The sequence below is a fragment of the Giraffa tippelskirchi genome, chromosome 5 (genome assembly GCF_054371585.1).
Source record: "Giraffa tippelskirchi isolate mGirTip1 chromosome 5, T2T-mGirTip1v1.2.pri, whole genome shotgun sequence".
NCBI lineage: Eukaryota > Metazoa > Chordata > Mammalia > Artiodactyla > Giraffidae > Giraffa > Giraffa tippelskirchi.
The window spans coordinates 166,305,525-166,439,617 of record NC_137279.1 but is presented as its reverse complement, the minus strand read 5'-3'; the positions used below and the strand labels follow the sequence as shown (position 1 = coordinate 166,439,617).

Here is a 134,093-nt window from a genome sequence, read left to right as displayed (position 1 = left end):
GATTTTCTTCACCAAGAGGGAATCTTCTGTTTCCAATTTAGGATTGAGGCTTGGAGTGAGAACATGTGCCCACATTGCAAGTGATAAAGACAAAAGGAAAAAGGAAATTTCGAAGTCTTCTGTCCTGTTGGTATCCGAGACCTTTCACATTCTACACAAGAAGGATCAGTGCGAATGTGGACACTTGCTATGTCATGGAAATGGGGGTGGGGCGTGGGCAAGTGCGTGAAGTAGTGACTGGTGCTGTTGAGTATGTAATGGCTGGGGCACACTCACAGATGCTTCAGGAACTGTCCCTGGGAGCAGCCTTCTGGAGGGCAGGGCGACACACTATTCCTGTTCTTTGACCCAGCAAGTCTGCTTCTGGGGGTAAACTTGAATAGATAGCCAGAGAAGCCCACCTTTCACATACTAGAGTGTTTATCGCAACAAAATGAATAAGAAAGAAACATTAAAACAGTTGTAATAGCCAGAGGTTACGGTGAGATAAAGTAATAATGCTTCAGCCATATCAGAGAATATTTTACAGCCATTAACAATCGTATTTTACATGTACAACCATGGCTGATTCATGTGAATGTATGGCAAAACCACCACAATATTGTAAAGTAATTATCCTCTAATTAAAATAAAAAAATAAAAAAATTATTTAAAAAATCGTGTTTTAAAGAAACAGTCAATACCATAGGGAAAGTTTGATATAATTTTAAGTGAAAAATGTAAGAATATAAACTACTTATAGAGTATGAAACATTTTTTCCCCCAAATCATATGTGTATGAAGTGTGAGTCTGTGTGTTCTGTATCTGCTAGTTAGTACCTTTGAATGTGAGCAAGTCCCTTATCCTCTCTAAGGGTCAGGTTTTTTTTTGTTTTTTGTTTTTTAAAGAATATTCTTTATTTTCTAAAATTGTCACTAAGGATGACAATGCATTTCTTTGCATCGGAAACAGCAGCAATTATTCCACTGGTGGTGGGTGCTCAATCGCTAAGTCATATCTGACTCTTTGAGGCCCCACAGACTGTAGCCCTCCAGGCTCCTCTGTCCATGGGACTCTCTAGGCAAGAATACTGGAGTGGGTTGCCATTTCCTCCTCCACTAAGGGTCAGTTTTATCCTCTGCAAAATGGGACATCGGTGAGTCTTACCTCATGGGGTTGCTGTGAGGATTAAATAAGACTGAATAACAACAAAACATGAAAAGCAATTAAAGACCAAAAAGAAATATCTTAAAATGTCAACCGTGGCATGGTTACAGATGCTTTGAGTCTTCTTTACAATATTTTGGTATTTTCAAATTTTCTAAAATGGCATAATATAACTTGAAAGGAAATGTGTTTAGATAAGTGAGAAAACTGTTCCTGTTGTTCTTTCAACAGCAAGCTCTATGGCTTGAGTGTAAACAATTGAATTTTTTAAACAGAAAATACAGGGGATTCCCTAGTGATCCAGTGGTTAGGATTCTGTGCGTCCACTACCAGGGACCCAGGTTCAACCCCTGGTCAGGGAAATAAGATCCCACATGCAGCAGGGGAAAAATCAATTAAAGGCATAAAACTGGACAGATAGGAAAGCAAATCTTCTTCAGCTGTGTCCCAAAGGCACCAAGGGTCTCTCTGTGGTGACCCCCACTATCACTGGTTTGTTAATTGCTTTTTCCTGTGACTTTTGAGAGACAAAAAGATTCCCACACCTAGTGACTTAATCTAGATCTGACAGCAACCTAACTTGAAGCAGCTTAAGCAAAACAGGGAATTCTTCGCTCATGTAGCTGAAAAGCACAGGGGTGGCTCTGGCAGCAGGTTGGCTGGGTTCAGGCCCTCAAACACCACCATTCACATGTGTTTCTAATTCTCAGCTTTGCTTTCTTTGGTGTCAACTTCATCATTAGACAGGCTCTCCCTAAAAAGCCTCAAAGATGGTCACTGCTGGGTCCGGGCATACGCTCTACCTGCATAGTAAGTCCTGTGAATGAGCAGCATTTCCCTCCTGGTAGCTCTGCCAAGAACCCCAGGTTCTTACTCTTATTGGCCTGACAAGGATCATGTGACCACCTCAAGCCCCATCCCTGTGCTCAAGGCCAAAGAGTGCTCTGACCAGCCAGGCAGCCTGAGGTCAGCCTCACGGAACCGAGTTCCTAAAAGGAAGAGTGGGCTTTGCCACTAAAGAAGGGGAATGAAGGCTGAACAGGCAGAGAAAGCTAGGTGGCCACTGTTCTATCCTAGCACTTCTAGAAGGATAGTCCACTTGCTAAGTGAGTTACCCTCTCCTTTTCAGAGGTCCATGTAAAAAGTGAGGAGTCTGCGTTCCTGCCAATGGCTTCACGTGTGCATGGCCTGACTGTCCCAGGGAGGCCTGGGTGTTACTAACCTTCTGGCCAGCTACTCACACTGACTTCCCTTCACCCTAGGGAGTTAGCTTCTTAAGGTACTTTTTGTATTTCAGTGAATTCAATAAGCATTTTATTTTTTAAATTAAAGTATTTATTTGAATAACAAGCTGTCTGTTAAATTAAAACCTTTCATTTTTATTTTATTTATTTTGGGCAGCAAGTGGGATTAGTTTCTTGACCATGGATTGAAAGCATGACTACTGCATTGAAAGTACAGAGTCTTAACCACTGGACCACCAGAGAAGTCCCTCAGTAACCATTTTAAAAAGCACCAAAAGGGAGTTCCTGGTGATCTAGTGGTTAGGATTCGATGATCTCACTGCCAAGGCTCGGGAGGGGAGCTGAGATCCCTGCAAGCCGCCAAAAGTAAATAAATTAATTTAATTTAATTAAAAAATAAATATAAAGCACCAAAAAGATTTGTGTGACATCAAGGGGAAGGAGGACTGGGCTGGGCAGGGTAGGAGGCTTCGGGGGAGGATTAGAGGGAGGGAAGGAAAGACTGCCTCCTGGCTCAGAGCATTTGCATGCGTGCTAAGTCTCTTTAGTCATGTCTGACTCTTTGCGACCCCATGGACTGCAACTCACCAGGCCTCTCTCTCCATAGGATTCTCCAGGCAAGAATACTGGAGTGGGTTGCCGTGCCCTCCTCCAGGGGATCTTCCTGACCAGGGATCAAACTCACATCTCTTATGCATTGGCAGGCGTGTTCTTTACCACTAGCACCACCTGGGAAGCCCCAGCTCAGAGCAGGAGGACCCATTTTCTGAGTGCCAGCCATGTGCCAGCCACTTCTTCAAACATACTTCACGTACTCCTCACACACCTGGGAGGAGTGAGGCATTCATATCCCCATTTTATAAATGAGGGAACTGAGGCACAGGGAAGATAAAAACACTTGCCAAGGCCTCTCAGGGAACCAGTAACAGAAAAGGGATTCAGAGCCAGATCTCTTGTTCTTCTTTCCCTTCTGCTCCATCTTCCTGGCTTAGGAACTCACAGTTACCCTAGCTGGTTCCATATGGATCCCCAAACTCTATCCCTAGTCCCTGGTGTCTCCCTGAACATTTCTTTTACAACAGATGGAGCCAACAGGAAACCCAACCGTGTAAACAATTTGTTGTAACTAGTCTAATAGATTAGCAGCTTCTTCTCTCCCTTGCTCATTTCTATTTGCACCTACCATCCCCATGCCTGTATCCCTTCTTCTGGGCCTCAGTTTCCCTGGAGAGACTCCTGTTTCTGCCAAAGCCTAGGTAGAAGAGAACTCACTCTCTCCATTCATGTATCTATTTATTTATTCAGAAAAACCCTCACTAAGTTTCCATTGATGTCAGGCCTATGGTAAGAGCTTGATAAGGGAGCCCCTGCCTTTCAGGAAGTTCATAATCTAGTGAGGGCAGGGGAAGCTAATCACAGCACTTGGCCTGTTGTGATCAGTGCTACGAGGTCTATAGGGTACTAGGGTGGCACCTAACTACACCCAGGCAGCGGTGGGATGAAGGTGGGCAGTCAAGGTAAGCTTCCTGAAAGAGGTGACACTTGAGGAAGCCTTAAAAAATGAGATGTTGGGATGTTCCTGGTGGTCCAGTGGTTGAGAATCCGCCTTGAAAGGCAGGGAGCTTAGGTTTGATTCCTGGTCATGGAACTAGACCCTGCATACCACAGAACAACTAAGCCCACAAACCGTAACTATTGAGCCTGTGTGCTATAACTAGAGAGTCTGTATGATGCAACAAAGGTCCCATGTGCTGCAGCTAGGACCTGACACGACACAGTGAAATAAATTTATTTTAAAAATGAGATATAGCTCATCAGGTACAGAAAAGGGCATTCCAGGCTAAAGGACAGTATGTGTGTCTAGGACATTTGTCATGTTCATCATTGTCCATTTTCTTCTGAATAGTCTTTCTGTACTTGTGTGATTCTCCCTAATGGATTCCACCTTCCCAAAATAGAAGATAGAACATCAATTCCCAACTTCCCTTGCAGCTAGGGAACAGTCATGTGACCCTAGCTCTGCTGATCATTCAGGACTTTGCTTCAAGAAAGAGCAGCATGAAGAGAGAGAACCCCAATGAGATGGCACTTTGCTGGTGCAGGTGGGTTTGGAAAGTAGCACAGGTTGCTAGGTTGAGTCCCTGACACAGATGTGGCATTGGTGTTGTGGCAGTAGTAGTAGTTTTCCTCGAAGCTGAGGTCCTAGCACTTGGTATTTGCTAGAGTGATGGCAGAGACAGAAGGTTCTGAGATGGCCAGTTCTGCAGTTAGTTCCTAGAAGTGATTTTATTATTGAGTCTGTTCCTCTCATCCTCCTGCTGATTCTCTGAACTCCTAACACCTGCAACAAACCCAATTTCTGCTTTCACATGCTCAAATGGATTTTGTTAATAGCAACTAACAGCCCTGACTGATACACACAGGGAGGTCAGTTGCTGTGGTGGCTGATGAGGTATACCTGGGCCAGTCCACGGAGGACCAGCACCAGGCTAGAGGTTAGGATGAAGGCAGTAGGGATCTATAGAAGGATCAAAGCAGAGGAGTGGCAATGACTGAGCATCACTTTCTGGAGGCCAAGGGGAACACAGATACAGACTCAAAAATCATGAGGTTGGAGGATCGGATCCTTATTTTCAGATCAACAGAAAGTGTAGTTTTTAAGGTTTGAAAGTGTGAGAAGTGGTTAAGAGAAGTGGTTAAGAACATGGATTTTGTCCATGCTCTGTGCCCTAGTTTCCTTATCTTCAAAATGGGGAATAAGTTTACCTATCTCATATCTTAAGGATTAAATTAGTTAAACTGTAAAATGCTCAGAACAGCGCCTGGCATTTAGTAATTAGTTATTATTGTTGGGAGCAATACTGAAAGTGCTTGGGTCAGGGATTTAGGGTGACAGGTTTCTGGTCCTTGTTTTGCCACAGCTGTGATGTGCCTCCACCTCTGATGTATGAAATGTGAGTACCGGACCTCTGATCCTGCTCCCACATGAGAAGCCAGCTCTTCTCTCTGACCTCTCAGACCTGCCTCTGCCTCAGCCCCCAGAGGCACCTAGAGTTAAGTTCAATCAGGATCCTTTCATCACTTGACTTCCTGTTTGAAACAGCTGATTACTCCTTCCTTGGAACATGGCCTTTCATGGCCCCTTGATATACTGGACTCCTGGATTTCCTTCATTCTTTCTGGCTGCTCTTTTCTCCATCTTCTTCCCAGTTTCTCATCCTCAACCTCTCTCTTAAATATGGGCCTTTCTCAGGATTATGTCCTAGGCCTCTCCTCTCTTCATTCTGTACTTTGTCCCCAGCCCATGTCTTCAGTTCTCAAGACTTCCACCACTTCCTTCAAGTAGAAAACATTCATGTCACATCTTCACCCAGATTCCTTCCCTGAGCTCCAGTGCTGCATGCCACCTGTCTCCTGCACAACTCCACTGGGTATTTGTAATACATCTAAAAGATCTAAAAGAGAACTCATTGTTCTCTGCCAGCCCAGACTTATAGCCACCTTCCTCGAGGATGGCACCACTGTCATCCAACTTATATGCCCAGAGCAGAAGCCCTTGCTCTCAATAGGCCTCAAATCTCATTTGCGACCAAGTCCTGCCCACTCCACCCTTTCAGAGTATCTTCTTCATTCACCACAGTCTATACACTAGTCCAGGCCCTCCGCCTCTCTCACAAGGACTTTTGCGCCACCCTTCTCGATGGTTTTACTACATCCAGCTTTGCTCACCCTGATGATCCATGCTATACGATGGTATGTTATGATCAAGTGGGGCTTATTCCAGAACTGCAAGTTTAGTTCAATGTCCTATATTAGATCAATATAATTTTATCATAGTCAGAGAATGAAAGAGAAACATGATCATTTCAGTAGAGAAATAAATAAATAAATTGATAAAATTTAATATCAGTTCATATTAAAGCTCTCAATAAACTAAGAATAGAAGGGAATTTCTGTAATCTGAGAAAGAATATCCACAAAAATCCTATGTGTGTGTGTGTTCAATCATGTCTGACTCTTTGAGACCCCATGGACTGTAGCTCACCAGGCTCCTCTGTCCGTGGGATTTCCCAGGCAAAAATAATGGAGTGGGTTGCCATTTCCTACTCCAGGGGATATTCCTGACCCAGGGATCTAACCTGCATCTTGTGTGGTTCCTGCATTGTAGGTGGATTCTTTACCTCTGAGCCACCAGGGAAACCATCATATTTAATGTGAAATGTTGAACACTTTGTCCCAAGAACAAGGTGAGAATATACATCACACTGTTTTTGTTAAATCATTACACTAATGGTCTAGCTGGGTCAATAAGGGAAGAAAAAGTAATAAAAAGTATAAAGATTGAAAAAGAAGTAAAACTGCCATTATTTTCTGATGACATCACTGTGAATGTAAGAATTACAAAAAAATCTATAAAGTATTAGAATTAATTTTGCAAAGTTTTGAGATACAGGACAATATACAAAAATAATTATTTTTTCTATGGTAACAACAGACAATTAGAAAATGAAATTTTAAAATAATACTATTTATAATGGCATCACAAACATCAAATACCTAAGAATAAATGCAATAAAATATGTGCAAAACCTTCACTCTGAAACTTTAAATTAGTGCTTCAGAAAGTAAAAGAAGACCTAAATAAATGGAGGGATATACCATGTTAATGGATTGGAAGATTTAGTACTCGTGTGTGTGTGTGTGTGTGTGATGACAGGAGTAAGCAAGGGGACAGTGAATATTTGGTTCCTATTCCTATGAGGCATTCAAATAAGAATAATTCTCATATCTATGATAGCAGCTTTATTGCTAGGAACTGCCATGGAAAGTGCCAGGGGATCACCCCACTTTCATACGAGGTTGTTATATGGAGATACTCTCACTAACTCAATGACAATAGGGTATACAGTTTGAGTTCTATCTTTAGGCGTGGCATTGAATGGTTGAGCTGTCTACCTGTTCTGTCTCCATCTTCATTCCTTACTTTAACAAACTGGTCAGATTGCAGAATTAGGAGTGAAGGCATTGCATTGCCAGATATCAAAGTGAAAACCTCTGAGTACGAAGTGACAACCTCTGAGTACGAAGTGACTTGGGTTTTATTCATTCATTCATCAAACTTATATTAAACACTTACTTACTATATACTATGCATTTTACTAAGTATTAGGATACAAGGATGACTTGGTAGCCCAAGAGATCACCTCTTAAGGAAGATACAGACATCTAATCAGTTTCTATGCAGTCTTCTCAGTCTATACACAATATCAACATACCTAAGTACATAGAAAGTACAATGAAAATTCAGAAGGAGCAGCATCTAAGTTGGTCTGATGGTCAGATGGAGTTTTAAGGAATAGAGAGTTGTTAGGCCAGTATTTGTTAAGGTGCTAATTCTTTTAAAATTGACCTCTAGACTCAGTGCAATTCCAATAAAAAATCTAATAGCTTTTTAAAAGTTAACACTCTGATTGTAAAGTTTATATGAAAATGCAGAGAACCTAAAAAGACAATGTGATTTTGGAGAAAGCTTGAGGACTTAGACTATCACATGTGAAAACTCATTATAAAGCTTTAATAATTAACACAATATAGTACTGGCACAGAGTAGTCAAGTAGACAAATTATCAGAACAGAGAACTCAGAAGTAGGCTTATATAATACTTGATTTATGAGAAAAGGGCCACTGTAATTCACCAGAAGAAAAGAAGTATTTTCAAAAAACTGGTGCTAGAAATTTAAGTGGAGCTTGGTTGGAAATGGGTGCTGAATGGACCTTGACTCCTACCTCATACCATACAGAGATGTTGATGCACATGGATCAGCGTCCTTGGGACTTCCCTGGTGGTCCAGTGGTTAAGACTCCATGCTTCCACTGCAGGGAGCATGAGTTCAATCCCTGGTTGGGGAACTAAGATCCCACATGCTGTGCAGTGTAGCCAAAAAAAAAACTCCTAGAAGAAAATATAAAAGAATCTCTTATGACCTTGAAGTAGGCAAGGATTGTTTAAGCATATCACATATATGCTAAAAAAAAAAAATCAACCGTAAAGGAACAGGTTGAAAAGATAAAGGAAATGAACATCATTAAAATTAAGAACTTCTATTCATCAAAAGATATCACTAAGAGAGTGAAAACATAAGCCACAAACTGGGAGGAGATAACTGCAATACGTATGTCAAACAAGGGACTCATACCTAGAAAACTTAAAGAACAATGCATTAAAAGCAAAAAACAGGCAAGAGACTTGAACAGACACTTCGCAAATCAACAAGCATATGAAAAGGTGCTCCACATCATTAGTCATCAGTGAAATGCAAATATGAACCACAATGAGATACTGTTGATGTTATACACCTTCCAGAATGGCTAAAATGAAAAGGACTAACATTTTCAAGTGTTTGCAAAAATGTGGAGTAACTGGAACTCTCATACATTGTTAATAGGAATATATATTGATGCAATACTTTAGAAAACTGGTAGTATTTCCAAAGCTAAAGATATATATATATATATATATTCTGTCTCACGAATTCCACTCCTGGATATATACTCAACAGAAATGAGCACACGTATATCCACCAAAGGAAATACACCAAAATATTCATAGCATTATTTATAATAGCCAAGAATTGGAAATGACCCAAATGTCCATTAACAGTAGAAACTGCCAGGAAATTCCCTGGCAGTCCAGTGGTTAGGACTCCATGTTTCCATTGCAGGAAACAATGCATTCCTTCCCTAGTCAGGGATCTAAGATCCTACAAACCATGGGGCATGGACAAAAAAGTAAAATAAAATGATTAATTAAAAAATCACTAGGCTAGATAAATAAAATATTGTATATATGTGTATATATATATATTTATATATGTATATATATATATTTATACATATATATATATATATATATATATTGTGCTTCCCTGGTGGCTCAGATAGTAAAGAATCTGCCTGCAATGCAAGAGACCTGGATTTGATCCCTGGGTTGAGAAGAACCTCTGGAGAAGGAAACGGCGGTATGCATGCTCAGTCACTTCAGTCGTGTCTGACTCTTTGCAACCTTATGGACTGTAGCCCACCTGGCTCCTCTGTTCATGGGATTCTCCAAACAAGAATAGTGGAGTGGGTTGCCATGCCCTCCTTCAGAGATCCTACTTCAGAGGATCTTCCCAATCTGGGGATCAAACTCACATCTGCCTGTGTCTGCTGCATTACAGGCTGACTCTTTACCCACTGAGCCACCTGGGAAGCCCAGGGAACGTCTACCCACTCCAATATTCTTGCCTGGAGAATTCCATGGACAGAGGAGCCTGGTGGGCTACAGTCCACGGGGTTGCAAAGAGTTGGACATGACTGAGTGACTAACACTTTCACCTTCATGGTGAAATGTTATATAGCCATGAGAAAGAACAGGCAATTGCTACATGTGGCAATACATATGAATCCCTTGAACATAATATTGGGCAAAAGAAACCAGGCACAATCAAGTACATACATACATTTATGTGGAGTTCAAAAACAGACAAAATGAACATATGATGATAGAGATCAAAACAGTGGTTGCTCTGTAGGTGACATGGTTGGGAGAAAGAGCCTTCTGGGCATGGGAAATGTTCTGAATCTTGGTTGAGTGGTGGTTATAATTCATTAAGAGGGGTACTTTAGATTGGACAATCTTCTGTTCATAAGATATACCTCAATTAAAAAAAAAATGGCTCCCCATTGCTTACAGGAGGAAATTCAGATTTTTTTTTTTTTCAGAGCACTGACCTCAGTGGCAATTAGTTCATTGTTTGGCTCCTACTCAATACCCACCAGACTATAATCTCCATGAGGTCAGGACCATGGCTATACCTTTCACTGCTGTAATCCCAACTCCTAGCACAGTCCCTGGCAAAGAGCGAATGCCCAATCAATACATATTTTAAGTAAATTAATGGATGAGTAGTGGCTTTATCTCGTTCCAGCAGTGACACTTCTGAGTTCCACCCCTAGCCAATCCCCCGAGGTTTCTGGAAGTTTCCAAGCACTGTCCAGTACTGGACAGCAGCTTTCTCCTGCCCATCCTAGTTAAACCACCAAGGGCTCTCACCTGGACCCTTCCACAGCTTCCCAAATGCTCTCCCCGAGCACCTCCCTCCCCTCCTCTTCTCCACCCAGAAGCCTGGATAGTGTTAATAGGTAATTATCAGATCACTCTCTTTTTAAAGCCCTCCTGGGATGATCCTTTACACTTAGAAAAAAGCCCTAGGGTTCACAAGGCCCTTCTGAACTGGTTTTTGGCTGCCTCTGACTGCTGTCCTGTGACTCGCTTTTCACCCTGGCACACTCTGACCATGCTGGACTTCCCAGGCTAAGCTCGCTTCTGCCTCAGGGAATTTGCATTGCTGTTCCCTCTGTCTGGAACAGCCTTCCTCCAGATCTTGGCCTGCCTTGTGGATACTGAGGTGTTCCCCCACAGCCCCCTTCTGGACTGAGGTCCTCATTCTCCCAGCTGCTGAGTGTTGCTGGCAGCAGCTAGCAGTTGAGACTCTGTGGGAATGCCTCTAACTGAAGGCAGCTGGTTTGCTCCTTCCTGGGGGCACCTACCCAATGGCTGGTCAGTGTAGGGGTACAAAGGCTGGCCTGGTGCTGGGACAACTCTTTTTTTTAAAAAAGATGTATTTATTTTTGGCAGTGCTGAGTCTTTGTTGCTGTGCGTGGGCTTTCTATAGTTGTGACAAGTGGAGACTACTCTTTGTTGTGAAGCAAGGGCTTCTTATTGCAGTGGCTTCTCTTGTTGAGGAGCATGGGCTGTAGAGCTCAGTAGTTGCAGAGAGTGGGCTCAGTAGTTGTGGCACATGGGCTCAGTCGCTCTGTGGTATGTGGGATAGTCCTGGACCAGGTGTCCCTTGCTTTGCAAGTTGAATTCTTTTCTTTTTTTAAAGTCCATGGGGTCGCTAAGAGTCAGACACGACTGAGCGACTTCACTTTCACTTTTCCCTTTCATGCACTGGAGAAGGAAATGGCAACCCACTCCAGTATTCTTGCCTGGAGAATCCCAGGGACGGCGGAGCCCGGTGGGCTGCCGTCTATGGGGTAGCACAGAGTCGGACACGACTGAAGCGACTTAGCAGCAGCAGCAACCAGTTTATTGCTACCAACCCATCTCCCTCCACCCTCATGCACGCATGTTCAGTCATGTAACCCCATGGACTGCAGCCCACCAGGCTCCCCTGTCCATGGACTTTTCCAGGCAAGAATACTGGAGTGGGTTGCGCAAGTTGAATTCTTAACCAGTGGACCACCAGGGAGGCCCTGGGATAACTCTTAAAGGCTATCTTTGCTGCTTGATCAGTGGGGGTGAGCTGAGGCCTCTGCTGTGACTGTAGGATAAACCCATTTCTCCCTCTACTCTAGGCTGCCTCTCTCCCTGGTCCATAGGTGTCCCATGAGCCCGTGAGCAACCCAACAAACTGCCTGCATACAAATTTCCATCTCAGCGTCTGCTTCCTGATCTGAGCCACCTGGTGGGATCTCGTCTTCATTCCAGTCTCAGATAAACACCCTACCTGGATGTGAGAGGTGGACCTTAATAAAGGCTGAGCACTGAAGAATAGATGCTTTTGAGTTCTGGTGCTGGAGAAAACTCTTGAAGAGTCCCTTGGACTGCAAGCAGATCAAACCAGTCAATCTAAAAGAAATCAACCCTGAATATTCACTGGAAGGACTGATGCTGAAGCTGAAGCTCCAATATTTTGGCCACCTGATGCGAAGAGTCGAAGAGTCGACTCATTAGAAAAGACCCTCTGGAGAAGGAAATGGCAACCCACTCCAGTACTCTTGCCTGGGAAACCTCATGGACGGAGGAGCCTGGTAGGCTGCAGCCATGGGGTCGCGAAGAGTCAGACACGACTGAGCGATTAAAAAAAATAAATAAATTAAAAAAAAAAAGACCCTGATGCTGGGAAAGATTGAAGGCGAAAGAAGAAGGGGGCAGCAGAGGATGAGATGGTTGGATGGCATCATTGACACAATGGACATGAATTTGAGCAAACTTCTGGAGATAGTGAAGGACAGAGCAGCCTGGCCTGCTGCAGTTCATGGGGTTGCAAAGAGTCAGATTCGACTTAGTGACTGAACACACACACTGGCCACCCTGAGGAATGCTGCCCCAATCTCTCTGTCACCCTATCGTATTTTATTTTTATCACATTTTGAAACTTCTTATTTTTGTTCATCCTCTTTCCCATTAGAAAGCTCATTTCCACAAAAGCTGCTGTCTTGTCCTCACATTGTCCCCAGAGCTGATGACAGTGCCTGGTGCATAGTTGATACTCACTAAATATTTGTGGATTGAACATCTGTGGGCAGAGGAGTGAGTGGGTGAAGGAATGAATGACTCTGTGAGTGATGCCTGCCTTTCCTACTCTCCCCTGCCCTGCCCCACCCCCAGAGTCCCTGGGCCAGGCTGCAGCCCCCTCCCCCATGTGACCCCGGGCTGAGCTGGGGCCTCCAGGGAGGATGGAGCCTGCAGCCGCCTTGGCTGCTTGCCCTGTATTGATCAAAGCTGGGAGGCCTGCTGGCTGAGGTCTGTCCCAGCCCATGGGGGTGGGGAATAGGAGGGGGACTCTGGCTGAGATTCGAGCAGGGCTTGCCTGGGGCAAAGGAGTGTTGGCTAAAGACCCATCTGCTGACAGCACCTCTTCCCCACACTTCTCAGGGGAGGCCAGACTAGCCCCAGAAGGATGGCTGTGCAGGAGGGTGGGCGGGCGGACAGAGGCAGGACTGTAGCAGGGCTTAGGCAGTGAAGGCTCCTGGCCTCTTGCAAAGGTGCACATTTGATCTTACATCACTGTTTATGGAGATCCTATACGCGCCCTCTATAAGGACCAAGGAGTGGACATCTATACAGATCTGTCAAGTACCCCTTGAGCAGACAGCACTGTGCAAGACCCAGGAGTGAGGTTCTCAGTGAGCTCACGTTCCAATGGGAGTCATACTTGTAGCAGCTCACTGTGATCCAGGCCACAGGAAGAGAAAAAATGCCGAGTGAAGGGAGGTGCTGGCTTGAGAATGAATAATGGATATACTTCCCATGAGGCCGAAAGGGACCTTTATTCAGAGAGGAGAAGTGACTGGCCCACGGTCACAGGGCTCTTAGTTGTTAAACTGAGGCTGGAGCCCGGTGTCCTACACTGTAGGTGGACTCAAGGAGCAGGATGCTCTGGCATCCAGTCCTCTGCATGTGTGTATTGAGCACCTCCTCTGGGCCAGGCCACGTGATGGATATAGGAGATGGGATGGGGAGGAGCGGGGCCCCCGCCCTGACCTCAGGAGTTCACAGCCCAGGTAAGAGTACACACACATGCATGCACACACACACACAAGTGTAATTCAAACTGGTACCGTGATGAAGGTACACAGAGCTAGGAAACTGGATGACAGGGGAAGAGCTCATTATCTGCATCAGCAATAACCTGAGAAGCCCTCATAGACAAGGTGGTCTTTGAACTGTGTCTTAAAGACGGGTGAGTTTTAAAAAGCAGGAGATATTGGGAAGAGGCAGGGCAGCCCAGGGTTAGGCATGGCGTGAGGAAAGATGTGGAGGCTGCTACCTTCAGCTGCCTCTGCAAAGACAGCAGCCCCTTTCCGGCTCTCCAGTCTCCAGACTCCTCACCCTTCTACCCACAAGCCATACCACTGCCAGAGTGTCCTGAAATGCGATTCTTAGCATATGCCACTTTCCTACTGAAAGCTCATCAGTGGCTCCTCACTGTCCTCTGGATAACATCCTGTCATCATAGAACTTGAATGTGAGAGGTCCCTTCAGGTATCCTGTCTCCACCCACTCCCATTTTACAGAGACATAAACTAAGGCCCAGAGAAGATCACACAGCAAGTCAGGGACCAAGCTGGAACTAAAATAGTGGCCTTCTAAACTCTAGGCAGAAGAGATGCAGGAGACATGGGTTCGATCCATGGGATGGGAAGATCCCCTGGAGGAGGAAATGGCAACCCACTCCAGTATTCTTGCCTGGAGAATCTCATGGACAGAGGAGCCTGGTGAGCTACAGTCCATGGGGTCGCAAAGAGTCAGACACGACTGAGCAAAGCACACCAGCAGCAAACCCTAATCAGGGCTCTTTCCCTGTCACCTCACTTTCTGCCATTCCCCTACCACCCAGGTGATATTTAAGGAACATCTTCATCACTGGCTAAAGTCTTGGAATATTATATCAAAGCTAGAACAGAGCCTAGCTAGCACTTAACTCAGGCCCTCATTTTACAGATGAGCAAGTTGAGACCAGGAAGGCAGGAATTGAATCATTGTGACTTATCAGCTTCGCAGTTCATAAAATACTTGCACAAAGTAGACTAGGTGAAAAAGTTATTGCGCCCATTTAATAGATGAGGAAACTGAGCCCAAAAGAGCCAAGTAGTGCCTCAGGGTCATATGTGGCTTCATCTGTTCATTCTTCATGTATACATTGTGCATTTGCTCTGTGGCAGACCCAGTTCCCCGGGGCCAAGTAAGCACAGGACTGTTGTGCGCTCTGGGTGCTCACCGCCCACTTGATGTTTCCAACAGACTGCAGCTGTGATGCCTTGCAGTGAACACCAGCATAGGAAGTCGGGGAGCTGGGGAGCCCATGGCAAGACTTTGGGGGGAGCAGGTGGGAGGAAGTCTTTCAGGGGAATTCAGGGTGGGAGAAGGGAAAGAGGGAGTTCCAGGCAGGACCCTGGCCAGCCTCATGTTTCCCGCCTGCCAACCCCTTCCTGCTCCTTCCTGGAGGATTTAAGACTGTGTAGAGCAGTTGTTTTAAATTTCCGGGCAGGGGGCTGCAGAGGGGGAGGGGGCTGCAGGCCGTCTGGGGTGCGGGCTGCTATTTACCAGGGCCCTTTGTGGGATGCAGCTCTCCAGGCTGGAGACTCCCACAATTGCTTCCAGCTGGGCTGTCAGCCAGCCCTGAGGAGTTGGGGGAAGGTGAAGGGGAGGGGGTAAGAGAGGAGCACAGAGGCAGGAAGGGTCTCCTCTAGCCCAGGGTCCCCTGGCCTCCCTGGGTGGCTGCTTTTGCAGGCGTATCAGGCCTGGCTGGGCATCCTTGAACATAAATGTATCTATAAACTGGGAATCCATCCAGCCTGGACGGTTCTGAGCTTTATGGCCTTTATGCACTTAATCTTTCATTTCCTCTCCCCTGCTTCATCTCCCCACTCACTTCCCCTCTTTCCCGGGAGGAATTGCTCTGTTGCCCCTCCCCCATGGCTCCATGGGCCCCTTTGTCAGAAGGTACCTATGTGTACAGCTGGCCCTTGGTCTCTGTCTGGGCCCCCGCCATTCATTCCCTTCTGTACAGCAGCAGCGAAGGAATGCTGCCTGGTGTAAAATCTCCCCTTAGCTACTTAGCACCCAGAAGCCAACCTCCTTAGCCAGGCAACCAAGACCCTCTGCCCTCCCCTCTCTGCTCCCCTCAGGCACACCCCAGGCTCCAGCCAAAGGAACCAGAGCACGAGGACGTGTCAGCGCTTTCCCTTGCTTACTGGGTCCCTCGACCAAATGACCCATCGCCCATCTTTCCCCATTTGGCTCAGTGCTTAGGCATCACTTTCCAGACACCAGCTCCCAGGGTGGGTCGGGGCCTGTCCTCAGTGTGCCTGTAGCCTTATTTTCTGTACAAGGAGAACACTATTCAGTTTGTTTGTCTCACAAGCCTATCAGTGGGTGAAGAGGGGGAAGCTCTGGACACTGTATAAGACTGTATCAATTGGAGAGAAGAGAGGCTAGTTCTCCTCCACCACTTAGGGGTCCTACTTTCACAGAAACATATTCCTTTTACCTCAAGAGTCATTTCGTGGCTTTTTCCTCGTGGAATCTTGATGAAAACCTAGGACTAGATTCTGGGGGCAGGACATCTCTGGTATCCCAGCACCTCACCAGGGTTTGGCTCAGAAATCTCTCATATGAGAGATCCTCCTGTTCCTCCTCTTCTTTTATACAAGGGAGACCAAGGCGCAGAGAGGGAAAGGAACTCACCCAAGGTCACACAGCAAATCAAGGAAGGGTTGGGACCCGTTCCTTTAAAAGACACTAAAAAAAAACCTGAAAAGAGCCCTTAGGTGGGAGCCAGGAGAAGAGTAAGTTTTAGCCCCACTTTAACGCCCCTCCAGTCCCAAACAAGTCATATGCCTATAATCTCCGTGGACATCTCTCCTGTCCCCCTGCCCCACCTGGTTTCCTTCCTGCCAGTTTCGATGGTGGGGGTGGGGAATATTTTCTGAGAGTAGACTGCTCCTTTAAGACGCCTCCCTCTCTTCCAGGCTCCTGGGAGAGCTGGGCCAGGATGGGGTGGGGGCGGGGGTGGGGTGGGGTGGGGTGGGGTGGGGTGGAGGTGGGGGACCTGCAGCAGGGGTTAGTGGCAGGTCCTAGCTGCAAGGCCTGCTAGGTCCAACACTCAGAGAATGAGTCTGCTCAGGACAAAGAATGTCAAATGTCCCTTTTGTTCTGGGGCGGGGTGGGGCTAGAGCCTGGCCGGCATGGGGAAAAACAGAGCGGGATGGACCTGTCCAGGTCAGGACTGGGTAGACAGGGGTCTCCTCTCTAGGATCCAAGAGGGTGAAAGATCAGACAAATGAGTCTAGTCTGTCCTCCCAGGTCCAAGAGTGCCTTGGCCTCCTGTTATGGGAAAGCCACTTGCCTGGTCCCACAGCAGGGAGGCAGGAACCTGGTAGGTCAGGGTCCCACGGGTCATGGTCACAAGGCTTTCTCAGTGGGTTCTCCCCTCACCCACCAGCTGCAGAGCCCTCAAAGGTGCTGTGCTCCCAGTCTACCCTAACCCCCCTGCGAGGGCCTCATCACCCCATCTCACAGGGGTGGGAAGTGACCGTCAAGGAGGTCAGTGACTGTCCCGGGTCACTCTAGGGAAGAGCAGCACCAGGATTTGAAATCAAGCCCTGGAACCTGTCCCCTTTCCCTTGAGGGCAAAGGTCACTCCAGGACAGATTTTAACTGGACAAAGGGATCATCTGAAAGGTGAAGTGACTTGCCTCAGGTCACTGCCTGGGACAGGGACTGGCAGCCTCACCCTCCTGCCTGCTCTGGCTGGCTTCAGAGCCTGAAGAACTAAGGCTTGCAATCTCAGAATGTGGGAGCCTCGCTTCCTCAGGGCCAGCTGAAGCCCCCGGAATCTAACTTGGAGCCCTAGGGTGAGAGCTGACTCTGTATCGCCTGTGTGTCTGTCACAGTGATTACACTCTTTACGGCTGAGTTTGCTCCCCTGAAAAATAGATTCTGCCCTGTGGGGTGGCTGGGGCCTAGAGACTGTGGAAGCAATGGTGAGCTGTGCTGACCCAGGGGCTCACTGAAGGCGAACTCCCTCCTTCCCTTCCTTTCTTCCTCTCCCCCTGCCTCCTCTTGCCTCTTTGGTCTTGATCAGATCGGACCTGATTGATGGACCACAGGAAGCTAGTTCAGCAGAGGCTGGGAGAGCCAGGCAGGGGAGCTAGAGGAGGAAGGAGGCAGGAAAGGGGACAGAGAGGAGCAGGGCGAGGAGAAGGAGGTGGCTTGAGAGAGCCTTGTCTTAAGATTCCTTTCCACAGGCAAGAATTCATTTCCTGGGGGCTCATAGCTCTTGAGTTACTCACTGCTGTCTCACCCCCCCCAGGAACCCCAGACTGTCCGTGAAAGGAGTGTCCCTCTCCTTGCCCCACTGTCCTTGGGAAGGCCCTGTCCAAGCACTGGAAGAACGGGTCACAGAGTTGGGTGGCCCCAGGGCCTGCCAGGAATTCCCCACCTTATGGGCCCGCTGCCTCTGGAAAGGGGACTGGAATGCGGGTGGGGGATGAGCTTGTCTTGAAGCCAGTGAGTATTCTGTTCTCACTGAAGCTGCGTATTTATTTGGGGTGGGCTGGGGAATCTGGAGGAGATTATGGGAGCTCTAAGGCTGCACAAGCCCCCCACCTTGTTGTCTCCTTGGACCCAGGTCTCTCGAATGTGTTCCCCTCACATCCACATGTTCCCTGCCCTCCACTCAGGCTTAAAAATTACCCCGCTACAAAGGAATGGGAGATGATTGACTTCAGGTTGTCGCCCTCTGCTAAGGCTGGATTGATTCTTACGTCTCTCAGGGAAGATGCTCAGGCCCTTTAAAAATAAATAAATAAATAAATTGAAGACCAGATTTAAAGTCTTGCCTGAATGCTCCCAGCCCAGCTTCTCCCTCCCTCCTCCCACTGGAGCTCTTGCAGCCCCCACTGCCTGAGTCTCTCCTGGGCATTTAGGTCTTCCAGTTGAATGGGAAGAGCAGGGAGGAATCTAGTGTTCTTTGAGAGCCTCCAAAGTGCCAGCTCGGCTCACTGATGCAGGCCTTACCTCTCTGACTTCAACCTCCCAACAACCTTTTGAGCAAGCCGTGTGATACCTCCCCTCCCCTCCCCTGTACAGAGCCTGGCAGAGGAGAAAAGTCAGGCTGAGAGAGGATGGGGAACTTGCCTGAGGTCACAGACTGGCAGGGCTGGGGCTGGTCTTCAGGTCTTCCAAGCTGAGTTCAGAGTTCTCCCCTACACCACCCCTGCCAGTGATCTCCAGGGTCAAAGTGCAGGATCTGGCTGAAATAGGCTGGCATCAGAGCTGGGAGGAGCCTCACAGGCCATTTTAGATGAACCTGTCTCTTCTGAACGGAGAGAGAAGGCAAGGGGCTTAGCCAGGGTTCCAGAGCAGTCATTCTAGGTACTGTGCATGGTGCAAGGGGCTGGGAACAGAGTGAACATAAGAACAGATGCTGGTTTCATGGACCTTTTACTGATGGGACAGCAGGGCACTTAAAGTTCTGATAAGGGAAGTATGATGGCCTTTAACTGCACAGAGCAGTCCCTAACACAGACTATGGCTCTTTGAAAGGCTTCCTGGAGGAGGTGATTTCAAGGAACAGTGAGGGAAGAGTGCTTCAAACATGAGAGTTTTCTCCATTCTCTGCCCCCGGAATACTACTGAAGAGTTTTAAGTGGTGAACTACACGCGGACTTAGGATTGCCAGGTAAAACACAAGATGCCTGGTAATCTTAAATTTCAGATAAAAAACAAATAATTTGTCTCTAGTATAGGTATGGCCCATGCAATATTTGGGACATACATGAAAAAGATTATACATTGTTTATCTGAAATTCTAATTGAACTGAGTCCTGTATGTTTCATTTATTTATTTTTTTATTGAAGGACAATTACTTTACAGAATTTTGCTGTTTTCTGTCAAATCTCAACATGAATCAGCCATAGGTATACATATATCCCCTCCCTTTTGAACATTCCTCCCGTCTCCCACCCCATCTCACCCCTCTAGGTTGATACAGAGCCCCTGTTTGAGTTTCCTGGGCCATACAGCTAATTCCCCTTGGCTATTTATTTTACATGTGGTAAGGTAAGTTTCCATGTTACTCTTTCCATACATCTCACCCTCTCCTCCCCTCTCCCTATGTCCATAAGTCTAGTCTCTGTCTGTTTCTCCATTGTTACCCTGTAAATAAATTCTTCAGTACTATTTTTCTAGATTCTGTATATATGTGTTAGAATATGGTATTTATCTTTCTCTTTCTGACTCACTTCACTCTGTATAATAGGTTCTAAGTTCATCCACCTCATTAGAACTGATTCAAATACGTTCCTTTTTATGACTGAGTAATATTCCATTGTGTATATATACCTGAGTCCTGTATTTTTATTTGCTATATCTGGCAGCTCTGCCCTGGCAACTATGTTGGGGCATGAAGCTGGCATTCCCAAGGAGGATGGTAGGACGCAGTCAGGGAGCATGGTGAGTTTAGTTATGGACAGCTATGGCTGAGATTCTCCAGGGCCCTCCAAGGAGAAGTGCTCAAGTGACAGCTGGGGACAGGGTTAGAGGCATAGCGTAGCAGCATAGCAGCTGAGGTGTCATTTGCAAAGTGGGGGAAAGGAGATTCCAACTGAGGAAACAACAGGGGTAGGGTGGGGTAGGGTACTGTCCCCATCACACGACCTAGTTGTAAGGACTGGCTATGGGAGCCGGTGCCTGGCTGCAGCTGGCCCCAGTCCCTGGCAGTACCACCCCAGCTCTGCCCCTGCTAGTCTCCTTCTGAGTATTGGAATTCGCCTTTATCTCCCCAAAGGTCACCTTGCCCAGGGCCTGGCCCTGGGGGTGGACATTCCTCACATTCCATGGTCCTCACAGGAGACTGCAGGCCCAGGTTTCAACCTTAGCTCCTTTTGGCAAGATTTACTGAAGGCCTACTATGCATCACAGGCTTCCCTGGTGGCTCAGTCTGTAAAGAACTGGCCTGCAATACAGGAGACCCAGGTTTGATCCCTGGGTCGGGAAGATCACCTAAAGAAGGAAATGGCAACCCACTCCAGTATTCTTGCCTGGGAAATCCCACGGACAAAGGAGCCTGGCCGGCTACAGTCCACAGGGTCACAAGAGTCAGACACGACTTAGTGACTAAACCACCACCATCTATTATGCATCAAGGAGGTCTGGGCTTGGGGGTCTGATCAGCTGAGTCTAAATTCTGACTCTGCCTCCTACCAAATGGATGACCCAGGGGCCGGTTACCTCTCTTTCCCTGAGTCACAGTGTCCTCACCTCATGTCTTTAAAACCTCATGCTTGGCATTCAGTAGATGCTCTGTAATATCAGTTCCTCCTTTGTCTTCTCTGAGCCTCTGTTTCTTCATTTTTAAAGAACAATAATCAGTTCAGTTCAGTCGCTCAGTTGTGTGTGACTCTTTGCGACCCCATGAATTGCAGCACGCCAGGCCTCTCTGTCCATCACCAACTCCCGGAGTCTACCCAAACACATGACCATCGAGTCGGTTATGCCATCCAACCATCTCATCCTCTGTCGTCCCCTTCTCCTCCCGCCCCCAATCCTACCCAGCATTAGGGTCTTTTCCAATGAGTCAACCCTTCGCATGAGGTGGCCAAAGTATTGGAGTTTCAGCTTCAACATCAGACCTTCCAATGAACACCCAGGATTGATCTCTTTTAGGATGGATTGATTGGATCTCCCTGCAGTCCAAGGGACTCTCAAGAGTCTTCTCCAACACCACACTTCAAAAGCATCAATTCTTCGGCACTCAGCTTTCTTCACCGTCCAACTTTCACATCCATACATGACCACTGGAAAAACCATAGTCTTGACTAGACGGACTTTTGTTGGCAAAGTAATGTCTCTGCTTTTAAATATGCTATCTAGGTTGGCCATAACCTTCCTTCCAAGGAGTAAGCGTCTTTTAATTTCATGGCTGCAATCACCATCAGCAGTGATTTTGGAGCCCCAAAAAATAAAGTCTGACACTGTTTCCACTGTTTCCCCATCTATTTCCCATGAAGTGATGGGACCAGATGCCATGATCTTAGTTTTCTGAACGTTGAGCTTTAAGCCAACTTTTTCACTCTCCTGTTTCACTTTCATCAAGAGGCTCTTTAGTTCTTCACTTTCTGCCATAAGGGTGGTGTCATCCGCATATCTGAGGTTATTGATATTTCTCCCGGCAATCTTGATTCCAGCTTGTGTTTCTTCCAGCCCAGGATTTCTCATGATGTACTCTGCATATAAGTTAAATAAGCAGGGTGACAATATACAGCCTTGACGGACTCCTTTTCCTATTTGGAACCAGTCTGTTGTTCCATGTCCCGTTCTAACTGTTGCTTCCTGACCTGCATACAGGTTTCTCAAGAGACAGGTCAGATGGTCTGGTATTCCCATCTCTTTCAGAATTTTCCACAGTTTATTGTGATCCACACAGTCAAAGGCTTTGGCATAGTCAATAAAGCAGAAATAGATGTTTTTCTGGAACTCTCTTGCTTTTTCGATGATCCAGCGGATATTGGCAATTTGATCTCTGGTTCCTCTGCCTTTTCTAAAACCAGCTTGAACATCTTGAAGTTCACGGTTCATGTATTGCTGAAGCCTGGCTTGGAGAATTTTGAGCATTACTTTACTAGCATGTGAGATGAGTGCAACTGAGCGGTAGTTTGAGCATTCTTTGGCATTGCCTTTCTTTGGGATTGGAACGAAGACTGACCTCTTCCAGTCCTGTGGCCACTGCTGAGTTTTCCAAATTTGCTGGCATAGAACCTCCCAAGACAAGCCCAGGACTGGTCATGCATGAGCTGTGATGACCCACGGGGTAGTTTTGTGGGAGGTTTCAGAACCCCATACTTCTCAGGGCCAGCAGAAGCTGGAGGTAAAGTCTGAGATGGCCTTAGCTGGGCAGGGAAAAGGCAGATGGACAAATGACTGTAGCCTCCATGATGTGGCTATTAGGATCCACTGGGATGGCCAGAGGGCCTTGGTGGGAAAGGCTGGTAGAAATTGAGGCAGGGGAACCACAGACCTGGGCAGCTGGGTCTCTGCTCTGAATTCTGTTATGTATGGGTCCCCTCTGCCCGCCTCCAGCCCCACTCCCCCCTACAAGGTAAGGTGTACATGAGGCCAAGGGGACATGCCCACCTGGAGCCCAAGCTTATTCTAGATCATACTTCAGGCAATGGAATCTGGAATTCCCTGCCCAAAGGGTCCTAAGCCCCCTCCCAGGACCCAGGTCTGTCCTCCCAGTGGACTGTGCTATAGGTGTGTGCAACTCTAGACCTGATGGGTGGACAAGGGGACTGTTTGGTGGGGGGTGGAGGGGAGGTGCACCTGGGAATTTGGGACATAGGGCTGAGTCCCCACGTCTGCAAACAGGGACTCTTGCTGTAGGGAGGAAGCAGGTGGGGAGAGGAGGAACCTGGCAGGTGGCCTGCCATTTGAGCTCTTGCCCCAGGCCACAAATGTTAGGGGTGGACTGTTCTATGGAGCAACCATTGCCAAGGAAGTCCCTGGTGGTAGTAACTTTGATTCAATGATGGGTCAGTTTCGCCTGCAGATTCCCAGACCACCCCCAGACACCCCACTATGAACATTCATATTCCTGGGTCTTGGTGAAGATCCTAGAGTTTGCATATTTAACAAAGATGGCCAGAGGCCGTGCTGGAAGCTTTGTGTCCAAAAACCTATTTAATTCTCACAGTCACCCTTCAAGGGAGATGGCGAGGAGGAAACCAAAGCTGGCAAGGAGGCTTGCTATAACCTCACAGCTGCTATATGACAGAGCTGGGACTATCTCCTTGGACTCTCCAATCCCTCCCAAACCCCACAACCTCAGAAAGAGATAATGGCACTCATAGCATTTGGGTCAAAATTCCTGAATTTCTTTTGGACAGATTCTGCTTGGTCCTGGGAAACGAAGCTTAGAATTCAATCATGGAACAAAAGTCCTCTTCTCTGTGAGAGGATGTAGCCTGGGTTCCTAACCCAGAAGATTCTGGGGCTTCTTTCAGGCCCCGGTAGGATTAGTTACCATCCAGGCACCAATGTCTCCCATGCTAGTCTCTGTAGCCCAGTCTCTAGGCTCCAAAGTCAAGTGTTTCCAACCTGGGCAGCACCTCCCTCATCCTTGCTCCATACTCACAGCCCATCCTCTCCACGCCCCCACCCCCCCGCCTCAACCCTACACCTATCCCTCTTCTGGCCCTGCTGCCCTCCCAGTACCCAAAGCAACCACCTGAGTGTCCATGGCCATCCTTAACTCTGCCTTCTCTAGCCACTTCTGATGCACAGGTCACCATCCTGTCACATCTACTTCCTAATAGCCATGAATTGGTCCCCACCTTCCATTGACCTTACATCTCTTGTTCAGACCTCACCATCTCTCAAAAAGACCACTAACCCCTCCAAGCCATTGGATGTATGGCAGCCAAAATGATGTCTAGGAAAACAAGGGACATGTCCTGCCTCTGTTCAGACTCTTCAGTGGTTCCTGTCTCAGTGCCCTTAGACTAAAAGCCAAGTTCTTTTTTAACAATTTTACTTTTATGTTTTAAAATTTATGTATTTATTTTTGGCTGTGCTGGGTCTTTGTTTCTGTGCTCAGACTTTCTCTGGTTGCCCGGAGTTGGGGCTACTCATTGCGGTGGCTTCTCTTGCTGCAGAGTATAGGCTCTAGGGCAGTTGGGCTCACTAGTTTCACTCACGGGCTTAGTTGCCCTGAGGCATGTTGGATCTTCCCAGACCAAGGGTTAAACCCATGTCCCCTGCATTGGCCAGTGGATTCTTTACCACTGGACCACCAGGGAAGCCTGCCAAGCTCTTCTATACTCTCCAGCAACACTGAGGGACTTCATAATGTTCCCCTCCCCCAAACTCTTTGCTATTTTTTTCACCTCTCCATCTTAGATGCTGCTCTTCCCTCTTCCCTTTGGCTTCCTGGCTAGCTGCTACTTCCTAAGATTTCAACCAGCATGGCCTCCTCTGGGAAGCTGCCCCTGCTGCCCTCCAGGCTGGGTTAGGCCCTTTACTCTGGGCTCGGGTTCTCTCTTGCTGTGCTTGCTACCTGCGGTAATAATAACTGCTTATCGTTATTGAGTGCTGACTCCATGTATTTTTCTTTATTGACCCATTTAACCCTCAACACTACCCTATGAGGCAGGTTCTATGATCATTTCCATTTTTCAGATGGGGAAAAGGCTAAGTAAACTGACTAGGGTCACACTACTTGGGGATTTGAGCCCAGGGTGGCTGGCTGCAGAAAGCTGTCCTCCTAATCCTATGGCTGTCTCCTGCGCCCTGGGTGCACATTTGGGGGCGGGTTCTCTCTAGAATGTGAGATCCCGGAGGGCAGGGTGGCTTCTGACCCAGGAAGATGAACCCAGCAGCCAACCCATGTGCTGGGACGGGTAGGTGCCAGAAGCCTGGTGCTCCAACCCTGGTCTCCCGCCCCTGGGGAACTGTGAGGGGCCCCTGGCGGCCCGGACCTCGGGCGGCACAGCTGGGGAGGGCTTGGGGCCAGATGGGCTGCGCCGAGGCGAGGAGGCCAGGGCGGATGGCCGGGGCGTGCGTTGCCATGGCGACGGGGGGCAGCGGCCCCGCCCCAGCGGGCGGGGGAGCAGGTGGCGGGACGGTGCGCGGGCTGGGGGAGGGGCCGGAAGGGGCCCGCGGGAGCCGGGGCTGCTGGGCGCGCCCCCAGCATCTCCTCCTCCTCCCGGCTTCCCAGCTCCTGCTGCTCCTTTGGCGACTCGGGCTCTACGAATGGCTAGAACAGCCCCGTTTGACTAGAGGACAAGGCTCCCGTTCTGGCTTCGGCTCTCAGTCCCTCTGTATCTCGCTCGAGCAAATCATTACGTTCATCCTCCATCTCCCAGCCTCAGTTTCCTCGCCTGTGACACGGCAGAGGTGGACCAGCAAGACTTTCCTGGAGATGTCAGCGCACACTACATTTTTGTGGCTCTGGGGATAGGGCCAGGAGGATTCAGGGCTGGGTAATTTCTCATCCTCTTCCACTGGAGGCATGTTCTCATCTCATGACGCCCATCATGTGGGAATGTCAGAGCTAGAAGAGCTGGTTGTCTCTGAACCCAGTGTCTGCATTATACAGAACAAGCAGCAGCTGCCCAGAGAGGGTAGGCGACCTGTCCAGGGTCACACAGCAAGTTGAAGGGCAGGGCAGAACGAGAAACCTAGTCTTAGCCTCTTGGTGCTCCACCCATCACCTCCTGCCTGGGAGCCCAAATCGGGTGTATGAGTGGGGGGAGGGGCAGGTTACTGTGGGAAGAAAACGAACATCCCTGCTCTCCCTTCTGCAGGTTCCAGCTGCTAAGATGGGAATACAGCCTGACCAGATAGCTAGCCTTCTTATCTGCAGCAGAGACCTCACGGTGTCCTGCCTCGACCCATACCCCCATGGCCTCCATCCGGGACTGCTGCACAGCTCTGTTCTGAGTCCCCACCCTGCTAAGGAGGTGTGGAGGTTGTGGCCTCCTTCCACCCACCCCGCCCTAAGTAAGGGCAGAGCTGGGACCCTGGACCAGGCAGTCTTCGCCCAGAGCTGGGCTTCCTGCCCACACCACCCCCCAGTCCTCTGAGGGGCCCTACTTTCCTTAGGGATAAAGCCCCTCTCTCCTTCATCGCACCCCTTTCTGAGGTCTCAAAGCCTCGGCCTGGAGTGGGGCTGTTTAGAGGGCTGGCTTGCTTCTCTTCCCTCAGGCAGGAGTCACTGGGGACTGACTGGCTCTGGTTCTCAGCTGATGGTGGAGGGGGGTGGTTCTGGCTAGGGGTGGAGGTGGAGCGGAGCTGGGCAGAGGCAGGGTCTGTGCCTTTAAGGTACAGCTTGCTGCTGGAGTCACACACACACACACACACACACACACACACCAGTCTTTTGCACACAGTCACGCAGTCACACAGCCGTGCACACACACTCCCAGGATATGTTCTCTCTCCCCCTCTCTGTCATTCTCTCTCTGCACACACATAACACACATACACTCCCAGGCTCTGTTCTCTTTCCCTCTCTCTCCCTCTCTCCACACAGACATACACACTCAGTCACACACACAAAAGCATCCACACTCTCCAGTCCCTCTCTCTCCCCAAGGTCTAGTTTTGAAAAACATGGGCTAGGGGAGGAAGGGCAAGGGCAAGGAGTTCTGACCTAGAAAATGGGCCCTGCCTCCATTTGTCCCTCCCCAGCCAAGGGGAGGGGGCTGATGTTCCAATTTGGTATCACTGCCCTGGGTCAAGGCTGCAGGGAGAAATGAAGGAGCCAGGTGGGGTGGGGATCAGGCTCTGGGAGAGGGAGGGGAGGGGGCTGCTTGGCCCTGGGCCCAGCCTTTTGGCTACAGACCCAGTAATCAGAGGGGAGCCTCCTGCTCCTTCCCCTCCTCACTCAAGGAGGGACTGCCTTCTAGCACAGAGGAAGTAGGTTTAGTGACAAAGTTATTAGGTGGCTTTGCCACAGACCGATGGACAAGTTGGCCTTTGACTTATGATAAAGGGGCTCTTGACCCTTCTTGGGCCGTGTTACACCTTTAGTCAAATCTAGACTAGAATTGTGCCCAAGCTCTGGGAGGAGAAGTCCTTCCTTCTTAACTAAAATTCTTCTTGCTGTAGTTCCATGTAGAGGCTGGGAGTTCTCTCCCTATATGAATTTCCACCTTTTCATCTCAATTTCCTCTGAGTGTTTATGGGTAACTCGTGTTCATGCTTCAAAGCCCGACTCAAAAGGACCCTCAAGTAGAGAACTTTCCCTGCTTCAGTCCCTTGGGTAGTATGAGTTCCTCTTTCCTCTAGGCATCTGGGCTTTCTGTACTTTCTACAGTTCTGACACTTCCATGTTTTAATAAGCAAGTGTGTCCCTGACCCTAACAAGTGTGGATGTAGCTCTTCTCACATTGTCGCCTTTATTCATCACTCCCTGTCTTCCTCTGTGGTGGGGATAGGATCCCCTTTAACAGTACTCTGGTTCAGCTCAATCAGTTGAACAGCAAAGCAGAATTTGAACCCACATCTATCTGATGTTACATCTTGGCCTTTCTCCTGTTTCTCACTACTCTTCACAGGCAACTTTCCCTTCAGGAGACTCAACAGAGGAAAAGGAATCTCATAAAAAGTCCCAGAGAGATTGGGACTAATGTCAGCATCATGCACACTGAAAAGTACCCTCTTCAATTTAACAAAGTTTTATTGAGCATCTATCTGTACAGACCTTGTGCTGGGTGCTAAGCTGCTGTTGTTGTTCAGTTGCTAAGTCTTGTCCAACTCTTTGTTACCCCGTGGACTGCAGCACACCAGGCTTCCTTGTTCTTCACTATCTCCCAGAGTTTGCTCAAATTCATGTCCATTGAGTCGGTGATGCCATCCAACCATCTTATCCTCTGTCGTCCCCTTCTCCTCCTGCCCTCAGTCTTGCCCAGCATCAGGGTCTTTTCCAATGAGTTAGCTCTTTGCATCAGGTGGCCAAAGTATTGGAGTTTCAGCTTCAGCATCAGTCCTTCCAATGAACACCCAGAACTGATCTCCCTTAGGATGGACTGGTTTGATCTCCTTGCAGTCGAGTCTTCTCCAGCACCACAGTTTGAAAGCATCAATTTTTCTGCGCTCAGCCTTCATGGTCCAACTCTCACATCCACATGTGACTACTGGAAAAACCATAGCTTTGACTAGATGGAGATAACATAGGCACTGCCTCCCCATCTATGGGGACAGTAGGCACACATACAGGCAGTGATGCCTTAAGGTGCCTGAGATGCTAAGGAAACTGGAATTCCACAAGAGGCCCTGATTCAGATTGGGGGATACTACAGGAACTGAGAAAGGGCTCCCCAGCAGGTGGATGGTGCACATAGAACGACAGTTTCCTCCTTAGAGCATCCCCAGAATCAGGAGAAGGAAACTGACGACGACTCAGGGTTGGCTACCCCAGCCTGGGTTCCTTCCTCATCCCCACCTTCATGGAGGGCATGGCCAGAGTGTTGCAGCTGGCACTGAAGTGTGCTGAGGGAAATTCCTTGGTAAATAGAGTTAATCCCATTGTGAAATGCCCAGGGAAATTTCTACCGTTTCCCTCTTATTTTTCTATTTTCTATTTTTTTTTGGCTGCACATGTGACATGTGGAATCTTAGTTCCCAGACCAGGGAGCAAACCAGTGGCCCCTGCATTGAGAACTCTGAGTCTTGACCATTGGACTACCAGGGAAGTTTCATTTTCCCTGATTTTAAAAAACAGGGGCCTTCCCTGGTGGTCCAGTGGTTAAGATTCCGTGTTTCCACTGAGGGTGATTCCTGGTTGGGGATCCCACATGCTGCAGCACCTAAATTCCTAGAAAAATGGCTGATGTTAGAAGTGAAGTAAGAGGTCTCCAGCCCAGAAGTCCTTAAAGCCTGGTCATCTGTACCTCCTCCATGATTTTTGCTCTATCCTTATCTGTTTAGTGTTTTTCTTTAAGTTAACTCACTTTTAAAAAACTTTAACAAAAGAAACTGTATTTGTACTCTGTTTTGGCTTTCCAAAAACAAGAGGTAAATACAAGAGTTAATTCAGTGAAAACAAAGCAATTCTGCTTAGATAATTTTTGCTTGCTAAGTGGCCTTTCTCTTTGCTATGAAGGGAGATTAGCAAGCATCAGAAAGGCCTTAAAGACATTCCAACCTCAAAATGGGACGTTGTCCTTCTCCTTGACTTAGCCAGGAGCAAGAATCAAAAAGGAGTCAATTTCCCAAGATGAGCTGAGGTTCCATGGTCTGTGGCTGTGTCTGTGCCCTCTCTGGACTCATTCCCCCATTCCATGGGGTGGACTTGACCCACACCTTGGAAGATTCTGCCTTAATCCACGCTCTTTGGTCCAGAGAGAGGAGGGGTATCCAAGCTCATTCAGAAAGCGAGGTAGCCGACTGGAGCCCAGGACCCAGGATTTTGACCCAGGGTGGGGCTGGAGTGGGGGAGAGCTGAGAGACCGGGTACAGGAGCTGAGCCCTAGGCTGTGGGAGCTGAGAGGCCCAGCTCTGCTGCTGTGTACCTGGCTGTGCCTGAGCAAGTGCCAACATCACTTGGAGCCTCAAGCTCCTCATTTTCATGGTAGGACCCCTCCCTTCCCACAGTCTAGTCCTATATTACCATGATTTCTTCCAGACAACTCCTTCAGTCCCCCCTACCCATACCTGACAATGCAGAGTCCTGACTCCCTTGCAAAACGCACAAGCCCACCCTTCCTCCCACCCAGAAGCCTGGCCCTTGCCTCCTCCTCCCACTCACCCCCTTCCAGTCCAGCCACAGCCATCTGTGGAGCACTGTGCCCGGACTGTCACAGACACGCCATCAATATTTGTTGAATGAGTGAATCAACGAACACTTGGCCACGCGCTCCATGCTGCCTCATCTCTGCATCAGCTGTTTCCTCTCCTTGGGATGCCCTTTTTTTCCTTGTTTGGTCTCCAAGCTTTGATTCATTTTCTAAAAACCCTGCTTAGACGCTCCTCTTTTAAGACCCTTTCCCTGACATTTCCTAGAAGAGTTCATCACCCATGAATTCAGAGCTAGTCTGTGGCAGGCATGAAGCTCAGGGCTGGGCACACCAGCACCAACAAGACACATGAAGCTCCTTCCCTCTTGGATCTTTCCTTTTCCTCTGAGACTCCAGAGCCTGGCTCTTGGTCCTGTTCTGACATTGGCCACATGGCATAGCAGTTATTTGTACCTGTCGCTCCTGGACTATGCACGAGCTCTCAGGTTCAGTCATTTTGGGGCCCCAGGGCCCAGCCCTCGGCTTGCCACACACAGATTGTGTCCTCAACCACTGGGCACCCTTCCACACCCCCAGAGCTGGGATTTGTAGAGCAGTTTAAGCATGAATAGAAGCACTGTTGTTCCCACTTCCTGGGCCCATGAGAGCCTACTGGGTGCCAGACCCATGTTCTCCGTCCCCCTGGCAGCACACTGTAGTAAGTTGGTAAACGTGAATTGGGACCCAAACCGGGCCCTGGGGGCCAGGCTTCTTCCCCAGCGGGCCCCTCACCCTACTGGGGAGCCTCTTCCCAAGGCCAGATTCCAGAAGCCTCCTCATTCTGAGCCCTGCTCTGTGCACCCTCCACCCCCCTAGCACTGGCCTGGCTTCCTGGAATTTGTCCTCCTAATTGAAACCAAACACCGGGGCTCCTCAGGGCTGTGCCCCAGAGGCCCCGGTGGGTTTCTCTTTCCCTCCCTCCTCCCTTCCTCAGCTGGGGGCGGGGTGTTCAGCCCTGGGCAGCCTTTGCGGGGAGGCACTTCCCCTGCACAGGGTATGCGGTAGGGGCCCTCCCCACTGCTAGCGTCTGAATTAAACTCAACTCTCTCACAGCTGGAGGTACAGAGGGAGAAGAAGGAGGAAGCAAGAGAAGGGAGAACGCAAACAGCAATCAATGGGGATGGTCCCTGGGAAAACCCTGCAGGAGCCCTGTCTTAGGCCAAAGGCCTGGCAACTAGAGGACGGATTTGTGAAAGTCAGCTCCATCCATCCAGACCTACCTTGTGACCTTGACCTTGGACAAGTCACTTCATCTCTCCTATTCAAGTTCCTCGCCTGTACACAAATGGGTATCTGTGGAACCCATCTCACAGGATTATGGAGAAAATGAAATGGGATAACCTACATAAGTACTGTAACCGGTACTCTGTAAGCCGGTGCTCAGTAAAACCCAGCACCATAGCTGTTCTGGGCAGCAATATGGGTTCCTACAGTTGGTTGGCTGGTGAAAGGCACATCTAAGGATGTGTGGGGTTGTCAAAGGATGTAGTTGGAAAGGTCGCTCAGGGTCAATGAATGTTTGTTGAACGAAGGAATTCATTCAACTTTCAACAAACATTCCCTGAGGTCCCCCCTGCACCAAGCCCCAGGAACCCACTGTGAGGAAGTGAGGGACCGCCCCCAGCCTTCAGGCCCAGAGGAGGGTTGGGGTGGGGTGGGGTGGGGTGGGCTGGGGTGGGGTGGGCTGGTGTTCACAACCTTCAAAGGTGATGACAGCGCCAACTGCTCTGTACTGTGACTGGGAAGACCAGGGGCTCTAGGAGCCCCCAGGAGGACTCGCCCCGGCTGGGACCCAGGAATGGGTGGTCAGGGATGGCTTCCAGAGAAAAGCGTCTGGGGGGAGCTGAGAGCGCTCTGAATGCATGCCTTACCTCCGTTTGCCCTTACTTCCGCCAGCACTTGCCCTTGTGTGCCAGCTGGCCCAGGTGCTGTCCGAGGACATGGCCACGCTGGCGAGCCTAAACTCACCACCTTCAGATGGGGGTGAGGAGGCACTGCCTTCACCTTGGCCTCTAGCACTCGGTGTTTCCCCCCATCGTCTGTTCCCCACCTCATTGTTCTAACCACTGGTTTCCGCATCTGTGCTCCTGGCTGCATCGTCTCACAGACGTACCCAGTGAGTCACGGATGAGAGCACACCTGTACTTTTACATCCTTTAGTAGCCAGGTTGTAAGAAGTAAAAAGAAAGAGATGGAATTACTTTTACTAATATATTTTATTAAGCCCAAGATAGCAAAATTATGATCAAATGGAATCAACAGAAACAAATTATTAACAAGCTAATTTACATTATTATTTTTGTACTAAGTTTTTGAAATCTGGTGTGTATTTTGCACTTACTGCACACTTCAGTCTGAATTAGCTACATTTCATGGGCTCAATCGGCCTGCGTGATGAATGGTTCCCATAGGGGATAGTACAGCTCTAGAATGTGGGTTCCTCTAGGGCAGAGACCCTGTACTTTTCACCTCTTTCTTCAGTGCTGAGAGGGGTGTCCTAGGTGGAAGGACTGCACGGACAAAGATACAAGCATGAAAGAACAAAGTATGTTCAGGGACCAGCACGCCATTCTGTGCGGCTGCAAGGTGAAGTAAATCAACCAGGAAAGTGGGCGATGGGATTGCTTTGTGTCTGTACCAGGTTGAGAAAAGCCTTGAATACTGTGGCAAGGAATTTTGGAGTGCGGTCCTGTGGGCCACTCGCATCATCATTTATTTATAAGCAGAGGAGTTTCGTATTCAGGTTAAGGGTTTAGAAAGAGCCCTCTGGTAGGCAGCATAGAGGGTCATTTGGATGGGACTAATCAGGAGACAGGGAGACCAGCTAGAAATAGATGCTACTGCACAGGCGAGGGATGAGGCAGGGGGGATGAGGAGGTGGGGCCAACTGGAGGGGCAGTAAGAAGATGGAATGTCAGGACTTGGGGACTAACTGGAGAGGGAGTGAGAAAGCAGGAAGAAGTCCTAAGTTTTTTGCTTGTGGTGCCAGTTGTCTGAGCCAGGATGCGTGGGAGGAAGTGGAGGAGGACCAGGTTTGTCGAGGACATTAAGAATTCCATCCTGGTACATGCTGGCTTTGAAATATTAGCAGGACACCTTGGTGGACAGGAGCAGTTAAGTGGTGAGGGTACCCTGTGCCAGGGGTATATAAGTGATAGTGAGTTCCTGGTCACGTGAGGCATTCAAGCAGGGGCTGGACAGACACTAGCCTGGGATGTTGTAGAGGACTTGTGTGCATCCCAGGTGAGCTGGGCCTGGTGGCCTGTCAGCCTAGATGGTGTCTGAGCCTAGGGTTTTGCTGCATTTGTGTGTAGGAGGCACTGTCGGAGCTTGGGCATATCTACAACTGGGGACCTTTGTGGTCTAAAGGTGGTTTGTGTTTTGGGTCCTTGGCCCCACAACTGGAACTGGGGGGGCAGGTAACAGGCATGTTGGCTGCTGGAGGGGGGAGAGAGGTTCCATCCCAACAGACCACATGGGAAGATAGCCCGAGGTCCAGTTGGACCCATTTCTTAGAACCAGAGAGGGAGAAGGATGCTTGATCTTCAACCATCCTCCTCTCCCCTCCTCATTTGGATTTTCGGGAAAACTGAGGCCTTTGCCCAAGGTCACAGAGCAGGTCATGACACATCAGGTTTGGGTGGGGGTGAGGGTGGCAGGGATGGTTCATGTTGGATCCTGGTACCCTCTCCCTGCATCCCAAGTACCCATAGCATCTTCATTTCCTTGCCTTTCCTTGGCACAAGAGATGTCCTTTAACACATGTGGTAAGGGATCCTGGTCCCTTTTAATTAGAAGGATACAAAGAGAGAAGTCAGACAGCCGCCCCCACCCACGGTTGGGAGAGTAAGTGCTCCCCAAATTACACAGCAGATGCCAGGACTCCGGCAACAAGACCCAGCTTGATAGCTTTGTGGTAACCTCAGCCAGCACAATTTTATTTTTATGTTTTAACTCCTTGGTGATATATAGACCTCTCACAGGCAGAAGAAATGGCATCCAGAATTTCTCCCTTGAAAAAAAAAAATTTTTCAACTTGCGCAACACATACCCAGTTTAATTAACCCTTTTGTCCGAAGGCTTGGTCTGCTTTGGGCTGGGTGAGAAAATTGTTTCTCTCCTTCGAGGCGGGTGTTGTGCAAATAACTTGAGAAGGAGGCAAAAGATGTGGGGTGGTGTGCTAGCAACGGGTCCTGCTGTGGGAACTGCACCCCACACACACCCGTGATTAGCCCCTGATCCTCTTGGGATCTCTGGGTCCCAGATGATAATTCCCTGGACAATCTGATGGACAATTAATGATATGTGCCTCTTCTGGGATCTCTTTTTTTGTCTGCTTTTAAAATTTCTGTCTAAGGTGCCTGTTCTGGTGGTGGTGGTTTAAGATGCTAAGTTGTGTCCAACTCTTGTGACCCCACGGACTATAGCCCTCCAGGCTTCTCTGTCCATGGGATTCTCTAGGCAAGAATACTGGAGTGGGTTGCCATTTCCTTCTCCAGGGACTCTTCCCAACCCAGGAATTGAACCCCGGTGTTCTGCACCGCCGGCAGATTCTTTACCAACTGAGCTACAGGGGAAGCCTGTTCTATAGGAGTCCTTACATTTCAAGTCTGCACCCTTTAAGTCTCTATTTCCATAGACTTGCTATTCAGATCAGGAACCAGAACATTTTGAATCAAAGCTTACCTCTGACCCCTCCCACTCCCTCATTTCCGCATGCTAAAGGTAGGAGGCTACCTCTGCATCCTTTTCTCTCTGGCCATACGTACTCTGTCTGATGGTTCCTGTAGCTGCACCTCTCTCTGGTCTCCCTCACTCAGATTAGTTTTTCAATGCTCCGCTCTGGTTTGTCACTTCCTGGACTACAAAATTGGAGGGGCGAGTGCCTCCCCCATTGTCTGAGAACTGAAGCCCCAACTGTTATGCCTTCAAGGCACAGTGCCCCAAGACCTAGCCCCTGGCCACTGTGCAACCACTCCCCAACCCTGGATATGTTCTCCATGCTCCATTTGTTCAATGTGCAAATGTTGTTTGAACCCTTACTATGTGCCAGGAGTTGTGTTGGACACCCAGAAATTAACCGATGCACAAGTCCCAGAAACCGTGTGTTTCCAGAGCTCAAGGGTTTGGGGGCTCTGAGAAGGGGCGCGGAATTGAGAGAGGGACTGGGCTGCGGCCAGCTCTCTTCTTGCTGGTTTCCTGTTTACTATTAACAGCTGCCCATCTCGCCTAACACACAAACGCCCAAGTGAACCTTGGTATGTTTTCAGACCAGCAGCTCAATCACAAACATGAAGCAGGCTACTCGAAATTTGCCTTCAGCTGCCTTGAAAATCTGCAGAGAGACCCCCTTTAATCCCTCCCTTTCTTGCACTCCCCAACTTTCTGCCTTCCTTGCCTCTCCTTGGAGGACATATGGCCCCTTGAAGTTTTTGTTTGTGCTGGAAGGGAGGGAAGAAAACCCCAAATAACCCAGCTTCAGTGTGGAAGTTTTTTCCTTTTTTAAAAAAAAATATTATTAAGCATCAAGAGACAGAGCAATCTGCTTGCAGATACTATACCTGCATAATTAATAAAATCTCATTATTTATTTATAGAGACACACGAGGAACTGGAGAATTAGGGAGAATTAGGGCTATCCCCATTATATATGAAGAGAGGGAGAGAAAGAGTGGGAGAGAGAGGCTAATACTTCTTGAATGTTAGAGCCTTCCAGAGACGTGAATCTCTCAGTAGGCAATGAATAAGAGAAGGTATCTATTCTTCCTCCGAGTGGTGCTCCAAGCTCAGGAGACACCAGAGAGCAGAAACCTGGTTCCGCTTAAAAAAGGAACGGGACCAGCTCGGTGCTGGGAGTGCCCAGGATGCCGGCTTTGGGTAGTTGGCAGGAGAGCAGGAGGCACCGTGGAGGGCCTGGAGACAGGGAAAGAGCCAGTTCGGGGATTCTGAAGGAGGGGGGCTTGGGCACAGAATCCCTGGCAGGTGGGGGTAGCAGTGGGCACGGTAACCCCATGGGCACCACGTAAATTGCCCAGACATCGGCTGAGGTGAGCCCCTGGTTCCGCTGGTCCTTTATAAAGCAGGTAACGGTCACTGAAAGGGTGGGGGGGGGGGCTTTTCTAAATGCCAGCTCTGCCCTTGGATCTCTGCATGCCAGATGCCCGGCCAGGGCCGCCAATATCAATAACCCAACTTATTATGTAACAGCCCCTGCGGCCAGGCAGGCAGGGGTCAGAGCCTCCCAGGCTTCTTGAGTTGGGGTGGATCTTCGCTCTCCCCGTCCTCTCTCTCCCTTCCCTCTCTCCCTCTCTCATTTTTTCTTGAGACATGCTTTAAAATAGAAAACAGGCTTGTGCAGTAACCAACCCCACAGAAAGGGGTAGTTTGAAGGGATTTTTTCCCCCACCCCGTCCCTCAAGTGCAAGCAACTCAGGCAGCAGAACACTCAGCCTTCCCGAGGCGGTGGGCTTCGGCTGGGGGCGGGGAGAAGGGCTAGGGAGGGGGTCGGCTTGAGCAGCAGCCCCCGCAGGGTTACCCGGGCGCGTGCAGGGAAACGTCTCAGCAATTCCAGCGCCCAAGCGGAGCGCGCGGGGGGGCGGGGGCGCGCGGCGCGGGGCACCTTGAAACCGCCGGCGGCCGCGCGCTGATTGGCCGAGCCGCCGCCTCGGCGTTCCAGCCAGGCGCCCCTCCCCCCGCGCCGTCCACCCCGGAAGGAATTTCCTCCTCTGGCGGCCGCTATTGTTGTCCGCCTTCGCTGTTTGGGTCGGATCGCGTAACCATAGTATCCAAACTGTGTCCGCGCGGGGCCCCAGCCTGGGACCCCTGTGCCCCCAGCCCCTCCAAGCCACCCCTCCCACTTTTTTTTTTTTTTGCAGCCTACTTATCATGACTTCATCGGACTCCGAGGAGCAGGAGAGGGGGATGGGGCGGGGGGAGCTGGCCCGCTCCTGGCGGCCCTTACTCCGAGATGTTTTCAATTATAATTTTTTTTAAAAAAAGTCTGCTTTGTGGGTTCGGGGCTTTTAAATTCTTCCTACTCCCCCCACTTGCATTAAACCGTTGGACCAAACTTGAATGGGATTTTCCCTCCGTTTCCCCTTTACCGTCTTCATCCTGACTTTGCTGCTCACATCTGAGGGTGGGGAGACATCAGCAGAAGTCACCCCCCAAGCCTCTCAAACTCGGGCTGTGTCCCGGTCCCTGGGCCTGGGTTTGAGCTGGAGAAGGCGAGGTCGGACCCTGCAGCCCACACCCTCTACCCCGGGGCTCTTTCTGGAGGGGTTGGGGGACCCGTGGAGGAGGAGGTGCGGGGGTGCATGCCCGCCAACCCCTTATCAAAGGGATGCGGGAGTGACGGGGGAAGCAGCTGACAGGTTCTTGGGAAAACAAGCCTCTCCCCTCAGATTTCGCCTGCGGATCTCTGAACACAGAGACGTTCTAGTCCGCGCGAGCAGCCTGAGACCAATACCTGTTCCTTACTCTTGCGAAAAAACAAATAAAAGCCTTGTCCTTGCGAAATGTATTTTGCTGGGAGAGGTGTGTGTGGGGGAACGCTAGCAGTAAGTCCGCACCCGGGCTGTGAGCAGCGCGGGAGCCCCCGGGACTGGGGCTGGCCGCGGGGGGCGGTGTGTGTGCCGGGGGTGTCAAACATTCCCAGAACTCAAGTATTCTCCCGGCGCCCGTTGGGGCGGGGGCAGCAGCTGCGGCGGCCCAAGTTCGGGGCAACACTGCCCCCTAGGGGCCACCGCAGTAAGTTTGCAGCCGGGGCGGCGAGGGGCCTTAAGGACGGAGCCAGTGGTACCTGGGCAGGGGTGGCAGTAACGCCCCCGGTGGCTGGTGACAGGCCTGAAGAGGGCTTCCAAGCGTCCGTTCTGGGGGCGGGGAGGATGCGATGGTGAGGTTTTGTGTTTGCTGTAGAATCTAAAACTTTGGCAGACTGGGTGCATCCTACCGGCTTCCAGTGGTGGAATGGGCCTTTTAAGATCAATGAATCTAGTACCCTTTTTGTGCAGTTGAGGAAACTGAGTCCCAGAGAGGGGAGCGATTTGCACAGGGACATGGCTTGGCACCCAATCCTTCTGGGGTCCTGTGGCGTTTTTGAATTCACAAGGTCTTCTTCATCCCTTAGTGGCTCTTGTAAACCTTGTAGAGAGGTTTATCAGAGGCAGTATAGGACATTTTACAGATGAAAAATCAGTCTTCCAGCAGGGTGAGAACTCAAGTCCCCTGTCTTTCAGTCCAGCCCTCTGTATCATGGGGACTTGGAGGGACTTGAACCATAGACTCAGCTAGCTGGCCAGCCCTTCATTTGGGGGGATGGCTGTGATGCTCAACACCCATTCCGTGTTGACGTGGACGTGGCTGCTCCAGGCCGAGGGGCTCCAACAGAAGAGTGTGGGTCTGCTGAAACCTGAATTGTAGGCTCTTAAACTGTTGCTATCTCTGGGCCTCAGTTTCCCCATCTCTAAAATGGGGAGTGGGCAAGCAAGAGGAACAGGAAGGCATCTTGTATTCCAGTGTTCAGTGCTGCTGTACTGCTTCTCCTTGTCTTTTGTCTGTCTCACCCTCTCTCCCTGGCTCTCTCTTGCTCCTCAGTTGGGGGTCGGCGGGGCTGGCTTCTTGAGCCCGCCCTTCCTCCCTTCCGGCAGGGCTGCTGCGGCCGCCCCTCCCCTTCCCTCCCCTCCTGGCTGGCGCAGAGCAGACTGCGGGAGGGAGCAGTGGGCAAGGAGCCAGCAGAGCGTCCAGTCAACCCCTTGGGAAAACAGCATGTGTGTGTGTGCGTGTGTGTGTGTCAACCCCTTGGGAAAACAGGGTGTGTGTGTGTGTGTGTGTGTGTGTGTGTGAACCCCTTGGGAAAACAGGGTGTGTGTGTGTGTGTGTGTGTGTGTGTGTGTGTTGGGGAGGCACTGTCAGAGGTAGCAGCTCGGCTCAGCAGGGGCAGAGTCCCTGGAGGTTATTTGTGTCCAAGGTGACTGGTGTCCGAGCTGGCTGCTGGCCTCCTTCCTCTCTCCCTACAGATTCGAGGAGCTGCACAGGGAGTCGTTTCCACTCCTCCCTCTCCCTTGCCACCCACGAACAATCAGGCACCACGTCTGGTCCTTTCTCCCCTTAAACATCTCTCCAGTTGTTCCCTTCACATCTCTTAGCCACCATCTTAATCTACCAGCCTGCTGGTATCCAGGGGGCTCGAATCTGGCCCCTCTGAGTCTTCCTCCACACTGTCCCCTCCACCAAGCCTTCTGAACCACAAAGCACATACTCTCCCACTTCTTCTGTCCACGCCCTGCCTTTCCCTGCCCTGTGGATCAACTGCAGGCTGGTGAGTCCCTCCATGATCTAGGCCTTCCCACCTTGACAGACTCATTTTATTCCTCTTGGATGCATCTTTTGTGGGCTTCCCTGGTGGCTCAAATGGTAAAGAATCCACCTGCAATGCGGGAGACCTGGGTTCGATCCCAGGGTTGGGAAGATCCCTTGGAGAAGGGCATGGCAACCTACTCCAGTATTCTTGCCTGGAGAATACCCATGGACAAAGGAGTCCTTGGGGCCACAAAGAGTTGGACGATACTACATGTGACCTCTGGAGCCTGCTCTGCTCCTTAGACTTGCACAGGCTGTCACTGTCAGGTCCTGCCAGGGCTTGGAGATACTGAGGTGAACAAGACCAGCCTTCCCTGCAGAAAGCATAGTGGTATAATGATGGTTGGCAGAATGGTGTCTTAAGAGAACTGTCACCCAGCCTGGGGAAAAATCAGGGAGGGCTCCCTGAAGGAGGTGATGCTTGTGCTGAGTCCCAAGGGAGAAGTAGGAATTAGCCAGATAAACAGAGGTAAAGGGGAGACAGTTCATTCAGGGAGAGGGAATGACAGGAATAAGCAACAGCACGGGCCAGCACAAGCCATGAGAGAGCATGACCTTTAATGAAACCGAAGATGGTGTAGCTAAAATGTAAGGGGAGAGGACAGTGAGAAGAGATGTGGTTGGAGAGTGAGTCAGATCCAGGTGGTGCTGGCCTAAGGAGCTGTGATTGTCACATACAGTCCCTAGGGAGCCCGGAGAGGTTTCTGAGCCCTGGGCTGGACTGCAAGGAGCTTGCAGACTAAGGTAGAATAAACCGGGTCAAAGCAGAATGAAGAAGTCCCAGTGAGGACGTTCTAAAATACACACCTGTTAATTCCTGCTCTCAACATCTTCCTTGGCTCCTTGCTGTCCTGAGGGGCAAACCCTCTCCTTTGCATGGCATTCAAGGCCCTTGCTGGCCTCTCCAACTCACCTCAGCAGAACCCTCATACTCCCATTACTCCAGCCAACTGAGTTATCTGCAGTTCCCCCGATACACTGTGTTCCCACCAACCGTCAGAGCAATACCCATACCATTTGCTCTGCCTGGAATTCTATTGGCATTCACCTGTTAATTTTTCTTTTTTTGTTTTGACTGTGCAGCATTTGGGATTCTAGTTCCCTGATCAGGTATCGAACTTGTGTCCCGTGCAGTGGAAATGTGGAGTCTTAATCACTACCACCAGGGAAGTCCAACTGTTAAATTTTTCAAGATGCCTCTCAGGCATTACTCCCTCTGGGAAGCCCTCTTTTATCCCCAAAGCTGACCTGGGTTTCTCCTTTCAAATTCCATTGTTCCTTGTGCTTTCTTTTGTCACAGCACCTGTCTCAGTATAGTTTAATAAATAATTCTTAGGAGAGGGACTTCTGCGGTGGTCCAGTGGTTAAGACTCCACACTTCCAATGCAGGTTCGATCTCTGGTTGAGGAACTAAGATCCTATATGCTGTGCAGCCGGAAAAAAAAAAAAAAATCCACAGCAGGCTGTGTGTGTGTGTCCTCAGTCATGTCCAACTCTTTGCAACCCCTGGACTGTAGCACGCCAGGCTCCTCTGTTCATGGGGATTCTCCAGGCAAGAATATTGGAGTGCGTTGCCATTTCCTCCTCCAGGGGATCTTCCCAACCCAGGGATGGAACCCACATCTCCTGCATTGGCAGGTGGATTTTTTACCACTGAGCTGCCTGGAAAGCCCCAGCAGGAAGCTAGCAGCCTCCGTTTTTGGTTTCCCCTGAGTCTCCAGGCCATACATACACAGGGCACAGAGTAGATGCTCATTTAAGTTTTTGTGATTGCAAACGGGATACAGGCTACTTGTGAAGAATAGTTAACTGCTTGCCTGCTGTGTGCCAGGCAGTGTGCTGGCCACTTGTCATATTACTTTTACCTCCTAAAACAGCCCTATAAGGTTGACATTACCTCATTTTGTAGATGGGAAACTGTGACTCAGGGAGGGGAAATGACTATCAAACTGATGAAGGCATTTGTCAAAACTCAATGAATTTTTTGAAGTTAAGATCTGTACATGTAAGTTATACATCAATTTTTAAAAATAAAAAAGACTGGAAAGCTACTAGAGCATATACTTTTTAAGTCTGAATAGACTGAAAAGAGCTGAGGGAAGGTACTCAAGGTGGGCGTGGAAGGCCACGGTACGTCCAAGGCTAGAAGCTTGGTCTGATGTGGAGCCAGCATCAGAAGCAAATAGGGAAATAATGGTGGATGAGACTCCTAGGTGAGCAGAGTCCAATTGTGGAGAGCTTCAAACACCTGGATAGAGCTAGACTCAGTGTATGGGCATTGGGAGCCATTGGCTTCTAGAGAATGCTAAATGAGCTTCTCTTGGAGGAATGAATCCACTCTTGGGGGAAGAGGGTGAGTGGTGTTTGTTGCTGGTTCATGTGAGGCTGGATTTGGAGGGGCCAGAGTGGGGGACTAAGAGATAGGGGTTCAATTCCTGGATCAGGAAGATCCCCTGGAGGAGGGCATGGCAACCCACTCCAGTATTCTTGCCTGGAGAATCCCATGGACAGAGTGATCTCTCTAAGCCTTGGTCTTTTCATCTGAAAAAAATGGTGCTATTAATAGTACCTACCTCATAGAATATTCCAAAGATGAAATGAGATGATACATACACAGCTGTGAATACCAGGCCTGGCTCACATGTGTCGGGTTTTTCGCTTCTTATCACCCACCTATTTTTAGTCCCCTCTCCCAGGCTCTTCTTTCCATGAGGACCCACTCCAGTGAATTTCATATATGACCCTAAATATGCATGTATCTTTATAAACTTTGTAGAGGTGTCTTGGGTGCTAGAGATCTCATTCTTTATCTTTCATTTCTGCCTGCTCCCGCACCACCACACAAACTCAGAACTACATGTTTGAAGGCCTCTTTGTTTCCTCTTCTTACGCTATAGATTTATGAGTGCAAGCCACCCCATTTTGCTCATTTGTTCCCCCAGTGGTGGACACCCACACTACCTTGAATTTCTTTTTTGTAGTAAGTTGTTAGTTAAAAAATTTTTTTTTATTATTATTATTTTTTGGCTGTGCTGGGTCTTCACTGGGCTTCCCAGATGTTGATAGAGGTAAAGAGCCCACCTGCTAATGCAGGAGATGTAAGAGACGCCAGTTCAATCCCTGGGTCAGGAAGATCCCTTGGAGGGGGGCACGGCAACCCACTCCAGTGTTCTTGCCTGAAGAGTCCCCATGGACAGAGGAGCCTGGCAGGCTACAGCTCACAGAGTTGCACAGAGTTGGACACGATTGAAGTTATGCAGTGCACATGCGCAGGCCTTCACTGTGAAGCGCAGATTTAGTTGTCTCACAGCATGTGAGGTCTTAGTTCCCCGACCAGGGATCAAGCCTGTGTCCCCTGACTTGAAAGGGAGGTTCTTAACCAATGGACCACCAGGGAATTTTCCTGCCTTGAATTTCTTCCTCTTACAAATAATTTCTTGACATGCACGTCCTTGTACACATCATGGACATGTCCCCTTGCGGGCTTGTGTGAGAATTTCCCTGTCATATCCAGGGGTGCACCAGGATACTCCTGCTACCTTATGGGACACACACCTACTTAATTTTACTAACTCTCGTGAGCCTGCTTTCCAGGATGACTGAACCACTTTGCACCCACCAGCAGCATGTGAGAGCATTTTCCTCCCGCGTGCCTGCCAGCTCCCACTTGGTATTACCCATTGTTCTAATTTTTGCCACTATGATGAACGTAAGGTGCCAACTCTTTAATTTGTGTTTCTTATATTGTTAGTGAATATTAGCAGCTCTTCACGCACTTGCGCTTGTTGGCCATCTGGGGCTTCTCCTTCTGGGAATTGCTTGTGTCCTTCGCACATTTTTCTGCTGGGTTTCCTCGTCTGCCTTCCAGTCGAGTGCTCCACAACCAGCACTGAGGACCACCTACAGCACCTGCCTCTGAGCAGGTCTGACCTCTGGGGACGGGGAAGGCAGGTTGGCTTCAAGGCTCTGAGCTCTGGCACACCATTGCCCTCGGTCCCTGATGGTATCGCCTTCGAACTGCTGTCATTTCATAAGTCTTTCCTGAGGGCTTATCCTGTGTGGGCTCCGAGGACTCAGATGACTCGTGCTGCTCTTATTTCTAAGGGCTCATGGTGCAGTGAGGGAGACAGACTGGGCAGAAGAGAGTTATTCCAAAGATTACATGTGATGGTCCATACAAAGTCCCTCCCCACTAGAGACCCTGTCCCACTTGATGGTCCTGGCTTGGGTAATGGAGGAAAAATTCATCATTGCATCATGGAATCTACACCTACCTTCTAGGGAAGATGTCTCTGAAATTGGAAAGCCCTTTGAGCCTCCAAAAGGATGCCGGGGGCCAAGTTTAGGGCAAGGAGTCTTGGAAAACTGCTTGGCTTACCTGGGGAAAATTTGGGAAGGGGGTAGAGTTGTGAGAAAGGGCTGGGAAAGAGAGAGAAAAGTGAAAGAGGGGAGAGGAGATGGGAGTTCCCTGGTGGCCTAGTTAGGGTTCAGGGGTTTCACTGCTGTGACCTGGGTTCAATCCCTGGTCGGGGAACTAAGATCCCAGAAGCAGCTCAGTGCAGTGGCTGGTGGTGGTGGTGGTGGGGGCAGTGGAGAGGGGAGAGGAGATAGGAGATAGAGTGAGGTCTGTAGAGTGAAGAGGCCCAAGCATAAATCTCAGTTATGAGCAGGGATATCTAATGTTCAATTTCAAGTCACTGGAGCTGCTCCTCCGTCTCCTTAAATCCTTCGCAGAGCCCACCACATTCTCATTTGCCATTAGGTGAGTGTTTTGTGGAAATGGAGGCAGGGGATTGAGTTTCTGTCCAAATCTCATGCTTATGACAAAAGTCTGCACCCACAGACCAGTGAGATAGTCTGAAAATTGAGCAAATACAGTGGAAGCAGGAGTTTGGAGTCAGAGGTGATCATGGAAACGTAAGTCAGCCTCTAGGGAACATGCAAAAATGTGAGATGTGGAGGGGTTAACTTCCCAGGGGGGATGGAGGGTGTCACCTCAGCTCAGTCGTGTCTGACTCTTTGTGACCTCATGGACCATAGCCTGCCAGGCTCCCTTGTTCATGGAATTCTCCAGGCAAGAATACAGGAGTGGGTTGCCATTTCCTACTCCAGGGGATCTTCCCAACCCAGGGATTGAACCCATGTCTTCTGCATTGGCAGGCAGATTTTTTACCACTGCACCACCTGGGAAGCCCAATGGAGGGTGTGAGGTGATCTTATTTAAATCAAATTGGGTTTTGTAGCAGATTGTGTTTTCCAAAGGTGGTCCCACTAATATAACCCCTTCCCATATGCTCCTCTTTTAATATGACTTTGACCCTCTTTGTACCAAATCAAGAGAAAGGGTCTGTGTGTCCTTTCTTTGAAACTTGGTAGACCTTGATGACTGCCTTGACCAAGAGTGTGGCAGAAGTGACACTATTTTTATGACTGAGGCTAGGTTAAAAAAATGTGAAACATCTCTGCATGATTCTCTTGGAGAATTCACTGTGGTGCAAGCCAGCTGCCATGACTGCCCTAAAACTGCCATGCTGTGAGGAAGCCCAAACTCTTTACATGGAGAGATCACGTGAAGTCCTGAGACTAAATGAGAGGTTGCTTGGCCACCCCCCAGCTGTTCAGCCCTCTGCTGTTCCATCTCCAGCTGCTGTTTAACTATAGCACACAGGCGACCCTGAGCCAGAACGGCCCAGCTGTACCCTTTCCAAATTCCTTGTCCACAGAAATTAGGAGAGGGAAGATAATGATTGCTGTTATTTTAAGCCAGGAAGGTTTGATATGATTTGTTACACAGCAGTAGATAATCCAAATGGGTTTATACTTCTTATCAGTCTTTCCTGGTAGACTACAGTTTTTGTTTTAAGCTTTATTCCCAGCAGTTAGCATGGAACAGACTATGCTCCAGAGATATTCATTGTATAAATGAATGAAAGTTAACACACCATATCGGCATGGTGTTATGGGGGAACCAAAGAGGTTGTGGGAACCCAGAGAAAGCTCCTAACCCATGCTGGGGGATCTGGGAAGGTTTCCTGGAGGAAGTGATGCTGCTCCGAGTCCCTGGGCAGGGCTAGGCACAGAGGAATATCTATTCCTCATTTTTGGTGTTTGTTTGTTCTTGGCCCAGATGAGGCTTCCTGGCTTGATGTGCATCCAACAGGTCTATCCCTGTGTCCATTTGGGGCTTCTTCTTCCCACTCCCTGTTGCAGTTCCCCTTTCTCCCTCTCTGGTTGGGTTGCAGACTCACTCCTGCCTCCTCTGACTCTACGTCTGGCTGGAGAAAATTTAGTCAATGGGGAGGGAGGAGTTGACAAATAGATGGTCTAGTAATTGAATTTTTTTTTTTTTTCCTCTAGCCCTCTCTCCACCCCCTAGAGAGCAGGAGGGATTAGCTCTCTAGACAGTGGTTTTCTCTGCTAAGGAGCTCTGGTGTTGCAGCCCCTTTCCTGCCTAGACCAGCAGGGAGGAGAGGTGGGGTGGCAAGCAGGAGCCTTCTTAGGATCCTCTAGGCTAAGTCTCACACAGAGAGGGAAACTGAGGCCCAGGGAGGGGAGGGATTCTCTGCAGCCCTAAGTGGGTTAACATCTGAGCTAGGACTGGGAGGGAAGTTAGCTGGAGCCGGCCACTATGGTGGGGGTCAGCAGAGAAGGCTTTGGTGTGTATCAGGGACACAGGGGCGGCAGGCTGCAGGAAAAAACCTGGGGCTCCCAGTCCGTGGTGGTCTCTAAACCACTGGTTGGAGTTTCCTTGTCTGGGATTGGGAGGAGCTGGGAGGTGGCTGGCCTGCTGGGCAACCAGGAGGTGAAGCTTGCTGCTCTGCAGTCCAGCTACCCTGCAGGACCTGGTTACCTTTCAGGTCTCCTCACTGCAGAGTACCCGCTCTGGGCAGAGGTGGGCGGCAGGGGGTTGGGAGGGACCTTGGGCAGAGGGTTGGCAGGACTGGACATAAACCAGCCACAGGCTCTGAATCTCACCATTCTGAAAAATGAAATGGCCTCTTGGATCTTATGCAGCTGCAGTGAGTTGTGGAGGGCACTGCTCTGAGAGGCCCTCCATCGATAGGGCTCGTCACTGCCTCATTGTTTAGTTGAAGACAGAGGCTCCAGGAGGCCTTCCCTGGTTCTGGGTTGCCGGTTAGCAAGTGGCAGCCCCGGGATTCAAACCTCGGGCGGCCTGGGCTCCCAAGCCCGCTGCACACGCCGACTTCTCGGCTCCGCAGGGGAAGCAGCAGCCGGGTGACGGCCGCACGATGGCCCCGCCCCCTACCCCCAGGCGCAGCTCCGGGGTGGGCGCCGTGGCCCCGCCTTGCAGAGCCTCCGCGGCTGCAGGGCTCCGGGAGCGCTTGATTTATTAAGCTAATGTTCTAGCACATTTCCCCCATCTCGTAATGAGCTGTTTCCACCAGGGGGTGTAGGCAGAACGACTGCGGGCTTCCTGCCGCTCCAGGAGGGAGGCAGGGCTGGCTGGCGGTGGGCTGTGGGGGGCCGGGTGTCTGGCCGCCCAGGGAAGGGTGATGTTGGAAAGTCTGGTTTGAAAAATCACTCCCTGGTGGGAGACGTGCTGAGGGGTGGCGGGAGGCCGGTGCAGCCTGGGAGCAATCCCACACTTCTCCCTGGACCACCCTGGCCCAGCCTCTCTGCAACCCCAGGGGTCTTGGGGGGGAACCCGGGCTCCAGCATTCTGGCCTGGTTCCTCCGGCCTGCCCCTCTTCCTTCAAATTCTGAGGATTCTGAGCTTAGTCTGACTACAGTCTGCTTGTTGTGGCCCAGCTGGCATTTCCGTGGTTTGATGTGACAGTTACATCCTTTGCAACCAGACAGATCTAGGTTCCAGTCTCAGCTGGGCTTGAGTGACCTTGGCAGGGAAATCCGTAACCTCTCTGGGCCTCAGTTTCCCATTTTAAAGTGGGGATAAGGAGCTGTATTTTGTGGGGTTACTTGGAGCAGTGGTAAGAGGAGCTGGGTACCAGGTGGTACACCCTGCCTTGACCACCTGGTGTGCTGAAGCTGGGGCAGACCTGTTAGGCCAGGTAACCCAGACCCGGCATGCATAGCAGACGCCAGGCTCCTGGGATGGGCCCTCACAGGCAGCAAATGCCTGCTGACAAGCCTGGTGCCCCTGGCAGCTCAGAGGCTTTGCTTTCCTCACTCGGGGCAGGCAGTGCTTAGGGTGGGTGTGTGTTAGTCGCTCAGTCATGTCTGACTCTTTGCGACCCCATGGATTGTAGCCCGCCAGGCTCCTCTGTCCATGGAATTCTCCAGGCAAGAATACTGGAGTGGGTAGCCATTCCCTTCTCCAGGGGATCTTCTCGAGCCAGGGATCAAACCTGTGTCTCCAGCAACTCCTGCATTGGCAGGTGGGTTTTTTACCACTAGCGCCACTTGGGAAGCCTACAGTGCTTGGTATTTGGCTTTAAAAAGTCAAATTCCTTTCTGTCTCATCAAACTTGCAGTCCCTTAGAGCCTGTGCCAGATTTGTGACCTGCTCAGTGATGAAACTGTTCCACTAGGTGTTCATTTTTTTATTTTAAAGTCTTTATTGCTGTTTTCTTCTTTCACATGTGTCTGGCCCCCAGAAGGCACTCATCAATCAAGGCATAGCTATCATTGGTCTTCACATTGGAGAAGGTGCTGTCCCACTGACCCTGTCCCCTTGGACGGAAAATGGGACGACTAGCATGGGTCTCTTGAGATTGATACTTTCTGGCAACATGTGGAAGGCCTGCTCATCTTCCCCAGGAGCTGTCTCCCCGATTTTATGGAGCAGGGCGGTTGAGACTTGCCCAGGCTTCTAGTGCAGAAATGACAGAGCAAAGAGTGACACCCCGTCTGCTGGACTCCCAAACCAGTGCTCCTGCCTCTGCTCACTAGAGGTCACAGAGGGAGCAGACCTGCTGAAGACAGGACAAAGGTGAGTTCTCTCGGCTTCCTCCCTGTGGCAGGTTAACCAGATTTGGGCTCTGGGTAAATATGGGGTTTTGTGGACTCCTTTTAGGAAGGGTTAAGTTTTGAGGAAGAGTCTTGGAGGGGCCTCCCCCACGGAGTACCTACCTCTGTTGTCTCAGTATTTGTTCCTCGTTGAATTCAGAACCTCCCCTATTCCCTGAAAGAGAACTGAACCACCCAAAGGTGTTCATGAGCACGTGGGATGGACTGAAGAGTAAGGCAGACATGGACGAGGCTGTTTCTATTCATGCTTTATAGCAGAGGGCCTGACAGAATCCGTGCTCAAACCTGCCTGCTCAGGGATTTGCTCTTCCTGCCCTCTCATGGACAGCTTGCTTACCTTCGCCAGCCTAGGTACTGCTTTTCCCTCCCTGCTGGCTTCCCTCCGCGGGGCTGGTGCCTGGAGCAGTTGGTCCTTTCTCAGTCCCCGCCTGGTCCAGAGAAGCCCTCTAGTCACCCCCCTCCTCTCACCGTATTTCTCTTATCTTTGTAGCTGTCATCTGTAGGGACCTTGTTGATTGCCTGTCTCTTTCTAGAATGGAAGCTCTGTGAGAGCAGGGACTTGGGCTGCTTTGTGTCCAGGACTCTCCTGGGAACGTAGTGGTGAATAATCTACTTTAAGCGCTTTTTTTTCTTAAATTCACCTGTGCCCCAGATCCTGGCTTAAATTTGCACACCAGAGTTTATCTCACAACTTCCACCCTTTCCAGCCTTAACTTTTCCCACTTTTGCTAACACTTGGTGTTTGCCCTTAACAGATACTACCGTGTGCTTTCTGCGTGTTAATTTGTTTAATCTTAAAAAAAAAAAAAAAAAAAAACCACTCATCCACACACACAAAAAACCCCTTGAGGTAGGCACTGTTTTGAGCAGGGCTGTTTAACAGATGAGGAAACTGAAGCCAGAGAGAACTGGTCCAGTCTTACACCATGAGTGGGTGGCAGGGCTGGGGTTAAATGGAGATGATTGGTTCTCTGGAAGCCCTACTGCTTCTAGAAGCAGCATGACACTCTCACCTGCCATTCAGGGGGCAGCCTCCCCACCACCTTGTGAAATGTGGACAAGTCCTTGGAACTTGCACCCCCACATCCCTACTGCTCCCCAGACAGCTCTTCAGAGTATTTCATTCAAACATATATGATATTTGTTCCAAACTGTACATGTCTGGATGAGCAAACTTTCCTCCACCTTTTACACATTTGACAGAAACCACTGTGAAAAAAAAGGACAATGTTTATAAAGAAATGGGAGCCTCTCCTGGAACCCAATAGAACTGTGTCTCAGGGAGGGACAGGTGTGATCCCAAAGTCTCCTGGTATTTTTTTGTCTCTTTGAGCCCCTCTTCTTCCCCTTCCTCATACTCTTCCTCTTCATTCATCCTCTCTGGGCTCCAAGTGGACAGTAACCTCCTCATGGCTCTGAAGCACTTATATACCTTTCAGTTCCCAGGGAAGAGAGAAAACCTAGTTGACTGAGCTTAGACCAGGTAGGTCCAGTGAGGCCCTGTCACCTGTGACTGGGGGAGCGGGCATGAGGTACAGACATGGCGGTCATGGCCCTGGCCTGTGTGTGGAGGTGTAGTCTTCTGAGGAGGGGGTGGCAGTGAACTGTGCAGACAGCACTAAAAGTACCTGTTTTGGCCATGGTGATCCTTGAAGGCTAAACTAACGGACTTACCTCCGGGGGAATTTAAGGGTTTTAAGCCAAGGAGTAGCGGAATCTGATTCACAACTGAAGGCTTGCTTTGGCTGTTGGAGGTGGAGGTGGGTTGCAGGGAGACCAGTGAGGAGTCCATTACTCCTGCATAGCTGGTGAGGGCCTGGATATGGACACAGTCCCTTAAGAAGGAAGCAATGGCACATGCTGTCTCCTTCTCAGGGCCACTTTTACTTCCTCCCTTCTGGGCCAGCTCAAGACTTGTCACTGATTCTGACCCCTTACTCCACTCCAGGCCCTGTGCTGGGTGCTGAGGCCCTACCCTTAGGAGTTCACTGGTGTGGGAGGGAGAGGACATGGACATAAACCTAGTTAAACTGGGGAGTTGATGTGTGAGAAAGGAGGGTCAGGTGAAGGGCTTCTGAAGATCCTGGGAGGCCAAAATTACTTGGGATTGGAGCCTGGGGTGGGAGGGAGGCTCTAGGCCATGTCCTACAGAGTTAGCATGAGGCAGGCATGAAGAATAGGTAGAAGTTGAATGCTTGGAGCTATGGGTGAAGGGCTTTCCGGGTGGGAGGGACGGTGTGGGCAAAGGCCTGGGGTTGGGAAAATAGGAGGCTTGGCTGGCAGTCCTGTTATTATCAGCGAGGTGTGTGGAGCTGAGCAGTGGGAGGTGCAACTAGAGAAAGGCAGGGACTGTCCTTCGTAGAACATTTTAAGTGCCAAGCTAAGGGATTTAGATTTTATGCTGTGGCAGGAGGATCCACTTGTGGAAGTCCAGTCCAAATATGGATTGAGAAAGAATTTCCAGATACAGAGCATTGCATAAAGGGAGAGTTTATTAAGAACAGAGAGTAGAGATAATTTGAGTGCTGCGAGCACAGCGGGCTGACCTCCTGACAGGCCAGGGAAAGCCGACTGAAGGGAAATAGGAAGTGAGGGACACTGCAAATACAGCGGGCTGACTTCCTGACAGACCAGGGAGAGTCTTTTTGTGAGTTAGAAGCCAATTTTAACTGAGGATTCCTGCTGGAAGGGTGGCATTAGGTGATTGGTTAGGGCACTATAGAGTGAGTACCAGGGGTCATTTTTACCTGATATGGGGTCAGGGAGCTGGCCTGTAAGGATCAGAGGGGCTTTTGGCAATGGTTACAATGAGGCTTAGTCAGTTCCAGAGGTGATCTTGGTCCTGGGCTCCGCATCTATGGCCTTGGTTCAAGGCCTTGCACCTGTGACCTTGGTATGGGACTCCACACCACTGACCGTGAACAAATAGTGATGTGGTCGATGTTTTCCTTCAGGACCCTGATAGCGTGGGTTCTATAAATTAAACCAGGGAGAAAGGCATTCAGACCTTCAGAGTACCAGGATCTGGGAGACATACTGGTGCCTAGAAATCCTCCTTTGAAATGCCCACCCCTATATCCCAGGGCCTTTGGGAATACAGCAGGGTGGTCGATGAGGCCAGGAGAGGTTTGTACAAGCGCAGGGTGGCCGTGGCAGCTGCCACATGGCTGAAGACCTGCAGAAGCTGCTGATGGCTGGAAGGTAATTAACAATTGTAATCACTCCTGTCATGACATCATTAAACTCCGATTGCACTGGCTGGGCAGCTGATGGATGGGCCCAGGAGTCACAGCTCGTGGGGAAGGCAGGATCATTTGTCAGCAGGCAGAAGATCAGCAGTGGGGGCCCAGATCTCTACACACGAGGTGCTGCTGGGCTCCCGAGGTGCTGGCTGCCATCCCGGGCCGGATCAGGGCAGGTGAGGCTGGGCCCAGACCCTGAACTTGTTCGGACTCTAGTGTTTGACAATAGGTCTGAGCTGGGGGATCTTGAGCAGTCAACCAGTGGAGGTGCCCAAGGCCCTGTGGTGGGGGCTGAGCGGGGGCAGAAGTTGTGGGGCTCTGAGCATCCCCCACCTTGCTTCAGACCTTTACTCTCTCCAAAAGGAAATTTTTTTGTTGTTGTTGATTATACATGATTATTGAGAAAGAAATTCTAACTGTGTGGAGGAAGCATGTTCTCCATGATCCCGTTCCCTACACATCGTGTGTGCATGGGTGCTAAATTGCTTCAGTTGTGTCTGACTCTTTGCGACTCTATGGACTGTACCCCACCAGGCTTCTCTGTCCATGGGATTCTCCAGGCAAGAATACTGGAGTGGGTTGCCATGCCCTCCTTCAGGGGATCTTCTCGAACCAGGGATCAGAACCTGCTTACATCTTACATCTCCTGCAATGGCAGGCAGGTTCTTTACCACTAGTGCTACCTGGGAAGCCCTCCCTAGACACCATCATTGTTAGAAGTTTGGTTTCTCTTCTGGTTCTCAAGGTCTCTGTCAAGATTCCACCTGCTCCGTGGGCTACCCCAGTGACCTCCCAAGAAATCATCCTTTTGACTTAAAAGTAGTCTGATGCTATTCCTTCCAGTGTGGTCAAACTCAAGGAACAGAAAATTCCCACTCCCTCCCTGCCAACTTGCCCCCCTCCCCCCGCCCCCGCCAACCTATCCCCCTCACTCTCCCACGGCCAAGCTGGTTCCTAGGGTAGCTGGTCACTTTCATTCAGTAAACTCAGGAACAAGCTGTAATGTCCCAGCTTCTGCTGGTTCCTTTTGTTGCCAAGGAAAGAAGCTGCCTAGAAGGCTCCTGTTTAGCCAGGCCCTGCATCTGTACAGAAGCTGGCTTGAGGCCTCAGTGAGGAGAGGAGAGGATGAAGGGCTAAGTTGTTAGAAAAAGCAACAGGAATTGGGGTTGTGCACGGGCATCTGGACACAAGGGTGGAGAAAAACAAGGCCCAGGTGTGTGGATGTGAGCTGCAGGAGGGTCTCCTCCTGTCTGCAGTGTGTTGGAATGAACACTCTTGGCCTCCAGGGCTGTGGGAGTGACCCATCTGACTGATGGGGCCACATGGAGCCTGACATCCCTGGACCAGGTTGGCCTGGGGCAGAACCTCTATGTCTTTGGAGACAGAGGGTGTTGGGTTGTTTAATGCTCTATATCAAATTGTCCCATAACTAAGTGGCATAAAGCAACCCTGTATTCCACTCAGAGATTCTGTGGATCACATTCTGGGCACTTCTTGTTCGGGGTCTCCTCAGTGGAGTGCAGGGTGACAATCTGGGGCAGATTCTCTCTCTCTCTCTGTTTTTTTTTGCAGGAATGGGGAGTATCATCTTGCCAACAAGTAGAGGTAAGTAGAAGACACCCCCCTCAACCCCATTCCCCAGTCCCACCTCACCAGCAATAAACTGAATCTTCCCTCAGGCTCTCCTGGAGCTCCTGGTCCCCCAGGGCGGCAGGTGGTGAGGGCTCCCCTCCGTGCCCCCAGGAGCCTGGTGGGCTTGTAAGAGGAGCTTGGCCCGAGAGGGACACCGAGGGCAGCGCCTGATGAACTTCAAGACAGCGATGGCTGATGAGGGCTTTGAGACATTTCTTGCTCTGGCCCCTGTGCCTCTGCTGCCTGATTCTTGTATGCCCTGCTAGACACCACGATCTCATGGTGTGGGGGCTCAGGGTGGGGTGTGTTGAGGGCAGACAGGAACTCAGGGAGCAGGCAGCACAGACTGCCTGGGGGTGGCCAAGGCTCCAGTTAAACTTCCCATGGTAGGCAGCTTCCAAGATGGTCTGCTGACCCACACCTCCCGTGTGGTTTCTCTCTGTGCCAGATCAAGGCTGGCCGTACGTGACCAACAGAATAAGATGAAAGTGATGATGTGGCTCCAGGGACTGGTTCACAACAGGCACTGCAGCGTCTGCCTTGGGTTCTTGGTTCTCCGGCTCCAGGGAAGCCAGCTGCCAGGCTGTGAGAATACTCAGCAGCCTGGAGAAGCCCATACGGGGCGGAGCTGAGGGCCTGGGCCAACAGCCAGCACTGTTGCAAGCCAAGGGAGTGGGTCACCTCTGAGGTGGGTTGTTGGGCCCTGTCAAGCCTTCACGTGTCTGCAGCTGCGTGGGAGACCCAAGTGAGAATGGCCTAGCTTCCTGAAATCTTAACCCAGAGAATTTGGGAGCATAATAGGTTATTGTGTAGGGTCACTAAGTTTGGTGTGATTTGCTACACAGCATCTGATAACGGTTACCTTCTACCTCATACGTTCCAGAGGAGGATAGGACGACGGTCCTTGAGAGAGAGAGTGGGAGGCAGATAAAAGCAGACAGAAAGATGGACACAGCTCTCCCATCCCCTCAGCAAGCTGGCGGAGAGACCAATCTGGACCCTGCGACCTGGCACTCTCCGATATCAGATTAATGTAAGAGGGTTTTGTACAGTTTTCCACAGTGAGTGGGGCTAGAGTTCTTGTAGTATACTTAGGCCAGAGTTACGTTATCAGAATAGTAATATACAGACAGTAAGGGTTTTCTACAGGAAGCTAGTTTTTGAGGTGTGCAATCTGTGTGATTTTTTTTAGCTGTTTGGGGAGGGAGTTGTAACCATTTCTATGACCTCCCTCCTGCCCTTCCTCACCAAGGGATCCAAAGTTCCTGCCTTCCCTCAGCACAGGACCTGGCAGGGAAGAAAATGCCCTTGACTGAGAAGATGCCAGGGGCTGAGGAACGCACAAGACTCGAGAGGGGTTCTGGGAGGGGCTTTTCTGGTGGTCCAGTGGTTAGGACTCTGCCCTTCCACTGCAGGGGGCTGAGGCGTGGGGCTTGGGGGAGTGGGGATGGGGTGGGGCAGAGTTGATCCCTGGTCTGGGAACTAAGATCCCACGTGAAAAGAAAGGGTTGTGGGACACCTGAGACTCAGTGGGGCAAGGGGCAGGGCAGGGAGGGGAGAGGCCTGGATTTTAGGAAGGAGAGGGGGTGAAAACCAGACAGAAAAGAAAAGCATTTGTAAAAGCATTCTACGAAAAACATATTTGACTATCATTGATTTAGCTGAACCCCCCTCAGGCCTCCCATACCCTAATTTTATAGGAGAATGGGAGGTACCTTAAGTTGTGTTTTCCCATAAGCAGATCCTGAGAGAATAGTTGGAAGGCAAGCCTATTTGAGAGCTGATTGTGGGAATCAGGGAGGGGAGTGGGGAGTGAGACAGGGCAGGGAAGGCAGCTGGGAAAGGGTGTGTTATCAGGCCAGTCACCACTGTGGGCACCTGGGTGGAACAGGCCCCACCTTGTCATGCCACCATGGGGCCAGGGAGCTGGCATTTATCCTCCAGCTCCCATTGGTCCTTGTCTGGGGCTGCTCCCAGGCCCTCCTGGACTGTCCTTCACCACACCTGGCCAGGGAGAAGTCTGGGAGACTGGCGTGGCAGCCACTCTACCTGCCCTGGAGTGAGCTCAGAGGGGTAGGAGTGGATGGAGCAGGCTGGCCCTCACAGAGTTCCCAGCCTGGGAGGCCTTTCCCAGGCAATCAGGAGGCCCTGCTGGCCCAGACTTCTGATCTTCAGTGGACAGCAGAACTGAGGAAAGTGATTCGTTCGTTGTAGCTTGATTGCCTGGAGAGTGCTCCTGGGAGCCTGTTTGTGGAGGAAGGGCTCAAGGAGGAAGTGAGAGGAAACTAGTTCAAATCTTGACTCAGTCCCTTACTCACTGGATGATTTTTATTAGGCTTATCTCCTTTCTCAGCCTTGGTTTCCTTAGATCCAAGACGGGGCTGATACTCCCTACCCTTCTGATCTAGAATGCTTTGAACACTGTAGGACTTTCCTGGTGGTTCAGTGGTTAAGGATCCACGTGCCAATGCAGGGGACATGGATTCGATCCTTGGTCCAGGAAGATTCTACATGCCACAGGGCAGCTAACTCCCCCATGTACCACAATTACTGAGCACATGCCCTAGAACCCATGTTTCACAGCAAGAGAAGATCATGCACCACAACTTGGGAGTAGCCCCCACTTGCCGCAAATAGAGAAAAGCCCACATGCAGTGACGAAGACCCAGCATGGCCAAAAATAAATAAAATAAATGAAATTAAAAAAAAGAAGAACATTGTAGTGGGTATCGGTACCTTGCCTCCTAGTCCTTTATCAATTCCCCCTTCTTCTGACAACATTTGGGGCTCCAACTGTCCCCACTCTGTTCAGGAGGTTTGGCTGGAAGTCCACCCTTGGATCCAATCAATCTGAGCATGGCATCCCACTGGCTGTGGAGACTGGCTCAGAGGTGGGCATGTGCTGGAGCCCATCCTACCACAGTGAATCCCAGGGCTTGTAAAGCTCCTGTCTCTGGTGGGCTAGAGTCTGAGAGCAAGAGAAGCTTATCACCAGGTGGAGCTTTAGAATGAAGCCAATGCATGGGAGAGAGTGAGAATAAGAGACAGACAGAGGCAAGTCCTAATGACTTTGCTTGAACCCCCGAATCAAGCTGTTCCTGAAGCTGTCACACCCCTTGTCGTCTCTGTATCTGAGCCAGTATGCTCCCTCTTTTGAAACTTAATTTGTGTTGGATTTTCTGTCACTTGCAACAGAAATATTTTTAACTGATAGAAGCTGCAGAGCTGCTACTTTTTGCTGCAGAGCTGGCCTGAAAGAATGTTTGAGACCATCCATTCTTAGACCAGAGGAATTCTCTGGAGTATTTTATTAAACAGATATCTTTCGCTTAGGCCCGTGGCACCGGCAGGATGGGCAAGTGTCGGGGTCTTCGTACTGCCAGAAAGCTGAGTAGCCACTGACGAGACCAGAAGTGGCATGATAAGCAGTACAAGAAAGCCCATCTGGGCACAGCCCTGAAGGCCAACGCCAAGGGAATTGTGCTAGAAAAAGTAGGAGTTGAAGCCAAACAGCCAAATTCTGCTATCAGGAAGTGTGTCAGGGTTCAGCTAATCAAGAATGGCAAAAAAATCACTGCTTTTGTACCCAGTGATGGTTGCTTGAATTTTATTGAGGAAAATGATGAAGTTCTGGTTGCTGGATTTGGTCGCAAAGGTCATGCTGTTGGTGACATTCCTGGAGTCTGCTTTAAGGTTGTCAAAGTAGTCAATGTCTCTCTTTTGGCTTTATACAAAGGCAAGAAGGAAAGACAAAGATCATAAATTTTGATGATGAAAGCATGATAGTAATAAATTTTCATATATCCCCCCGCACCGCCCCCCCAAAAAAAACAGATGGATAAATGAATCACCTAACTGTGGCTTCCTATTTACTTTGGTGAATGGACATGAGGACTGGTAAATGGAGAGGCTGAAAGAGGGGTGTTGGAGAGTTTTCTTGTTTTTCCCTAAAACTGGAGAAACTTTCATTCTTGTTTGATGGGGTAGACCAACGCTGCTGTCCTTATGAAGATGAGGAAGGGTGTGAAGGGCCAGGGCAGGACCCCAGGCAGAAGCTCTCAGAGAGGAGGTAACAGTCATTTGCAGGGAGCTCAAGGGGTTCATCTTAGGCTTTTGGACCCAGCCCCTCCAGGGTAGGAAGAAAGAGGAAGCACGGAACGTGGGAAAAACTTGGGCTCTCAACCCAGACAGCCAGATCAAATGCTTGCTTTTCTGATGACAGCCTATGTTCTCCATCTGCCTTACCAGGCCGTGAGTTCAGATCTTTACCCTGTGTCCTGAGTGCCAGGCCTGGCGCAGAGGTGGCCTCAGAGCAGACTCATAGGATGCGGCCAAAGCTGACAGGAGATCCCTTTTCCAGGGAGAATGACATTTGTGGTAGAGTCTCCCCTAGAAGAGGTTGTTGTCTCAATATCCCACCAGTTGCAAGCAGATGAAAATGCCCTTTCCCTTCCCCTGCCCCTTGCTGCTTGTGGTTATGGAGGTGTAGGTATTAGCCCCACCTCTGCCACTTACCAACTTTGTGGCCTTGGACAAGTGTCTTGGCTTCTCTGAGCCTCAGTTTCCTAATCAGTGAAGTGGAGATAACTCATTCTTCGTGGGGTTATGTGAAGATTAAATGAAATAACTTATGTGAAAGGGCTGAGCATAGTGCTTGGGATAAAGTTGGGTGCAAAAAGAGAGAATTCCCACCCTTCAGCTTCCACCGAAGGTAGGACTTGAAGAAAATGTCTGTGCATTGATGCCACATGACCTCACGTGTTCATGTGTGTGTGTGTCCACGTGTGTGCACATGTACCGTGCTTATGGGTATGTGCATGCTGTGTCTGTAAGCACATAAGTGTGTGTATAAACAGAGATGTGCATATACATATGTGTGGTTATCTGCACGCATGAGTGCCTGTGTGTTTTCCCAGCACTATTAGTGGAAAGCCATAATTATGCTTTATGGCAACAGCAGCAGCAGCAGCTCTGTCCCCCCAGCCATTAAGCTGCCTCCCTCCACTCATCTGCTGATGGGGAGTTGCTGCAGCCATGGCGCCCTCCCTCCCCAACCCCTGCATGCTCCTTGAGCACCCGGATACCCCCCTCTCTGACCATATGTCTGTCTTTTACAGTTCTTTGGTGCGTGATGCTCATCGAGTGGGTAATTAGCTAAATGAATTAATTGACATCCATACGTGTAATTAGCAAATGGTTATAAGCAGCTATTCTCCTTGGGATGTCTAAAATTTCTAGGGGTCAGACACTGGGGGGGGAGAGTTTGTGATGTTCTAAGGAGTAAATAAAAGTGGCCAGTGTGAGTGTCGAGGACGAGGATGGGCCTGGGTGCCTCACCAGCCTTGGTGGCCTGGCTGTGGGTGGGGAGAGGGGCCAGGAAGGAGGGAAGAAGTATCCACGAACCTGGCTGGGGGAAACTGACTCCTAAGGCACTGGGAGTCAGGAGGCCTGGGTTCCTGCCCCATTCATGTAACTTTCTTTGTGATCTTGGGTAAGTGTCTTCTCTGGGCCACGTTCTCCACTTCCAAGAGAAATGGATAGAACCAGCTGTCTCTTAGGAGTCTCCCTGTTCTGACATTCTTCCTGACCTTAAGCCAAACTTTCTAATGCAAACAGAGCCGTGCAAAGGTAGAGCGATGTGTCCCCTTCCTTATTCCAGAGCATAGCATCACCATGCTGCTCTTTCACACCTGCAGCTTTGGGTACATGCTGGACCCTCTGCTCCAAATGCCCTTGTCTGCCTTCTCGGCCTTTAAGGTCATCCAGAGCACCACATCCAATAGAACTTTCTGAAATGATGGAAATGTCCCATGCAGTAGCCACTGGCCGCATACAGATTGAAATGTGACTACTGTAATTGAGGAATTGGATTTTAAATTTATTTACTTTTAATTTCTTTACATTTAAATAGCCACCTGTGGTTTGTGGCTATTGGACAGCATAGCTCTAGATTCTTTAAGATCCAGTTCATTCATTTATTTGTTTGCTAATTCATTCATTCATCAAACAAATATTTATTGAGTGCCCTCTGTGGCTAAGAGATCACCAAGAATAGGCAGGTGTGACCCCTGCCCTCATGAAGCATTTGTAATGGGAGAGGATAAGAGGGAGAGAAGAGAGAGAAATGAATGCACAAATCATTGGAAGAAATAAGAGCTATGAAAGAAACCAACAAGGGGTTGAGACAGAGAATAAAAAGCCCAGGGAAGACTTTCTTAAGATGAGTGTTAGTCGCTCAGTCGTGTCTGACTCTTTGAGACCCCATGGACCCCATGGACCCCATGGACTGTGAACTGCTGGGATCCTCTGTCCATGGGATTTTCCAGGCAAGAATACTGGTGTGGGTAGCCATTTCTTCCTTCAGAAGATCTTCCTGACCCAAGGATCAAACTTGGGTCTCCCACATTTCAGGCAGATTCTTTACCATCTGAGCCACCAGAAAAGGTGTTTCTGAGGAGATGTCATTCAAGCTGAGACCCAAGGGAGAATGAGCCCTTCAGGAAGAGAGTGGGGGAGGGGTGTTCTAGGCACCGAGGTCAGGAGGCCAGCAAGAGCTGGTGAGTCTTCCGTGTTGGGTGTGATAAGTGTTAGGGCGAGGCCAGGAAGTGAGGGGCAGGGGCCTGATGGAGAGGCCAAGGGGAGGACTATGGATTTGTGGTAAGAGTGGTGGAGGTGACTGAGGGGGCCTCAGCGGAGGTGTGGTACCGTGAATGAGCATCTTCAAAACTGCAGGGCTGCTCTGAAGGGCCAGTGGAGGGGATCCTAAGGGAAGCTGGAAGCTGGTCACCTAGAGGAGGGGACCTGGCTAGCGTGGTGCAAGGAGAGCTCATGGCTCCCTAGGCTAGACCAGGAACCTCTCCATGATTATGCCACCCCCCAGCCCCAACTGCCACCACACTATCACCCCTTGTCACCACCTATTATGGTCAGACCTCATCATCATGGAATCATGCCTGATTCTGCGTCCCCACCTCACACAGGGCCTGCTGCAGAGTGGGTGCTCGGGCAGGACAGCTCCTCCCCATCTCAGCCGGCGTGTCCTCCATCTCCTAGGAAGAGGCTGCTTGGGAAGCTGACAGCGGTGGTGGGAGAGATGCCCAAACCTCTGTTTCCTCTGCCATCCCTGCCTCATGTGCTGCACTTGGCAGTTTGCAGAGTCTCTTTCCCATCCATGGCCTCAGTTGTCTCTCCAAACAGCCCTGAGAGGGAGGTGGAGCAGTAACCTTCATCCACCCATTTTACAGATGAGTAAACGGAGGATGAGATGGTTGGATGGCATCACTGACTCGATGGACATAGGTTTGGGTAAACTCCGAGAGTTGGTGATGGACAGAGAGGCCTGGTGTGCTGCAATTCATGGGGTCGCAAAGAGTTGGAAACGACTGAGCGACTGAACTGAACTGAAAACAGTAGTAGTACAGGGGGGCCAAATGCCAACCTGTTCCGTAACACCAACAGGTTACGGAAGTTCAGTGTATAGCTTTGGGGTCAGACAGGCTGGGTTTGAATGCTGGCTGTTAGTTTCTTAGCTCTGTGACTTCAGGCAAAGCACTTACCTCTCTGAGAAGCAGTGTCCTTATCCATAAAATGGGGGAATAACTGCATCTATTTCCCAAGGTGGTTGTGGGACTTATAAAGTGCTCAGGGGGAGTGCCTGGCACACAAGAAATATTCAGTACTCTTGGCAATAGTTTGGGAATCTAATGGAAGTTATGCGCAGATTCCACAAAATGCATATATAGTTTCAGAAGGTTTGCAGAACTCCTGGAGCTCAGTCAGGGGTGCCTTAGTGACCATGGACCCCAAGTTAAGAAAATGTAATAAGAAAGACCCCAGCAGCAAAAGAAATATCTAAGGAATAAAGTGTCTAAAGAACAAAAGATGTATAAGACTAGCATGGAAAAAATGTTAACACTTAATCAAGGGATATTAAAGAAAACTTAAATGCAAGGACTTAACATTGATTAGGTATAAATTGTCCCTGAATAATATATTAATACATAAATATATTTAATGTAACTCCAATCTAATATTCTAACAAGGATTTCTATGAAATTTGATGTATTGATCCTGATATATATATATATATAGAAGAAAGATCAAAGAAATAGCCAAACCCTTTCTGAAGAAAAGGGTAGATTTGCCTTACCAGATATCAGTATTTATTATAAAACCCCAATAGTTAAAACAGTGTGGTTTGGCTCAGGAATGGACAAATTGACCAGTGAAATAGAATTGAGAGCCTGACACAGAACTCTGCATTTAATTTGCGTGACAGAAGCAAAAGGCGGGTACCAGGTGGTTCAAGCTATGGCAGATTCCGGAGCTGGACTGCCTGGCTTTGAATCCAGGCTTTGACACTTATTAACTGTGTGATTGGAAAAGACTGATACTGGGAAATATTGAAGGCAAAAGGAGAAGGGGGCAGCAAAGGATGAGATGGTTAGATAGCATCACTGACTCAATGGACAGGGATCTGAGCAAATTCCAGGAAATAGTGAAAGACAGGGAAGACTGGCATGCTGCAGTTCATGGGGTCACAAAAAGTCAGACACAACTTAGCAACTGAACAACAACAAAACTGTGTGATCTTGGGCAAGTTGCTGAATCTCTCTGGTCTCAGTTTCCCCAGGGGGAAAGAAGGGCTATTCAATAAATAGAAGTGGACAACTTAGTTGTAGATATGGAAAAAAGTTGAATTCACACCCAACTTCTTACCAAAAAGCAATTTCAAATGGGTTAAGTACTTAAATGTCCAAGGCAACACTCTGAAATTTCGAGAATAAAATGTAAGTGAAAATCGTTCTGATTTGGGGGTAGTTCTTTAAAAAGCCCTCAAAGTACTAACCATAAAACTTTGACTATATTAAAACCCAGAACTCCTTTTCCTCAAAAGAAATCTTAAAGAAAGTAAAGTACTACAAATACAAGAACATATTCTCAATGGATATAGTAGCTAAAAGATAAATATCAAGAACATGCAAAACTGGTTAGTAAGGAAAATAATCCCAAACTAAAAATAGGAAAGAAATATATGCCAGGCATTTCTTAAGAGAGGGCTTCCCTGGGATTTAGTGGTAAAGAATCTGCCTGCCAAGCAGGAGATAAGGGTTAGATCGCTGGGTTGGGAAGATCCCCTGGAGAAGGACATGGCAACCTACTCCAGTATTCTTGCCTGGAGAATTCCATGGACAGAGGACCTTGGAGGGTTACAGTCCATGGGGTCATAAAGAGTTGGACACGACTTTGCAACTAAACAGCAGCAGCATTTCTTAGAAAAGGAAACATATGTGGTCAATAAAGATCTGAAGAGATGCTCAACTTATTAGTAATCATGGAAACAAAAGTCAAGACAACAATCAAATGTCATTTTACAACATTTGAGTGTCCAAAATCAGAAGCTTGACAACTAGAGTGAGTGTGAATCAAAGGACTGCTTACATGTAGTTTGTGCGTGTGCAAACTGATACGACCACTTTGAAAAACAAGTTATTATTTAGTAATGTTGGACATTTTCATACACCATACCCCTGCAATTTTACTAGATATATACCCACTCCTAGGTACATTTGCATGTGTGTGCTAAGTCGCTCAGTTATGTCCAACTCTTTTTCTACTCTAGGGAATCTTCCCGCAGGGATCGAACCCTTATCTCCTGCATTGACCAGCAGATCCTTTGCTGCTAAGCCATCAGGGAAGCCCCCACTCCTAGACATATACTCCTTGTACCGCAACAGGAGTCAGATAGGAGAATGTTCATAATAGCAATTTGTATTAGAAAAACAATGACAAACCTCCTCCTCCACGCAAGGGAATGGTAAATACAAAGTTCAGGATGATGATTCCCTGAGTTGGGGAGGGACACAGGATGGTGAGGTCGATATAGCTAGATGAAAGTTACCACAAATACTCTAAACTTCAGGTAGTTCACAGGTCTTCATTATATTATCAAAAATAAACTGATGAGGGAGTTGTCTAGTGGTTCAGTGGTTGAGAATCCGCCTGCCAATGCAGGGGACATAGGTTCAATCTCTGGTTTGAGAAGACCCCACATGTCACCAGTCAACTAAGCCCGTGCACCACAACTACTGAGCCTGTGCTCTAGAGCCCGAGAGTTGCAACAAGAAAAGCCACCTCAATGAGAAGTCCCACACACCTACAAAGTAGCGCCTGCTCGCTGCAACTAGAAAAAGCCAGTGTGCAGCAATGAAGACCCAGCACAGCCATAAATAAATACATTTTTAAAAAGTAAGAAAAAAATAGGTTGATGAGAATTAGAAGACAAGCCACAGACTGGGAGAAAACAGAGACCTCACCAAAGAAGATAGACAGATGGCAAATAAGCACATGAAAAGAACCTCCACATCATATGTCATCAAGGAAACGCAAATTAAAACAGCAAGATACTACTGCATGCTCATTAGAAGGGAAAATCCAAAAACTTTCTTGGATTTGGCAAAATCCAAAACACTGACAACACCAAATATCGGGGTGGATGAGGAGCAACAGAGGCTCTCATCCATTGCTTGTTGGAATGTAAAATGGTACAGCCACTGTGCAGGACAGTTTGGTTTCTAACCTTACTAAACATACCCCTACTGTATGATGCAGCAATCATGCTTCTTGGTATTTACTCAAAGGAGTGGAAAACTTATCTTCACACACAAACCTGCACATTGATGTTTATAGCAGCTTTATTCATAATTGCCAAAACTTGGAAGAAACCAAGATGCCCTTCAGTAGGCAGAGATAAATAAACTGTGGTACATCCAGACAATGGAATATTATTTAGCGCTAAAAAGAAATGAGCTATGAAGACTTCCCTGGTAATCCAGCAGTTAAGACTCCCCGCTCCCAATGCAGTGTGCCTAGGTTTGATCCTTGGTTAGGGAACTAGATCCTGCATACCACAATGAAAACTGGGCACAGCAAAAGAACGAAATGAGCTATCAAGTCATGAGAGACATGGAGGAAACTTAAATGCATATTACTAAGTGAAAAAAGCCAATCTGCAAAGGCTGAGTTCTAACTACAGGGCGTCCTAGAGAAGGTACAACAGTGTAAGGCCATTTTTTTTTCAGACAACAAAAAACATTATCTTAGGATGTTTTATTAATTATTACTAACTCAGGGTTTGAGATGGTAGGCTGACCATTTATTTATTTTTTTAAAAAAGTCTGCTCATTAACAAGAATCCATTAAAATGACGATAAAGGAAATAAAAAGGTACAAACTCCCAATAATGAAGAAACTGGAAAGGAGGGGCATCAGCACTTGTGAACTTTTAGCAATAGACCAGTATAACAGACAACTGACGATAGAGTCTTTCTCAGTATCCTCCAAAGATTGGCTCCAGGACTCCCGAGGATACCAAGACCTGTGGATCCTGAAGTCCCTTATATATATAAAATGGTGTAATATTTGTATATAGCCTTGGCACATCCCCTTGTATACTTTAAATCATCTCTAGATTACTTATAAAGCCTAATACGATATAAATGCTATGTAAACAGTTGCCAGCAGGCAGCAAATTCAAGCTTTGCTTTTTGGAACTTTGTGGAATTTTTTCTTTTGGGGGGAATATTTTTGATCTGGAGTTAGTTGAGTCTTCAGGTCCAAAATTTGCAGATATGGAGCAGCTGACTGTATTTAGATATGTCAAGAACTCTTTTATTTAATTTTTTTAAAACTTGTGGTAAAGTATACATAATAAAATTTACCAAACTCAGGATTTTTTTTTTTTTTAGCTGCACCATGCTGTTTGTGGAATCTTAATTCCCAGACCAGGGATTGAACCCACACCCTCAGCAGTGAAAAGTGCAGAGCCCTAAACACTGGAATGCCAGGGAATTCCTCAACTTCCCGATTTTTAACTGTTCAGTTTGGTAGTGTTAAGTATATTCACATTATTTGCAACCAATCTCCAGAACTTTTCCTCTTGCAAAACTGAAACAGTACATTCATTAGAAGAACTCATTTCTCTCTCCCCCAGCCCTTGGCAATTACCATTCTACTTTGTTCCTAAGGATTTGACTACTCTAGATACCTTATACAGTGGAATCATACAATATTTGTCTGTCTGACATTTTACTTATCATAATGTCTTCAAGATTCATCCATGTTGTAGCATGTGTCAGAATTTCTTTCATTTTTAAGGCCAATTAATATTTCATTGTATGTATATACCACTTCTTGTTTATCCATTCATCAGTTGATGGATGTTTGGGTTGCTTCCCCATTTTGCTCATTGTGAATAATGCTGCTGTGAACACAGGTGTACAAATATCTTTTGGCGAGTTATAAGAGTTGTTTATAACAACTCTTATAACTCAATAAGACAATCCAATTTTTTTTTAAAAGTCTTTATTGAAGTAATTACAATATTGCTTCTACTTTCTGTTTTTGGCTGTAAGGCATGTGGGATCTTAGTACCCTGACTGGGGATTGAACCCGCACCCCCTGCATTGGAAGGCGAAGTCTTAACCACTGGACCATCAGGGAAGTCCCAACAATCCAATTTTTTAAAACCAAAGAAGATACACAGATTGTGGCAAATATGGATACAAAAAGATGCTTAACAACATCAATGAACAGGAGAATAGAACTCAAACCCACAGGGGTATACCACTATGAATTCACTGAAATGACTAAGATTAAACTGATTGACCAAATAATTGCTGGTGAAGGTACGAAGGAACTAGAATTCTCATACACTCCTGGTGGGAATGTGAAATGATACCAGCTTTTTGGAAAATTTTTAATACTGTGAAAAATGTTAAGGGACTTCCCTGGTAGTCCGGTGGCTAAGACTTGGAACTCCCAACGCAGAGGGCCCGGGCTCAATCCTTGGTCAGGGAACTAGATCCCACATGCCTCAACTAAGAGGTCACATGCAACAGCTAAAAATCCTGCATGCTACAACTAAGACCTGGTGCAGCCAAATAAATAAATACTAAAAAAAGTGTTAAACCTACATCTATCATGTGACCCAGCGAATCCATTCCTAGGTATTTACCTAAGAGAAATGAAAGTATATGTGCACACATAGATTTGAGCATGAATGTCCATACCACCTTTATTTGTATAATAGTACCTAGAGACAACTCAAAGTCTATCAATAAGTAAATGAATAACCAAATTGTGATATATCCATAAGATGACATTCTACTCAACAATAAAAAAAAACAAATTACTGATGTGTTCAACAGTGTATATGAACTGCAAAATAATTCTGCCTAGTGAATTAAGCCAGACAAAAAACAATACATAGGGTATGTTTCCATTTATGCAGAATTCTAGAAAATGCAAACTAATCTGGAGTGACAGAGGCAGGTTATGCTGTGCCTGGGAATGTGGGGCAGGGGGCAGTGGAAGGTAGAAGGGAGAGATTATAAAGGGCCATCAGGAAACTTTGGGGGTGAAGAATATGTTCATTACCTTGACTGTAGTCATACGGTCATGAATATATATGTATACATGACAAAACTCACTAAATTGTATACTTTGAATATGTACAGTTTATTGTATGTAATGATATTTCATTAAAGCTTACAAAAGCAAGCAGAAAGAGATTAAATACATTTGAGTAGATCTATATGGAAAGAAATGCTATGTAGCAATAAAAATTGTGGAAAGGTATTTATGATAATTGTTGAAAGGAAAAAAAAGCAGATTACAAAACAGTATATCCAATATGGCCACTTTCCTTTGGATAACCTTATTATCTCTAGGATTCACCATTTGATTGTGAACAATGTCTCATTAAAATTAAGCCACAGTTTATGTCAGCCCAGCGCCACCCCTGTGTGGGAATTCCCTTTCCCTGCAAAGACCACCTGTCCCATATGTTTCTGGGTGTTCCCAAATGTGTCTCAGTGCACTTGGAAAGCAGTGTTGAATGTCGTTCGCTGTTGCAGATGCCTGAGGCCTCTGCTGAGCTGAGGCTCCTGCATTAACGCCACTGTCTGTGCCAGAGGTTGGCCTATGTTATCACCTAGGCTGCTGCCAAAGCCCCACGCATGAGGTGAGGGAAGTCCCCCATCTTGTTACGCAGCCAGGGGTCCCCATAGGAGGGCTGCTTGGGCCCTGAGTGTAGTGCGCTCAGCATGGCAACTCTCTCTTCACTGAGTGGGTCTGGGCAGGTGAGTTCAACCACCAGCCCCTGTGAAGTGTCTAGAATGACTGATCCTTCCCCCTCTCTGGCCCTGGTATAGAATGCACTCCCACTGCCAAGTTCCTCTTCCTGTGATAGTTATCTTTCAGGGACCACCAACATTGTGGTGACCCAAGGATGAAAGAGCAGATAAAACCACAGAGGGTCTTGGAATGCAGGAACGGAAAAACCAGACCCTTATCGTCCTTCCCTCCCCCATGTTGTTAACTATTTCAGGTCCTCTTGAGCAGTATAACCTGTCTCCCCTCTTACCCCAGAGGAAGAAGGTATTTGCCTTACTCTCCCCCCCACCCAGTATATGTGCCTCATCCAATCAGCAAATGACCTGCAAGACTCCTATCCCACTCCTTGTACCCTGGGTGTAAAAGTGAACTAAGGACTCCTGTTCAACGTCGGTTCTCCCTTGACCTGGTCTGCTGTTCTAACAGCGTCTCCCACTCTAAATAAACTTTATTTCCCTCTCATTCTGTCTCATGTCTGGAAATTCTTTTCCAACCTGTGCCCGGACCACGACACCTCTGTCAAGTCTCTTCCAAATTTGCCAGATGAGCCTGTATCCCAAACGTGAACACTGATGGAGATTCTTCTAGGCGGCTCCTTCATGTCTATGATCACATCACACATTTCATATTATGTAACATAACATATGTACTTAAACTTGGTGGAGGGAAGCCTCCACCTCTCCTGGTCAGCAAGTTTACCTCTTTCAGCTCTAGTGTAGCTGGAAGCACATACCAGGAAGAACAGTAAGTGGTTCTCAGTGAAGAGATCCCTGGGTGATATTTATTTTCTTTGTTCTCTTCCGAACTGCCCATTTAAAATTTTTTTTCTATCCATACCCATAAGGGCAAGGCCAGTGTGTCCTGCTCAAAACCGCATCCCAGCACCCAGCGCCCCGTTTAGCACCTGATAGGTGCTCAATAAGGTGTGAATGACTAGCAGGTATTACTTTTCAAGACTGTGAGGAGCTAGTTGAACAATGACGGGGAGGACGTGCTTGCACCCCGCAGGCCGCCTGGCTCCACCTCGATCCCGCCAGGTCCCCAGCGTTTCCGCCTCTGCCTGGCGCCCCAGGATTGACGCCTGGAGGGGCGGAGTGTCTGGCTCCAGTCTGGGTGCCTCGGCCCTTTATGATCCGCAGGCTCGGCAGCCCCGGGGCCACCTCGCCGGCGCTGGCGAGGGGAGGGGAGGGGATCAGACTCCTCCAGGAACCGGTCTGGGCCGCCCCTGCCTGTGTCTCTACTCGCTTCCTGCGCCTCCCTCCAGCCTCCCGCAGCCTCCCTCATCTGCTCTGGGACCTCCCCCACGCCCCCACGTCTCCGACGTCCCCAGGAGACTCCCGGGCTTCCGTCCTGCATGGTGTTGGGTCCCCAGTGTTCCACCACGTGGGTAAGACCCCGGCCGCCCGCAGCCCCTCCCCCACCCCCTCTCTCCGGAAGGGCCGCTTGCCCTGGGATCCTTCTGTTGCTGGCTCCTCCTCGACCCCAGCACCCTCTCCAGGCCTGTCTGCCTCTACCCCACGGGAGCGCTCCAGATAAGGCAGGTGGTGCCTAGTAGCACTCTCTCTTGGGCAGGCTGGGGCACCAGGCATTCTGGGATGTGAGCTGGGATGGGCGGGACTTGAGTTTGGATGGGCGGGGCCTCTCACTAAGAAGAGGTAGCCTGGCCCTCGGAGGTGCCTGAGCGCACAAAACTCAGAGTCCACAGGGTGCAGCTACTGCTGCTCACTGGGGCCCCGGGGTGGGGTGGGGGAGCCAGGCACTGGCAAGGGCTCTATCCTGGAAGTTAGGCTGGGTCCGGACCCCCAGCAGCTGGACCCGGATCCCCAGCAGCTGGGCCAAGGAGGAGGAAGTGATGAGAGAGAGAGAGAGGGAGAGCATGTTTGAGGCGCTGGGCAGGGGAGATTTTAGGGCTGGCTGGGCAGGTCCGGTACTCTGCTCACACTTACTGAATCTGGCCTTCATGAGTTGTAGGCATTCCCTCCCCTCCATCCCCACCATCCTGGATCTTCTCCCCTTTGGACCATTCAGTGGGCTTCTCAATTGCTCGTCTGGCCCAGCTTCTCCACAATGGCCGTGGTTCTAAGGGGGAGCCTGGCCTTGAAGCAACAATGCAGTTACCTCCACTTCCTCTCTTGCTGCTATCACTACCGCCATCCTTTGTTCCCCTCTCTTGCCCTCTCTGCAGTTATCTCACAACTTCCTTTATTTTGCCATGCCAAGCCCAATGGGTCCCCAGAAAGAACTGGGAGTCTTAGCTCTGAGAACAGGATATTCTTTCACTCACTCATTTGATCATTCATTTACACATGCACTTACTTACGTTCCCTCAATCCCTTTTCTTTCCCATTCCATCACTTACTCCCCCATTCTTTAGACACTTACTGAGCATCTACTGTATTCCAGGATTGACTGGTTGGATCTCCTTGCAGTCCTAGGGATTCTCAAGAGTCTCTTCAACATCACAGTTCAAAAGCATCAGTTCTTGGGCGCTCAACTTTCTTTATAGTCCAACTGTCACATCTGTACATGACTACTGGAAAAACTATATCTTGGACTAGACGGACCTTTGTTAGCAAAGTAATGTCTCTGCTTTTTAATATGCTGTCTAGGTCGGTCATAGCTTTTCTTCCAAGGAGCAAGTGTCTTTTAATTTCATGGCTGCAATAACCATCTGCAGTGATTTTGGAGCCCAAGAAAATAAAGTCTGTCACTGTTTCCATTGTTTCCTTATCTGTTTGCCATGAAGTGATAGGACCGGATGCTATGATCTTAGTTTTCTGAAGGTTGAGCTTTAAGCCAACTTTTTCACTCTCCTCTGTCACTTTCATCAAGAGGCTCTTTAGTTCTTCTTCGCTTTCTGCCATAAGGGTGGTGTCATCTGCATATCTGAGGTTATTGGTATTTCTCCTGGCAATCTTGATTCCAGCTGGTGCTTCATCCAGCCCGGCATTTTGCATGATGTACTCTGCATATAAGTTAAATAAGCAGGGTGACAATATACAGCCTTGACGTACTCCTTTCCCGATTCAGAACTAGTCTGTTGTTCCATGTCAGTTCTAACTGTTGCTTCTTGATCTGCATACAGATTTATCAGGAGGCAGGTCAGGTGGTCTGGTATTCCCAAGTCTTTAAGAATTTTCCAAAATTTGTTGTGATCCACACAGTCAAAGGCTTTGGCATAGTCAAAAGCAGAAGTAGATATTTTTCTGGAACTCTTGCTTTTTCGATGATCCAGTGTATGTTGGCAATTTGATCTCTGGTTCCTCTGCCTTTTCTAAATCCAGCTTGAACATCTCCAAGTTCACAGTTCACGTACTGTTGAAACCTGACTTGGAGAATTTTGGGCATTACTTTGCTAATGTGTGAGATGAGTGCAATTGTATGGTAGTTTGAGCATTCTTTGGCATTGCCTTTCTTTGGGATTGGAATGAAACTGACCTTTTCCAGTCCTGTGGCCACTGCTGAGTTTTCCAAATTTGCTGGCATATTGAGTATAGCACTTTCACAGCATCATCTTTTAGGATTTGAAATAGCTCAACTGGAATTCCATCACCTCCACTAGCTTTGTTCATAGTGATGCTTCCTACGGCCCACTTGACTTCACATTCCAGGATGTCTGGCTCTAGGTGAGTGATCACACCATCGTGGTTATCTGGGATCTTGCTAGACTTGCAAATTCTTGGGCTCTGTTGCAGCTCTGCTGAAGGTGGGTCCCAGTGATCTGTATTTCAGTAAGCCCTCTGGGGACTTCCCTGGTGGTCCAGCGGTTAAGACTTTGTGCTTCCACTGCAGTGCATACATGCTCAGTCCTCTGTCATGTAAGTCTTATCCAACTGTTTGTGACCCCATAAACTGTAGCCTGCCAGGCTCCTCTGTCCATGGGATTCCCCAAGCAAGAAAACTGGAGCAGGTTGCCATTTCCTTCTCCAGGGGATATTCCTGAACCTGAGTCTCCTGAATAGCCAGTGAATGCAGGTTCAAACCCTGGTTAGGGAACTAAGATTCCACATGCCTCTCATTGTGGCCAAAAATAAAAAAGTCCTCTGGCTGATTCTGATGCAGGCTGAGGTTGCGGAACCATTGACTAGCTATCACTGAAGATCTCTTCTCAATTCGCCTTTCCAGGACTATGATTCATCAGGTGTGTCTCATGCCTTCCACATTTAGGGCCCTGGTCTGGAGGCTTGTGAGAGAGGCACAAAGATCAGTAAGATGGGATCTCAGCCATCAGGGGGCTCCCAAGTTGGAAAGGGGAGACAGACACCCGTGGAAATATTCGTTGGAGTAATAGACCAAACAGAGCTGCTGAAGAGACACAAGGGTCAGTTCTGTAATAAATAACGAAGGGGAGGGAGACCTTTGTGGGCTGCTGGGGCCTCTGCAGAAAGATCTTGTTCTTGATAGTACGTTGATTCAGCCTTGCTGGAAGTCTTCTCATAAGTCTACCTGAACGAAACCTTTCTTATTTTATGCCTTGTTGTGCTGTTGGTGGCCAGCCAGGACTCTAGGTTTGAGGTCAGGAGTGGTGTGATTCTGGACAGCTTCCTAACTGTATGACTCTGGTTGGCTCCCTTTTCATCCCTGGGTCTCAATATGCTCATCTGTAAGATGAGGGGACTAGACTGAGTCCAGTGAGTCTGAGTCTAGACATCTCTGGAGAGAGGGTAGGGTTGGGGACCAGAGGCTTTCTGGGTTTCCCTCCCCTCATCTGCATAATGAAGACCCTGAAATTGTCCTCGTGCCTGCTTTATCCAGTGAGATTGAGGATCCAGTGAGATGAACTATCCTCTTTCTGAGCCGTTTTTCCTACCTGTCCAGAAAGTTCTACTGACACCTGTCCTCTTCACCTCACATGGCTTTTTATCACATTGAGCACAAACTTCAACTCAGAGGCTCCTTGATGCCTAAACCCTGTTACCTGGCATTCAGGGTCCTCGGTGATAGATTTCCATCTTTTTCCTACAAGATGAGGATTGTTACTGCCTATGACTGCGTCCTGTTCTATTCCCTTTAGGCCTCCCACCTCACCCCTCTTCTCAGCTGATTCAGTCTCCAGTCCCTAGCACTACCTCCTCCACGAAGCCTCCCAGATTACCCCAACCCTCAGTGCCATCCTTGGACCATCTTGCCGTTAAAAAAAAAAATTTTATTTATTTGTTCGGCTACCCCTGATCTTAGTCTCAGTACGTGGGATCTAGTTTCCTGACCAGGGATTGAACCTAGGTTCCCTGCATTAAGCTCAGAGTCTTAGCCACTGGACTACCAGGGAAATCCCCATCTTGCCATTTTTAAGGCTTGACTTTAATTTTTCATTTGTCGACACTGAAGCCTACGGATAGACATAAACTCTTTGAAGGGAAGGCCTGAGCTCATAGTGATGGACGTTAGAGCCCTTGAATCCTAGAACAAGAGGGCCCAGAGAAAGCCGGAAACTTGCCCAGAGTCACACAGCACATTAGTGAAAAAAAGAACAGGCCAGAACCCGGTTGTCTTAGGCCCAGAGGGAGACATTAGGCACGTCGTAAGTGAACTAGAGGCAATGAGGGGCAGAGGCCTCAGAATCAGACTGACCTGTTCCAGTACAGCTCTGTACTCAATAGCCGTGCCACCTGGGACTCCTCACCTATCCTCCCCAAGTGACCGTGCGGGGGGTTGAAATGAGGCCATGGTGAGGCCCAGCACACAGTGGGTGCTAGGTTGCTGCGAGGTGCTCATTGTTGTGCACCACGCACTTGTCCATCCCAGCTCCCCTGCCTGCATTCCGCTCCCCTCCTTCTTTCCTTAAGCACCAAGCACTTGATTCTGTTGGCTTGTCATGAGAAATCCCATGTGTGTGTCAAGTCTGCCTCACCATGTTCTTGCAGAAGTGAAAGGGAGAAGGGAAGATCCTGGTGGTCTTTTAGTCAGTAGTGGTTCCAGAGGGGCTGGGGTGGGTGCCCAGGGGCTGAACTCTGTGGTGCCCGTGGGTGGAATTTGGTAGGTGTCACTTTTAGAAAAGTCACACTGCCTATTTTAAGGAAGCGAGCGGGTGTGCCCTGTCCCCAGCCAGCAGCTGCTTGATGCTGGCAGGCCAGAGCATGAGGCGGCACCCCAAGGGTGAAGAGTCCCAGCAGGTGGATCTGGTATCTCTCTGGGAGGCTGCTGGCAGCTCCCTGGCCTCCTGCCGCCTTCTGGCCTGACCCTTTGTGGACGGATGGAGACCTGGTGCCCGTTCTGTCAGTCTTCCTGGCTGGGACCCGGAGTGATCCCAGAGCCAGAGACCCTGTGGGGAGGACGTCAGGGGCTAGGAGTAGGGTGACCAAGTTTGGCGGTGGCTGGAGGTGTAGTGAGTGCCCGGCTGGGTGCCCAGTGGGCGGGCACAGGGCCCCTGACGTGGCTGTGGCCCAGCTGGCAGCCTCTCTCCTTCCTCTGCGCTGAGCGGGCGGGCACAGGAGCCTCTGTGCGGGGCTCTAGGGGAGGGGGGCAGTCCGAGAAAGGGGCCAGGCTCGATGGCCAGGTGGGAGCGGGGAGGGGGAGGAGGAGTGGGAAGTGAGGCGATCCGCTGCGTTCGGAGTTGGAGCCGGCTGTCAGAGTCTCTCTGACCAGTGACTCTCCGAAGAGGGTGCGACCAGCTGACGGGCCTCAGCAGCAATGATCCAGACTGTCGGAAATCACCTGCGAAGGGTATGGAGGTTGGGCGGGGGAGGGAGGCTTGGAGGCAGAAGGGAAAGGACTGGAGTCTGAGGATCCCAAAAGAGAACTGAAGTTTCCATTTGAAGTCAGAAGTCCTACATCTTCTCTCTCCCTTTCCACAGGCCATTTTCTAGCTCTCTCTGCAAGGAGGAATTTCAGAACTTCTGGGCTGGTTTATTATAAGCAACAATCACCAAACAAGCCCCAGGGGCCGTTAGGCAGACTAGCCGGGTTGAGTAGAAACATCTCCGGCAAGTTCTTTGCATCTGGGATTCTATTCGGGGGGTGTGTATGTCTCCCCATGGAGTTCCATGCTGGTTTCTGCCAGATGACTGAGCTCTGTGGTTCTGTGGTGTTTAACTCTCAGGGTTCAGGGCTCAGAGCTGCTAGAAGTTACAGGCTAGGGATGTGTGTGTGGGTGAGTGAGTATGGCAGACTGAAACCGAAGGGTTCTTGGGGACAATGACCTCTTTGGGAGAGCATGTGCAGGACCAAGTGAGGGCTGTTGGGAAGGTGTTCTGCAGGGTAACCTTGCAGAGAACGTTTCCCTGAAACCTCTTAACGGGGACTTTGGAGCTGAGATTGGATGCTGAGGCACCAGACAGACCCAAGTGCTCAGCGGTCCCTGGTAAATGGAAAAAGGTTCAGAACAGACTGGCAGACGTGCTATGCTGGGCGTAGAGTGAGTGTCCTCTGAAGACATTTTAGGGGAAAGCCTTTAAAAAGGGGTAAATAAAGACATCTCTTCTCCACTCCTTCCTCTATCTGCACAACCACCACTCAGCCCAGACCTCACCATCCTCTACTGGCCCAGCACCTTTCCTTCCCTGCTTCCCTGTCTCAGGTCCACTCCCTCCTACTCACCCTCCACTACAAAGATGCTTCTAAAAGGCAAATGTAATTATTCCTCACCTGTTCAGAAGGCTGCCTTCAGTATCACGCTCACATTCCTTACCTGATACAAAAGGATCTTGGTAATCTGCCTCTGCCCCCCTTTCCCTCCTCATTCCCCCTTCCCCATGCCTCTGCACTTAGTATGGCAGCCATACCAAACAGCTTGCCACTGCCTCAGTGCACCACCCTTGTTCCCTCCTCTGCAAGAATGCTCTCTGCTAAGTGACCCCCCACCCCCCACCGCCAGACTCCCCACCAGCTTCCTGCGATCTTGTCTCCATGATAAGTTTCTTCTGAGCCCTCGGATCTCTGCTCAGATGCTGCCTCCTCTGGAAAGCTTTCCCAGATTTCTCTTGACACGACAAGCCCCTGTGCTAGCTCCTTCCCACCATGGATTGTGTGTTGAATTTGCATGTCCATCTCTCCCACCACCCGAGGCTGCTCTTGGTGTGCCCAGCACTGGGATGGGCGTGGCCAGGCCTGAGGGACTGCTTAATGAACCGGTGGCCACAGGCAGCTTCTCAGTGAGACCAAGGATGGGATCTGAGCATCAGGGCTTCTGGGTCCCATCCCTGAGTGCAGGGCAGAGAGCCTCTTCCAGGTGGGTAGGGCTGTCTGTGTCTTCTCTTGTGCCCTGTTGTCTTTAACCCTTCATGACTCTTTTCCCATTGATTCTCATCCGTAACTGGGGAGAAAGCAGTAGAGGAGCAAAGTGTCTTTATCACAGAGATGACAGTAGTAGGAAATCCTTATACAGCTGACCATGCTAGGCACCATATCAGATGCTTTGTGTTTATAACTCCTCCAGTTCTTTGTGAGATAGGTGCAGTTATCATCTCTACATCCCCCATGAGGAAACTGAGGCTCAGAGAGGTTGAAAACTTGCCCAGTATCACACTGGAAGAAGGTGGCAGAGCGGAGATTTGAACTTGGGCAGTCTGGCTCTAGAGTTTGAGCTCTTAGAGAACTTAAGGCTAGGCCCGATGAAAGCCCAGAATGGGATTCCCACCCACGTGTCCCAACTCGGAGCCCAGCTGGCATTCTGCTTCCCCACATTTGTCCCCGCCGGCACCCTGAGTCTGGGAATAGAAGTGGGGGTGGGAATGGAAGTTGGGCTCACAGGGTGACACGGGTGACCTCATACTGGCTGAGAACACTGTGCCCTTGATCACCACCTTTGGATTGCTGCCTGAATGGCAGATCTCCTTGGACTCCCCTTCTTTCTTCCTGAGTTCTCCAAGTTCTCCCGGAATACAGGAGGAGACCATTTTCTGAGTTTGTTACCAGAGCGGTTTTCAATGAAAAGCAAGCAAACCAAAAAACCCCACCAAACTCTTCCCTGGGGACAAAGAGAACTGGGTTAAATGGAGCCCTCAGATAACCCACAAGCCCTGCTTCACAGGGTTTCAGGGCCCTTGTCAGTATCACATGGCACTGCTAACAGCATTTTGGAGTTGGTTCTGGCTCTCACCTGTTACTGGGTACCCAGTGAGCACTCAGCACGTGTGAGTGAGTGAATGAATGAGGTTGCAAGTCTGCTGCCAGTCTGGGGGGACGAGGCTGGAGGAGCATTGATGTCCATATGGTGGTGCTGAAAGGGTCGCTTGTCCTGTTTCTCTCAGTGGAGACCCTTCTTCCCCATGCGTGCAGTCTGTACTGGGTACTGGGTACCGCCCTCCTGGGCTGGCAGGGACCTGTGGGCACCCTGTGGGAGGCTGTGAACCTCTGTTGAACCTGGATTCTAGCCCTGTCTAGGCAATTCCCCACGGGGCCCAGGACTTCCCTTACCCTGGGAATGACAATGGGGTTGTTTGTCCCAGTTCCCCCGGAGAAGCCCTGCACCTGTGGTGTTGCTGACAGGGTGGTAGAAGACCAGATACAGCTGTGGGCATCTGTGCACGTGTTCACGAGCCCACAGACCTGCCTGGTGCTTCTGACCTCTTGTAGTAACCCCCTGCTTCACCTTGAACCTGAGGACAGCTGTTGGAACCACTCCCCACCCCCACCCCCAGCCTCAACTGGGGTCTAGTTCAAAGTGTGGGGAGGTTTAGGACACAGTATTTGGCCACTCTGGATTAATATCTCATCTTCACTCCATTGTTCACGCTTAACCTTAGGCCAGGTGCTCCCCTTTTCTGGTTGTTCTCTGAGGTCTCCATCAGCCTTGACCTCCTGGGGGTCTGGATGTTTGTGAAGGGTTTGTGCACCACTTTGAGGTTGGTCCTGACAGTGAAAAGCAGGGGCCTGGCTTCCTCAACTACCCCACTGAGTGGTGGAGGAAGAGAAAACCCTAGACATAAAATAATGTGTCTCTCATGTAGCAGGGGACACAAAAACTTGTGAACAAATGGGTGGCCATGACGGCTCAGAGGGGGCTGAAGGGTTCCCAGAAGTCTTCCCAGAGGAGACGAAACTCGGACACTTAGTTAGCTTCAGCCTATTTGGGAGCCACATTTGAACCTCAGTCTCAGCCATGGGTGGATAGCCTTGGTGTTCTTAGTCTGCTTGGAGGACTCATCTTCATCCTTCAAAACTAGCTCAGCCATCATTCCCCTTCAAACCTCCATCCTGCTGCTCCCAGAATTAATGGTGTTTCCTTGGGATGTTGTGTTGGCCTCAGATGGTTCCTCTACAACGATTAGCCTGTGTCAGGGTTGAGTATTCTGTGATGAACCCAGGCTTTTGTGAGCTGATAGCTAATGAGGGAGACAAAGTGAAAAGGTAGTCAAAGAAATATACAATGAAAATCTGTGATAAGAGCTGTGAATAGTAATAATAAATGCCATAAACGCGAGCTAGGTGACAAGCTTGCATTAGCTCGTATATTCCTTATAACAATTCTGTGAAGTAGATAGTGGTGCTGCGCCTATATTAAAGATGAAACTAAGACGGGGAGGTTAAGTAACTTGCCCAAGGTCACACAGCTAGTAAGTGGCACTGCTGAGATTAAACTCAGGTTGTCTGGGAAACAGAGAACTGTTAGAGAATAATAAGAGAGGTCAGAAGAGAGCTTTCTGACCAGGTGACAACTGAGCAGAGACCCAGCGGCTGAAAAGGAGGCAGCCGTGGGAGGAGTTGAGGGGAGAGCATTCCAGGCAGAGGGAATAGCATTCATTTGCAGGCTCCAAGGTCGGGGAAGCTTGGCAAGCTGCTGAAGGGAGGCTGGCATGGCTGGGAGTGGAATGAGTGAGGGCAGAACAGCTGGAAGAGTCTGAGACCAGGCTACGATGAGCTGCAGGCTGGGGGCCTGGGCCCTGTGAGCAGGGTTTGGGGTTTGGAGTGCTGTGAGTCCTGTTGCCCTGCCCGCCAGGCTGTGCACTCCCTGGGGCTCTTGAGACCCCAGGCTTGGTGCCAAGGTGTGTAGTCCCTGCACACTGAGCTCAGCAGCCCAGGGAGACACATCAAAGGAGTTCCTCTCCTCTGAATGGCCAGTGCTGTGAAGGTCCACACTGCTTGCCATCCGTCCCAACCGCTCACAATGGGGAGGTGGACCGTGGGATCAGCACCCTGATGCAGGCAAGGCACAGAGAAGTAAGGGGATGTGTGAGGCTTGTATCACTGGCAAGAGATTCAGAACCCCTACCTGCTAAGTGGGACTCCTTTCCCAGCCCTTGTCTTGGCCATGCAGTAAGTAGCCTCACTCTCACACCCAGACTCACCCATGCCAACCTCCTCTGCCCACCTTCACATACTGACAATGCAGATTCAGGGCTGACCTCCTGCCTCAACCTCATACACACCATGGCCTGGAGAGGCTGCACCTCTGCCCTTCACCTGTGCCTGGTCCAGGAGCCTGGGGCCAAGCTGGACAGTGCTAAGTGCTAACTGCCTTTGAGATGCTCACTCACTTCATCTTTGTAGGCCTTATCCTGTGAAGCAGGTATGTTCCTGCAGATCTTGTTAGATCGTTGGCAAGATTAAAGGCATTGGAGGAGAGTAGAACTTGGCACATAATTGACTACAGTAAATATTGGTTCTTTTCTTTCGGTCTCCTCTGGACTTCAGTTTCCTTAGTGGGTCAATGACAGGGTCAGTGGGTTTGGTGATATGGTTAAACGCTACCTTTTGTTGAACACCTACTGAGTGTCAGGCTTAGTTAAACTCCCCAACAGCTCTGCAAGGCTGCTGGTTTTCATCTAGCTTTATAGCTGAGAAAACCAAAGCTCTGGCACCAAGTCACTTTGAATGAGTTAGAGAATTCGTAGTCTTGTCTGACTCTAAGCTGCAGCTGGGCAGGGGCCCTGGTGTTGTGGCTCTTCTCCTTGTCCCGGGCTGACCTGGCTGAGCCGAGGGACTGACACCTCTGCCTTGTGCCTCGTGTGTCCTGTGGCTCCAGGGACAGATGGTGCTGCTGGCTGGGTCCTCTGCCAGCTCCCTGGCTGCAGGCCTGCATGTTCCTGCTGTTCCCAGAAGCAGCCTCCTTGTGGGTAGGAGGTGGCACCGGGCAGTGATGGAAAGGACCAGAGTCCAGCATTTGGGGGACACAGGGATGAGTCAGATTGGACCTGTCCTCGGGTGCCCCCTAACTGATGGAAAGACTAAGGTTCAAACCTACGATGACAGCACGGTGTGGCTGGGCTGTGACAGAGGGAAGCGCAGAGGTGGCCCCTCACAGCCTATAGGACAGTGCGGTCTCCCTGGAGAGGATGATGGGGTAGCTCAGCTTTGAAAACTTTCCCAGGTTAGAAAGCATGGTCCAGGCGGAGGTTTATAAGATGTGGGAAAAAGTCTTTCCAAAGGAATAGGGAGAGCATTTGGCACTGACCCCTTGAGGAGTGCCTCCCTCCCTGGCCCCCTTGCCTATATAATATGTATCCTGCCTGGGCCTTCTTTGGTAGTAATAATCTGCTCTCAGCAAATCAGACAGTAATTAATAGTAATTAATGTGAGTAGACATTAAGTGTTAAGCCTCTCTTCTGGAGAGGAGCCCTAGTGAATGAGTAGAAAGAGCTCTGTTAGTGAGAAAAGCCAAGTCCTGGCTCCACCACCCAGAGCTGAGTGGCCTCAGGTGGCCTGGCTTCAGTTCCCTCGTCTGTGCAAGAGGGAGTGTTGTCCCTCACAGAGGTCAGTTGTTCAGTCGCTCAGTCTTGTCCAGCTCTTTGCGACCTTGTCCTTCACCATCTCCAGCATTAAATGGCTTGTGGATACAAAGCCATTATATAATGTATATAAATGCCTGGAACATAGGAGGTGCTCAGAAAAGTACAGTAGATGACTTCCTTGGTGGTCCAGTGGTTAAGACTCTGAGCTTCCGCTGCAGGGGCTGTGGGTTTGATCCCTGGTCAGGGAACTAAGATCCTGTATGCTTCACCATGCAGCCAAAAGAAAAAAAAAGTATAGTAGAGTGGTGATGGGGGGAAAAGGGAAAATGTTGGTCAGAGGGTACAGACTTTCAGTTATAAGATGAATAAGTTCTGGAGACCTGAAGTACAGCATGGTGACTGTAGTTAATAATAATAATGTCTTATGTACTGGAAATTTGCGAAGTATGTGGATCATAAATGTCCTCGCTCCTCACCCCAGAAAGGGAAACTGATGTGATGGATGTCTTGATTAGCTTGATTGTGGTGGTCATTCCACAATATATACATATATCCAAACATCGCGTTTTACAACCTGAATGGGTACAACTTGTATTTGTCAACCGTGTCTCAATAGAGTTGGGGGAAAAAAATTATAGGGAGGTCCTGGGACTCTAGAGAGACACGAGACCTGGTTCCTGTCCTCAAGGAGTTTATCTCCTCATATGTACGCCCACTTTACAGTTTAGAAAGTGACCGTATGTGTTTTACCTGGTCTGGTTGTTCAGAAGTGCAGAGAGTCAGCAGACTGGCTGGCAGCACCCCTGAGGTGGCCCCTGGAGGCCCATCCTTCAGGATGTGAACCCTGGCCTTTCCATCTCTAAAACCGGCTCTGATCCACCCTGGGGTGTGGCCCTGCTCCCAGGCCTGGAATCCAGGTCAGAGGTCAGGAAGAGAAGTGGCTTTCAAGTCTTCCTAAAGCAGCCTCAGATTTACAGCATGCTTCAGGGCTGAGACAAACCAGGTGGGTCTCAATTTCCATTTGATCCCTTGGAGGGGCTGTGGAGAGACCCAGCTCCTCTCCTTCTCCGGGGATACGGCCCCTCAGAGCTGTGGGAGGGATGGTGGTCTGGAGTCAGAAGAGGCTCTGGCTGGTTCTAGCGGCTAGTGGCTACCTTTTCCCAGCCTTGGTTTTCTCGTCGGTGACACGTGGACTTGGAGGTAATAATGATCCCTGTCATTTGAGCCTGCTTTGTGTCAAGGAGGGTAGCTCCATGATGCATAGAGACTAGATGGCCTGCCTACAGGCTTTGAGAGTGGTGGGGTATGTGGGACACATGGGCTCGGGGAGAGGAAGGGACCCAAAGACTGAAAAACTTTGGGTCAAGGGAAAGGGCAAGCACAGCATTGCTTCCTCCACCCCCACCCTGAGGCTGAGAGTAACTGGTCCCCACTCACCTGCCGTTGCTTTGGAAGATAAAAGTGGAGCTTCCAGGCTGCCAGCCTAAGAGAAGGTGTGTCTCACTCCTACTCAGACTGATTCTCAGCGAGACACACAGGAGCCTGGGAGGGACATCTGAGCCCGGTAGGCCCTCTGAAGAGGCCATGGTGGGGGGAAATGGTGATTCCCACAGCCCAGGGGGGATGGACTGGCCAGAGACCACTCTCTCTCCAGCTTTCTCCATATCACCTGAAAGGCAGGAGAGCCAGGAGGCAGCCTATGGAGGGTCTCCCAAGTGCCAGGCTCTGTCTGAATCTGAAAAGTCCTTCGGGCTGAGTAATCTGATCCCCCTCCAGGGCTGGCATCCCCTGGGACAGCACCCCTGCCAGGCTCTGGAGTCAGAAGAACCCACACCCAGTCTCTGCTCTGCCTTTTACTGGTCATGTGTCTTTGTGTGGATCTTTCCACGTTCCCTGAGTTTCCTTTTCCTCGATGGTAAAAGGAGGACTCTTGATTCAGGGTGCACTTAAGAATTAAAGGACCCCCAAGGACTAGGCCTGGCACACCGAAGCTGCACAGTAAGTATCAGCCATAGATTCTAAACAGTGATCTTTGAGCTTCTGGGAGAGCAATTTTGGGGCAGCCCCTGGGCCATAGGTGGCTCTCTGGCACATGGAGACCCCTCTCTTACCAGCTTTGTCCTTGTTGTTCAGTCACTCAGTCGTGTCCTCCCCACATCGTCCTGTTCTGTCCCTCTCACACATGGAAGCTATCAGCAAGTCGTGATGATTCCACCTCCCAAATATACCTGGGTCCATCATCTCTCTTTGGACTGCAGTTGCCTACAGAAGAGTCTCCCCTGCTTCTTCTCTCACCCTGCAATCTGCCCCCACACGACAGCACGCGTGGGTGCTCAGCCGTGTCCGACTCTTTGACCCCATGGACTGTAGCCTGCCAAGCTCTTCTGTCCATAGGACTTTTCCAGGCAAGAATACTGGAGTGGGTTGCTGTTTCCTCCTCCAGGGGATTTTCCTGACCCAGGGATCAAACCAATGTCTCCTGTATTGGCAGGTGGGTTTTTTTTGTTACCACTGAGCCACGTGGGAAGCCCCACACAACAGCAAAGTGATATTAAAATGAAAGTCAGATCATCTGTCTCCCCACTCACAGCCTCCAGTTCTTCCCGTCACACTTGGAGTAAAATCCAAATTCCACTGGAACTTTAGGCTTTGGGCAATTTGGGGCTAGTTTGTCCCTTCTCCCTGACACTGCTCTAGCCTCATGCCCACCATACTGCTCCTTTGGCAGCCAAGCTTTCCCTGTTCCTCTTTGGGCTCTTTACACTCTCTGCTCCACTGCCTGGGACCCTGTGCCCCCAGAGCCTTGCCCAATCACTCTTGCTTCTCATTCATTCGGATCTTGGCCATGACCCTCCTTGATTACCCAATCTAAATTAGCCCCTTCCAGTCCACCACCTTGTCTCTCTTTCCCATCCGCTGTTTTTCTTCTTCTTTTTATTTATTAGTAAAATTTTTATTTATTTATTTGGCTGCACTGGGTCCTCCTTGCTTTGTGTGGGCTTTCTCTAGTTGCAGCAAGCAGGGGCTACTCTTCCTTGCGGTGTGTGGACTTCTCACTGTAGTGGCTTCTCTTGTTGCAGAGCATGGGATCTAGGCACATGGGCTCAGTAGTTGTACCTTTCTGGTTCTAGAGCGAGGACTCAGTAGTTGTGGAGCATGGGCTTAGTTGCTCTGCATGCGGTGTGTGGAATCTTCCCGGACTAGGGATCAAACCTGTGTCCCTTGGCAGGTGCACCACCAGGGAAGTCCTCTTCTTCTTTTTAAAAAGTGAAATATTAAAAAGAATTGAAATATAGTTTATATATAATGTTGTTAGTTTCAGGTGTACGGCAAAGTGATTCGGTTATACATATATATTCTTTTTCAGATTCTTTTCTAATTATAAGTTATTACAAGACATAGAGTATAGTTCTCTGTGCTATACAGTAGGACCTTGTTTATCTAGTTCATATATAGTAGTGTGTATTTGTTCACCCCAAACTCCTAGTTTATTCCCACCCCACCCCCATCCCCTTTGGTAACTTTAGGTTTATTTTCTATCTCTGTGAGTCTTATTTGTTTTGTACATAAGTTCCTTTGTATCACTTTTTTAGATTCCACATATAAATGATATGTGATATTTGTCTTTCTCTGCCTGACTTCACTTAGTATAATCTCTAGGTCTGCCCATGTTGCTGAAAATGGCATTATTTCATTCTTTTTTATGACTAATATTCCATGTATATATATTCCACATCTTCTTTATCCATTCCTCTGTTGATGAACGTTTAGTTGCTTCCGTGACTTGGCTATTGTAAATAGTGCTGCTTGCTGTTTTCCTTCTTATATCACTTTTCACTCTAAAATGATCTTGTTCCTTTGTTTATTGTCTGTTTGTAAGTGGAGAGTCTGGGTTGGTGTTCAGTGCTGTACTCCCAGTATCTTCTTGAAGGAAGGAATGGACTTTTAAAAGAGATTGCTATTGATCTGCAGCCAGAATTAGCCTTCTAACCTTGTCCATTCCTGTTTGGTCTGGGTTTTATTCCTTACCAGGACCCTCCTGTCCTGACTTAGCCAGCCCTCGCATTTGTAGCCAGAGGCCTGTCACCCAGGCCATATGTAGCCTGGCCCCCTCACTGTCCCTCCTATTGCCTGACTGTCCACCCTGTGCCACCTGCTGTCCCCTCTTTTCCCCCCTCACTGGGCTGGGCGTCACACTGCCTACTGTACCCCAGCTAGAGGCTGTCTCTTCCCTGCCACCCAGTCACTCCTGTCTTGAACATGTTCCCATCTCTCACTCCAAAGAGGCCTCCAGCAGCCATCGGGCCCCGTTTGGATGGAGCAGGACTTGTCACTGTTGAGCTTGTGGACAGAGGAAACCATGAGGCCATTTTTGCAGAAACAACCATTAAGCTAGTGCCACCCCAGCACACATATATGTGATCTGTGGTCAGTTGTGTCTGACTCTGTGCGACCCGCTATGGACTGTAGCCCCCCAGGCTCCTCTGCTCATGGAATTTTCTAGGCAAAAATAGTGGAGTGGGTTGCCATTTCCTGCTCCAGGGGATCTTCCTGACTCAGGGACCGAATCTGCATCTCTTGTGTCTCCTGCATTGGCGGCGGATTCTTTACCACTGAGCCACCTGGGAAGCCCAAGCACACATGTATCTTAGAGCAAAGTGACAGCAACAGAAAAACTTAACTGCAGGTTGATAGCATGACTCTTATTCATTTTCATCTGTTTGGTTTTCTATCTAAAAGTTACAACCTTTCAGGTGGCCATGTGTGACCAAGTGTGTCTTCATTCAAGTCCTTTAACCAAATGTCGAACAGAGCACACAAATGTGGGAGATGGCTCCCAGGTTCGATTTAACTCATGTCTACTGAACACTCACAATATTCTGGGTCTGTGCGAATGCAAAAATATGTCTATTCCTGTCCTGGTGAACTCTTCCCTTGTGCCTGGAATGTCTTGCTCTAGTGATCACTGCCTTCTATTCCAAGAAACCATTTCCTTAGTGAGGTATCTTCAGGCTTTCAGGGGCCTGGGAGATGAGAATTTGTTGAGTCTGGTTAAACAGTGAGTGGTCATCTGGGGGAGGCCCCCATGGAGTGCCACAGACGCCATCCTGTTCAACATCTTGATCCACGGCTGAAATGAAGCCCTGATGGTAGACAGATGGGGTGTTTATTTGACTGTCCTGGGGTGGGGCTGAAAGGCCCATCTGATCCCCACCATTGCCGGGAGCTTCCTGTAGCTCTCCTCTCCACCTGAAGCCTGGGTCCTTGCCCTGAAGCTTTCTGTGGGCTCTGCCAAGGCTGCCTGGCCAGTTATAGTGGGCATCTCTTACCCCAGGGACCAGTGCAGGCCCTTCGGTTAGGATGATTTCCTGTGTCCTTCGACAATGCCTCTATACTTTTAGATTCTTTTCCATTGTAGGTTAGTACAAGATATTGAATATAGTTCCCTGTGCTATACAGTAAGTCCCTGTTGTTTATCCATTTTTCATATATTAATTGTTGCTGTTCAGTCCCTAACTTGTGTCTGACTCTTTGTAACCCCATGGACTGCAGCACGCCAGGCTTCCCTGTCCTTCACTATCTCCCAGAGTTTGCTCAAACTCATGTCCATTGAATTGGTGATGCCATCCAACTAGCTCATCCTCTGTTATTTCCTTCTCCTTTTGCTTTCAATCTTTCCCAGCCTTAGGGTCTTTTCCAATGAGTCGGCTCTTCACACCAGATGGCCAAAGGACTGGAGCTTCAGCTTCAGCATCAGTCCTTCCAATGAATATTCAGGGTTGATTTCCTTTAGGATTGACTGGTTTGATCTCCTTGCTGTCCAAGGGACTCTATTAATATTAGTGTATATTTGTTCATCCCAAATTTCTAATTTACCCTCCTCCCCAGCCCTTTCCCCTTTGATAACCGTAAGTTTGTTTTCTATGCTGCTAAGTCACTTCAGTCGTGTCTGACTCTGTGCGACCCCATAGACGGCAGCCCACCAGGCTCCGCCGTCCCTGGGTTTCTCCAGGCAATAACACTGGAGTGGGTTGCCATTTCCTTCTCCAGTGCATGAAGGGGAGAAGTGAAAGTGAAGTCACTCAGTCGTATCCGACTCTTAGCGACCCCATGGGCTGTAGCCTACCAGGCTCCTCCGTCCATGGGATTTTCCAAGCAAGAGTATTGTAGTGGGATGCCATTGCCTTCTCCTTGTTTTCTATGACTATGGGTCTATTTCTGTTTTGTATGGAATCTAAAAAAATGATACAAATGCCTTGACTTTTTAACAATATGGAGAGCTGGTACTTTTTAAGCACCTCTTCAGGTCAGACCCTGACCCAAGCATTTTGTGTATAATCTCATTGAATCCTCACTATGATATTATTATTCCCATTTTACAGATGTGCAAAGTAAGGTTTAGAGTGGTTTAATTAATTATCCAGGGAAACAGAGGCTGGCCCAGGATTCCAGCACAGTCTGTTTCCCTCTTGCCAGCCCCCTGTGCCTTTCTGTTTTTCCTTTTTCTCTCTCTGTCCTGATCATCCCTCTTCAACAAGCCTTTCTTGTGAGCTCAGATTCCTCTGAGACAGTTCAGGGCACTTGGGGGTGGGAGTGAGACTAGGCCAAGAATGATAAGGCCATCATATAGCCAAAGAGCTTGAGGCTGAGGAAGGCCCTGGAACATGGTAAGTGCCCAGCAGAGAACCACTGGGGCATCTGCTTCAGCTCAGCAGACCCACCAGGGAGCAGGCCAGGCCCAGTTCTCAGTCCCACCCTTCCACCTCCAGACTTGGGGCCTTAGAAGCAGCCCCTGGAGGGTTGGTGTCCTCTTGGTAGACCTCCTTCTGCGACCCATTCCTCTCACAGAATAAGGAAATGTGTTCTGTGGATGACGTCACACCTATTATCGCCACTCTGCTCTGCTTGGGACTGATTTCTTGGACACTCTGGGGGAAAGAAGTCAGAGTATGAGGGGAGGGGCAGGAGATCTAGTGACCAGAGACCGGCTGGGCCTCAGGGGAACTATGGGGACCCAAGCAGGGGACTGGGCCTGTCAGTGCTGCCTGGGGCTGGGACAGGGGCCCCATCTGCTGGGGCGGCAGACACTGTCCCTCAGCGGAGGGGACTGCAGGAGCCAGAGCAGCAACTGGGGCCTTCAAGGGGCCATGGGGCTCTTAGCTTCCTGGGGCAGGAAGTCCCGGCTGTGGCCAGAATCCCACAGGGCTGAGAGCAGCTCAGGCTTGAGGAATGTGAGCAGTGGGGGAGGTTGGGCGGGGGGCCCCTTTCCTGCCTTCCTCACTTCTCTCTCTGGGGTGTGTGTGTGTGTCTCCTACTTGCCCTGTTCCCTGCCAGCATCCACTCTTTGACCTTATGTTTTTTCTATTTCCTCTCTTTCTTTCCCTTCTTTCCCTCTTTCTCTTTGTAACCCATCTTTCCTCCCCTCCATCCCTCTTCTCCTTCTCTCTCCCTCCCCACTTTGCCCTTCTGGAGAGGACTTGTGGTTCCTGTAACTGGTGTTTCCAGCTCCAAGGTAAACGGGCTTGTTTGCAGGATGGCTGGACCTGGCCCATCGCCTGGCTACCTGTTGCCATGGTGACTTGGAGGTGGTGTCAGGCAGGAGTCTTGGCTGTCTAGCCGGGGGAAAATGAAGGGTTCTGATGAAGGAGAGAGACTGGCCCTGCTCTTCACCAATCCTGAAGGGCCCACCCCACTTCCAGGGGCTCCCATGGAGGGGTATTGCCTGTGAATGTGGGTTCCAAGCTGGGTGCTATTGGAGAGGGTTGCCTGAGAGGCCACAAAGTGGGGACCAGTCACACTTGGGGTCAGACTGCCTGTGTGCAGACCCCTCCTGCCCCTTTCTGGGGTCTGCTGAAGGTAGTGGGTTGAAGGTGGCAGACAGCTCAAGGAAGAAAGCTGAAGGGAGGCAGCTGTCAGTTGGGGAGGGGTACATAGAAGAACTCTGACAGGCAGACCTGCTGTCAGGCAGAAGGGGATGTAGACACAGGGGAAGGGTCTACATCAACAGGGAGTGAGCCTTCTGTCTCAGAGAGCAAGCAAGCTCATGTTGGGCAGTCACTGGGCAGAGTGGTGGTGGTGGTGGTGGTAACTGAGATGTCTGCGTCTGAGAGGGGCATATATAGCCGTCCATGAGGTTTTCTCCTACGCCAAAGAGCTGAGGATTTACAAAGCAGTTTTTGGCTGACAGAGAGCTTGCAGTTTCCACTCTGGAGGTAGCCACCTCTCTCTCTCACAGGCTGCTGACTTTGAGCATCTAGTAGGACAAGTGCCTGCATGCTGGACTATGCTGGGAGGAGGTCATGATACCATCACTGTTTCCTGCAGAGGGTGTGAGGGTCCATGGGGAGGAAGCGTCCCTGAGGATCCCGCCTGGTGGATGTGGGTGAGAAAGGGCCTGAATGCCTGGGACACAGCAGTAAACATTCTGCTGTGTCAGACAAGAGAGAGACTGTTACAGCAAAGCGCCCAGCCAGCCTTATCCCTTGAGTTAAACAGACTTGGGTCCAAGTCCCGACTCTGCGCTTTACTGGCTATAACGATTGTGTGTGTGTGTGCATGACACTTACGCTTTGTGAGCCTCTGTTTTTCCATCTGTAAGATAGGAATAATAACAACATTTAACTATTAGGGCTGTGTGGGGATTGAGAGAGAAGGCACAGAAAATGCCTAGCGCCCCACCTGCACATATCAAGTAATTAAACAAGGGAGCGTGATTGTTGTCAGTCTCCCCTGCATTCCTTTCAATTTTATAAACAAGAAAGTTGGGGCCAGAGAGATTTAAAAACTTGCCCACGTGCCATCCGTTGTTCTGCGAAATGCTGCAGGAGCAGTGCCCAAACAATGTAGAGAAGCACAACTGAGGATGTTGGCTGAGGCTAATTTGAATCCTGGCCCCACACAGCCAGTCCCTGTAGGTTCTGCCTGGTTGCCAGGCCCCTGCTACCCCTCCGTGTAGCAGCATTTCCCAAGTAGCCTCTGTCTTGCTCTGTGTGGGCTGTCCTGTCCCTATGGGCAGGCCCTACTCAGACTCAAGAAGTGCTGAAATGAAAGGAGGGCTGAGCCACCGAGGTTTACAAGGCACTTTCCATACGTTCCCTCCCATCGCCGCTTTTTGTTTCCCAGCAGTGATAACCCTGCTGGAGGAAGGACAAGTCTGGTCCTGCCCAACTGCTCCATCTTCTCCAGCCTCCCTCACACATGCACCACACTTCACAGCTAACTGGGTGCTTTAGTTTCGGGATCCCCTTTATTTGTTTTTAAAAACATTTATTTATTTGGCTCTGTCGGGTCTTAGTTGTGGTGCATAGTAGGCTCAGTATTTATGACATGGGGGTTTCGTTGTCCTGTGGCATTGTGGGATCTTAGTTCCCCAAACTAGGATCGAATTCGTGTCCTCTGCATTGGAAGGTGGATTCTTGACCACTGGACCACCAGGGAAGTCCCTGGCATCTCCTTTAACCCTTACTAGTCTTGGATGAAGATGGGGTGGGGATTGTCCTCTACTTCTCATTAATTTACCTAAAGTCTGCTGGAGTTCAGGCCCTTTTGCCTAAGACATTGGGCAGACAGCCCATGGGCCTCAATTTCCCCATCCATACCAGCAGGCAGTCATTATCTATCTCCAAACCCTTTTCACTCTTGGTGCAGAGGCAAGGGTTGCCCTGTAGATAGAGGCAGGGGGCCTCACTTAATCCCTGCTGTGTTGTTCAGTGCTGGGCGACCTTGGATTTGGGACTTCTCTGGATCGCCTGTGTACCTTGCCAGTGACGACACCTCAAACGTTTCCTGTGAATTGGATGAGATAGGAGTGGCCAAGCATTCAGGAAATGCCCTCCCTGCCCTCTCTGGCCCCTGGCTGACTCCTTAATGGGGCAGGAGGAATTCTCCAGGTGACTCAGGTGTCAGATTTCAGACAAGCTAATTTTACCTTTGGGGGTGGAGGCAGACAGGTGATGTTCCGACTGTTCTAGGATGGGGTGAGAGGTCAGCGCTTCTAGTGGGGAACTTCTCTTGACTTCATGGCCTATATTCTCTCTGCCACATGGGGTGACACTGAGAATTGGAGACCCTCTGAACAAACTCATTCATTTGGTCCACAGTGAGCCAGGCTCTGTGCTGGGCCCCGTGGACACCAGGAATAAAGAGGGCTCCTGCCGATGGATCTTTGTGTCCAGTGTCCACCAAATACTCCAAATACTGTTTAATAACAGTTAAATGAATGTTGTCACAATGGAGAGCATTACAGAGTGGAGGTTCCCGGGGCCAGGAACCTGAGGATAGAGGGAGAGATAATGGAGCTGAGGGACTGGTAGTTATTATGGAGGTGGAGAGGAGAGGATGAGTGCTCCAGACAGGGGTAAGCAGCGGCCCGAGGGGTATGTGGAACTGAGAGACAGTCAGTTGTCTGGGGGTACGTGGTGTGAGCAAGACTGGGGGTGTGGCTGGAGGGCCTTGTGGGTCTTGTCAAGGAAGTCCTTTGTTGTCCAGTCGCTCAGTCATGTCCACCTCTGTGACCCCATGGACTGCAGTACACCGGGCTTCCCTGTCCTTCACCAACTCCCGGAGCTTGCTCAAACTCATGTCCATTGAATTGGTGATGCCATCCAACCATCTTGTCATCTGTGGTCCCCTTCTCCTCTTGCCTTCTATCTTTCCCAGCATCAGGGTCTTTTCCAATGAGTTGGCTGTTTGCATCAGGTGGCCAAAGTATTGAGTCTTGTCAAGGAGGTCCTCCCATAAGAGAAACAATTTCATGGTTTGAAAAGAGTTCTTGGAGACTCTCTAGTTAAATGCTCCATTTGACAGATGAGGAAACTGAGGCACAGAGAGGCAAAATAACCTATCCAAGTTCTCTTGAGGATGATAAGCTGATGGATATAAGTTCCACTTATATTCAGTTTTGTAGGAAGGCACTAAACTGGAAATGCCTCATGAAGCTCTACCTCCAAAAGAGGTGGGCTTAGCTCACAATTTCAATTATACCCGCTACCCCACTTCCTTTCTTGTCAGATTTAGGGTCAGGGGCAGGATGAACAGGTTGAAGGCCCTCCCATCCCCCTCTGTCCTCACTGGGAGAGCACAAAAGCTGACCAGCCTGCCCTAGGCTGTGGCCTCTGGGCAGGGACTCAGGATACTGGCCTCTTTTCTCTCCTTGGTCACTGACTAGCTGTGTGACATGGGTTAGTTTGCCTCCCCTCTCTTGAGTTTCAGATGGAATAATCTCTTCATCTCCAAGGCCTGTGGAGATATAAGTGTGGGCTTTGGCTGGTAGGTGTGGGATTGCCTTTTTATTTTTATTTTTTTGCCACACAACACAGCTTACAGGATCTCAGTTCCCCCCACCAGGGACTGAACCCAAGTAACAGCAGTGAAAGCCTAGAATCCTAACACTAGGCCACCAGGGAACTGCCCTGGAATTGTAAAATAAAATTTTTTATTTTATTTTGCTTTTTTGCTATACAGCATGCAGGATCTTAGTTCCCTCACCAGGGATCAAACCTGCGTCCCCTGCAGTGAAAGCATGGATTCTTAATCACTGGATCCCCAGGGAAGTCCCATCTTCAGGGATTGACTAATTCTGTCTGTCACTTCTCAGGTGCTCAGAAGCAATACACTGGCTCTCACAGCCTTGGTTTGTTCATAGTAAAATGGGTAGAATAACAGTGTGTTGTAGGATATATATGAGAATTACTGAAAGAATACATGTGAAAGCTTCTAGCATACAACTTGGTACATAGTGGATGTTCAATAAGTGCTAACCAAATGAATGGCATCTAGGAGATTCTTAGCAATAAATAATGGTTTAATTCTCTACTTTCCTCACCCCCAAATCTTGAAAAATGTCAATTGCCGATACACCCTGTGCTGCTACTGCTGCTAAGTCGCGCACTCTAGCTAGAAGTAAAATGAGGATGTGTGTATAGGGCACTGGAGACCATTATTTATCTTCTAGAATGAAGGTGTCATCTGATGATGTATGGCCATCAGAAGCCTGTGGAACACTGATGTCCTCCCAGCCCTCATGCTGGCTTCACAGACAAGTGTACCCACTTTTCTCATCTCAAGAGTTTGGTACCCACTACTACCATTTTTACCCTTGTCTACTGGGAATCTCAAGGCCAAATGAAATTCTTTATGGCAGCATCTTCGTGCAACTGGTTTCCTCATGTGGCTTCCCTAGTGGGTCAGAGGGTAAAGAATCAGCCTGCAATGCAGAAGACCCGGGTTCGATCCCTGGGTCAGGGAGATCCCTTGGAGAAGGAAATGGCAACCCACTACAGTATTCTTGCCTGGAGAATCCCATGGACAGAGGAGCCTGGCACTCTGCAGTCCATGGGGTTGCAGAGTCGAACACGACGGAAGTGACTTAGCACAGCACACGCATTCCTAACGTAATCGCTCCTCCCTTATTTGGCTCCTTAGCCCTGTTTACATTTTGGGCCTCTGTACATACTCGTGTATGCGTGTGCAGGCTGCCTCAGAGCCTTTTGGAGGAAGAAGACAGGGAATAGGATTGAAGGGGTGTTTAGGAGGTTGACAGATGCTTCTGTGTTGCTGGTGGGAAAACTGCTGGGAGGCGACTGGTGGCTCTGAGAGCCTGGAGCCACCTTTGTGGGGACAGGGAACCAACTTGGGCAGCTCCCTCACACTCTAGGAGGGCCTGGCTCTCCTGAGGCCTGGCTGGCAGTGGGCCAAGGTGCTTCTCCACCCCCCCCCCGCCCGGGCCCGCTTTCCAGTCCCCACCCCTTGGAGAGAGGCCTGGGAGGGAGAGTGGGAGGAGCAGGGCCATGTGGGGTCTCCTGCCCGGCAGTTGAATCCCTGCTACTCTATCACTGGTTCTTTGAATTCTCACAGAACCTCTCAAACTGGTTACCAGTCTTGCCTCCTCATGGGGTTGCCACGAGGTTCTGGTGAACTCATGCGTGACAAAGTACTATGTAAACAGTCTGATCTGAACTCTGTTTAGGAGTCTCCCAGCTATATTTTGGTAGGAAGCACAAACTCAGCTTTATAATGCTAACCTCAGTGCTCAGTAAATGTTAGCCACGTGGCAGGTGCATACTAGGAGCTGTGAACACTTGATCTTCTTTAATTTCATCCCCATGATGACCCTGGATGTAGGTATTTTGATCCCATTTCTTGCAGTTAAGGAAACTGAGGCCCACAGAGGTAGGCTGAGCAGCCTGCCTGAAGTCACCTGAGTTAGTTGACTTGAGTCCAGGCCAGGCTGATCTCCAGGGGCTGTGCACAGCCCTGTGTCATGGTGAGTGAGCTGAGAGATTACCCAGGCCAGCTCCTCCCCTCCAGGGCTGGTGGGCCTGCCTTCTCTGTTCAGGCCTGCTCTTTGAGGTGGTTCTTTGGTTTATTTACATTTTTGGCTGGGTTGGGTCTTCTTTGTGGCACATGGGCTTTTTCTCTAGTTATGGTGCCTGTGAGCTGCTCTTGTGGAGCATGGGCTCCTAGTTGTGAGATGTGGGGGTTAGTGACATGTGAAACCTTAGTTCCTTGGCCAGGGATTGAACCTCTGCCCCCTGCATTGGGAATGCAGTCTTAACCACTGGATTGGCAGGGAAGTCCCTGAGATGTTCTCCACATTTCCTGCAGATCACTGTCCCAGGGCACACCCTTCTCCAGGGGTCTTCTTTGGTTTCTGGGGACTCTTTGCCCCACCCCCCCACTCCACCTCTGTCTCCACCCACACAGGTACCTAGTACTTTCCCACCTGTTTCCCTTTGCCCCAGCCACTCCTGTCACCAGAGCCCCTGCTGTTCCTGCTTTTGTTTTCTGCTGTTCTCCAGTCCTTCCCGTACCTCAGACTGTCCATGTCCTCAAGTCTCGGCTCCAAGCCTGTCCTTGTCGCCACTCTTTTCCTCTCCTGTAGGCATTAATTTGGCACCTGCTCTGTGCCAGGCCTGCGTCCATCCCTGTCCTGTGGGAATGCCTCTCTGCTGGGGCGGGTGGCTGTGAAAACAGTGACTGCACACCTTGGTCAGTGCTGTGATGGAGACAGTGAGGCTGCGGGGGCTGGGGAGGTCCTAACTCTCCCTGGGGAGGAGCAGGCATGGGGAAGGGATGCTGAAGAGGGAGTAGGAGGAAGGACTCACTTGGCAGGTAGAACAGATAAAGGGGTCCTAGGCAGAGGTAGTGAGAGTGTGCTCCCAAGTGTGGTCTGGAGCTGGGAGAGCAGCTGCGGGGGCAGTGGCAGGAGCTACAGAGTAGGCCCTTGATCCTAAGAGCCATAGGGAGCCATTGAGAAATCTTGAGCAGGAGAGGTGCCTTCTCAGGCTTGCTTTTTAGAAAAGTCTGTATGGCCCTACGGGTCAGAACATGGTCCCAGTTGTGCGGACTGGGTCTAGCTTCCCCGGAAGGCAGGATGCAGTAGGTTGTGGTTGTTAAGTTGGTGGATTTGGGGTTTGGAAAGACCCCTTCAGTGTTGTGTAGAGGCCTGGAAGAGGTGGAGAGACTGGAAGCCTGTAAACTGGCTATGGAGACAACCCAGTGAGTGAGCAGTGCAGGGGCCTGAGCTCATCAGAGTGTGGGGGGCTGAGGCGTGGGGGTGGGGGTAGACCAAGAGTTTAAGGAGGTTGGATCCCTGGAACTTGTGTACTTGGGGGACGGAGGAAGTCCAGGTTAAATCTGTTGTGCGGGCCAGTTGTCCAGTTGCCCAGAAGGAGCCCTGTGGCCTTTACTTTAGCCTTTCCCCCAGTGTCCCCAGCCGTGAAAGGGTTGGACAAGGTGGCCTTTCTTGCTCTGACCCAGCTGGTCTGTCACATGACTCTGGCTGAGAGAAGGGACACAGAGCCCACAGTGTAGCTGGCTGGGGCCTCGTCTGGGATTACTCAATCTGGCCAGGACTGTTGCGGCTGGGCGCCAGTGACTGGCATGGCTGCTGTCTGAGAGCGCACGTCTTTGACCCTTAGGTGCCCTGCCCACCTTCATGCAGGCTCTGTCCTCCCTGTCAGCTGTCCTGGCTCAGCCTGCCTGGCTGCCCCAGGCCCCGATTCTGTCCAGGGCCTCTGCTTTCCCCGTGACCGGCCCTGAGAGGAGTGGCTGGGCTCTGGGGCCTCATTGGCCGAACCCTGCCGGGTCCACACACGCCCCATCCTCCCTGGCTGGCTGCCTGCCCACCAAGGGATCGGGAGGCTGCCTGACCTGGCCTGCCCTGTTGTGGCAGACTGCCTTGGAGCCCCAGGAAGGAGTTGGAGTCTGTGAGGCTGTGCTGCTGGTGCTGCTTTTCCCCTCGGCCCATGCTCCAGGGGCTCAGCACTCCTCTCTTTGAGGGAGGTGGGGCCCCAGCACAGTGGGGCTTGTTCCTCTGCCAGCCCCAAGGTGGGAGCTCTGCCCTTCTCAGAGCACAGTGTTCCTTCCTGACAAGTGACAGAGCTCCTTAGCTTCCTTGTTAGAAAGCTCAGCTGGCCACGCCAGAGCCCTGCAAGATTAGACCCCAGAATCCTGGAACCAGGGCTGAGGTACCTTGGAGACTGGCAGTCTCCCCTGGCCCCTACCTGGCAAGTGACAGGTGAGACTCAGAGGAGAGGGGACTTGCTCAGGATCACATAGCGCTCCGAGGGGCAGGGCTAGGATTTGAACTCAAGTCTGCCTTTAGACATCCCTTTATAAATCTTTGATGCAGTCCTACTGGGTGCCAGGTACTTCTAAGCATGAGAACTAGAGTAGGAGCTTCTCAAAGGACTGGCCCAATTTTTCTTATAAGCTCAGTGTTTGAGAGGGTCCAATACAGAGGGAGGGGCTTCTCTGGTAGTTCAGCTGGTAAAGAATCCGCCTGCAATGCAGGAGACTTTCCGGTTTGATTCCTGGGTCTGGAAGATCCCCTGGAGAAGGGAAAGGCTACCCACTCCAGTATTCTGGTCTGAAGAATTCCATGGACTATGTAGTCCATGGGGTTGCAAAGACTCAGACATGACTGAGCGACTTTCACTTAATACAGAGGAGGTGCTTGGAGAATGAATGAGTGAGCAAATGAATGAATAGAATGACAAGGCAAAGATCCTGCCTCCAGGCATGTAGACGTCAATGGGTGGGACTTCTGTTTCACAGAACAGGAAATAGGAGGCTGGTAGGAGTGGGGATGACAGAGGATGAGATGGTTGGATGGCATCACCAACTCAATAAACATGAGTTTGAGTAAGCTCTGGGAGTTGGTGATGGACAGGGAAGCCTGGTGTGCTGCAGTCCATGGGGTTGCAGAGTTGTACACGACTGAGCGACTGAACTGAACTGAGAAGTGGGGATTGGCTAGGTGGGAAGCAGAGAGGATTAGAACTCAGGTGTCTTGACTGCTGGTCTGCGGCTTTTGTGCCATCCTCACTTTCTCATCTGTAAAATGGGGTAAATGGTCTTCACCCTCTGCCTGCCTCATGACGATTCAGTGAGGCAGTGGGTGAGAGTAGGCTTGAACAGCAGAGACATTGTGTTGGGCTGGGGGGTCTTCCCTGTGTGCACATCTGGAACTGCCCAGAAACTCCACATACTCTGCTTTTTTTCTTCCCCTGTACTCTCTGCATCTTGCTTCCACCTTGCTTTCTCCAGGACTTCTTTCTGGAATGTTTGTCCCAGAACTCCTAGCTGTGGGAGGGGCTTGGGAAGAGTGTGGATAAACACAGTCTGCCTGCCTCCTCCCTCTACCGTCTCCCACACCTAGAAAGTCAGCCACCCACATCCACATCCAGGCAGCCCCCAGCACATAACGGGCTGGAAATGCCTTGACAGTGGTTACCATGGTGATGGCTCCTGCTGCTTTGACCGCAGTGGTCTGGAAGCTGCTTGCAACAGCCTAGCAGCCTAGTGCCCGCAGGTCCCCACCCAGGCTGCAAGCTCCCAGGGCAGCTGCCCTCTTCTCTCTCATTTTGGTCCCCAGCACTGCACTTGGTATCCAGGGGCCCTTGGCAAGGAGCTGCCTCTCCAAGGAACCCACAAGCTTTTCTGGGTCAGACTGGCTTGGTTCAAATCCCAGGGCTACCTCTTAAGGTCAGTGACCTTAAGCAAGTCACCTTGGTGTGTTTTGAATTTATTGAATTAGCTATGGAATCCTTGTGAGGGGAGCTATCCAAAGAGTATAGTCCCCCAGAATGAGACCCATCCTTTCCCTGAGCCATCACTGCCCCCATCCTGTAGCAGTAGCAGAGTCAACATAGGTCATAGCACTTTTTGCTGCTGAATCCACATCCAGGGCCCTGGAGACCCTGCAGGCAGTGTAGTGCGGTGAGTAGGACCTCAGTCTCAGTGGCTAGACTTCTGGGGTCACAGCTGGGCTTGGCACTTACTTGAGCTTCAGTTTCCTAATTTTTAAAATGAATATAATAATGTACCTCTTTCAGAGGTTTGTTGTATGGATAAAATTTGAATTAGGACTTGTAAAGTGCTTAGAAGAGTATCTGATACTTTATAAGCACTTTATAAATGTTAGCAGGGACTTATCACCACAACTGGCAATGGCCATGAAAATTGGAGGGCTTCCCATTTGGCGCTAGTGATAAAGAACCCTCTTGCCAAAGCAGGAGATGTAAGAGTTGCAGGTTTGATTCCTGGGTTGGGAATATCCCCTGGAGGAGGGCATGGCAATCTACTCCAGTATTCTTGCCTGGAGAATCCCATGGACAGAGGAGCCTGGTGGGCTACAGTCCATAGGGTCGCAAGGAGTTGAATACGACTGAAGCAACTTAGCACGCATGCATGCATGAAAATTGGAACCCCTGTACATATCCCTACTTGTCATTTTTCTCACACAGGCAGGTGTCCCCAGCTCTGTTCACAGCATGATGAGGGAAAGCTGGCCAGAGAGACAGGATGGCAGGTCAGCTCCCCATCCTCATCCCACCCCATTCAGGGGACTGCCAGGCATGCCTACCTCTGTTGCCTGGCAAGGGAGACTCCCAAGCTGGACCCTGGGCAGAGACTCCTCCTCTTATTCATGAGTTCTAGGATTTTCTCTGCTGGTTCTCCAGCTGGCAGCTGTGCCAGCCCTGGTCTGGATCAGACAGCTGGTCAGTGACTGCCTGGAGCCCTCCCTGTCAGTAGAGCCAAGTGTTGATGATGGATGAGCACCAGCCGAGGTGCTGCTTCCGATGTCATCTGAAACATGAAGAGCCCGAGGAAAGGGTCCTTATGGGATGAAATAGGAGCAAATCCCTGGGCTTGACTACTGTGGGCTCACTGTGCTGTGCTGTGCTTAGTTGCTCAGTTGTGTCAGACTCTTTGTGACCCCATGGACTGTAGCCCGCCAGGCTCCTCTGTCCTTGGGGATTCTCCAGACAAAAATACTGTTGCCCATGCTCTCCTTCCCGGGGATCTTTCCAACCCAGGGATTGAACCCAGGTCTCCGGTATTGCAGGCGGATTCTTTACCATCTGGGCCACCAGGGAAGCCCAAGAACACTGGAGTGAGTAGCCTATCCCTTCTCCAGGGGATCTTCCCAACCCAAGAATCAAACTGGGGTCTCCTGCATTGCAGGTGGATTTTTTACCAGCTGAGTTACCAGGGAAGCCCATAGGGCTTACTAGGCCTCCCTGAATAGAGACGGGAAATCTTACCAGAACGAAGGTGAATCTGAGGCAAAACTTGAAAAAGCCGGCCTACGGTTGAATTAATACTCTGCTCCATCCCTTTCTCCCCACCCCCTCCCTCAGGTGCGAGGATATGTTAACATGGAATTTGTGGCCAAAAGGAAGCTGGGCATAGTAGGGCATTCAGAGAGCCCTTGGGGTCTGAGACCCTGGGCTGGAGGGTGCTGGCCACTCTTGGAGTTGGGTTCTTTTGGCACGTGGTCTTGGGGATCTCAGGGGCTGGCAGACCCGGAGACTCTGCTGTGAGCTGACTGTCCCACCTGCTCCCCAGGGCCTGGCCTCCGTGTTCTCCAACCGGACATCCCGGAAGTCGGCCTCACGCACTGACAGCGACAACATGGCAGACGGCGAGGGCTACCGGAACCCCACGGAGGTGCAGATGAGCCAGCTGGTGCTGCCCTGCCACACCAACCAGCGTGGCGACCTGAGTGTCGGGCAGCTGCTCAAGTGGATCGACGCCACCGCCTGCCTGTCCGGTGAGGCCGAACCGGCATGGCTGCCCTCCCAGCCCTGGCCACACATGCCAGGGGAGAGGCCGTCCCTGAGCGCCACCCTCTTCTCTCATCCCGGCCTTCACTCAGGCCGGTCCACCTGCCTGTGATGCCCTCTTCAAGTTCCACATGCTCAGCTTGGGGCCACCCTCTTGCCCGCAAACCCCCAGGGCTCTGAGTGCTGGTACTGGACACCAGGGTCCCTGGTCTGATGCAGCGTAGCATTAGACGTGGCTGCTCTGAGTCTGGCGGTCGCAAAACCCGTGGCATTGAGCATAGTTGAGTGGAGCTGGATGGAGCTCATTTTGTTGCCTTCGATGCCACAGTATTCTCCAGCCCACAGGAAGTTCACAGTCTAATGGGGGTGGGGGAGCAGACAGGAGACCTAACTGTCCCCCTGCACTGTCTGATAGGGGTTGGGAAAGGGAGATGGAACTGGGGCTCTAGGAGAACAGACTGGAGACGACCCTGACCCATCCCTGGAAGTAGAGAAGGAATTCTAGAAGGACTCAGGCCTGGGAGCAGAGTCCTCAGGATGAGAGTGACTCAGGCAAGCAGATAAAGATGGGTGAGGTTGCCTGGGTACTGGAGGAGGTCAGGAAGTGGAATAACCATGATGTGATCATTCATTTGATGGCTGCTTATTGAGTACTACGTGCCAGGCACTGCTCCAGGACTGGGCACAGCAGTGAACAAGACGGGTGAAATTCCTTGCCTTCGAGTGACTTGCGGTCTAGCAGAAGGGAGAGGCACTAGACAGACAAAACCCGGATAAGTAAGACAGGGTCAGGGTGTCATAATCACGGTGAGGAAAGTAAAGAAGGGTGGGGGTGCGGGCGAGGAGGCAGGCCTTAGCTAGGAGGGTCTGGTATTTGACCAGAGGCCTGGGCCACGGGGAGGCTGCTAACTGATGGCTTTCTTCTCCTGATGCCAGCGGAGAGGCATGCAGGGTGCCCCTGTGTCACAGCCTCCATGGATGACATCTATTTTGAGCACACCATTAGGTAAGCGGCCTCCTGCCTCTCTTTCTGGTCTCCCCATCACGAGCCCAGAGCACTTCCCCCATCTCCCGCCTTATCAGCCTGTGTGCTGCCTGGCACCTGCCTCAGCTGACTGAGGGCCTTTGCAGATGGACAGGGGGCAGCCTTTCTGGAACCATGACCCATCTGCAAGGTCTCTGGGACAGCAGTGGGCTAGGAGCTGTCCCTGTGGCCAGGTGCCGTGGGGTGGGCTCCCTCAGCCAGCTTTGGAGTTGGATGTTGCTCAAGCTGCAGTATGGGGTGCTGCTGTGTGACTTTGGGGAAGTCAGTCTCTTTCTCTGGTCCTCAATTTTCTTATCTTCAAAATGGAAGTTGTTGTTCAGTCACTAAGTTGTGTCCAACTCTTTGCAACCCCATGGACTGCAGAATACCAGGCTTCTCTGCCCTTCACTATCTCCTGGAGTTTGCTCAAACTCACTTCCATTGAGTTGGTGATGCCATCCAACTATCTCATCCTCTGTCACACACTTCTCCTGCCCTCAATCTTTCCCAGCATCAGGGTCTTTTCAAATGAGTCAGCTCTTCGCGTCAGGTGGCCAAATTATTGGAGTTTCAGCTTCAGCATCAATCTTTCCAATGAATATTCAGGGTTACTGGTTAGACTTAATCAGTGAATGCCTTTTGGGGCTTGGCTCTTCTCTGTGGGTCATTGGTCTTCAGACTGTAGGGAGGTCCCTAGACAAGGTGCCTTGGCAGAGCCTGAGCCAGAAGCTTGGACCATTCAGCCTCTGCTCACATACCTCCAGGAATGGGTAGCTCATTACCTACTAGTTTTGTTTGTTTGATGTCTATACTGGTTAGAAGGGTTTTCATTACACTATACTGAGCTTGGTCTTTGCACAGTTTTGCTAGGACCCAAGGAGCATGCCCTTAACCCAGGGTAGGCTGCAGGGGCTGCATGCAGTGCTATGGCCTCCAGGCCTGCTTCTGAACTATCAGTGCCTGGGACATCAAGTGCCAAGGACTTATCCAGGACTTCCTGGTGCCCCATGAGTCGTGGTTAAGGAAGAAATTTGGCCAGTCCCTGTACTTACTTATTCAGTCATTCATCACTATCTGTGCCTTTTCCGGACCAGGGCCCATGCTGGGTTTGGAGACCACAAAGTCAACTGGAACATAGTCTCTGTGCCCCAGGAGCTCCCAGTCTGCAGGGAGGCAGATATAGAAACATAATTTCAATTCAAAAGGGTAAATTCGAGGCAAATAATGATCTTTGACATATGGGTGCTTTGTAGTACTCATTTTTGAATATCTTATTTTAGAATAGTTTTTGATTTACAAAAACACTGTAGATGGTAGAGTTTCTATAACATCTTACACTCATATGGTACCTTTGTCACAGTTAATGAACCCATGTGCTGTGCTTAGTTGCTCAGTTGTGTTCAACTCTGTGTGACCCCATGGACTACAGTCCACCAGGCTCCTCTGTCCATGGGGATTCTCCAGGCAAGAATACTGGAGTGGGTTGCCATGCCAGCCTCTGGGGGATCTTCCCAACCCAGGGATCGAACCCAGGTCTGCTGCATTGCAGACAGATTCTTTACCAGCTGAACTACCAGGGAAGCCCTAATGAGCCCATACTGATGAGTTATTTGTAAGCCTTTTTAAAAACATGTAAACAATTTTTTACATGGAGTGTGGTTGATTTATAATGTTCTGTTAGTTTCAGGTGTACAGCATTGTAAAGCAATTATACTCCAGTTTAAAAAAAAGGGGGGGGGAAGGCCCTACTGTATACCACAAGGAACTATATTCAATATTTTATAATAACTGTAATGTCTTTTTACTATTGATAATTAATGTATTAAGTCCTCAGAAGAACACTATGAGATCCTGGCTATTAGTATCATCCTTTGACAGGTGAGGAAACTGAGGCACAGAGAAGTAAAGTAACTTGCTTAAGGTCTTACAGCTGGTGGACAACTCAGGATATACTACAAGCAAGGCAGTCTGGCCCCAGAGAGCTTGCTCTTAACCAATAGGCTCTGCGTGCATGCATGAAGAGTCGCTTCAGTTGTGTCCAACTCTTTGTGACCCTAAGGACTGTTGCCCACCTGGCTCCTCTGTCCATGGAATTGCCCAGGCAAGAATACTGGAGTGGGTTGCCATGCGCTTCTCCAGGGATCTTCCCAACTCAGGGATCAAACCTGTGTCTCCTGTGTCTTCTGCATTGCAGATGGATTCTTTTTCCACTGAGGCACCTGGGAAGTCCAACCAGTGGGCTACATTGCCTCTGTTTTTGAGGGTGGGTATAGAGGCACTATGTGGTGTTGAAGAAGACTCTTGAGAGTCCCTTGGATAGCAAGGAGATCCAACCAGTCCATCCTGAAGGAAATCAGTCCTGAATATTCACTGGAAGGACTGATGCTGAAGCTGAAATTCCAATATTTTGGACACCTGATGCGAAGAACTGACTCATTTGAAAAGACCCTGATGCTGGGAAAGATTGAAGGCAGGAGGAGCAGGGAACAATAGAGGATAAGATGGTTGGATGGCATCACCAACTCAATGGACATGAGTTTGAATAAACTCTGGGAGTTGGTGATGGACAAGGAGGCCTGGCGTGCTGTAGTCCATGGGGTTTCGAAGAATTGGACACGACTGAGTGACTGAACTGATAGAGGCACTGGAAAAGGAAGTGACAACCCACTCCAGTATTCTTGCCTGGAGAATTCCATGGATAAGGAGCCTGGTGGGCTACAGTTCATGGGGTCACAAAGAGTTGGACACGACTGAATGACTGAGCACAGCACATAGTGCCACAGAGGGTAGTCATGGGTGGCTTCCTGGAGGAGGTATTGGAGCTGGCTCCAGCACTGTATGTAGTGAGAATTTGTAGGCCAGTGGAGCTGTGTCTGGGTCAACTCTGAGTCTCTGCTGCCAAAACAGGATCTGACACCTGAGGAGCAATGATTGAGAAGGCTGGGGTGGGGCGTGTAGTAATGGATGGGCCTGCCATAAGACCCAGTAGAGTGGAGGTGAGTCTGGGCAGAGGAGGGTGTAGGTGTGAGGGCAAGCTGGAAAGGGCCTGGAGCATGGTTGGTGACCTGGAAAGTCCTGGCCACACCCGAGGAAAGCTGGGAAAGGTTTTTATGTTTGCTTGTTTTTGCTTTACCCATTTAAAAATGCCTCAAAATGCATCTCTAAGGAATAAGACGGAGAAGGCAATGGCACCCCACTCCAGTACTCTTGCCTGGAAAATCCCATGGACAGAGGAGCCTGGTAGGCTGCAGTCTATGGGGTCGCAAAGAGTTGGACACAACTGAGTGACCTCACTTTCACTTTTCACTTTCATGCATTGGAGAAGAATCCCAGGGACGGGGGAGCCTGGTGGGCTGCCGTCTATGGGGTTGCACATAATCGGACACATCTGAAGTGACTTAGCAGCAGCAGCAGCAGAGAGAAAGAGGAGAGGGGAGGAGGAGGAAGGGGAAGGGTCATATTTTAGCACTGCAAAAAATAGATTTTCTTTTTATTGGTGGGTCAGAGAAGTTCTTTTTCTAATATTTTATCATGAAAACTGTCAAAATTATAGAAAAGTTGAATAGTGCTGTGATCATTACTACTGAGAGTCAATAATTAACACTTTGCTAAATTTGCTTTATCTGTGTGTGGATAAATATGGGCATACCTCATTTTATTGCACTTTGCAGATATTGCATTTTTTACAACTTGAAGTTTTATAGCAACCCTGCATTGAGTAAATCTAGCAACCTCATTTTTCCAACAACATTGGCTCCTTTAGTGTCTCTGTGTCACATTTTAGTAATTCTTGCAATATTTTAAACTTTTTCATTATTATTATATTTTTTATGGTGATCTGTATTAGGAGGGTAAAACTTTGGGGGATACAAGAGGGTGGGGGTCGGGGAGCTTTCCTTAGGAGGGACTGTTGAGTTGAGGGCAAAGAGAATCTTGAGTGTTCATTGGACTAGGGGGAGCAGGGGAAAGGGGGAGATGAATGACATCATGCCACTTCTCTTGCCTCACCTTCCCTACCTATAAAATGGGACGCTAACACTGTCTTGCCAACTTGCTTTCATAGCATCACAGATGTGAATATGCTCTGTATGCCATAACGTTCTTTGGCCAGTTCCCCTCGGCAGAGGCCCCACAAGTATCTGAGGCCCCTGTTCTCTCCATCTGTCCCTCTGGATGGCTCATCTCTTGCTTTTCCCTCCTCAGTGTTGGACAAGTGGTGAATATCAAGGCCAAGGTGAACCGAGCCTTCAACTCCAGCATGGAGGTGAGCCAGTGGGTGGGCGGTTTCCACTTTCTCTTCGTTCTTAGCCCCCAGCCTGGGTGCATTTGTGTTCACACTCACCGCGCCCTGGCTGAGGATACAGAGTTCTGAAATAGCTGGCAAGTTTGGTAGGATCCTAGGGATCTAACTGTCCAATGGCTGTAACACAGAGGGGAAACTGAGGCCAGGGAGGGGAAGGGACGTGCCTCAGGTTGCCGAGTGATGTGGATTCCACTGTGGGCCTTGACCTCCAGCTTCCTGGGTCTTCATACCTAGTGTCAGACCCTTTGTTCAGCAGCCAGGTGAATGCAGGGAGGACAGCCACTGTGCTTAGCCCTGACGTCAGTGGGCTGAAGCAGTGAGAGTGCTAGATTTTGGTCCATTAGCTTACCTCCCACAGCCTCTGTCTTCACATCTGTAAAATGGGAACATGATTCCTATGCTGCAGGATTGTGGAAGGTTTCATGAGAGGACTCTTTGGTGATGCACAGGGCTCTGTGAGCTTTGGTGGAGGGCCTCTATTTCCCACTTATGGACGTCAGGCCCAGGCAACTTTACCCCGCTGGGCCAGTGGTTACTGAGGCACCACTGAGGGTTGAATAGCAGAGTCTTGACTGTAGCTCTGGACACCCCATAAGTGCTCAAGGTCCCCCTGTGGGCCCCCAAGCTGTCTGTCCTTCCAATTTAGCCAACACTTAAATTAACTTGCTTCAAGCCCTTTCATAACATAGTCTCATTTTGATCCTCTCAATAATCCTGTGAGGGCAGGTACAATCATTCCCATTTTACAGATGAGGAAACTGAGGCCCAGAGAAAGGAATTGACATGCCCAAGGTTCCCCAGAGAGCCAGGGCCAGAATCAGAACTTATCCCAGGTCTCTAGCCCCCCGGACTTGGTAGGTGATACAGAAATACCAGAGGCCAGGCCTGGTGACGCTTCCCATCTTAAGCTGTAGGATTCTAGTTCCTCCCTCCTCACTTGTCCACTTTGTTCTTCCTTTCCAGGTGGGCATCCAGGTGGCCTCTGAGGACTTGTGCTCTGAGAAGCAGTGGTGTGTGTGCAAGGCCTTAGCCACCTTTGTGGCCCGCAGGGAGCTCTCCAAGGTAGGTGGCTATACCTGACCACTCTATGCTGCCAGGCCACCTGGGTGCCTTTCCAGGGCGGTGATTCTGGGGGGTTGGTGGAGTGGTAGAGATGGGGACGCAGCAGAGAATCCATAGCTTCCAGAAGAAGGCCCGTCTCCCACTGTGGTTGAACCCCAAGTGCCTCCCTGCTCTGCTTTTCCCCTCCGCTTCCTGTACACCTCACTCCAGGATTCTCCAGGTCTTTCCATTGCCTTCCATGTCCTGCCTTGACATTCCTCATCCACAGTTCCTTTGCCCAAGAATGGGGTCGGGGGACACTGGAGGATGAAAGTGATGTATCAGTCAACATGGAGATGGAAGATGGGGACAAAGAGGGGACAAGACTTGTAACCATCCAGGAGCCCCAGGTGTGAGATGATTACTAGGGGGACAGTTGTTATTGTTGTTCCGTCACTAAGTCATGTCCAACTCTTTGTGACCCCATGGACCATAGCATGCCAGGCTCCCCTATCCTTCACTGTCTCCCGGAGTTTGCTCAAATTCATGTCCATTGAATCGATGATGCTATCTAACCATCTCATCCTCTGCTGTCCTCTTCTCCTCCTGCCCTCAATCTTTCCCAGCATCAGGGTCTTTTCCAGTGAGTTGGCTCTTTGCATCAGGCGGCCAAAGTATTGGAGCTTCAGCTTCAGCCTAAGTCCTTCCAATGAATATTCATGGTTGATTTCCTCTAGGATTGACTGGTATGATCTCCTTGCAATCCTAGCGACAGGCCCTCATGCTATTTCACAGAATTTGTCCTGAAACCCCCCACTTCACCCCCGCCACAGGTGAAGCTGAAGCCAACCATGCCTCGGACCGAAGAGGAGAAGACGGAGCACAGCGTGGCGGCTGAGCGCCGGCGCATGCGACTGGTCTACACAGACACCATTAAGGACCTCCTCGCCAACTGCGTCATTCAGGATGGTGCGCATCATGGGTGGGGAGGGCAGCTTGTGTCCTACATGCTCCCCTCTGTCTGGGGCTCCCACTGCGCAGAGAGAGGAAGGAAGTCTCCCTGGGATATCCACCCAATGATAGCCTCACGCCTGGATAACCCTCTTGCCTCAAGGTCCCTTAGGGGAAAAGGGAGCATTTGGACCTCTCACCCAGCCCCCAGGAGCTGTGAAGATGAAGCTGGGACACATGGAAAACACTTTGTCATCCACTAAATGCATTTGGGTCTCTAGGAGTCAAGGTATTTGGGAAGGTAGTATTGAGCTTGGCCTTGAGGACCCTAGGACTTAAAAAAAAAAGCATATATTGGGTTGGCCAAGAAGTTCATTTGGGTTTTTCTGTAAGATGTTCCCTCTTTTGGCCAACTCAGGAGACAGGTAGCAAGATAGGTAGATAGATTGAGATAGCTGTAGGAATAAAGATAGAGATAGAATAAAAAGCAAGACTCACTTCTACCCCAGAACCCAGGCCCCTCCAAAAAGGCAGCTACTGTTACTCATTTGGGGGCATCTTTCCAGAAGTATTCTCTGGCTATTTATGCATAAAAAACAAAGTGAAAGTGTTAGTCACTTAGTTGTGTCCGACTCTTTGCAACCCCATGGACTGTAGCCCACCAGGCTCCTCTGTCCATGAAATTCTTCAGGCAAGAATATTGGAGTGGGTAGCCATTCCCTTCTCCAGGGGATCTTCCTGACCCAGGGATCAAACCTGGGTCTCCTGCATTGCAGGTGGATTCTTTGCTGTCTGAGCCACCAGGGAAGCCATATTAATACATACTACCTGTTATTTTAACCCTCTCTTTTTACCCCATAGGGGAACGGTACCTACTGTCCTATATCTTGCTCCTTTCCCCTTAAAAGCATATCCTGCTGATTGTCCTGTACCAGCACACAAGATCTACTTTGGACTGGGAGGATTTTGACAGGTGGAGAGATGAAGCAAGGTTTTTCTGACAGAGGACACAGGCGGGGGGCAAAGGTCTAGAGGGGTGACCTTGGTTTTGTTCTCTGATCTCCAGAAAATGAGAATGCAAAGTCTTCCTTGAAACCTAAAGGAGGCAATTTTAGGACCCATCAAGGATAGTTCAGCCGCCCAGAGTGGAGAGAGAGCAGGCAGTAGTAGCGAACCCCAGCCAAGGCAGTGAGCTGTGCTCTAGATTCCATGTGCCCTACTTATGCGGGGCCTGGAAGCCATGGCAGGCCCATCTCTTCCTATAGTTGTCAAGGCCCCTGGCACTATCCATTCCACTGTGGATCCCTCCTGTTGTGACAGCCCTTCTACTCAAGAGTCAGTCTAGATGCCTTAACCTGGCGTCTGGGCCCATATCTGAGCCTTATGTTGTGCTGTCCCTTTACTTGTCCTCAGCTCCAGCTAAGCCAGGGTTTTGTTGCTCCCTATGACTGTCCTACCTGTCTGGTTTCCAGACCTTGGCTCAGGGCTTCAACTACTCTCCTCCCTGCCTGTGGCATCTCTGAGGAGCCCGCACACCAAGCGAAAGACCTCCTCTTTCACAGGCCTCGCCCGACGTGCTCTCTCCCCCTGGGAGATGGGAGATACACGGCACCTCCTTGGTGCTGAGTGAATAAGAGAAGCTGTGTGGAGTGGTGGTGGTGGTGGGGGTCCTGGGCTGCCCATGGCGGGGTCTTCCCTCGGGAATCTTCTCACCTCTCTCGCTCTATCCCTCCTTGGTCAGATCTGGAGAGCAGAGACTGTAGCCACATGGTGCCGGCCGAGAAGACCCGAGTGGAGAGTGTGGAGCTGGTCCTGCCCCCCCACGCCAATCACCAGGGCAATACTTTTGGGGGCCAGATCATGGCCTGGATGGAGAACGTGGCCACCATTGCAGCCAGGTGCCTCCTCTTCTTTCTTCCCCTCCTTCCCTTGGCCAGCTCCCTCTGGGGCAGAAACCCTGACTTGGTGCTGGCATCCAAGGCTTCAGAAGCTCAACTGTTTTTATAGGGTAAGCTGGGGCCTTCAGACCCAGGGAACCAGAGAGGAATGATTTTCTGTGAGCTCCCCAGGGGAAATGTCAAGCTCTCAGCTGGCATCAGGGCCTGCCTTTGCCCTGCCCACTCACTTCCTGGATTTTATACTCTTTGCATAGCAAGCCATTTGCCCTTCTCCTTCCCTGCCCCCCATGCTTCCAGCCCTTGTCTCCCCTCCTGGCTGACCTTCCACCTTGTAGCCCCACTATTCTTTGCTAAAATCCTGTCTATCCTCTAAGAAGCCTCTTCAACTGTCCCCTTCTCCCTAAAGGTGGAAAGAATTCCTTCCCTCTTCTATAACCTCTGTACCTGTCTGGGACTTGTTCTGCCCCAAGTATTGGAACATATTTTTATAGTTATGATGACCAACATTCATTAATTGACTGTCATACCTCCACAGCTCTGTACTTGCTGTTCCCTCTGATAGGAGTGCCTTCCCTAACCCTTATCCTCCTCAGCCAGGTGAATTCTTCCACCCTTTGGAGCCCAGCTTCAGTGGCCCTTCCTCTGTGTTTACCCTGTGGACATAGTGCATAAACAGTTCCATTTTGGGCAGCCCAGGCTATGAGTGCAATAATATCTCAGAGGAGGGTCAGAGTGTGGATAGTCAGGGAGGGCTTCCCAGAGGAGGAGTATGTCAGAGGGCCTGGAGTGACAAGTAGCTTTGGGTAAGGGGAGGGCTTCCAGATAGTAGGAACAGCAGGTGCTAGGATATAAACATTGAAAGGAAAAGGTTTATTGCAAGCCCTGCTCTTTGTCATCTCAAATTCAGCTTTTTTCTACCTATACATGTAGACCTCAGTATTCTAAGCTGTGAGATGGGACTTTAGCTCTCTTCCTCTGGGTAGAGCTGTCACTGGGTTGGGTGGGAGTGGGTGGGCCAGAGGGGGGTGCATGTGGCTCTGGAGGGTCTGGGGATGGGGGCAGGGAGAGAAAGCTGGCTTGCCCAAGCCAGTGGCTGAAGCACGGAGGGTGCTTTGTCCTGTCCCCTGACCCCCGGTCTCTGCAGCCGGCTCTGCCGTGCCCACCCTACCCTGAAGGCCATTGAGATGTTCCACTTCCGGGGCCCATCCCAAGTTGGGGACCGTCTGGTGCTCAAGGCCATCGTGAACAATGCCTTCAAGCACAGGTGAGGGGCTGGGATGGATGAGATGGGGTCCCCTGGGACTGAGGGCTCTTCCTGACCTGAGAAGGGAATTACCTCAAAGTGTCAGGAACCGTTTCTCCTGTAGACGAGGTCTGTGGGGTCTGAACTCTGTCTGGCTGCTGGGTCCTTGCACCACCACTAGGATTCACTCTGATGTTCCTCCTCTGGGCTCCCCATCCTGGGTCACACCACGTGCTCTATGTCTTGGTCTCTCTCCCTGGCTCCTGCCTCTGATCCTGCCACACTGTGGATGCTTCGGTCATGGGCACCTCTTGCCAGTGTTCTGTTGTTTATCGAACCCTTCCCCACCCTTTTCCTACAACTGCAAATAGTTCCCAGAACCCTTATCTTTGTAATGGATTCTGATACCCCCACGAAAGCTTACTTAAAGTATGCATCTCTTTTGATGATTTCAAAGATGTGGTGATTTTCAGTAATATATAGTCATTAACAGTGAGGGATCAGGAGCCAGGCTGCCTGGGTTCAAATTTGGCTTACCTCTTAGCATCCGTGTGACTTTGGACAAGTTACTTAACCCTCTGAGCCTCAGTTCTTTCACCTTAGAGAACCAGGGCTCACCACAACTACTTCATAATTGTGAGGATTCAATGAGTTACTGTTTAATAGTAAAATGACAGAGAGAATGTTCACTGAAGGTCAGCCATTGCTGCTGCTATTATTTTTATTATTATTATTATCGTTATCGTTTTACTATTCCGTCTGATAAGCACACATTCTGCTGTTATGCAGAGCAAAAAGTCCTGAACTAGGATCTATGAGGCCTGGTTTCTAGTGCAGATTCTCTTCCTGACTGTTGTGTGACCTTGGGCAAGTTGGTGCCCTGTTCTAGGCATTGATTTCCCCATCTGCATAAAGTCTGCATTCCTAAGTGAGGGGAATTGAGGAGGCTGCTGTTTTATAATTCATCGAGACAGTCGGAGATACAGAGACAGCAGCAACTGAGCTGTCCGGAGCACGGCTGTTAGAGCACTGGTGAAAATGTGTATAATGGGCGTTTTCTCTAATTAGGCCCTGCCTCCCCACCTCCTTTCTTATGTCTTTCCATAACCCTTTATTTTTACATACACATATTTTATACAGACATTTGTTTCCCCATCCCCTAGCTGTTAGTGCATGAGAACCTGGACTGCACAGGTTTATTCATTTCTGTGACCCCCAGAGATGAGCATGGGCCAGGGGTGCAGCAGGTGCTGTGTAAACATTGTTGAAAGGGAACGCTTCTGAGTTTCCCGCCCAGCGGTCTCTGATCCAGGCTGTGGGAGGAACGGCAGGAGTACGTGTGTGTGTGTGTGTGTGTGTGTGTGTTCGCATGTGCACATGTGTGTTGGGGAGGGGTGGCCTCGGGAAGGTCTGTCCAGCTGACAGCATCCCTCCCTCCTCCTCAGCATGGAGGTGGGTGTGTGCGTGGAGGCCTACCGCCAGGAGGCCGAGACCCATCGGCGGCACATCAACAGTGCCTTCATGACCTTCGTGGTTCTGGGTGCAGATGACCAGCCTCAGATACTGCCCTGGATTCGGCCCCAGCCTGGGGTGAGTGCCCCACTACCAGCTTACTTCCCCCTCTGCCCAGGGGTGGCAGGACTGGGGAGCACAGGCCCAGCTCTTTCCTTCTGCTGGACACAGCTTGGCCCTGAGTGCCCTGCTGTGACCCCCGGGGGTGCTCCTTGTGCTTTTTGGAAGAACCTGAACCATGTGTGTGGGCCTCCCTCATTGCTGGTCGTTAACTGGCACTCCTGAGCCTTCACAGCTGTAAAAGCACTGGCTTTGGGGTCAGATATGGGTTGGACCCCGCCTTGGCCACGTTCTAACGGGTGCCCTCTTTGAGCTTCAGTCCCATCTTTAAAGAGGGCATATCTGCAGTTCCTGCCTTATAGGACTGTTGGGGAGACACTGATCCTGTGCCTGACTCAGTGGCAACTGCTCTGACCTTGGTGACAGGGGAGCAAAAAGGGTAGGGATGAGAGTCAGGGACCAGGGTCCAGGCTGGCAGACTCCTGTGGGCCAGGCTCGGGCTTGCTTCCAGGGGCCAGGGAGTGACCTTGGTGAGGTTGCCTCTTCTCTCCCAGAAGGTCCCCTGCCCTTCCCCGCCTCACAAGGCCGAGCATGGACTGTGAAACCTCTGCTCTAGAGCCCGGCGTTGGGGAGTCAAGACGGGTGGTGGGCAAAGAAGTGGGGAGCCTGAAGACAGTGGGACAGGAGACAGTCTGTGATGTCCTTTTAAGTCTGCCAATTAATGTCCACGAGGGAGGAGATGTTAGAGGTACTTGTTTAGAGGTGGGCTTCAGGCTAGGCCATCTGGATTCTGTTCCTGGCCACACTCCTTAGCCCTGTGACCTTGGGTGAGCCACTTAGCCTTTCTGTGCCTCAGTTTCCTCCTCTGTAAAATGGGGATAGTACTGGGAGTTCCCTGATGGCCTCGTGTTTAGAATCCCAGGATTTCATTGCCATGCTGTTGCTGTTGTTCAGTTGCTAAGTCATGTCTGACTCTTTGTGACCCCATGGACTGTAGCACGCCAGGCTTCCCTGTCCTCCACTATCTCCTGGAGTTTGCTCAAGTTCATGTCCATTGAGTTGGAAGTGCCATCTAACCATCTATCCTCTGGCACCTTCTTCTTTTGCCTTCAATCTTTCCCAGCATCAGGGTCTTTTCCAGTGAGTCAACTCTTCACGTCGGTGGCCAAAGTATTGCCATGACCCAGGTTCAATCCCTGGTGGGGAAACTGAGTAGCTGCAAGCTGTGTGGTGCAGCCAAAATAAAATAAAATGGGTGTAGTACTAGTGCCAAACACAGAGGGTTCTCCTAAGACTTAGAACTTTTGTGTGGAAAACACTTTAGAAGCATGCCTGCCCATAGCAATTCCCCTTTCATGGAGGAGGAAACAGGTTTAGTGAGGGCAGGTGGTTTTCCCAAAGTCACTCAGGGGTGTGAGGGGAAGCTGGGGCTGGAACGCAGTGACCGGGCGCTGTGCTGTCCAGGCTGCCCCTGTGAGACCTGAAGCTGCTTTAAGACTGCAGGGAGGGTCTCCTTGGGCCCTTTGGGGAAGGAGAGCAGGCGGTAATGGGGGCTGGGCAAGCTGGTTGTCCTCCCCCCATCACAATCTGTCTGGGCTCCTCTCCCCAGGATGGCGAGCGACGGTACCGAGAGGCCAGTGCCAGGAAGAAGATCCGCCTGGACAGGCAAGTGGAGGCCAGTGGTGGGAGGGAACACGGCTTCAGTTCTGTCTCAACTCCTTGTCTGCTCTCTGCCCCTGGAATCTTCCCTGTCTTTGGTGCTGCCCCTGGGCTGGGCCTTTACATCCAGGCAGTCTCTGGTCTTGGCCTCATGACACAGCAGTCTTACTGGCCCCTTGTACAGGTGAGGATGCTGAGGACAGAGAGATTAGGTGTCCACGGGCACACAGATAGGAATGATTGGCAAAATGAGAGTTTGAACCTGGGCAGGTGTGGCCAATTTTACATCTTGTGTCCCTCCCATTGATTCTGATGATGCCCATTTTGGAGATGAAGAAAGAAAGGCTCTGAGACGAGGTGAGCAATTGCTTGTGATGCAAATCCAGGTGTGAATGATTGCTACCAAAGCAGTTTACATGCCGGAAAGTGCTGTAAAAGCACCAGGGTTTACCATCTAATGTTAATGAGAAAAATGTGCATTTAGGGAGAGCATGGCAACCCACTTCAGTATTCTTGCCTGGAGAATCCTATGGACAGAGGAGCCTGGTGGGCTACAGTCCGTAGGGTTGCAAAGAGTCAGACATGACTGAGCGACTAACACACCATGATCCAAATGCTATTCTCCTGATGACCCCGTGAGGGGGCAGGTGTGATTTCTGATCCCATTTTACAGATGAAGACACTCAGGCATAAGGGTGAAGTCACTCGGCAAGGGTTGGGGGGTCTACACCTTTCCTTGCGAGTCCCCACCTCTGAGTGTGCATGTCCTCAGCTGCTGTTTTCTGTGCGCCCACCCAGTCTCCCTAGCCAGATAGGGGTGTCTCCCACCCTGCTGGGCTGAGCACAGGGCCTGGCACACAGTAAGCCTGCTGAGAAGAGGTGGGCCCCAGAGGGACCAAGGTTGTCATCTTCCCTCTCTCCCAGGAAGTACATCGTGTCCTGTAAGCAGGCGGAGATGCCCCTCTCTGTCCCCTGGGACCCTAGCAATCAGGTAAGGCCTTCTGTTCTGAGTGGACAGTCCTCAGACCTGTCGGGGACCCCCAACCCTCCCTTCTTGGAGGAGGCCCAAAGGGAACAGGATGCTCTGCATCAGGTCGGGCTCAGTGAGCCAAGGGCTTTCCTGTGTCCCCTGCTTGGCAGGAGGGAGCTGAGGCCCCGAGAGGAGAAGGAGTCTGGCCCAGCCTGGGCCTCCTTTCCCAAAGCCCAGGGCTCCTTCCTTCACATGCGAGTTCATCTCCACACATCAAAGTGGCCCTGGCATGGAGCCCCCGAGGAAGGGGATGGTGAGGCTGCTCTGTGTCTGTGCAGGTGTACCTGAGCTACAACAATGTCTCCTCCCTGAAGATGCTCGTGGCCAAGGACAACTGGGTGCTGTCCTCGGAGAGCAACCAGGTAGCGGACCCCACCCTCCCAGCTCTCCTTCCTCCTCTGAGCAACCAGAGGTGTTGACTGTGAGCCTCGAAACCCTCTCAAACCGCTCAAGTCAGAGGGGGATTCCCTAAAAGGCCCTGGGTGAGTCATGAAACCAACCCAGTTATAGAAGCACACCTGCCCCCTGAAGGCCTGGTGTGGCTCAGATGGGGCCTGGGGGCAAGGGTGGGCTGAGGGAGGGCTTGAGCTCTGCCAGTTTTGCCTGTGTCCTGGGATGGGTCACCTCCCCACAGTGACATCAGTGGCTGGATGGACGCCTGGCTCTGAGGATCCATTCTGTTTTCGCATTAGTTACTGCTTCTTTATATTTTTCTTTAAGAAAGATTTTTTTGACATTTAAAAAATTGAGGTATAATTTACATACAGTAAAACTTCCCCTTTTTAGTGTGTAATCCTGCTAGTGTGGAAAACACATAAAGTTATATCATCACTACAGTAATCAAGATACAGAACATTTCCATAATACCTCCAATTTTTCTGTCTCCTTTGTGTTCAAGCCTCTTCCCACCCCAATCCCTGGAAACCACAAACCAGTTTTCTGTGCCTTTTGTTTGGCCTGTTTGAGAATGTCCAGTAAAGGGAGTCATACAGTATGTAACCTTTGACGTATTTACTTAGGCACAGTGCATTCACTTGTGGGAAGTGATGTGTGTGTTCTGTTTCATGCTGAGTACCATTCCATCTGACTAGTGTGTTTATCCATGCAGTCCCTGCTTCTTCAGGTTATCCACTTTGTGCTGAAGCTCCCATTTTTCATGGGGCTGCCACTGAGGCTCAGAGAGGCTGAGTCGCTTGTTCACGACACACAGCAATCAGTGCAGCCCTGACTTCCAGCCCGGGTCCCCAGCGTAGTCTGAGGAGACGAGGGAACGAGGCTGCCCTCTGTCCCATGCAGGTCCGCCTGTACACTCTAGAGGAAGACACGTTCCTCTCCTTCCACCTGGAGATGCTGGTGCACGTGGACACAGCCCAGGCCTTCCTGCTGCTCTCTGACCTCCGCCGGAGGCCCGAGTGGGACAAGCACTGCCGGTGGGTGCCGGAGGGCGGGGGTACCAGGGGTGGGGTGGGGAAGGGGCCCTGAGGTGTCTCCTCCTGCTGAGCCATCCCCCACTGCTCTGGGCCCCTTGCTGGCTTTTATCTAGCGGTGGGTTATGGCAGAGGAGGTGCTATGGTTATATGTTAGGTGAGTATCTGAGTCATGGGTATTCCAAGCCCTCAGGGAAGGGACTGAGCCTGGAATTGGAGTTGGGGGCCTGGTCCAACTAACTGTGTGACCATGGGCCAGTCATGTCTTTCTGGGCCTCAGTTTCCCTCCTCTTAAAATGGGTACTTGAGGTGTGGGTGTGTATTTGCACATAGGGGTAGATCAGTGATTTTCAAACTGAGTTCTGCCTTCTGAGAGGGGGCTTGGGGAAGTGGAGGGGGTGGGTGGGAACTCCTCCCAGACTCAGGGTAACTCAGAGAATGTCCAGTTTGCTCAATTTACCAAGTTTGCCAATTCTTCATATAGATATGTGAAGGGAAAGGTGGCAGGTTTGGACATGATTGTGTCTCTGCGAGGATGTCCTTGTGAGTGTGTGTTGGTATAAGCCTGGGTGTGTCTACCTGGGCCCATGTGTGTAGTGTACCCACGTCTGAGGGGCACAGTTCTGGCACCCAACCTGTGCACATCCCAGACCTGCTTCCTTATTAGCTCTGTGGCTGTGGGTGAGTTATTTCTCTGAGTCCCAGCCCCTTCATCTATTCACTGGGAATACTCAGAGTACCAACTGCATGGGCTGATGTGGCGTTAAATGAGATAATACCCATAAGCTCTTAGAACAGTGCCTGGCACATGGTGGGCACTCACTGAATACTCAGTACGGTTACTAAATCATCACACATCTGTGTATGTGCATCTGCACAGACATGGACAGACATCTATAGTTCTGTGTGCATCAGTGGGTGTCTATGTGTTTGTGCGTGTGCCCACAAGTGGGGTTTATTTGCTTGTGTACGTGTCTGTGAGCCCAGGTGTGTATATCCACTTTGGCCAGGCTTTTCTGCCCTCCTGTGGTCCCTGTTGAGCAGTCTGGGGATGATATGTCCCCCAAGCATGTGCCTGATCAGGGTGGCTGAAGCATTGGGGCGGGGGGCAGCTGGGTCAACCCTGCTGTCACACATGGAGCCTCTATGACCTCCGTGGACTCTGCACAGGAGCGTGGAGCTAGTGCAGCAGGTGGACGAGGATGATGCCATCTACCATGTCATCAGCCCCGCCCTCGGTGGTGACCCCAAGCCCCAGGACTTCATCATCCTGGCCTCTCGACGGAAGCCTTGTGACATGGGGTGCGTGCCTGCCTGCTGGGGTGGGAGGTGGACAGGTTCATCTTCCTCCCCAGGGAGGGGACATCTGTGTAGTCATCCCTGTTTCCTATGGCCTCAGGACCTCAGTAAAATCGGTGGCCATGGTCTTACTGTGGGTAGAATGGAGAACAAGAGGACGTACTGCTCTTTCTGGTCACTCATGCTCTAAATCAGGGTGGTCTCTGTCCCTGATGTAGTGAGGGTGCTGTGCCCCAGGCACGGACAGGCCAACTCTCACATGGCCCCACTCCTTGGCCTCTAGCCTCTGAAGGCCCCATGTTGCCTGAAGGGTGGTAAGACCCCCAGCTGCACCATGGTGAGGATGCTGGAGAAATGGCATCACTTGTGCTAGAGACAGGCAAAAAGATGAAGCACAAAAATCCAAAGTGCAGCACTGCTTCCCCAGGGCGGGAAGGGGGAGGTGTGGGGAATGTTTCCAGAAGGTCCACAGTGCAGTCACCCTGGTACCTGTTGAGTTCAGAGCTGCTCACCCACAGGCACCTCCTGTCTAGACCCTCCTTTCCAGCTTGACCTGGAGCCAGGCTGTGTGCCTTAGACTCTGGTGAGGGCATCACTACAGCGGGTCCCTGGGGACTGGAGGGGCTTTCTGGAAGCAGGCCTTCACCCTCTCCTGTGCCCTCTCTGCACAATTCTTCCATACAGGGAACCCTATGTCATTGCCCTGAGGTCAGTTACGCTGCCCACACACCGCGAGACCCCAGAGTACCGGCGTGGGGAGACGGTCTGCTCAGGCTTCTGCTTCTGGCGCGAGGGGGACCAGTTAACCAAGGTGAGGCCTAGTATCTCCTTTCCCTTCCCACCCGGATTCACCCCAAAGCCACACTTGTGTCCAGAGCTCAGCACTCCCGCTAGCCAGTAAGCTTTCTTTCAGCTGTAGGGAGCCTAAGAGTGTTAAGACCTAATCTGTGGAGAGACAAGTCCGAGGCCACAGACACAGGCCTGTGTGTTAGTTGCTCAGTCCTGTCCGACTATTTGCAACCCCAAGGACTGTAGCCCACCAGGCTCCTCTGTCTATGGGATTCTCCAGGCAAGAATACTGGAGTGGATTGCCATTCCCTTCTCCAGAGGATGTTCCTGACCCAGGGATTGAACCCTGGTCTCCTGCACTGCAGGCAGATTCCTAACTATTGGAGCTACAGGAAAGTCTGTAAAACTCCATCTTCTTACTTATGTACCCCTTTCATGTCTAGGAAGGCCTGCAGGGCCCATGAAACTCATCAGGGCAGTCAGTGTTATCTGGCTGGCTGAAAGCGGGCTAGCTGGGAAACTCAGTGCCCCTTCCTCAGATCACAGCGGCTGTTAGGGCCCTGAGACACTCCATGTAGAGACTTGGACATTTACTAACTTATTGTTCCCTAGGGTTATTCTAACTCCTTGCTGCAGATTTGCTGACAAGGGCTCAGTCATGTCCTACTCTGCCACACCATAGACTGTAGCCTGCCAGGCTCCTCTGTCCATGGGATTTTTCCAGGCAAGAATACTGGAGTGGGTTGCCATTTCCTTCTCTAGGGGATCTTCCCAACTCAGGGATCAAACCCTGGTCTCTTGTGTCTGCTGCACTGGCAGGTAGATTCTTTACCACTATTGCCAGCTGGGAAGCCGTATTCTAACTGTAGCACCTTCATTTAAAGGAGTTTTATGCTTGGCTCTGGAGACCCAGTCCTCCAGAGCTTTCAGGGGAGGCACATGATGAGAGTATAGTGTGTGGTGACAGAGGGAAGCCAGGGTTGTCAGCACCCAGAGGAGGGATCAGGGGAGTCCAGCTATAGGAGGTCACGCCTGCCAATCATGCAGTCCTCAAAGGTCCCAGGTGCTGGTGGTGTTTGCTGCCTTCCTAGCAGTGACTGGGCTTCCATGGTGGCTAAAGACAGTAAATAATCTGTCTGCAATGCAGAAACCCGAGTTCTCTCCCTGGGTCAGGATGATCCTCCAGAGAAGGAAATGGCAACCCACTCCAGTATTCTTGCCTGGAGAAGGCCATGGACAGAGGAGCCTGGAGGGCTACAGTTCATGTGGTCCCAAAGACTTGGACATGACTGAGGAACTAACACACAAGGATGCCACCTGCCTGTTTCATGTTCACTCAGTGCCCCCCACGGCCCCCTCCCCATCCTCCCTGGTTGTGGCTCCCTGTCCTGCAGGTGTCGTACTACAACCAGGCCACCCCGGGCGTTCTCAAGTATGTGACCACCAATGTGACCGGCTTCTCCTCTGAGTTCTACACCACCTTCAAGGCTTGTGAACAGTTCCTCTTGGACAACCGGAATGACTTGGCCCCCAGCCTCCAGACCCTCTAAGCATCCTACCTGGCCACCTCACGTCCACTCCCACTCCATCCTGCCCCGAGAACACATGTGCAGTGCACTGAGGACGCAGAGGCATTTATTCCTTCCTGCCTCCCCCGTGGGAAGCTGGGGTCCACCAGGCCAGCACCCCTGGGTGCTCAGTGTCTGCCAACAGCCGCCTGCAAGTCTTGGCGGTAGCTCTCGGGTAGCCTGTAGTAGACTCGGGTCTTCTCCACAGTCCTGGCTGCCAGCAGCACTGCCTGCACAGATGCATAGTGGCCCTGGCTAGGGCTGTGTTCCACCGTGACCGTGGCCCTGGGGGAGGCTGCCAGCAGCCGGGCCACGATTCCAGCGGGGCTCTGGCCCAGAGGCCCAGCCTGCAGCTGGAAGGACACGGGTTGCCAGAGGCCCTGGCACAGCTCCAGCATATCTGTGAGCAGCTGTTCCCTGTAGCCACTGCCCAGCACTTCCTCAGGCCAGCCTGGTGCCACTGTCACGTGGGGGAACACCTCGGCCACAGCTGTAAGCAACTCCCTGCCAGTCACGTAGCCAGGGACTGTGAAACTCCCGTGGGAGACTGTGGCCCCGACCCACATGGGCCTAGACAGGTGGCCAAGGGCGGAGAGGGTGGCCAGCGTGGCCAGGGACGGCCGCAGGGCGCTGGGCTCTGCTATGTGCACGTGGACCCCCCAGCGTCCGGGGTGCGTGGCCAGCTGCTGCAGGCAGGACTCCAGTGTCAGGGCACGGCCATCTGGGGTGCGGACGATGGGCACGGGGTCCCCAGCTGCAGGCTTCTGGAGGCCCACGTCCAGCAGGATCATGCCTTCTCGGTCTGGAAGAGGCAGTGGAGGCAACAGTGTCTGGGGTTAGGGTTATCATGGGGTGTCAGAGGCCCTTGCTGAAGTTAAAGGGACAGCAGGAGGTAATGGGGTCTGTTGATTGGATCTGGGTTCCAGGTGGAAGGGCTGCTTTGTGAATGTGCCTGGGGCTCATCAGAATGGCCCAATGAGCCACTAGCTCAGCTCTGAGGCCTGTGCCCGCCTCTCTTGCAGCAACATGTGACTGAAGCCTCCCAAGTGCTGGTCCAAAGGCCAGGAGCCCCACACTTTGCAGCCACGTTGCTATGGTAACAGAGACCTGAGGTAGCTTCCCCGAGGTAACCCTTGCAGTTGAGCTGGGACCACAGGGGCTGCAGGCAGACCTTACCTGGGAGCTGCACTATTGCTGTGCTTCCATTGCCCTGGATGTCAGGAACCAGCCACTCCACGCTCAGACCCTCATCCCCAGGGTGCTGGAGAGCAGGGATCAGGCTGCCCCCGGTGTAGTAGCTTTGCTTCCGTGAGGTATTCACTGTGGGTCAGATTGCCAAGATGAAGAGGCCACCGGTCACGAGGCCTTCTGTGCACCATGAGTCCTCTCTAAGCCTCACAGAAAACTTCCAGGGAGCTGGAGTTCCATGTTTTGTAGATGACAGGTGACTTGCCCAAGGTCCTACAGCCAGTGGGCAGGGTTGCTGGGATTGGAACCTGATGGAGCCAAATCAGTCAGGCCCCAAAGCTGGCATTCCTCCCCCTCACCTAGATGGCTCCCAGAGCAGGAATGTTGGGTCTGATGGGTCCCCTTGAGACGGCCTGATTGCAGGCTCTCCTAGGTTTGGAGTCAAGGGAACAGGGGCTTTGGACAAAGGAACAAGCATCATTGATTAGCAGGTACAGTGGAGGAGCCGTTCTCTGAAATGCTAGAGCAACCCTCAGAGAACGGTATTGCAAGGGGAAGCCTCTGGTGTTTGGAATTTGCTGTTTCCAGTAACAGCTGTGCCACGTTCAAGCTGAACAACTTTGTATAAATTATATAACTGTTCTGAACCTCAGTTTATCTGTAAAATGGAATCCCTGCTTCACGGATCTATGGAACTTAGCATTCCATCCCAGGGTCTGGCATACAATGGATGCTTCAAATGATTCCTTCCTCCTAGCTCACGTAGGATTTTCCCCTTTCATTGGCCTGCCCCACCGACCTCTGCTCCCATATCTACTAGGTGCTGCCCTGTGCAGAATCCACCCCACCACCCTTTCCCACCCTCCCGAGACCCCTCCCTACTGGCGAGCTCCTTGAACTGCGACAGGAGAGGCTCAAAGAGATCATAGTAGACTTGGTGGGTGGCGGTGTTGTCCCGGATATAGAGGAGGTCATCCACTGTCACGGGGTCCGAGGCGGACTGCCACATTGTCAGGCTGTACCTGGGGTCCAGAGAGCCAGCTCAGAGCCTGCCTGGGCGCAGCAGTCCTCAGCCCTTCTCCCATGCTCAGAAGTGAACCTGAGCTGGAGGGCAGGCCTTGGGAACCCTGACGGAGGGCAGAGGTTAGGAGAGGGCATCTCCCCTAAGAAGGAGGGGAGATGGACTGGCCTGCCTCCCCACTTGGAGTGTCTATTTGTGGGCCCTCTGTTAGGAAAGAGGACCCACAAAGACACATTTTAGGAATCAGGACCAACCTAGACAGCATATTAAAAAGCAGAGACATTACTTTGCCAACAAAGGCCCGTCTAGTCAAGGCTATGGTTTTTCCAGTGGTCATGTATGGATGTGAGAGTTGAACTATAAAGAAAGCTGAGCACAGAAGAATTGATGCTTTTGAACTGTGGTGTTGGAGAAGACTCTTGAGAGCTCCTTGGACTGCAAGGAGATCCAACCAGTCCATCCTAAAGGATATCAGTCCTGGGTGTTCGTTGGAAGAACTGATGTTGAAGCTGAAACTCTAATACTGTGGCCACCTGATGTGAAGAGCTGACTCATTGGAAAAGATCCTGATGCTGGGAAAGATTGAGGGCAGGAGGAGAGGGGGACGACAGAGGATGAGATCATTGGATGGCATCACTGACTCAATGGACATGGGTTTGGGTGGACTCTGGGAGTTGGTGATGGACAGGGAGGCCTGGTGTGCTGGGGTTCGTGGGGTCACGAAGAGTTGGACATGACTGAACAATTGAACTGAACTGAACTAAAATGGATGGGAATGGGTGAATTTAATTTAGATGATCATTACATCTACACTATGGGCAAGAATCCCTTAGAAGAAATGGAGTAGCCCTAATAGTCAACAAAAGAGTCCAAAATGCAGTACTTGGGTACAGTCTCAAAAATGGCAGAATGATCTTGGTTTGTTTCCAGGGCAAGCCATTCAATATCACAGTAATCCAAGTCTATGCCCCAACCACTAGTGCTGAAGAAGCTGAAATTGAATGAAAAAAGATGTCCTTTTCATCATAGGGGACTGGATGCAAAAGTAGGAAGTCAAGAAATACCTGGAATAACAGGCAATTTTAAAGTGAGACAGGCAAAGGCTAACAGAGTTTTGCCAAGAATATGCAGTGGTCATAGCAAACATCCTCTTCCAACAACGCAAGAGATACTGTACACACAGACATCACCAGATGGTCAATACCAAAATCGGATTGATTATATTCTTTGCAGCCAAAGATGGAGAAGCTCTATACAGTCAGCAAAAGCAAGCTGACTGTCACTCAGATCATGAACTCATTGCAAAATTCATACTTAAATTGAAGAAAGTAGGGAAAATGACTAGGCCATTCAGCTAAGACTTAAATCAAATCCCTTATGGTTATACAGTGAAAATGACAAATAGATTCAAGGGATTAGATCTGATAGAGTGCCTGAAGGAATACGGATGGAGGTCATAATATTGTACAGTAGGCAGTGATCAAAATCATCCCCCCAAAAATGCAAAAAAGGCAAATTGTTTGAAGAGACCTTACAAATAGCTGAGAAAAGAAGCAAAGGAAAAGGAGATAAAGATATCCCCATTTGAATGCAGAGCTCCAGAAAATAACAAGGAGAAATAAAACCTTTCTAAGTGAATAATGCAAAGAAACAGAGGAGAACAATAGAATGGGAAAGACTAGAGATGAAGAAAATTAGAGACACCAAGGGACCATTTCATGCGATTGGGCACAACTGAGGACCTAACAGAAGCAGAAGATATTAAAAAGAGGTGGCAAGAATACAGAGAGAGAAAAAAGAATACACAGAAAAACTATACAAAAAAAACACAACTTAATGACCCGGATAACCATGATGGTGTGATCACTCACACAGATCCCGACATCCTGGAGTGCAAAGTCAAGTGGGCCTTAGGAAACATCACTATGAACAAAGCTAATGGAGGTGATGTGATGGAATTCTAGGTGAGCAATTTTAAATCCTAAAAAATGCTGTTAAAGTGTTGCACTCAGTATACCAGCAAAATTGGAAAACTCAGCAGATACCACAGGACTGGAAAAGGTCAGTTTTCATTCAAGTCCCAAAGAAGGGCAATGCAGCCATGAAATTAAAAAACACTTACTCCTTGGAAGAAAAGCTTTGACAAACCTAGAGAGCATATTAAAAGGCAGAGACATTACTTTGTTGACAAAAGTCCGGATAGTCAAAGCTATGGTTTTTCCACTAGTCATGTACAGATGTGAGAGTTGGACTATAAAGAAGGCTGAGTGCTGAAGAATGGATACTTTTGAACTGTGGTGTTGGAGAAGACTCTTGAGAGTCCCATGGACAGCAAGGAGATCCAATCCGTCAATCCTAAAGGAAATCAGTCCTGAATATTCATTGGAAGGACTGATGCTGAAAAGCTGAAGTTCCAATGCTTTGGCCACCTGTTGCGAAGAGCTCATTAGAGAAGACCCTGATAGTGGGAAAGATTGGAGGCAGAGGAAAAGGGGACAACAGAGGATGAGATGGTTGGATGGCATCAATGACTGAATGGACATAAGTTTGAGCAAGCTTTGGGAGATGGTGAAGGACAGGGAGGCCTAGCATGGTGCAGTTCATAGGGTCACAAAGAGTTAGACATGACTTAGTGACTGAACAATTTAGGGAAGAGATAAGGAGAAGAGATGGGCATGGGAGGGGTGGTTGGATTAGAGGTCAGGTAAGAAGAGGGAAGGGAGTGACCTCCAGTGGGGAGAGGCTGAGGAAGGTGGTGCTGGGCAGCTGGGAGCAGTGCAGAGGTGGAGGGAGGGTGGGCTTCCCCAATCCCACAGAGCTGTTGGGGCAGAGGCTATAGGTGCAGTCTGTACACCCTCAGAGAATAGCTGGTTCCCAAGGGAGGAAGCTGTGGGAGGCAAATTGCCTCTCGGTATAAACACTTTCTGGAACTTCCCTAGTGGTCCAGTGGGAAAGACTGTGCTTCCACGACAGGGGTTGCTGGTTTGATCCCTGGTGGGGAGCTAAGATCCCACATGATGTGTAGTGGGGCCCAAAACAAATAAGCAGAAAAAAACACTTCCCATTGGACAGGCTGCCTCAAGTGATTGCTGCCCATTACCAGAGGTGTACAAGCAGAAAGCAGGGACATTATAGAGGATGTGAGCACCAGCAGAGGTTGGGCCAGTTGATCATGAAGACCCTTCTAACCATCAGCATCTGGGATCTTGCTGGGGGGATTCAAGGTCCAGGAGTGAGTTTGGAGGGAGAAGGGGCCAGGGCAAAGGCCTGGGCGTTCTCACCGGTCAGATTGGCCAAGCAGCCAGCTGAAGTGGGGCCAGGCAGCCCTGACCATGACAGCCCGCACGGGGAAGGTCACCTTCTGGGGCAATGCTCCCACCAGCTCTTGCATCTTCTCTACCATGGTCCAGGTATATGTCCCATTTGGGAACAAGGGCAGGTACAGTGTAGTCCAGCCGGGAGACAGGGTTGTCTCAGGATACTTTTCCTGGACCAAAGCCAGGAACCTGCAGAGAATCAGAGATGCTGGTCTTTTAGAGCCCCTTCCTTATCTCCTGGGTTCCCATCAGAGTGCTGGGAAGAGGCAGGATCTATCGCATCTAGATATTGGAGCACAGTCCTGAAGCACATGTTGGCTTGCTCAAAGTCCCATGTTAGGGTATGGACTTTGGAGCCAGCGAGGCCTGGGTTTGAGTCCTGACTATGACCTTGGGCAGCTCACCCAACCTTGTTGATTCTTAAAAAATGACATCCTTTCAGGCAGGACAGGGCTTCTCTAACATCCCCATGTGGATGCAGAGATGCATCCAATCCCCAGGTGTGGGGTCTGTCAGCTGTGAGAGTCTCTGAATTTTCAGATATTTAAAAACATCATTCAGATTTTGAACTCTTACAAACTTGAATAGGCAAATAATGTTACCCTCTCCCCCTCCCAGACTATTGAGTAACATTCACTCCAAAAAGATCAACCATTTTATCTTGGGCCACTGACTACATTTTCAAACAGCTGCTTTCCAAATGCACCTGAATTAAAGACTAGATAAATACTGGATGGATGTATTGTTAGCTGACTGGTTAGAAAGATGGTTTAATGGATGGATGGGAGAAAGGATGAATGGAGATGGACAGTAGAGAGCTGCAAGTTAGAGTCAGAAAGACCTGGCTTGTATGTTTGCTCTGCCGATTATTAGATGTAGGCAGGTCATTTTAACCTCAGTGAGATAATTCCTATATTACAAAATAAAAATAATAGTACCTACCTCATTCTCATTGTAAGAGTTAAATGGTGCTCTACAACTAGACTACTTAAAACAATGCGTGTGACAGACAATAAATATTCAACAGATTGAGCCTCAATTATTGACTGCTTTCTTATCTGCAAAATGGTAAGAAAAAAATGCTCCTAACCTGGCATTCCTATGGGAAGATGAACTCAGATATAGTCTCTCCTTTTATGCAGCCCTCTGTAAACTTGAGCTGAGCGCACCATGCAGCTGGTGCTATGTAAGTGCTGTTGTTGGCAGTGCTGGGATCTGGGGGGCTGAGGGGTGGGAGGGGGAGGCCCGGGAAGGAGTGAGTGCTTTAGACTTTTGTAGCAGGCCAAGGGTTACCCTGGTCACTGTTTGCCATCCAGGAATAAACATAGTAAGGGGACAAACCCGTAATCCAACAGTGAAAGCCTTGTGAAATCAGGACTTTTAGGAGAAAGTGTGAGGGAGGGTCCTCAGCAGCCTTGGACATCAGAGAAGTTTCTGGGGCAGGTAATGGCTGGTTCACCAGGAAATGGTGGAAGGGCATTCAAGGCAGAGGGAACAGCATGTGTGAAGGCTCGGAGGTCAGACGACCTGGTGTGGCTGGAGGCAAACTCAGCAAAGGTCCCCTGAGGAACTGCTGTACCAGATGTTGAAGGAAACAGACTGGACACAGCTGGAGCAGAGAGGCAAACACTCACTGTGTGGCATTGACCTCTATTGGTCTGACCATGTTGGGACCCCTCTGAATGTCAGCATTGATCCACACAGGCCTTCGAACTTTCCCCTCCTCTGTCAGCCGCCGAAGGAGGTCCAGGGATGGGCCCACAGCCTTGATGCTCTTGAAGTCTAGTTTGATGCCTGTGGGGAGAGGGCCAAGGGCTTGGGAAACTGGTCCCTTGTGCTCAAGGAGGAAGGAAGCAGAAGACATGGCTTCCTGGGACAGAGAGCAGGTATGGTGTGCGTGTCAGGGGTGGGAGGGAAGATAGGGACGGAATTCTGGGTGGGTGTGGAGAAGGCTTCAAACAGGCGGAGCTCTCCTGGAGAGAAAGGACTTGCCTGTGTAGGAGTGATCTTCCATCCCTCATCCCCAAGGGGGGGAAGCAAATGATGGCTAAGGGCTTGGGACTTGGGGCTGGTGCAGATGTTGTCAAGCATCTGATGAAAAGGGACTGTGATTCTTGGGCAGGCAGACTGAGAGGGTCCTAAGCCACCCAAGCCTAAACAGCAGGAGATGAGGCTGAGGAATTAGAAAGAGTCAGTTGCTCAGTCGTGTCTCACTCTTTGCAACCCAGTGGACTGTAGCCCAGATTCCTCTGTCCGTGGGATTTCCCAGGCAAGAATACTGGAGTGGGTTGCCATTACCTTCTCCAGGGGATGTTCCCCACCCAAGGATTCAACCCAGGTCTCCTGCATTTCAGGCAGATTCTTTACCAGTTAGAGAAGGATGTTGAAAGCCAGGCCAAGGAGATGATAATTTGTCCTGAGGACAATGGGGAGCCATGGAGGGTTAAAGCAGGGGAGTGACTTGACAGTTGGCATTTTGGAAAGCTCACCCAGGTAGGGGCTGAGTTTGGAGGCAGGAAGCCAGTGAGGAAGGCGGTCCAGGAGAAAGATGATGTGAGTGGGAGTGGATCGGGGGTAGGGTTCAGGGTTAGAATTGGCAGATGCAGCAGCTGAGTAGATGCAGGGGATGAGGGAGAGGCATCAGGGTGGTGCCTGGATTCTTTTGGTAACTGGCAAAGAGACATGGGAGGGGAAGGTGGAATTGGCTTTGAGCATGTTGTATCCAGTTCCATGGATTCAGAGCCTGAATGCTCATGTTTGGCCCTTTGCAGCTTACCCTGCACTTTTACATCCCTTGTTCACCCATCTTCCCTGAGCCCAGGCCTCTAGTGTGGTCTGGAAAGCTGAGGCAAAGAGCAACTCCTGATAGGGATTGGACTTATCTCCTAGTGGAGCAACCCTTGCACATGTGGCCTGAGGACCAGAGGGGTGGGCAGCTGGTGAGGGGCTGAGAGAAGTCCTTACCCTTCTGGGAAGAGGCCAGCACAGCCTCCAGCCACTGCTCTAGGGTGTTGTCGCTGTAGATGGCTGGGGGGTGGGCCATGATGGGGACTCCTGTCTCGTTGACTGTGCCGAGCCCTTCTATTGTGATGTCTGCCTCCAGGACCATGACGTCACCTGTTCCGTTGGACAGACAAACTTTTTAAAGCAATTTTTGTCATCATCAAAGTATTACACACTTATAGAATATTTGGAAAATACAGAAAAGCAGAAAGGGAAATATTTACCCACATTTCCATCCATTATACATAAAAATTTTTACACAGTTGAGAACACTCAGTATTTATAATTGTAATGTTTTCCGTGTTTCACTAAAAAAAAAAGCTGCAAAAGCCCTGATTGAGGGTGGTCACCCTGTTTCAGTTAGCTACTCCCCCACCTTTCCTGAGACATTTCAGTAGTCTCTAAACTTTTGCTACTAACAAATAAGGATGCATATTTTTTTCTGATTTTCTGATTATTTTCTATCCTGACTTGAGGAACTTTAGTCAGGGCCATGCAGGGTCGTTTTTTGGTTTGCTTTTTAATTAATTATTTCTGGTTGCTGGGAGCAGCCTTTCTCTAGTCCTGGCAAGCAGGGGCTACTCTTCATTGCTGTGCCCAGGGTTGTCATTGCAGTGGCTTCTCTTGTGGAGCACGGGCTCCAGGCGCACTGGCTTCAGTTGTTCAGCATGCAGGCTCAGTAGTCCCGACTCGGGAGTCCAAAAACTCGCAGGTTCAGCAGTTGTTAGCACATGGGCTTAGTTGCTCCAAAGCATGTGGGATCTTCCTTCCTAAACCATGGATCCAATGGATTCTTATCCGCTGTTGTTCAGTCGCTAAGTCGTGTGTGGATCTTTGTGACTCCATGGGCTGCATGCCAAGATTTCCTCTCCTTCAGTATCTCCCAGAGTTTGCTTAAACTCATGTCCATTGAGTCAGTGATGCCATCTAACCATCTCATCCTGTTGCCTCTTTCTCCTCTTGTCCTCAATCTTTCCTAGAATCAAGGTCTTTCCCAATAAGCAGGCTCTCTCATCAGGTGGCCAAAGTATTGGAGCTTCAGCTTCAGTCCTTCCAGTGAATATTCAGGGTTGAATTTCCTTTAGGATTGTCTGGTTTGATCTCCCTGCAGTCCAAGCATCTCTCAAGAGTCTTCTCTAGCACCACAGTTTGAAAGCATAAATTCTTTGGCCCTCAGCCTTCTTTACACCACCAGGGAAGGCTGCAGTATCGTTTTTAAAGCCTATATTATCAAATTACTGTCTAGAAAAATTCTTGTGACTCATATGCCTGCCAGAAGTACATAAGCTGGTCCATCTCTGCGCACCCTTAAGAGCACTGAGTATTGTTATTTTTTGTCTTTTAAATGCATACAGTTAACTCCTCAGGTGGCTGTGTGATACCCATTGGGAGAATTCAGTCCAGGAGGGAGTCAAGGACTTTGAGTAAGAAGCAGGCTTGCAAGAGCAGGCCAGGCTGTCTGACCAAGGAGTGGAGTGAAGCCTGGGTGGAGTCACTATGAGCGCCTGATCCACCACAGATAGTTGGCATCAGAGGGGCATCTTCTGTTTTATACTTGCAGCCCTGCTCCCCTCCAAGTCCATTCACCATATACCTGATTGTGTTACTTCTATTAAAAATTCAAAACAGCCTTGGCTTTAGTCCTGAGAATCCAACTCAAATGCCTGCCCATAGTCTGTGAGGTCCTGTAGGACCAGGTCTGGCAAACTTTGCCGTCTCACCTCGAGTCCCTCTTTCCTCATCGTCTAGCTTCCAGCCACTCCTGTTTCTCCAACATCAGTGTGCACACAAACCACTCAGGAACTGTTCAAATGCAAGTTCTGCTCAGTAGATCTGGGGTGGGGCCCAAGACGTCTACCAAGCTCCCCAGTGATGCCCAGACTGCTGGTCCACAGACCACACTTTGAGCCTCGAGGCTCAAATATCTTGTCTCCCATCTCTGGGCTCCTATATCTGGCTGTTGCCATGGCAACACTCTTCCCTTGACAGTTTTACTAGGCCACCTCCAGCTCATTTGTGGGTGTTGGCTTTAAATCTCAAGGAGGCCATCCCTAAACCACACACCCAGTCAAAGTCAGGCTGACAGCTTATCCTTTGAGAGCTCAGCCCCCATGTAACTACTCATTTAGCACCATCCTTCCTGAGCCTAAGGGCTAGGAGAAGGCTCCAGGTCTATGGTGCCTATCACTTGGATTTCCAGTGCCAAGATGGTACCAGGCCTAAAAAAGGAGCTTCAGAAATGTTTGTTGGATGGTAAAAGACTGAATAAATGAATGATAGAAAAAGCTGAGATCAGGGACTTCCCTGGTGGTCCAGTGGCTAAGACTCTGTCTTTCCAGTGCAGATGGCATAGGTTTGGTTCACAGTGCAGCCAAAAGAGAAAAAAGTTAAGTTCAACCAGCCCAGGTCCAGAAAAGTAAAAAAGCTTGCACAAAGTTGCAGAGAATTTTTGCAAATTTCTCTAAACCCTAGGTGTCTGGATTTCCAGAAGGGAGAGGAAGCTGAGTGCCAGGCTGTCCCCAGCCCTGATTCAGGCACTTTACACTGTCCCATTTCATCCTCATGTTATGTCTCTGAGCCAGCACTCTGGACTCCCTGGTATCCTCACTGGCAAGATGGGGATGAAGCTCTCTGGGCTTTAACTATAGAACATGGAAATAAAAGTATGTTGCATTAAGAAATTAAAATTAAAAAAAACAAAAACAGGTTGAAGGGCTATATGAAGGTAACCTTTATTTCTATGGTTTTCTTGTCTTAACTTGGTTACCCAGAAATGCTGAGAGAGGGGTCCAGAGGGGTTTGGGGCCAGCAAGGCCCAGAGAAGTCAGGCCCCAGGTGGATAGCTGGGCAGATAAGAGGGTAGTCAAGAGAATGGAAGCTGAGAGGTCTCCTTCCCCATGTAAAACAGGCCAGGTCTGGTCTGGGGAACGTGGCGGTATACTGAGAGGGATCCAAGGCTGGGACCCAGGTCTCAGTCCTGGTGACTCTCTGAAGCTGCTGCCTTGCTTGACCTGAACCAGCTGCTTCCCTTGAGATGCTGGTAGCCCCTGAACTCAGGACCATGTCTCACTCGTTTCTATACCGCCTCTCAAGCTGGGTGCAGAGCAGGGGCCCAGCAAATGCTCAGTGAGGGGGACTAAAGATGGATGGACCTAACCTGCCTCCTAGTGATCAGCACCTGGATCCAGCTTCCTCCTGCACGGCCATTCACACCTGTTCGGGCAGGGCTTTCCAGATCCTGGATCTGAGACCCACCTTGTTTGGGGGGTGGGAGGTGGGTATGAGGGAAGAGGAGATGAGGGAAGATTCATGTTCCTGAAGCTACAGTAGGAGCCCTGGTCCTCAGGGGTGGAGTCAGGTGAGGAGTGCGGCTCTCCACAGGGAGCCCACAGGAAGTTCCCAGGCCTTCCCTACCCCCCCAACCCCCACATCCAGGAGGAGGAGCACCATGGCTGCCTGTGCAGACCCTGAACCCAAGACTGCTAGCTTCTAGTCCCCGCTTTAACACTTGCAAGCTGTGTGACCTTGGGCAGGTTACTTGACTTCTCTGTGCCTCCTTTCCCTCATTTACTAGAGGTAAATAATAAAATATCCTTTGTGCTGCATTCACTGTGTTTTAATTATCATCTACGTGGAGTAAATCACTCAATTAGTCTGGGGTATTCCTATTGTTTCAGCATAATTATTAATAATGACCTCTTTCCTGACCAAAAGTGCCCTGGTTTCATTCTACCAGTCCACATTTGGCAGAGGAGGTGGTTTGAGCTGCAGATAGATGAAGTCACTTGTCCCAAACCACTCCTTTGGTAAATGGTAAAATGTAGAATTTAGACCTACCCCAGGGACCTAGCAGGACCCTCAGGGGAGAAACTGGGCCTCGGGTCCTACCCACCCCTGTGGCTATACAGACAGGTACCTCTGCATGCTCCATGCTGTTGGACACTGCCTGGTTGGGGCCCTTAGCTTTCTTCTTGGCCAAGGTCACAACTTGGTGGGGCCTGATCCCTATCTGCTGCCCTAGGACCTACCTGAGATGAGCCTGGGGCTGGCAGAGCCTCTTTGCCTTCCCTCAGGCCTTATCTCCCAGATAAGAGTTCTCCCTCTTGCCAGGGAATTCTCTCTCCTCCTTATCACCCAAGTCTGACCATTAGCCTCCCAATCCTGAAGCAGCAGCAGACTGGCTCCACCCAGCCTCTGATGCCCTCCCCTCTGCTGACCACCAAGCCTGCCTCCTCCAGGAAGTCTTTCTAAGGACTCATTCATTCATTCATTCAGCAAACCTTTCTCTGTCTCTTACTTCCATACCCTCTGCTGGTGACTCTGCAGGAGGTAAGAGTCAGAGGCCTTGAGCCTGGGTCTTGTTCTGCTTCAGACCTACTGCATGACGGTGGACAAGACCCTCTTGCACTCAGGATCTAACTTTCCTAAAATTGAGGGTTTTGGGTAGAGCAGTGGTTCTCAAAGTGTGATCCCGGGGTCACAACATTAGCGTCACCTGGAAACTTACTAGCAATGCAAATTCTCAGGCCCCACACCAGAGTCACTGAATCTGAAACTCACTTCTGAAGAGTGCGCAAATTTGGGGACCCTTCCTTTCATCTTGAAAAGATGACAGCAGGATATGACCTGGGACCCGGAAATCTCCTTACCACCTGAGCCAGTCACATAACGAGTGAGCCCTCACTTTCTCAAGTGGGATAATGGCAAGAACGTGGCCATACCCATCCTAATGCTACCTCACAGGTAATGCTGTCTTAGCCCCGCCTCCACCCTCCCTCCATCTTCTCCACCTCTGCCCCAGCCTGCCCCATCCTGGCAACTGGACTTACTGCTGAGGGCAGCCTTCATCTGCTCCTGGCTGTTGGCAGCGTGGTACCAGGTGACCAGCAAGCCGTCCCTTTGGTTGATCTGACCTAAGCTTAGCAGGTAATCCAGCATGTCTGCGTCAGAGCGGCAGGTCCCATCCTCTTCACAGCCTGAAATCAAGGACAAGGAGGCTGTTAGCATCAGTTCTTGCCCCAGCCCAAGACTCTTGTCTATACATCCTACTAACCTTCTCTGGGCCCCAGGGCCATGTCCACCCTACCATCTAGCAGAGAGATAGTGGACCCCAGAGTCATCAGTGCTGTGAGAGAGAAACATGTGGGGTCCTGAACACAAGGATGCTCAGGACCAGCCTGGGGACATTGGAAAGTTCACTGATAAGGAAATGTTTGAGGGAGACATAGAAGGATGGGTGTGTAAATTTGACTGAAAGAGGGGACTAGGTTATTCCAGACAGAGAGAAAAGTATAAGAAAAAGAGTTAGCCATAGGAAATGTGGTTGCTTAAAAGAATGGCCATTGCCCTGGTACAGATACAGAGAAATGAGATAGGACAAGTTTGGAAAAGAGGCCTGTGATCTGGTTGTAAAGGACCCTGAGTGCCAGCAAAAAAAAAAAAAAAAAAAAAATGGGGTATGTGCTGGAGATAGCAAACAAAGTTGTGTTTGGAAAGTTCTCCTTAGTGGCAGGGTGAGCATGCATTGGTGAGAGCAGGCTGGTGGCAGAGACTGTGTAGGAAGGGGTGGGCTGAGGCAGGGGTCCAACAGGATATGGACAGCTGAGAGGTCAGGGTGAGCAGGGATTGGAGATAGAGGATGGGAAGGAAGAAGCTTCGAGGCACAGGACTGAGGCAGGATGCAGGAGAGGAGGCTGCTCGCAGTTCCCCATGTGGATGGAGGGCCCTTCATCAGGAGAGGGTGCAGGGGGGTGAGGGTATGTTCAGCTCAGTCGCTCAGCTTGTGATGCCTGAGTGACCCTCCAAGGAGAGTTCATCTTGGAGCATGGAAGGAGAGCTGAAGCCTGCTAAAAGGGGAAGGGCAACAAAGTTAACGAGACTGTCTGTTGGAGATCAAATCTTGATGGGGTTGGTGATGGGAGGGGCAAGTAGAGCTGTGGATGGAGGATAAGTCTTGGTGGTCAATTTGAAAGGAAAACAAGCCTGAACACTCAGTGGAAGGACTGATGCTGAAGCTGAAACTCCTATACTTTGGCCACCTAATGAGAAGAGGGACTCACTGGAAAAGACTCTGACGAAGGGAAAGATGGAAGGCAGGAGGAGAAGGGGATGACAGAGAATGAGATGGTTGGATAGAATCACGGACTGAAAGGACATGACGTTCACCAAGCTCTGGGAGAGAGTAAAGGACAGGGAAGCCTGGTGTGCTGCAGTCCATGGGGTCGCAAAGAGTCAGAGACGACTTAGCGACTGAAGAGGAGGAACAATGGGGAGGAGAGCAGAGGCCAACAGGGCTGTCAATGGGGACAGAACCTTATGGGGGCAAAGAGTGAGGGATGGGGAAGACAACCAGACAGCATGGCTGGGTGCTCCTACCTGGCAGGACGGTGCGCTTCCACGGTGAGAAGCTCACGATCATCGCGATGGCAAGTACCACAGCCGCACCGACACCGCCGACAATGGCCCACTTCCAGCACTCCTTGCTGTTTGCCATGGTGACCCTCTGAGGGGAATACCCCTCAAAGTGTAGAGTCTCCTGAGGCTCTGAGAGCTGGGATCCAGAGGAGGAAGGAGCCTTGACAGCACTTAAATCTCCTCCTGGCAGAACAGCTCCTGCAGGCCTGGAATGTCCCAAAAGACAGCTTTGGAGGCCCCGCCTACCTCCCACCCTCTGCCTCCTCCCTCTCTTCCAGGATCTTAACAGGTCAAGCAGA

At 50.1% G+C, this 134,093-nt stretch overlaps 2 protein-coding genes, 1 long non-coding RNA gene and 1 pseudogene across 46 annotated transcripts; 3 read left to right on the top strand and 1 right to left on the bottom strand.

Annotated features, from left to right (window-relative positions):
• Positions 1-50,914: 50,914 nt before the first annotated feature.
• Positions 50,915-66,751, top strand: LOC145505900 (uncharacterized). Its single transcript, XR_014053366.1, has 5 exons — positions 50,915-50,964; positions 51,401-51,518; positions 53,132-53,164; positions 54,075-54,224; positions 62,814-66,751. It is a non-coding gene; the product is annotated as an uncharacterized LOC145505900 (long non-coding RNA).
• On the top strand, positions 56,541-56,965 carry LOC145504621 (small ribosomal subunit protein uS12 pseudogene; annotated as a pseudogene).
• A 1,806-nt stretch (positions 66,752-68,557) lies between the features above and the next one.
• Positions 68,558-118,905, top strand: ACOT11 (acyl-CoA thioesterase 11). Of its 44 annotated transcripts, none has more exons than XM_081489088.1 (18): positions 77,964-78,061; positions 80,742-80,977; positions 98,830-99,034; positions 99,984-100,053; positions 104,275-104,335; positions 105,338-105,436; positions 106,249-106,384; positions 106,530-106,655; positions 108,108-108,264; positions 109,409-109,528; positions 110,953-111,097; positions 112,689-112,744; positions 113,663-113,729; positions 114,047-114,130; positions 115,065-115,198; positions 116,366-116,497; positions 117,179-117,305; positions 118,678-118,905. In XM_081489088.1, the coding sequence occupies exons 3-18, from the start codon at positions 98,896-98,898 to the stop codon at positions 118,831-118,833; spliced, it is 1,809 nt and encodes a 602-aa protein (XP_081345214.1). In that variant the 5' UTR covers positions 77,964-78,061; positions 80,742-80,977; positions 98,830-98,895; the 3' UTR covers positions 118,834-118,905. The 44 variants fall into 44 exon arrangements, with proteins under 44 accessions (XP_081345206.1, XP_081345216.1, XP_081345236.1 ...); XM_081489085.1 differs by lacking the exon at positions 80,742-80,977 and adding an exon at positions 78,636-78,812; XM_081489101.1 differs by lacking the exons at positions 80,742-80,977; positions 106,530-106,655 and adding exons at positions 78,636-78,812; positions 98,298-98,374.
• LOC145507908 (protein FAM151A-like) lies at positions 118,902-133,873 on the bottom strand. Its single transcript, XM_081495405.1, has 8 exons — positions 133,756-133,873; positions 132,210-132,356; positions 127,342-127,494; positions 126,012-126,171; positions 124,342-124,566; positions 120,922-121,061; positions 120,028-120,171; positions 118,902-119,653 (listed from the first exon to the last, which is right to left on the bottom strand). The coding sequence occupies exons 1-8, from the start codon at positions 133,871-133,873 to the stop codon at positions 118,980-118,982; spliced, it is 1,761 nt and encodes a 586-aa protein (XP_081351531.1). The 3' UTR covers positions 118,902-118,979.
• Positions 133,874-134,093: the final 220 nt, after the last annotated feature.

Bases quoted from the DNA above. Each gene is read 5' to 3' on its own strand.
- ACOT11 (XM_081489080.1), top strand. From the start codon at position 68,721: ATGGTGTTGGGTCCCCAGTGTTCCACCACGTGG. The intron at 112,745-113,662 runs GCAAGTGGAGGC...CCTCTCTCCCAG, and splicing joins AAGAAGATCCGCCTGGACAG to GAAGTACATCGTGTCCTGTA. The intron at 116,498-117,178 runs GTGCGTGCCTGC...TCTTCCATACAG, and splicing joins CGGAAGCCTTGTGACATGGG to GGAACCCTATGTCATTGCCC.
- LOC145507908 (XM_081495405.1), bottom strand. From the start codon at position 133,873: ATGGCAAACAGCAAGGAGTGCTGGAAGTGGGCCATTGTCGGCGGTGTC. The intron at 126,172-127,341 runs GTAAGGACTTCT...CTCTCCCCACAG, and splicing joins GCTGGCCTCTTCCCAGAAGG to GCATCAAACTAGACTTCAAG. The intron at 120,172-120,921 runs GTAGGGAGGGGT...TCTGACCCACAG, and splicing joins GCAGTTCAAGGAGCTCGCCA to TGAATACCTCACGGAAGCAA.